Source organism: Schistocerca serialis, chromosome 6, assembly GCF_023864345.2.
Source record: "Schistocerca serialis cubense isolate TAMUIC-IGC-003099 chromosome 6, iqSchSeri2.2, whole genome shotgun sequence".
Classification (NCBI taxonomy): domain Eukaryota; kingdom Metazoa; phylum Arthropoda; class Insecta; order Orthoptera; family Acrididae; genus Schistocerca; species Schistocerca serialis.
Genome location: NC_064643.1, coordinates 736,392,062 through 736,536,240, shown reverse-complemented (window position 1 = coordinate 736,536,240; position 144,179 = coordinate 736,392,062). Strand labels below are relative to the sequence as shown.

General features: G+C 43.2%; 1 pseudogene; it reads right to left on the bottom strand.

Annotated features, from left to right (window-relative positions):
- Window positions 1-58,103: 58,103 nt before the first annotated feature.
- LOC126485366 (5S ribosomal RNA) lies at window positions 58,104-58,221 on the bottom strand (annotated as a pseudogene).
- Between the last annotated feature and the right edge of the window lie 85,958 nt (window positions 58,222-144,179).

The window sequence follows — 144,179 nt, the reverse complement described above, 5'->3', positions numbered from 1 at the left end:
TTAGCGTAACGTCATGATTAGTAGGAAGATATAATCGATTTAGTATCACTCATTACTATTATTAATTCCAGGTAATTACATCAGACAATTCTATAATTTTTTTTAAATTTTTTTATAGTTTCTAAAATTACCTGAAATTTAGCGAGTAGCTTGCAGAAAATTTGTGAAATTTTCTCGGGATAAGGTTTATTTATGTATGTGCCATCCTGGATAAGTGCATCATTATATAGCTGTTACTTAGCTGGCTTTTAATACCTGTTTAATACGAACAGTAAATGCTATCAGTCTGTATTAATGCAACCCTCAATGTTAAACCATGCCTTTATAAACCACACGCAAGATTTTCTAATTCTTTTGCTCGCTATTAGCAAACTGTTACTCCTAGAAAAAAAATTACCTGGACATTTTATTAGGAAATTTAATGTAGTTAAATTTTGTAGTCGTATACGTATTCGTCGTAGGCCATATAATTCCCGTTATTCGAGAAATACGACCCCCACCCTCTACCACACCTCCACCACTCATTCCTCACCGGTCAGAATTTGTAATTATTGTTCATGGCACTCCGTCCTACTACCATAAGGAAATTTCCGGCAATTCGAACTGTTCCCGATATTCGACCTTTTCTAGTTTCCATTGTTTGCTATTTCGGTAAAATTATTAGTTTAGAAGTGCCCGTGAGGGTGAGGAAAGAAAAACGACTCTTATTAATGTTACCCTAAAGCTAATTACGTTGACAATTCGAGTCAAACTCAACGCTTACAAGCGAAGTAGTACCGTCGTTATAAACACTGCAAAATACAACGACGTATCTGTTTACTTTATACTGGTAAGTTTCACAAAACTGTTAGGGAAAATTTACACAAACGTCTAATTTACAATTTGCGTGTACTCGACTAAGTCGGTGACGTAATAAGGCTAGTCAATAAAACCCAAAAATGGTCTAAAGTGGGAAATATTTCGCGCAGCGGCAAACATTTGTACATCGGTGGAAGGGAAAGGTGCCATGAAAAACATCCTAGAAATCCTGACTGGTGGGGATTGTGTGTGGGAGTGAGGATACGTTTAAAGATCACTTTTGTACGTTTTTCTTGAGTAACTTGAAAACTATGGTCCCTGGCGAAATCACATTCTTATACAGAAATTAACTACATTACATATCTTAGACAAAAGTCCTGTTCTTTTTTTTTTTGTAGACCTAATAGTATGCGAGCAGCGAAAGAGAGTAAGAAACTCTAGCGCGTGGTTTATGAAGGCGAGATATAATATTGTGGGTTCCATAACAAGACGTCGTGTGTGTGTGTGTGTGTGTGTGTGTGTCTGCTTGTGAACTCTCTTGCTGAAGTACAGTCAAGTACAATCTATGCATTCAATACCTCGAGCTTCTTGTCCGAGTCGTATCATACATCACAGATATTTTAAGGCCGTGAAATGGTATATGGATTTCGGCGTATTGAGATAGGGAATCCCAGACGTTCCTGCTGGAATTCTACGAAGAGTGCACATCATGAAATGCGCACAGCGGATGTTGCCGACGCCGAAATGTAGCTACTCGGTGCGATTGGCTCCGTGCCAGAGGACGGCTGTCACTTCGAGCAACGACAGTGCATGTCGACAACAGCGCTGGGAACTCCCGGGCGAAGCTAGGAGAACCCCAGTCCTCCCGCAACGCTTTCAGCAGGAGGCACGGAAACGTTCGATCGCTGATATTCGTTCCCGTCTGCCCTTTCCTGCAACATCGTATTCCTTTACGCCCTCAGAGTGATCATGCGACGTGCAGAACAGCTCCTCTGAAAACAACCACTGGGTGCATGCTGTATGTCTTTCCCTCCACTGACTTTTTTTCAGAAAGAACTCGTCTAACACCTGGTAATAAAAATAACGTAAGTTCCACTCTTCGCTACTATTGTACACAGCACAAATCTCACAGAAGAAGGCACTATTTTTTAGTAGACGCACCTATTATTGTAAAAGAAGCAGAACTATCTTATTTTCTTTATAGTTTATATCTAAAGTTAGGAATCTGCCCCTCCTAATAGTTTCCTGGAGACGTTACGACAGGAAGACTCTAAATACATAAATTTTTGAACAAACCAACCAAAGACCTTCCCTGTTCCCCACAGCTGCTAGATTAGCCACCGACCGAAGCCTGCAGCATCACAATATCTTAAAAGTAGTTTATGTGGGTGGAAAGAAAGATCCCGTCCCATTAAGTTACCGAAATGTTTCATACAGCGTATCTTATTATTCACTGGTAAATGAGTGCGATCGAACAGAGCATCTTCACAATTAGCGGACTGACTTGAGGTAATGCTTTTAACAGAATTCTGGGCGATGAAATTCACGCCAAAAGTCAACAGGAAACGTAGCTAATGCTGAAAATATACATAACGTACTAGTATTATTTACGGTTAGCAGAACTCTGAATTTTCACTTACGGTGCCATTTCGTCGTTTGATGATGCTGCGGAAATCCAGAAAGGATTGGAATATGGTTCCTATAACTACATAGTGGAACCCAGAGACCATAACCAAACAATCCTATGTCGGGTTGCAAGATTTGTTGTAGGCATTTGGAACCTGACAACGTCTGGTGGCAATGTTACTGAGCGATATGACGTGACATGAATACAAGCACGTAGGGAGAATGGAAAGTTTAGAGGTGTTCGGTAAGAGTGTGGTAGTGTGGTGCAGTTAAAAAAAGGATCCCGAAAAAGACACCAGACAAAAAATTCTTTTGTAATGCCTAATCAGTCGCACAAGTCGGTAGACATCTTGCGATTCAGAAACACTCTGCTGGAGTCGTAACTGATCTTAACTTCCCAAGTGGAAGTAGTGCCCCACAGATGCTCAGTGACGACTAAAAGAACAGGTCTGGAATAATTACGACCTTTTTCTCGCAATCGCCAGTGGGGTGAATTCGGAGAATCGTGGTCCCAGGAATATCTTGCGACGGTTCTGCTTCCACCAAATATCCGACATCTAGATCATGATAGGAGGGTAAGAGATATTAGGTGGCATTTGCAGGTACACTACCATTTTTCCTTAGCTGCATCCGCGAATTGATTTTGGACAGAATAACGCAAATTTTGCGTAAAGTACACTGCGCAGCGCAATATAACGTCAGCTGCAGAATGATTATTTAGAGGTGTAGCCTCAAAAAGTCACTAGGTTTTCAAAACAATTTTGCTTTGTCGCAACAAGGTAACGTTGCGTGAGGAATGACAAGGAAAGTAAACAAGCCCCTCGCGAACAATGAAGTGTTTAGAGAGGGAGCTCAAAGCTGGATTGAGAAATGAAGTAATTTTTACCTACAATGATTACCATACCTACAACACTAAAGGAGAAAATTATATTTATTACCCATCATTAAAGCTGTCAGTGGCTAACAAATAAGTTAAATCTACTACAACGATAATTTGTGATCATTTGCACAATTCCATAATATGTCTGTCAGGTAGCAAATCAAGTTTTCAATATAACCTAAAATAATTTCTGGTAGACCGCTTTTTCCATTCCATGGGTGAATTTCTGTTTAAAGAACATGAAGCCAGTATAAAAGTGTGGTTTTCAAGTTTGGTAGCATGACTGGGACTAAAAATAACGCTTTCATTTATTTTAACACTAATGGTTTCACTTCACATCACTTCGATAAGAGAATAGTTTGAATTCTCTGTGGGACATCTATATAACTAACTGTCAATGTTCTCAATCTGATATTTACTTCGAGAGCTTTAGGGAAATGAAGAAAATCCCAAATATTGATGGCACAACAGATACTAAAGAAGTCCATCTTCCAAATGCAAGTCTTGAACACAGGGACATTTCACTCGGTTGCACAGGAAGATTTCATACAGGACTCTCACGTTCATTAATCTTTATCACCATCAATATCTCGTAACGTCCGCTCCCTGGTGTACTGTCGTGATGAAAGTCATTATCTTCAGTTTCGCTGTTCACTTTCTCTCGTCGTGGACAATGAAAAATGAAATAAAAATGGTTCAAATGCCTCTAAGGATTATTGGACTTAACATCAGAGATCATGTCCCCTATACTTAGAACTATTTAAACCTAACTAACCTAAGGACATCACACACATCTATGCCCGAGGCAGCACTCGAACCTGTGACCGTAACAGCAACGCGGTTACGAACTGAAGCGCCTAGAACCGTTCGGTAACAATGAGAAATGAGTCCATCGGCAAATGGTCAGATCTCGGTGTAGTAGTGCGGAGAAGGATTGTGTTGCCATCATCTGGTGCGTTCATCAGACATACACCTGTGTGGTAACTGTCTCAGTATTCTATTTTCCCTCTTGCTAATATTTAATTCCCTCTCTATTTTAGGCAAACGTTAACGAGTCTATGCACATACGGAACGAATTACAAATCTGTTCTTAATCGGGTGGTGCAGGTTTCATATCGAAGGTTTGCCTAAATAACTAAAGGCGAGTGCTTATTTCGAGAAGGTCTCATCCAGCTTCTTGTTAGAATTTTGGGCCGATTGCAGAAAGACAAGGCTACGACGAAGGTGATGAAGAACTTAGGAACTTGGAATAAAGAAATGCTCAACATCAAGTTTGGACACTAGGCTGTAGTATAAGAACCAAAAGGAAGTCTAGGAAGATTAGCCCTGACAATCAGAGGGACCACTTCATACAACGTATTGATACGGAAATGAGGAAGCAGTTCGTTGACGTTGACGTCTGGAGGAAAGCATTGCGAGTTAGTGAATTGCGGACCATCAGATGTCCAGAGAGAAAGAGTAGAAGTCGTGGTGTTAAACAATGTTAATAACTGATTGGACAGGTCAACAGTGAAAGGGAGAAATACTAAAAACCAAACGCTAGGAACGACGTGTATGGAAGTCTCTTTCCATAAGAGACAGATCTATGGAACATCTGCTGTATCGTCCTGGGAGTACTGGAAGGAAGAGTAACGGGGCAAACTGCCAGATCAGTCGTCGAAGATCCCCGATATTTCGGCGAAAAATCGTTCCGCCATCATCAAGTAATGCTGAAGGAATTACGTGTGCCCTCGCCAACCACACGTCGTGATCTGTGGGAGTTTTAACATCATAGATTAAGGGTCGACCTGTGACAGCAATCGCACAACTTACGTACGGGCCGCTAGACGCCGCCGCGAGCGCTGAGAGTGCATTGCGGTCGCAGGCGCGCGTGTTTCGTACGGGCCGTGAGGTGCCGCCACGAGCGCAACCGTATGTAATTGCCGACGGAGTCGGCCAGCTCTCATTTTGTTGGCATCTCATTTTTGCCTATTCTCTTATTTGCTTAGTTGCTTAGCTCTTATTCGTTTATGGCTCCTGTTATTGTGCTCTCTTTCAGCCATTCTGATTGTCTTGATTTACTCCCAATTGAGAAGTGTTCATTTTGGGATTTCACTTTTGCATAATTCCCATTTAGCTAATAATGTGCTCCTTAGCTTTTTACACTTGAATTGATTAACATAGTTCATGTACTGTTTGTTCATTTCAGCCTGTTTGTATTTTGATGTTCTTTAAATACCGTAATAATTATCGGAAGCATTTCTTCCCTTAAATTAGTGTAAAGTATTCTCGATGTAGGATTTGTTCTGCGACACAGGTGTAAGGTTTTGAATGTAAATTATATACGAAACTGTGCTATAAAAGTAGATTTTTTTTCAGTTTTTACTACATCAGACGACAATTTAGTGATATGAGGAAGAAATTTGAGGGGCGAAAACATGGAAATAGTCTTAAGTGATCCCCTTTAAAACTAAAAATATGTGTGACACTGAAAGACGTGACACTGTAGGCACCGAAAAAAATATATATATATAATTATACGTCTCAGAGTGGGGAGGGGGAGGGAGGGGTAACAGGCACATGACTTCGGTGGAGATGGGGAGAGGCTCTAGTGTCTTTTTTTAAATGAACACACCGCTATTTGAATGCATTGTTGTTTATTTAATTACGACCCCAATTCGACCTTTTATGCCATTTTCAAATAACTGAGTTTTAAAGTTGCATAAAAGGACGAAGCCTAGGCCGCAATGAAGTAAACAAAAATATAGTCAAATAGCTGTGTGTTGGTTTAAAAATTATTGTTGCTCAGCAACATGAACAACTTTTTATAGACTCAGTTGCATCCAACCGCCTCCCTGTCGCATCTGGTGTCCCGTTGTCGCGTTCTATTTTGATGGAGTTTAGCATTGGCTCTCATGCCGTGCTAAGTAGGAACCCCGTGTTCACGAAGAAAAAATTACCAGTCACACGAATTTCTATCGCATCTTTGAAAGTAAGAGTCCCAAAATTTTTCAGTGTTAGCCAGGACTTTCATTTACTGACAATTCAACTGTATTGGACAAACGATCCACACAATCAAAGCTCGATGTATAGAACACGAACGCCACACTCGCTTACTGCAGCCCAACAAGTCTGCAACAGCAGAACACTGCATTGAAAATCGGTAGAAACTGAAAGACCAGCAAAAGAAACTCCTGTGATGTTTGAAACATTCCCGGCGTACTGACTTACGGCAGGTCTCCCGTGTTTTTATGGAACAAAAGAAACTCCTGGCTAGAACAAGTAAATTTTAGGACTCTTTTTGCGAAGATGCGATTGAAATCCACGTGACTGATAATTTAATCAATGGAGACTTGGGCTCTCAGCTGGCTAAAGCACTGGAGTCAATTCTAAGCTCCTTCAAAGCAGTACGCGGGATCCGACGGACGAAGAGTGGATGGCAACTGAGACTCTCGCCCCTACCAGCGGAGCCGCAGTTCTCCCCCCCCTCCCCCCCCCCGTCGCCACCACACTGTGTGGAGGAGGCGAGGGGGATGGGAAGACATAAATGCTGCCAGCGCACAGCAGACAAATATTCCATCAGCACTACCTCATGATCGCGAAACCGTTATTCGCCGAAATATTGTGGACCGTCGACGACTGGATCCTACAGTAAACCAGAGAATCTCCGAAGCTGCTTTTTGTTTGACGAGACGTTGCGCCGATCTTCCTTCTTTCCACCCTGGTCTTGTATCAAAAGCAGCGTATTTTGGGGAAGTATTCTATGAACTACAACCCTGAGTGGGCAGTGATTAAATCAGTTTCGTCCCGGCGGCTTACCGTTTCTTCCCGCTCAAGCGACGCTGGTAGCCCTGGTGCTTAAAACCCTGTGCTCCGCCATGCGACGTAGCACGCCACCTCCGGCAGTTGGTAAGTCTTTAAGACCAGCCAGACGCGCGCAAGATGCTGCCAAAGAGGAACGCCGCGGCGGGTGAAACTTTCCCTTCAACCGACGAAACTGGGTCACCAGGCGAGATTTATGACCGCGTGTCCACGGTGCACACCGGGCGCGGGCTGTCGTTGGCCTCTGGAGCTCAAGAACGCTGCTGAATGTCGCCTGTGGACGTGGTCGTAGATATTATGGCGAAAGCATCGCTCAAGGCAGCAACTACACGTGGCCCCTTTATCGGTTCAATACGAATTCGGGTGCAGTTACATTCAGCATACTTTCGGATGGTAGGACGGATGTGCTCCTACAATTGTAATCATACACTGTGAGATGCAAGTACACTCTGTATCGAAATACACTTGTACTTCCATGAGTCTGAACCGTGAATTTATTTTCAAAGAATATTCTTAAATTTTCTGATATTTACTAGCGATACATCAAGAACATTCACACATTTAATCACACTAAGTGAGCATCGATGTAGTTTCCAGGGAGTAACATCAAATCAAAATGAAATTCCTATTAACAAATGGGAATGTTATTCCTAAAAGTTCTTTTTTTTTACGAAACATATTTAAAATAATAAGCAGAAAGCATCCTCTAAATATCAAGTTACAATTTATTCAGAGGAAGAAATTTTTGAGTGTATGAGCTTTCGGGCTGAGAACCTTGCCGCTCCCTTTTGACACGGTCCTAGTCACGACCGCTCACAACAACCTCTGAAAGACTACACAGGTGCACATCTGCAACCCACCAGATTACCTTAAAGTAAAAGTTTTAATAATTCACAAAAGCACACAAACTACGCACCCCGTAGGAGGGATAGAAATGGTACAAAACACTGAAATTGGAATATTAACTTGCCACCGAGGCTGCAACTTGATTTTAACTTCTAAGGAAAGTCTTACGGTGGAAGGGTAGCAGCATTATATACTAAAATGACCATTTAAATAAAAGCCCATGAAATGCAATCTTACACAAAATTTACAAGGTTGGCCAAACATGCTCTACAGTACACATACGAGGTGCGGCTAGAAAAAAACCGGACTGATGCTGGAATAAACATTTATTTACAATTATTTACAATTTCATGTTATCTCCTTCAATGTACTCTCCTCCTTGGTCTCTACACCGCTCCATACGAATTTTCCACTGTTCATAGCAATGCTGCAGATCATTTTCGGTAAGTCCATACATTACTTCCGTCGCTTTTTCTTTTACTGCTTCAACAGTCTCAAATCTAGTTCCTTTCAAAGCTGACTTGACTTTAGGGAAAAGAAAAAAGTCACAGGGGTCCAAATCACGTGAGTAGGGTGGATGATCTAAGATGGGAATGTTGTGTTTTACCAAAAACGTCTTCACTGGCAACGCACTGTGAGCTGGGGCATTGTCTTGGTGAAGGATCCATGACTTTTTTCTCCACAAATCGTTCCGTTTTCTCCGTACTCGCTCACGTAGGGTAGCCAGGACGCTAATGTAGTAATGCTGATTCACTGTTTGTCCCTCTGGTACCCAATCAATGTGCACAATCCCTTTGATGTCAAAAAAAAACAATCATCATTGCCTTGAATTTCGATTTTGACATTCGTGCTTTTTTTTGTCATGGAGAACCAAGAGTTTTCCAATGCATCGATTGGCGTTTAGTTTCGGGATTGTAAGTAAAAAACCACTATTCATCGCAAGTAATAACATTTTGTAAGAAGGTGAGATCACTTTCAATGTTTTCCAGGATGTCAGAACAAATCATTCTTCGGCGTCCTTCTGTTCAATTGTGAGACACTTTGGAACCATTTTTGAACACACTTTGTTCACGTTGAAACTTTCATGAAGAATCTGCCTAACACTTTCCTTGTCAACTCCTGTTAACTCAGACACTGCTCTGATTGTTAAACGGAGATCTTGTGGAACAAGTTTACCGATATTTTCAATGTTTGCATCAGTTTTTGCTGACAATGGTCTACCAGTGCGAGTGTCATCACTGGTGTCTTCGCGGCCATCTTTAAATCGTTTAAACCACTCAAACACTTGTGTTCGCGATAAACAATCATTGCCGTACACTTGTTGTAACATTACAAACGTTTCACTTGCAGATTTTCCTAGTTTGAAACAATATTTGATGTTAACACGCTGTTCTTTCTGTACACTCAACATTTTCCGACGCACAGACAAAACGTCAACTACTTAAAACAGACGCTACGGGCAGACTGAGTGCAGGAGGCAGATGAAACTCGAGCAGTAGGCGGAGCGAGAGTCACGTGACAGGCGACGCGGCTTTCAGCCTTATTGCTTTCGTTTTATTGTTTCACCAGTACTAGTCCGGTTTTTTTCTAGCCACACCTCGTATACCGCCTCTCAAAATGATAGGCAAGATAAAACATATTTCAGGTATTGGGCTGTTACGCTCCAAGCAATAAATTCGTTAACACATCAAATCCGACAAACATGACAGAGGCAGCTACGAACGACAGACAGACACCAACTGCCTAACAAATGCGGACGACAGACAGACGAACAAGCTGGGGACGAGAGACTGACCAAGAAGACAAGTGGAATTTAAAAATAAATCACATCACATATCACCAAACATTTAACTTCTAATAAGCAGCGATTTCTGGCGAAGACCTGGCGCAGCACCCCCAAGACGCACTCCCGAACCGTCCGCTGCCAGCCGCTTCAGCTGACGCAGGAAGGAGCACCGATCTCCCGTCACACGGTGTCGCAGTTCGCGCCGGCCAGACCGATGTCGCGGGTTGACTCCTGTTGCTCTTGTGTCGGCTGCGAAGCCACTACCCCTCGCTATACGGCGCAGCCCACTGGACTCGACGTGGCGACCTCAAATGCGCCGACGCTCAAGGCGGGCAAGTCAACTTGTGTCTCAGTGCGCGACCGACCAACCGATCGATCCAACCGCCAATGACCATTGCCTGAGCAAACTCGAGCAGACTGGCGGCCTAACGCGCAGACTCAGATGCAGGAACTAAGCCGCGACCGGGCGACCACTCGCTGAGTTCTCTTACTGGCGGAGTGGAAAGACTCTCATTTGCCAGGCTTTAAATATTGATCCGAACGAAAGACATGTTAGCACTCCGACCGACAGACAGACACTCACTGCCTGACAAATACCGACGAGAGACAGACTAGCAAGCTGGGGACGAGAGACTGACGGAAACTCACCTCGACTGTCCCACTGACCGACACACTGAGCAGCTCATAGCGCTTCTTAAATGCACATGAACAGGCAACCTTCCCCCTTCCTCACCAGAGGGAGAAACCAAAGCTGCGATTGCCACAGCGGCGCCACCGCCAGAAACGGAGGGCGACTGCTTCACACTATGCGCTGCGGCGCGCTCTTCAAAACAGCAATTTTTTACCACGGCTCAGAGTTGAAAGTAGTTACACTGTTCCATTGCAACCTACGGAAATTGTATTGCACCACAAGGTGAATGTACTATTTTCTATGCTCTGCGACTTGTGAGCAAGTGAAGTTAGAATATTTTGTAATCCAACCGCTGAGGCCTGTGTTTGTGACCGATATGCAGTACTTAGTTTAAGAAAGCTGTATCCATTGTTTTAAGTATCGCCTGGTGACCTAGAGTATCATCTGCTCTCTCACATGCTTTGGTGTATGGCTTCCTGAGTTCGTTTCTTGTTCGGCTGTGTTCAATCAATATTTCACATGCCCAGTTTTGGTTAAAGATTATTTGTTTTAGTTACATTGACTGGTGTAAAATAATTTTGTTTATTGTGAGAACGTTCCTTAAAATTCTATGCCACGGCTGACCAACTTATAAGAGAATTCCTTGCTACTTTTTAAAGATTGTGCCGTGATAGATTCTTAGTTGACAATAAGGTACAAAGGTGACATAGGTGTCAGACCTCCTGACAGATAACTTATGATTAAGATTGTTTTAAGAAATAATGTTATGCTAAATTATAATCAAAATTATAGCGGTTCCAGTACCATCACTAATAAGAAAGTTACTGAGAGTACACCTCATCTGCGCTTATTACACATTTTCATAATAACGAAGAGGGATACAGCACTCAACAGAAAAAAACTTATTTAAAGCTTTTAAACCAAAGTGACATAAACAGACACAGAAACAGGAAACTCATCAGACCGCTGTAATATTTATTTAGCGTATGGCATTAAGTAGATTTCAGTATCTGATCACGTTATTCTAGATTACACAATATTACATTTATTCACAGACAAACATCTAGTCCTTGTATATATATATACAATGGATTTTTGGGATGCTATGAGGAATTCTTCAAAGTCGCCATTGAACGCTCTGGCACTGCATTCTTCTCTGATGTGTTGGATGGTTTGCTTAGGCGCATCGCAGTTACATGCTGGCGAAGACTGCAGTTCCCACTTGAAGACGGAGTCAGCACATCTTCCATGACTAGTTCTTAGTCGGTTCAGAGTTCATCAGATCTTGCCGCGCTGATCAAACCCAGGAACCGCCTCGGTAATACAAGGCATTAGGTGGCAAGTTATTGGGGCATTTTGGAGATATTCTCCTCTGCAAGGGATGATGTTAGCCCCAGTGAGGCTGTAGAGAGGGAGAGGAGGATGTCTCGAACGAAGCCTCTTGATACTCAGATCAGGCAAATCGAGGTGTACCGGTAGTTCAGGGTTTGCTTCTATCATCTTCCATTCCCTGACCAAGCTGCTTCTCGTCGTATTTTGAGGGTGGTATATGACTCAGGACAGGTAGCCATAGGCTAGGTGTAGACCTAACGGTTCCTGAAATAATGCGCATGGTGTTGTTATGTTCGACATCGATTTTGTTCACATGACTACTCAAATGGTTCAAATGGCTCTGAGCACTATGGGACTCAACTGCTGTGGTCATAAGTCCCCTAGAACTTAGAACTACCTAAACCTAACTAACCTAAGGACAGCACACAACACCCAGCCATCACCACGCAGAGAAAATCCCTGACCCCGCCGGGAATCGAACCCGGGAACTCGGGCGTGGGAAGCGAGAACGCTACCGCACGACCACAGGATGCGGGCTCACATGACTACTGTTTAGCCATATTGGCGCTCAGCACTCTGCCGCAGAGTATACCAGGCTCGGCGCAGTAATAAAAAGGACATAACATCCTATGGTAGATAGTAAGTATTCTCGTTCTTCGGGAGGACTATGTCGTACATGCATCCACAAACGTAAAAGGAAATAACTTCATTGGCCAAAAACACAGCAGCTGAAAAAGAATATTTCCAACACTTCAAATAATAAACAATAAAAATTATCCTTATAAGAGACAGAAACTTAATAAATACAGGCATATGCACCTGCACAGTCAGTCCCACTACAGCGATCCCACTATTACACAACCCCCCCCCCCCCCCAAACACAACATTCCAACGACACTATTTCAGCGAGCAAGCCTCACACTCTCATTTCGGAGGAGAGTGGTTCACGTCTCCTTAATAGCAACCAGATTTAGGTTTCAGTGCCTTACCAAGATTGTTGCTTGGATGGTCTCTTTGATCTGAACTTGACCGAAATCCTGTTCCGTCCTACCTCTGTCCAAGTTTTTCCACATTTATAGTCACCTGTTCGCCCTCGGAACATTAACCCCAATAATTTCCTTCCTTCCAAGCCACCGTCTATAATTTGTAACTAGCTATCCAGTCTCAGTTAACGAAGCAGGCGTGACGAAAACGTGATTGACAGTTCTTTGAAGTGCAGATCAATGGAAATGTTCAAATAAAGGAGTTCGAGTCCAGAAGTGCTCTTAGAGAAGTCAGTGGAAACACATAAAAAAGGCTTAAATATAAGGGTTTATGCTACGTCCTTTGCTTATAACCGATGTTGATCTAAAAGTTATTCTATAAAATATTATTCACTTGATCCCAAACAACTAAATAGGAAAATATTTGTAGTCAAGTAAATAATTATTATGATAATCTCCTTCATAGATCATTGAAATGCCTAGAACTCTTACTTGAAACATGTTTCAGTGAAAACAAAAATGAACTTCAATTTCTGCAGCCCGGTATAGCCATTGTAGGCTACAAGACAATACACAGGAAGAAAGGCTTCAGACATTGAAAATAGATATTACCAGCTTCAGCCGACATCAGACAAGGATGAGGAGAAGCGATATAATTGAAAAGAGAATGAAAACATGGTCCGAGTAGGCTATATTCTGTATATTACGCGTGAAATTGGCTAGTTTCAACCGTGGGTCACGCTCAAGCATTTATTTTAACCTTCGCGCTTCATTTCACATTCCAATTTATTGCTGGTACATGTGGACACGTATACAGCGTATTTCTGTGCGTATCGGGCACAAAAACAATACAACAGTGTACATGATTCACGTTCTCTGTAGTGGTACTGATCGCGTATGTGCGTATCGCAGTGCATTTATTACTTTCTTAGATTGTGTTTTTTAAAATTATGTATCATGTTTGATTCAGGAAACTCATTGTAATTTTTTCTGCCAAGAACGCACAGAAGTATGATGCATGTCAGTCCACATGTACCAGCGATGAATTAGAAGGCGATGTTACATTATGTGCTTCGTACTGAAAACAAAATACAGTCCGCCTGGATCATGTTTTCATTTTCAGAAAACGTTGAGGCTGTGGATTCCACAGAAATAAATTTTTTAAAATACATTTGAATGTTAAGCGCGAGTAATCAGTTTGGAATGGACAATGTTGTTGCCTAAACTAACATTGGAGTAGACTTATTCTTCATTTCATGATCGGAAGAATTCCAACGTCAGATGAAGTGACCCGTTTCTGTAAAATATCTGGTGACGGTGTCAGAAAATAAACATTTTAAATATGCATTCTGAAGGCGAGTAAAAGTTATCTTCTTTTCAGAAAATTACATCACAGCTGAAAACATCAGGGAAACATAAGGGCCAGCCGCTGTGGAAGAGCGGTTCTACGCGATTCAGTCTGTAACCCCTCTGCTGCAGCGGCCGCACGTTCGAATCCTGCCTCGGGCATGGCTGTGTGTGATGTCCTTAAGTTAGTTAGGTTTAAGTAGTTTTAAGTGTAGGGGACTGATGACCTCAGATGTTAAGTCCCATTGTGCTTAGAGCCATTTGAACAGTTTTGGTAACATAAGGACAGAATTTACTAACATCTATATGAAATTTAAAAAATCTCTCCACCGTATTCATTTTCAAACTACTTAATTAGAGAATCACTAACCAAAACGGCCTTGCTGTGTAGGTACTGCGAACGGCTGAAAGGAAGGGGAAACTACGGCCGTAATTTTCCCGAGGGCATGCAGCTTTCTAGATTAAGAAGAAGTAAACCTACGTTTCTAGCATTTGTAGACTTAGAGAAAGCTTTTGACAATGTTGACCGGAATACTCTCTTTTAAATTCTGAAGGTGGCAGGGGTGCAATACAGGGAGCGAAAGGCTATTTACAATTTGTATAGAAACCAAATGGCAGTTTTAAGAGTCGAGGGACACGACAGGGAAGTAGTGGTTGGGGAGGGAGTAAGACAGGGTTGTAGCCTCTCCCCGATATTATTCAATCTGTCTATTGAGCAAGCAGTGAAGGAAACAAAAGAAAAATTCGGAGTAGGTATTAAAATCCATGGAGAAGAAATAATAACTTAGAGGTTCACCGATGAAATTGTAATTCTGTCAGAGGCAGCAAAGGACATGGAAGAGCAGTTGAACGGAATGGACAATATCTTGAAAGGAGGATATAAGATGAACATTAACAAAAGCAAAACGAGGATAATGGAATGTAGTCGAATTAAGTCGGGTGATGCTGAGGGAATTAGATTAGGAAATGAGACACTTAAAGTAGTAAAAGAGTTTTGCTATTTGGGGAGCAAAATAACTGATGATGGTCGAAGTAGAGCGGATATAAAACGTAGATTGGCAATCGCAAGATAAGCGTTTCTGAGGAAGAGAAATTTGTTAAAATCCAGTATAGATTTCAGTGTCAGGAAGTCGTTTCTGAAAGTATTTGTATGGAGTGTAGCCATGTATGGAAGTGAAACATGGACGATAAATAGTTTGAACAAGAAGAGAATAGAAGCTTTCGAAATGTGGTGTTGCAGAAGAATGCTGAAGATTAGATGGGTAGATCACATAACTAATGAGGAGGTATTGAATAGAATTGGGGAGAAGAGGAGTATGTGGCACAACTTGAACAGAAGAAGGGATCGTTTGGTAGGACATGTTCTGAGGCATCAAGGGATCACAAATGTAGTATTGAAGGGCAGCGTGGAGGGTAAAAATAGTAGAGGGAGACCAAGAGATGAATATCCTAAGCAGATTCAGAAGGATGTAGGTTGCAGTACGTACTGGGAGATGAAGAAGCTTGCAGAGGATAGAGTAGCATGGAGAGCTCCATCAAAGCAGTCTTAGGACTGAAGACCACAACAACAATTAGAGGACAGAACAGCATCGGTGAACCCCTGTGATTATGTAGCAAGGCATGATGATTGAAGGAGTTATGAAAGGGGGCCATAACAGACCCGTATCAAGATCACACCCGCAAAGTGAGCAAAACAGAGCACCTGCTTCTGTGAATTACCCGCCTACCCGAGGGTGGCTGTCACGAACTTTGTGATGGAATTTGTAACCGCAGCCTCTCGTGTGCCGAGTACGTAATGAGCGTCACAACCAAGAAGCACACGGGAAGACGCATTAGCGAACGGGGTGGGCGGAGTGAGGTGGGCGCTGACGTATGCGGGCCATGGTTCATTCTAACGCGGCTTGTGGAGGCACAGTAGCAGTGGCCATAAAGCTTCTCTCCGTGAATCACCTGTTCCGGCGACATGGACCGTCATTACCATAATCGCTGACGGCACATCTTGCCGCAGTCTTCAGTCACAGTTAACGTGATTTAACATTGAGATGCTGGCACAGGGTAAAGGAAGTGGAGTCGACTAAGAGTAGTAGCTCTGATTTTTAAATCATAGTTTGTGAGAATGAAGTACTATATGCCCTATTTCAGTACAGTTCACAAAACTACATGCTTGTGGCTTTTCCATTGTATGCTTGAAATATGATTGCTTCAAGATGAATGCAAATAAATATAATATAACACATTTTCTTGAGACTCAGAAGCTTACGTCCACGAATCAGCAGGATTTAGAATGTACCGCTCTTGCTAAACTCAGTTTGTTCTTTTCTCACATGACATACTGCGGACTATGGATGAAGAGCAACAGGCAGATTCCATATTTCTAGTTTTCCGGGAAGCATTGGGTACGGTGCCCCAGTGCATGCTCTTAATGAACGTACGAGCATATGGAATAAGTTCACAGATATGTATGTGGTTCGAATACTTTTTAAGTTGTAGAAGCTAGGATATTTTCCTCGACCGCGAATGTTCATCGGAGACAGGGATATTGTCAAGAGTGCCTCAGGGACGGAATTGTACACTGATAACCTATCACAATTATAAAATACTGTCACTTCAAGTCTGTATATGTTCGTAGATACAAGCGGTGGGTCCGCGAGACAGCAGTCTCACTTCGCTCTACCGCGTGTGAAGTGGCGTGCACTTTTAAGTAGACCGGGAGCGCAGAAGTACACAGGCCGTCGGCGATCCCCCTGTGTCGTGGCATCGCGTCATTGGACCGTAGTCGGTAGGTTACTACTTCCCGCATATGCAGGGTGAGTCACCTAACATTACCGCTGGATATATTTCGTAAACCACATCAAATACTGACGAATCGATTCCACAGACCGAACGTGAGGAGAGGGGCTAGTGTAATTGGTTAATACAAACCATAAAAAAATGCACGGAAGTATGTTTTTTAACAGAAACCTACGTTTTTTGAAATGGAACCCCGTTAGTTTTGTTAGCACATCTGAACATACAAACAAATACGTAATCAGTGCCGTTTGTTGCATTGTAAAATGTTAATTACATCCGGAGATATTGTAACCTAAAGTTGACGCTTGAGTACCACTCCTCTGCTGTTCGATCGTGTGTATCGGAGAGCACTGAATTACGTAGGGATCCAAAGGGAACGGTGATGGACCTTAGGTACAGAAGAGACTGGAACAGCACATTACGTCCACATGCTAACACCTTTTTATTGGTCTTTCTCACTGACGCACATGTACATTACCATGAGGGGTGTGGTACACGTACACACGTGGTTTCCGTTTTCAATTACGGAGTGGAATAGAGTGTGTCCCGACATGTCAGGCCAATAGATGTTCAATGTGGTGGCCATCATTTGCTGCACACAATTGCAATCTCTGGAGTAACGAATGTCGTACACGCCGCAGTACATCTGGTGTAATGTCGCCGCAGGCTGCCACAATACGTTGTTTCGTGTCCTCTTGGGTTGTAGCCATATCACGGTACACATTCTCCTTTAACGTACCCCACAGAAAGAGGTCCAGAGGTGTAAGATCAGGAGAACGGGCTGGCCAATTTATGCGTCCTCCACGTCCTATGAAACGCCCGTCGAACATCCTGTCAAGGGTCAGCCTAGTGTTAATTGCGGAGTGTGCAGGTGCACCATCATGCTGATACCACATACGTTGACGCGTTTCCAGTGGGACATTTTCGAGCAACGTTGGCAGATCATTCTGTAGAAACGCGATGTATGTTGCAGCTGTTTGGGCCCCTGCAATGAAGTGAGGACCAATGAGGTGGTCACCAATGATTCCGCACCATACATTTACAGTCCACGGCCGCTGTCGCTCTACCTGTCTGAGCCAGCGAGGATTGTCCACGGACCAGTAATGCATGTTCCGTAGATTCGCTGCCCTGTGGTTTGTGAAAGCCGCTTCATCGGTAAACAGGTAGAACTGCAACGCATTCTCTGTTAATGCCCATTGACAGAATTGCACTCGATGATTAAAGTCATCACCATGTAATTGCTGATGTAGCGACACATGAAACGGGTGAAAGCGGTGACGATGCAGTATGCGCATGACACTCCTCTGACACAGTCAACCAGCTCTCGCAATGTCCCGTGTACTCATGTGTGGGCTCATGGCAACAGCAGCTAACACACCAACTGCACTCGCTTCTCCTGTGACGGGCCTGTTACGGACCCGTTTGCGTGCTACGACCATACCTGTTGCATACAGTTGGCGGTAGATGTTTTGCAATGTGCGGCACGTTGGATGCTCTCTGTTCGGGTACCGTTCTGCATATACCCTGCAGGCTTCAGCTGCATTTCGTCGACACTCGCCGTAGATGAGTATCATCTCCGCCTTTTCAGAGTTTTAATACACCATGGTCACAGTACCTACAACACTACACTATCACAGACGTCTGATAACACGGTGTACTACAGTTGGTCTGCGTGCGGAGATGAATGCAGAATAACAATAGCAGGAAGCGCTACATGCGGACACTACTACAGCTAGACCAAACCGCAACAGTGCATTACAGCCACACTCGTAAACACGGTCGTCATCGTAAAAATGTCCCTGCAGATGCTGCTCGCCGACCGTGGCCCGTATTTGTTACAACACGCAACTGAACGTCGGAGGTTTCAAGCGTCAACTTTAGATTACAATATCTCCGGATGTAATGAACATTTCACAATGCAACAAACGGCACTGATTACGTATTTGTTTATATGTTCAGATGTGCTAACAAAACTAACGTAATTCCATTTTAAAAAAGTAGGTTTGTGTTAGAAAAACATAGTTACGTGCATTTTTGTATGGTTTGTATCAAACAATTACACTAGCCCCTCTCCTCACGTTCGGTCTGTGGAATCGGTTTGTCAGTATTTGATGTGGTTTACGAAATATATCCAGCGGTAACGTTAGTGATTCACCCTGTATATATATAGAAATTAGGGCTCAAATGTTCCACGTAGATACTAGTTTTTCCCTCGTTCTGTTTGCGAGTAGAACAGAAAAGACTAGTAGTGGTACAGTGTACCCTCGGCCTAGCACCGTACGACGGCTTGCGGAGTATCTGTGTGGATGTAGATGTGGAGACGTTGAGGACTGTACTACTTATGCGTCAGTAAAGTATGTTCGACTAATCATGGACTCATAGCCAAACAGCCAGCCTTCTGTGAAAGACAGGTACTAAATATCAATTAGGTAAACGGCAGTATTGTGACGTACATCGTGTACTTCCCCTACACGATGTTGTAAATGAGATCTATGGGTTCATAAAGGCAATTAGTGCTTCGGCTTGGTATAAGTGCCTTTGAAATGGCTGCGCTCACCATTTTCGTCCTGGATGTTATCACAGGTAAGTAACACAATAACAGTATACTATTGTATAATGCTCAAGTTTTGCAACGTCTTCTGTATGAGACCAAGAAAACATAGGACAGAAGGTGGCCACATGGAAATAGCTCATTGTTTATCAACATTCTCGTGTCACCCAGGATTAACATGAAGAGCTGATCATCACACGGGCTGTATTACCCCAGGCAGAACGACTAACTCTTTCCACAGGATGTCATCGGATTTTGTGTTGTGCTGCGAGATGTAATTTCCTTCAGATATCACTATGAGGCGTTTCCTCTCGTATGCCGTCTCAGAGGTTTCGTAGCGTTGGCCGAAGAACCGCTTGCAAATGATTGAAATGGCTCTAAGCACTATGGGACTTACTACCTGATGTCATCAGTCCCCTAGACTTAGAGCTAATTAAACCTAACCAACCTAAGGACATCCCTCACATCCATGGCCGAGGCTGGATTCGAACCTGCGACCATAACAGCAGCGCGATTCCGAACTGAAGCGCCTAGAATCACTCGGCAACAGCGGCCGGCAGCCGCTTTCAGCTACGATTAGAATCGACACAGACTTTGTTGGTGAAACAGCATTATTTCTAAGCACTGGAAAGGTATCCATTGATATACCGTGGTGGCATAGAGGATAGAGCACGAAATTCAGATCATGGAGGTTACAGGTACAATTCCAGATAGGAGAGTTTCCTCATTCCACAGCGTATAGCAAGGCACCAAGAGCACACATACTCCTACTAAATGAATACGAGGATGTTTCCCAGCGATAAAAGGTGGCCGGGGTGAAGCACACGCCGCCCTCGTCCTCCTAGTACCACAGCGAAGAAAGGCTGTGCTCTACCAACAAGAAGGACAACAGCTGGGTCACTGGCGTGCGCCACGGACGTACCATCTATATCGATAATCAATTTGTTATAGCAACCCAACTACTGTCAGATCAGATTCGTCCACTATACTGGGAAATCTCAGGTGTTTCAAAATGAATATCGGGATCTGAAAGCTATGTAGCATATATTGCAATCACGGTCCGTGCGGCTCCCCCCTTCGGAGGTTTGAGTCCTAACTCGGGCATGGGTGTGCTGTCTATAGCATAAGTTATTTTAAGTTAGATTAAGTAGTGTGTTGGCTTAGGGACCGATGACCTCAGTAGTTTTGTCCAAAAGACCTTACCACCAATTTCCTATTACAAATACAAAAATTATAAAGATGAAAGAACAACTCTGCCAACTTTTATTATGTGTTCAATACGAGCAGAATTCGTCACACGGTAAACAAGAGTGACTGATGACGTGTTGAACGATTGACACAGTTTTGTCACGCGTAAACCCAACAAATCAGTTCGGATGCCTAGTCATGAATTAGCAATTCCAGTTACACCAATATGGAGTCTTACAACTATTTCCGTATACTTTACGCTCGTCAAAAGCTCTAAAGCCTACAGACTACGGTTTACGTGCTGACTTTGCAAACCAAATGTTGCTGCCAGACGATGAATATTTTCTGGTTCGTGTCGCCTTTAGTGGTGAATCGACATTTCACATAAGTGGAAATATGAACACACACAATGTGCGCATGTGTGTGTGTGTGGGGGGGGGGGGGGGGTCAACATATCCCCACGAGATGGTACAGTTGCAAAGAGACTCTCCTAGACTAAATATTTTCCATAAAGTTTATGGGCCTCTCTTTTGTAGTGAAGTAACTGTAACTGGTGTTTCTTATTTTCATGCGCTATAAATATAGCTCTTTCCTCAGCTCCAACAAGAATAACAGAACTTTGTTTGGCAGGAAAGAGCTGGGTAGCCTCACTGGAATAACTCAGTATCCGATTGGTTTAACGACCTTTCTCCCGACCGCTGGATTGGCCTCTACTTTCATCTTACCTGACGCATGCCACTTTTACCTTCGCGGGGGAGGAGGGGGGGGGAGATTCATACAGGGTCATATGCATGTGCCTTCTCCATCACCTTATCTACCCGGCATGTAAACCAGTACTGAAGCAGTTCTTTCAATAATTACTCCAGACGCTCTCATCAAGGCTAGAGAAGAGCTGGACTCTACTTTAACCTTCTGACGAATTGAACTCACATTGAGCATTTGTAAGAAAAACTATTTAGGTTTCTCTTTCGTTGTGTTATTTACAATTATAAGTTGAATGCAGAAAATGCCACAAAGCCTTAAAACCTCGATGTTCCTCTTGAAACACCCGATGCCGTACCCGGCTACAACATTTTGCCAATCAAATAGGGGTGTAGCGCAGGTAGCCAGAGGTCCGATCCGCTCGGAGCGCTAACTTGGGTGGTCTTATGGCAACAACACACATCAACACGAACCCGCCCGAACGTTTTCAACCAAACGTCCTGCAACCGTCGCCACAGTATGGTGTGTAGCCAGCCATGCTGCTAGAGGCTCGCATGCAGCAGCAAACCGTGCCGCAATCACTTGCACCACTGCTCTTCTGCAAAATCATTTGCCCGCTAAACACCAAGCCAGATTCCTTCCGCTACCGCTATTTAGGTCGCCGCCCGACCGTTCAGCAGCCAATTAACACTCTGTGTGTACACTGTATGTAGCGGTCAATCAGTCGGAAATTATCTTCGCCGAACCGAGCGAGATGCATTTCACGGCACTATCAAAGTAACAAAGCGATCGCCAAGAGAATCGTCTGCTCACTGCTTCGCTCGATTTCGCCTCAGCTGCCCTAGCATTCCCCGCTTCACTAGACGTTCTTCTTGGACAGGAAACGAGAAAAACGACAATTTAGAAGAAGACAGAGGACACTACAGAAAAATGAACAAGGAACTAAGGAAGTTCAAAAATGGTTCAAATGGCTCTGAGCACTATGGGACTCAACTTCTGAGGTCATTAGTCCCCTAGAACATAGAACTAGTTAAACCTAACTAACCTAAGGCCATGACAAACATCCATGCCCGAGGCAGGATTCGAACCTGCGACCGTAGCGGTCTTGCGGTTCCAGACTGCAGCGCCTTTAACCACACGGCCACTTCGGCCGGCAACTAAGGAAGTTATCTGACCAGAGAGAAGTGGATGAGGAAGCGATGTGAGGAGCTAGAGGAACGGGAAAAGAAAGGAAAATTTAAATAAGAAGTGAAGTAGGGGAAGTAGCCAAACAAGGAATGTTAATTAAACACAGGAAGACGAGAGTATGTATATACCAAGAGAGAAGAGTTTAGATCGTTATGTGGATGATTATAAAATGAAGAGAAAATACTTTCAGATTGGTTTTGGAACATGAAGTGGAACAGACTTAAGATGACCGAGGTCCCAAGATACTGAAATGGGGATTGGAGAAAGCAACTGAGAAACTCAGGAAAATAAGAAAGCATTAGCGCAATTTTGTCATATGATGACATGGTTGGAGACAGTGGCTGTTATTTGAAGACAAATGTTGATAGTGTCGGAAAGCAACCAGCCACAAATTTACTTTCAGTTCCTTTAAGTGAAAATATAATCCCTTCCAAACACAGGTCATCTTCAAATCTTACGATATATCATAGCATCTTTGATACTCGTATGTTTGGAAGCTCTTTGTATGTACCTAAACATGTGGTACGTGGTATAAATCTTCTCTGTGACAAATCTAAAGTATTCAGTGAGAAAATTTACATGTGCAATAATAAGAATGCAGCTGGAATATATTCACATCTGTTGGACGAATTTTATGAAAAAAAACACCCCAAACCGACATCTCATGTAAGTCACATGCAACGAATATCTGCAACGCAACAATCTGGGTGTGGCGTGCTTATAATTATGTAATATTTAAACTTTAGGACAATTATTCTGTAATACACACAGCACATATTATACGGAAAGCGTGTAAACCGTCTGAAGATGAATCACAACGATTTTAAGCCGGCAACGGTTCCGTTTGAATAAAGGAACAGAAAGCATTAGACTGTGGTAGAATATCGTTCGAGGCACTCGAAGTCCAAATTCGATAGCCGGACAATTTGGTAGTAAATAGAATTTATGAGACGTTAATATGGTCTCTAGGCCTATATAAGACCAATGGAGAACTACTGTGTAAAGCGTTTATCGCAAAGGAACGCACGTACTATATGATAATTAGTTTGTTAGGTACGTTACAAAAGCTGTAACAGGAGTCATGCTAAAGGCAACTGAAAAGCAACATTGATGAAAATACTGATGAAGACTAGTCCAGGTTCGAAAAGAGCAAAGGAAATTCAAATGATATAAGTTGCACGGGGATCACTAGAGAGAGAAAGCCAGAATCGAAAAAGAAGATGTTCATTTTTTCTATAGATTGGGGTAAAAACGTGCGATAGTGAACTGGAGTACACTGTTGAGAATTGTAACATTGCAGCGAACTGGAAAGATTGGATAATGATGGATATGTACGCAAAACAAAGAGTGAAAATAAGCAATGAGGACGCGATGCATATGAGCGTTGTCCCTGTGAAATTGAATGATATGGAATGATAGCTGCACAAATGAAAACAGGAGGAAGATATCTATAGAAAAGAAAACACTTGAAAAAGTGAAGCCGTTACTTACAGTTACAAGAATTCCGTTGTATGTGAGGAAGAGATTTGTTAATTCTTACGTCCAGAGTGTAGTTTGTAGGTCAGCGAATCAAGGACAGTGAAAAAGAAAAGAGATATACACTTGCAGGCGACGTAGAAGAATGCTTAAACGTGAAGTGGACCTGCACACTTAACAAAGAAAAAGCAACAAAGGAAACAGAAGAAAGTATTATTGGAAGAGTTGAGGAAGAGGAAAATGTTCCTGATGCGTGGGAATTGTCTGCAATATATAATTATGAAGGGAGACATGGAAAGAATGATGAGAAGAGGTAGGTAGAGAGTTGGAATGATGGATGACATTAGAAAAGAAAGAACATACAACCAAATGAAGGATGATGCTGAGAAGAGGACACGATGGATAGTCTCCAGTTGATGTAGTCATAACACGGCTACACTAAATAAGAAGCAGAAGAAGAAGATGATGAAGGCGTGATAGTCAAAATGTTGGCTGACATTGTTCCAGATATTCCTGAATTACAAGTATGGCACCACTTTCTCATCCATAATAGCATTGGTGCCAATGGAAATTGTTTCCTGGGTCTCGCTGATATGTGAAATACTCGTAGGTTTTACACAAAATGCTTCAGGCATTACAGTGAAAACCTCTCTCTATCTCCCTCTCTCTCTTTCGCTCCCTCCACCTCTCTCTATCATACATACACACGCACGCACACGCACACACACACACACACACACACACACACACACACACATTCACGCACGCACGCACACACACATTCACACTCACGTACGTACGCATCCACTTTTATGTAAGTTTATTGCTTGGTCTCATTACCTCTGTTTACTGCGCTTCATGTCATTAACAGAGAATCATTTAAGGGTTGGACGAATATAGCTTTAATTGCATTTCAGTAGCATGGTTAGAACGGCTTCGTTTCCTACATTCAAAAACTTCTATTCGTCAGAGCCACAACGAAAGCATCTGTTTTTAGTTGAGGTAAGATGCTGTGAAGCTTCATGTTAGACTGCTGTAAAATACGGCGCGTTGCATCTGACATTTGGCTGGAAACGCCGCTTGATCTTCTTAGCGTCTGATACCGGATTCACTGCGCTAAAAGGGAGCCACAATGAAACGGCAACCTGGCGGAGTTCTGCATTGTAGGATAGCTCGTCAGCTGCCTTTGGCAGGGGCTTACGCTTCCTCTAGTTACAGAACATTCCCTGCTCTAAAGGCACACGTGGATCGCTTCGGCTACAGTTACAGACGTTCTACTCATAAAGCGTTCAACAGCATTAGTAGGCACTTGTTTCTCGGGCTTTCGAGAGTTATCCATGCTACGAAGAGCGAAAATTGATATTTCAGGTGAAACTTTTTCGTGTACTACAAGCAGAGTTAATAATTATTTAATTCAACGCTTGTGTTAAAAAGGTCCGTTAAATAATTTCTACATGTAAATTGTAGGGAAATCACAGCTGTCAACTGCAGCACGACATTAAGCGGAATCAGCGGCAATGAGCGAAAACGTGTACCGGATCGGGATTCTGACTTTATTGCGTGTATACGGTCAAGCTCACTGCCACGTAGCCACATATGGAGAAAATTCTTACTACAACTTCATTATTATGTCTTTGACTTTTCGTAAAGATGTAAACCAGATATATGCTAGTTCTGTTATTACTGCTATCTTATCGTCATCTTCGAATGTCATTTGTAAGAAAATCCGAAGTCAAATATGATACCCCCAACGAACGACAAAATTGAAATATTGATATAAAACGTCTATTCTTCACATTTTGTATCCAATATGTGAGATTATTTTTCATATTCCTGGTTAAAGAGCCTAACTATAACTCAGAGCTTCTTTTAAAGAGCTCTGTTTCGTATGATCACTTCTTAGAGCTCTAGAAACTGTTAGCAGTTTCACACACGCACTGTGCACAGTTGTAAATCTCTGCCAACATTTGGCTTAAATCGCGTGACTACAGATAAATATTGACCGGCAGTTACGAATATCTGGTGCGTTCCATACCGTTAATTGTGACAATATGCTGTTCGAATATTTCAATAATTTTGGAAAAATCCTGTTTTCCAAGACTAAACCAATAAGCGACGGCTGAAAAGTTCCGAAACGCTGTGAAAGATTAAAATGTGTGCCTCACGGGTTCGCGATCCGGGAACCTTACATTCTGCGGTAATTGTAATTCTGTTATTTTCCGGTTTCACATTTTCACGAGACGGTCTGGAGTCCAGTTTCAGTATGGTACACAGTTTTATTCTGATACGAGGTTACGTAATATATTTTTGACTGTGCTGTCTCACAAAAACCGACGAAATCGCTCCATCAGATACTTGAGATACAGAGCAGGTTGCACACATAGTGGGCAGACCCAACTCTTGGATGAAGGTGCACATTCATTTGGGGAAAATGATTATTAGAGTACACAGACACGATGAGAAAGCCTGCTTTAAATCAATACAGACACCTTCTTTGCAATGGACATTGTCGCAAGAAAGGAATAGAACTATTAACTTGTCAACATTTATACGATATGAAGTACAATTGTTGATATGAACTGTATGAACTCTATATTGTTGATTAAGCATCTCATTCCGGAACTGTACTTCGAGATGTGAGAGGCCTACTGAATGTCATATTCGAAACGACTATTTTTTGAAATTTTCTCTCTCTATGGCATATACGTGAGGTACTATTTGACACTAAATAATGTCCAATGCCAAAGAATACATTGGCAAAATCCTAAATTAATGAAATTTTTTTGCCTGACTACGCGAAAGCAATTAGTGAATTAGACAATATTATGGCGTTGTCATCAGCTTACAAAACTCTATACAAGAATACTGCCGAACAAGAAAAGTCATAATTTGAGGTTGCGTTCCAGTTTTTGAAATGAGTACACATGTTACTTTTGTATTCATTAAGATCATTGCACATTGCCCAGAATTCATCTTATTCGAGTAGTTAATACTATCAATTGGCTGAAGAGTTTTGAACTGAAACTGAATTTGCGTTCATTTGCCACTATTTCCTCCTTGTTTTCACTACATAATTCATTCTGACGATCAAGTGCTAAGAGCTCAGGACCGTTTCGGCAAGCTTTGGTTATGCATTATAATGGCGTTTAGCACGAGTAAATTGTAAAGTTTATGCCGAGTAGTTTCGGACTACGACCGCCACTTCACGGGTTAATACATATGACCAGGTACGCTGGCCACTCAGAATTACGTACATCGACCGTCAGACTTAAAGTAGTATGGAATTCTGGCAGAGCTCTGTAGATCACACACATTTATAGGGTTCAGTTTTCACTATAGGTGTGGTCAATGCTGTTCATCTGGAACATGACACTATCTGTTATTCGTCTTTTTCCACTCGATGTAATGTTAACATCTTTCAAACAGCAAAATGGCCACCAGAAATCAACAGTACGTTTACGTTCATTTAAACTTCTCACGTACTACTTGCGAAGTACTGACGTAGATACAGAAGGAACCCAGAACATGTTGATGGTTAGAACCATTTTGCTATGGTACATTGATCAGATTGTTTACAAGGGATATTTGTGTAAAATTAAAATGTGCACTATCAGTGGATTCATTGAGTTTATTTGGTGGAGGATTAGGGAAGGATGGGGAAGGAAGTCGGCCGTGGTCTTTCAAAGGAAACATCCCGGCATTTGCCTGAACCGATTTAGGGAAATCACGGAAAACCTAAATCAGGATGTTCGGACGCGGGGTTGAACCGTTGTCGTCCCGAATGCGAGTCCAGTGTGCTAATGACTGCGCCACCTCGCTCGGTGGACTATCAATTGATTCAAAGTAGCAATACTACGGCGAGGCAGTGATCCTGAAGCTATTAATACCGCATTCTTAAAATGATTTATAAGAAACAGGACTGTATTTATCATTATTTTCTCTGTTAACACAGCGTTTGCTTGTACCCATTCTGATGGTAACCTACACTGAGTTTTAAAAGTCATGCGACACCTCCAAATATCGTGTCGGATCTCATTTTAACGGTCAAAGTGCAGCAAATGACGTGGAAAATATTAAGTCATTCTGCTTCTATTGTTGTCTATAGTTGCGAAAGTGTTCTCGCTCGATGATTTTGTGCAGAAATCGACCTGTCCATTGTGTCCCACAGATATTCGGTTGGTTGTCACTTCATTCACTCGAATAGTCCAGGAAGTTCCACAAATGAATCGCGATCAATTGTATCAATTGTGGCCCGGTGATATGGCGCATTATCATCCATAAACATTCCCTCTTTTTTTAGGAACCTGAGTTCCACATATGGCTGCAGATGGTCTGCAAGTAGCCGAACGTAACCATTTCCGGTTGCTGATCGGTTCAGTTGGATCAGAGGAGTCAGTCTATTACGTGTAAACACAACCCCTAGGAGCCCCTACCAGCTTGTGTAGCGCCTAGTTGATATGTTGGGTCTATGCCTTCTTGAGGTTGTAACATGCGCGTGGGGCACACAATACTTATCAAAGCCTGTACTATGGTAAATGAGCGGGGTTCACTTTACGAGACAGGATTTTCGTATAGATACTGACCGCGTGTACCTGAATGGTGGCAAATCAGACTTACACCCACTCTGTAATAATAGTGGTCCATCAAGTAAGTTCAAAATGCAATTACGCGTCAGTATGTACCAAAAGCAACACTGAAGATGCTACCAATTTGATAATAATACGGTCGCCAGCCTAAATAGGCATTAACTGAGTTTCTTCCCTGTACAAGTTGATGTATATTCATGCACAACAACACGTAGTAACACTGCATTATAAAGTAAAAATTTAGAACCAGGATTGTATAGAAAAAAATACTACGTCTACTATCATAAGACCTGCTCTCTAACGGTATAGTTTGGCAACAAACGGCGCGTAAGGCATCATTTAGCCAAACGCTGGTGAGGACAGCTGTTTGTGTACAATGTAATGTATTTTGATGCCGTCTTCCCGTGATGTCGTTTCTTTGTCTCTCTCTGGCATAGTACTTTGAAGCGTCTTGATTGTTCCTGACGATAAAAATAGATATCACAGGATTACACAAGCGGACAGCATATATTGTGGTGGGGGAGGGGAGGGCGGGGGAACACTCTAGTACTGCACGAAGTCAGTCCTGAAGTATCTCGTTTTATAGTTGCTGCTCCGTTTGTTTCTCCTCGCCAAGAGAGAATTAGCAGAATAAATTTGACCTCCTACACTTAGGGATTCATCACATCAGCGAAGAAACGTTTTTACAAGGCCGTGTAAGTTTCCCACATTCTGATGAAGTAATGATGACATTCCTATGTATTTTGGCTTGCTCATTAACAGCTTTGAATTAGCGGTCCAGTATTTTTCTTTGCCTTTTCTTTTCATACCTTTCGCCGTTGTTAGGGGTAGTGTCCTGCCTGACGACCCGCTAAAGGGTCCGATAGTATTGTGCGCCTCGCCGGTGATTGGCTGACACTGCCATACGCCGGTCGGTGTGGCCTTGCGGTTCTAGGAGCTTCAGTCTGGAACCGTGTGACCGCTTCGGTCGCAGGTTCGAATCCTGCGTCGGGAATGGATGTGTGTGATGTCCTTACGTTAGTTAGGTGTAAGTAGTTCTAAGTTCTAGGGGACTGATCACCACAGACGTTAAGTCCCATTGTGCTCAGAGCCATTTGAACCATTTTTTTGAACTGCCATACAACATATGCAGGTTATTGTATCCACTGTCAGTTGAGTGTGCAATCCAATTCGCACAAAACCGCTCTTCTATGATACCCTTTATAAAACTATTATTACATTGTACAGTCACAGTGGTTGCAGTTTTTGATAACCCGCAAAAAGAGTTTGAAATCTAGTCCAAGCTTTCTGTTATAAGTTTCTCCCCGGTTGGGAAAGGTTAGTTTGGAAAAATAACAAGACTTTTTAAATTTTTGACCGAAAAATTCCTTAATTTGAGATTTACTTTAGCGATACACGCGCCTGTAACCTATTAAAATCTCAATAATATTGGGCAAATACGTTTCAAGATACAAAGTTTTTAAGTGGACAGTTCCTAAGACAGGCGCCCCAAACTCGCACCGTCTTGTGTGCCGCGCGGCAACGAGTGTTGCTGTCAAACTGCAAGTATTTTGCTGCTCTGTTCGTCTTTTGAAACATCAGGCACTTCAGTTACGTAGCATCGCTCAAAGCCTTTCACGTTATATATGTTTGTATCGTGTACAGTTGGCAACTTAGGAAATCAAATTACAGTCATTTGGCCATACTTGCCGTTTTGTGTTCCACGATGCAGCTAATGTTCCCGAGATACTTCACGAATCCGCCGCACTGTTCTCCTTTTGTAACATCTGACAGTTCGTTAGGATAATTCATGCCCTTCAGATTTTATACGTACGTGTCGTTTGTCTTCTGTACATTAGGAAATCAAATTTTAACTGTTCGATCGACTCGTAAGCAGAAAGGAGCTAGAAGCATTCATCTCCGACATTTAAGAGAAGAGCAGATAACGACGGCGTTGGCATGGAAGTTGAAATGCGGAAAATATTCAGTCGTCGTTCTGCTGTGCACGTTTTTCCACTCGCGCGCCGTCATACGCATGAATGCTCTTAGCTGTCAGGCCTTCCTGCCTTCCGGGCGTAGCCCTTTTATAGAGGATGGAGCTCCTCCACGTCCACAATGACGTGTTGACCATCACAAAATTTCTGCTGTCACCTCCATATTTGTTAGCTGCTAATCGAGGACTAAAGCTGGGCTGGGCACCTGCAAGTCTCTTGGGCCAGCTGCAGTGTCAAGAAGCCAAGATCGATATGTGAATGGTCGATTGGTCACACATCTATCGTATTGTGTAAAGATTTGGGTTAGGTTTGTTTGCGTTTCAGTATGCAGTACGGCTGGCCTGCGGCGCCGGCTGGTCGGCTGGTTTACAACTGCCAGTGCTTTTCAGTGCTGCAGGCATCACCACTATTTGCTGTGGCTGTGTGTTGGTGCTACCCATAGGTGGTTGATTGTCCCTAGGTAGTTGGACGGTTATGTTTCCACCTACGGCCGTGATCGTAGTTTGCCAGGTTAAGGAGGACAGGATTGTTAGGATGCCTCGTTATCCTGTACAGTCGTGTGGTCAGGTTTTAGAATACTTACGTGAGAGTCACAAGGCGGTATTCTCTGTGAAGGCCTGCAGTGCGTATGTGTCGTGGAGCGTTGCTTATAATACTCGTATGTAGCACTTTGTTCTGTGTGAGCTGCAACCAGCGCAGAGTTGTTGGAGCCGCGTATCCCCGGACTGGAGATGCGTATTTGGCCGTATCGCCGTTCTACGTGCGGGGCGAACATGGACGCCAGTTGCCGCGAAATTTTTAATAAACACAATACATCGAGCTTCATTTCATTTTATTTGTTGTGTAAGTAATGCGAAAATCAAAAAAAGCAATTTCCGCGTAGGCAATGGACCCCACGACCCTCATATTACTGTTCTGTACCATTTCCGTTACACAAATCGCTGCCTGGAAACTACGCTGGCAAAAACAGCTCATCCCTCGCCTGTCCACGCATCAAAATACCTTTTTTTTTAAAAAAAAGAAACGCTTGATTCTCTGGAGCTTCCACTTCAGTTACTTTCGTTTCCACCCGTGTACTGGATACATCATAAAAATGGAGGAAGTCATTGACGACAAGTACTTAAGAAGAATAATTCCAATCCCAAAGAAAGCAGGTGTTGACACATGTGAAATTTACCGAACTATCAGTTTAATAAGTCACGGCTACAAAATACTAACGCGAATTCTTTACAGACGAATGGAAAAACTAGTAGAAGCCGACCTAGGGGAAGATCAGTTTGGATTCCGTAGAAATGTTGGAACACGTGAGGCAATACTGATCCTACGAATTGTCTTAGATTAAGGAAAGGCAAACCTACGTTTCTAGCATTTGTAGACTTAGAGAATGCTTTTGACAATGTTGACTGGAATACTCTCTTTCAGATTCTGAAGGTGGCAGGGGTAAAATATATGGAGCGAAAGGCTATTTACAATTTGTATAGAAACCAAATGGCAGTTATAAGAGTTGAGGGATATGAAAGGGAAGCAGTGGTTGGGAAGGGAGGGAACAGGGTTGTAGCCTCTCCCCGATGTTATTCAATCCGTATACTGAGCAACCAGTGAAGGAAACAAAAGAAAAATTCGGAGTAGGTATTAAAATCCATGGAGAAGTAATAAAAATTTTGAGGGTCGCCGATGACATTGTATTTCTGTCAGAGACAGCAAAGGACATGGAAGAGCAGTTCAACGGAATGGATAGTGTCTTGAAAGGAGGATATAAGATGAACATCAACAAAAGCAAAACGAGGTTGATGGAATGTAGTCGAATAAAGTCGGGTGACGCTGAGGGAATTAGATTAGGAAATGGGACACTTAAAGTAGTAAAGGAGTTTTGCTATTTGGGGAGCTAAATAACTGATGATGGTCGAAGTAGAGAGCATATAAACTGTAGACTGGCAATTGGAAGGAAAGCGTTTCTGAAGAAAAGAAATTTGTTAACATCGAGTATAGATTTATGTGTCAGGAAGTCGTTTCTGAAAGTATTTGTATGGAATGTAGCCATGTATGGAAGTTAAACATGGACGATCAATAGTTTAGACAAAAGAGAATAGGAGCTTTCGAAATGTGATGCTACAGAAGAATGCTGAAGATTAAATGGGTAGATTACGTAACTAATGAGGAGGTATTGAATAGAATTGGGGAGAAGAGAAGTTTGTGGCACATCGTGATAGAAGAAGGGATCGGTTGGTAGGACATGTTCTGAGGCATCAAGGGATCGCCAACTTAGTGTTGGAGGGCAGCGTAGAGGGTAAAAATCGTAGAGTAAGACCAAGAGATGAATACACCAAGCAGATTCAGGAAGATGTAGGTTTCAGTAGGCACTGGGAGATGAAGAAGCTTGCACAGGATAGAGTAGCATGGAGAGCTGCATCAAACCAGTCTCAGGACTGAAGACCACTACAACAACAACAACATAGGTGAAACCTTGTGGCCATATCTTGCATAACAACTTTAGAACAAGTACCAGCGCACGTGACGTGATAAGAGAAGTATTAAAAGCGGGAATAAATGGATAATCATTAGAGAGAAATTGCAAGGGATTCCCACCAATCGTCGCTTGATATATAGATGTATAAATCAGAAACCTGTGCAAGAAGGGCTTGTGCCGGCTCAATTTACGATGGCTATACCAACAGCGGGACTAATATGGTGTGATAATAAATAGAAAACAACCGGGTAATTACGAGTATGCTCTGCGCTCCGAGGTTTCCGTGCCAACTGCAGTACGCATTTAGATAGTTCTTCCATTTCGAGAACCGAGAATGTAGACGATTTTTTCTGTTATTGATATTAATACTGGCTAGATATCCGTACGGGGAATTCCAAGACTTTCGAGAATTTCGTTCATATTCTTTGTGTGATGTCCCTTTCGCTACCGTAATTTTTAATTTATTTGATCAGTTTTGGAGGTATATTAACATGCTTTGCGAATTGGTAATTGCAGATTCTCTTACTTCGCCTCCCCTCGTTCCTTTTGAGATTACTGTTAAGATTCGACGGAAGTCTCCTGAGAAGGAAATGATATAGGTGATACAGGTGACCGTAGGGCTATTGGTGTGACGCACATCTGGAATTGTTCTGTGGAATGCTCCAACCGATATTTTATGGGACACTGGGATCTCATCTCAAACAATGGTATTGCGGCTGTGCATCAATTAAGAGTTTTACTTCGCTCTGAAACATTCTAGATATTGTATGTGTCGTAGGCATAGACCGTCAGGGAATTATTGTAAGGAGAATTACCCTGCTTGGCGCGAAATTCAGGCGTTCTTACGCATGTTATCGCTAGATGGCTAAGGGGTCGTTTTCACAGCGATAGGAGACTACACTTCATTGTAGCTCAGCCACGGAGATCGAAATACACTCCTGGAAATTGAAATAAGAACACCGTGAATTCATTGTCCCAGGAAGGGGAAACTTTATTGACACATTCCTGGGGTCAGATACATCACATGATCACACTGACAGAACCACAGGCACATAGACACAGGCAACAGAGCATGCACAATGTCGGCACTAGTACAGTGTATATCCACCTTTCGCAGCAATGCAGGCTGCTATTTTCCCATGGAGACGATCGTAGAGATGCTGGATGTAGTCCTGTGGAACGGCTTGCCACGCCATTTCCACCTGGCGCCTCAGTTGGACCAGCGTTCGTGCTGGACGTGCAGACCACGTGAGACGACGCTTCATCCAGTCCCAAACATGCTCAATGGGGGACGGATCCGGAGATCTTGCTGGCCAGGGTAGTTGACTTACACCTTCTAGAGCACGTTGGGTGGCACGGGATACATGCGGACGTGCATTGTCCTGTTGGAACAGCAAGTTCCCTTGCCGGTCTAGGAATGGTAGAACGATGGGTTCGATGACGGTTTGGATGTACCGTGCACTATTCAGTGTCCCCTCGACGATCACCGGTGGTGTACGGCCAGTGTAGGAGAACGCTCCCCACACCATGATGCCGGGTGTTGGCCCTGTGTGCCTCGGTCGTATGCAGTCCTGATTGTGGCGCTCACCTGCACGGCGCCAAACACGCATACGACCATCATTGGCACCATGGCAGAAGCGACTCTCATCGCTGAAGACGACACGTCTCCATTCGTCCCTCCATTCACGCCTGTCGCGACACCACTGGAGGCGGGCTGCACAATGTTGGGGCGTGAGCGGAAGACGGCCTAACGGTGTGCGGGACCGTAGCCCAGCTTCATGGAGACGGTTGCGAATGGTCCTCGCCGATACCCTAGGAGCAACAGTGTCCCTAATTTGCTGGGAAGTGGCTGTGCGGTCCCCTACGGCACTGCGTAGGATCCTACGGTCTTGGCGTGCATCCGTGCGTCGCTGCGGTCCGGTCCCAGGTCGACGGGCACGTGCACCTTCCGCCGACCACTGGCGACAACATCGATGTACTGTGGAGACCTCACGCCCCACGTGTTGAGCAATTCGGCGGTACGTCCACCCGGCCTCCCGCATGCCCACTATTTGCCCTCGCTCAAAGTCCGTCAACTGCACATACGGTTCACGTCCACGCTGTCGCGGCATGCTACCAGTGTTAAAGACTGCGATGGAGCTCCGTATGCCACGGCAAACTGGCTGACTGACGGCGGCGGTGCACAAATGCTGCGCAGCTAGCGCCATTCGACGGCCAACACCGCGGTTCCTGGTGTGTCCGCTGTGCCGTGCGTGTGATCATTGCTTGTACAGCCCTCTCGCAGTGTCCGGAGCAAGTATGGTGGGTCTGACACACCGGTGTCAATGTGTTCTTTTTTCCATTTCCAGGAGTGTATTTGTAAATTATACTCACACAGCTTTCTTGCGATCCCTCTACCTATTACTGAAAACCAGATACAAAGTCTCCAGTACTTGCTGGAATATTTTACGGATTATGAACGCAATGTAAGTTTCAAATCGCCAAAAAGTAATTTCTATGTGAGATAATTACAAGTAAAGAATTTTGGGTTTCTTCCCTTACTTTTACTGTGAAATCCTACCTTTTGCCAAATATCATGACTGTAGGTCAACGGGAACTGCCCAATAACTTTTGATAAGTAATTTTGTGGAAATAAAAGAATAAGCATATCTTTTGTTGCATTGACTTAGAAGCTAAGATTTTTACACCGTCTAGAGATAGTAGTCCTTAGCCCGTGACATACCTTCTCTTGATACCTCCAACCGTTTCTGAGAAACAAGTGTCGGCCAGATGGACAGACAGACTGGTAGTCATGTGGAAAATGAAGTGATCATTACAGGACTCAGTTTTTACTGACTGACGTAAGGAACCCTAAAAATGGAAATAAAATACAAAAAAGACCGCTTATAGAATAGTAGAAATAGGTTCCACCAAATTTGCTGCAAATACTGACAACCATTCAAGGAACATAGGTCAAAGAAAATTAAAGGCTAAACACAAATTGTTAAGGCATTATGTTAAACTGGGGGATTAAAGTTCCCAGTCCTGAAGCTCCCGTCCTCGTATGGGTAACGATTCTAGCAACGTTAAGGCCAGAAGGAAAAGGTAACTGCCGTAAGCGACTATCACAATAGACAGATCGTTCAAGTCCGACGCCTGTGAGACTTTCCTAACGGGCAGATGATACTATTCCGGCGCCTGTGAAACTTTCACAGCAGGCATCTTGTTCTAGTCCTGCGCCTATGAACGACCATATGGGAAGCGGCGAAGCTGCTTGGCTACACTCTTTCTACTGTCATGATGATATACAGAAAGAGATTGAAATAATACATGATTACTGGCAAGGTGCAGGACTACACACATCAATAAGCAACGTGGAAGTTGCAGGCTTTCCTGCCCTGGAAAGCAGGACAGGTGGAGATTCGTGGCAGATCTGACGACAGGGTGCTATGTTCGTGCAGGCACATGACTTTCGGACAATACTGTTCAACCCCAATTGCTAGACATGTGGCTTCGCAGCTAACGATTCCTAAATGTTTGCTTATTGACACAATAACATCGTCCAGTAAGTTTACAAGGGACAGATGATCATCTCTGCCGGACGGAGTGGCCGAGCGGTTCTAGGCGCTGCAGTCTGGCACCACGCGACAGGTATGGTCATAGGTTCGAATCCTGCCTTGGGCATGGATGTGTGTGATGTCCTTAGTTTAGTTAGGTTTAAGTAGTTCTACGTTCTATGGAATTGATGACCTGAGAAGGTAAATCCCATAGTGTTCAGAGCCATTTGAACTATTTTTACATCCACATCCAACCACCGCAACCTACCTTGTGGTGTATGTCGAAAGGATGCTTCTGGTACCACTTTCTGATTACACCTTCTTTGTTTCACTTGCGAATGGCGCTTGGGAACAATGCTCGTTCGTAATCTTCTTATCAGAACAAACTTCTCTGATTTCATTGTTGGGATCATTTCATGAGACCTACGTGGGAAGAAGTAATATGTGGTCCATGTCTACCCGGAACCTACTATCACGGAATTTTGGTAGTAAACATCTCCGTCACGCATTACACCGCCCTTGCACCATCTGAGGTTTGTTGAGAATCTCCGCAACGCGCTAGTGCTGTCTAAGTAATCCCGTTACGAAACGCGTTGCCATTCTCTGGATCTTGTATATCTCTTCAACCTGACGAGGCTCCCAGACTGATGAGTAATACATAAGAAACAATCGGACAAATGTTCTGTAATTATTTTATTTCGTTGATGTACCACATTTCGTTAAGATTTTTCTTGTGAATCTCAGGCTGCAATCTGTTTCTTACATGATTTTGTGTGCTAGTTCCACTTTTAGTTTCGAACCGAGTGTTTAATCCTAGGCATTTTACGGTACTTACCGCTTTGAGGGATGAAGTGCTGAAGGCAGCAGAGAATCAAGTAGGTAAAAAGACGAGGGCTAGTAGAAATCCTTGGGTAACAGAATAAATATTGATTATAATTGATGAAAGGAAAAAATATAAAAATGCAGTAAGTGAAGCAGGCAAAAAGGAATGCAAACGTCTCAAAAATGAGATCGACAGGAAGTGCAAAATGGCTAAGCAGGGATGGCTAGAGGACAAATGTGAGGATGTAGAGGCTTATCTCACTAGGGGTTAGATAGATACTGCCTACAGGAAAATTAAAGAGACCTTTGGAGAAAACAGAACCGCTTGTATGAATATCAAGAGCTCAGATGGAAACCCAGTTCTATAGAAAGAAGGGAAAGCAGAAAGGTGGAAAGAGTATATAGAGAGTCTATACAAGGGCGATGTACTTGAGGACAATATTATGGAAATGGAAGAGGATGTAGATGAAGATCAATTGAGGGATCCGATACTGCGTGATGAGTTTGACAGAGCACTGAAAGACCTGAGTCGAAACAAGGCTCCGGGAGTAGACTACATTCCATTACAACTACTGACAGCCTTGGGAGAGCCAGTCCTCACAAAACTCTACCATCTGGTGAGCAAGATGTATGAGACAGCCGAAATTCCCTCAGACTTTAAGAATAATGTAATAATTCCAATCCCAAAGAAAGCAGGTGTTGACAGATGTAAAAATTACCGAACTATCAGTTTAATAAGTCACAGCTGCAAAATACTAACACGAATTCTTTACAGACGAATGGAAAAACTAGTAGAAGCCGACCTCGGGGAAGATCAGTTTGGATTCCGTAGAAATATCGGAACACGTGAGGCAATACTGACCCTACGACTTCTCTGGGAAGCTAGATTAAGGAATGGAAAACATACGTTTCTAGCATTTGTAGACTTAGAGAAAGCTTTTGACAATGTTGACTGGAATATGCTCTTTCAAATTCTGACGGTGGCAGGGGTAAAATATATGGAGCGAAAGGCTATTTACAATTTGTACAGAAACCACAGGGCAGTTATAAGAGTCGAGGGACATAAAAGGGAAGCAGTGGTTGAGAAAGGAGTGAGACAGGTTTGTAGCCTCTCCCCCATGTTATTCAATCAGTATATTGAGCAAGCAGTAAAGGAAACAAAAGAAAAATTCGGAGTAGGTATTAAAATCCATGGAGAAAAAATAAAAACTTTAAGGTTCGCCGATGACTTTGTAATTCTGTCAGAGACAGCAAAGGACTTGGAAGAGCAGTTGAACGGAATGGACCGTATCTTGAAAGGAGGATATATGATGAACATCAACAAAAGCAAAACGAGAATAATGGAATGTAGTCGAATTAAGTCGGGTGATGCTGAGGGAATTAGATTAGGAAATCAGACACTTAACGTAGTAAAGGAGTTTTGCTATTTGGGGAGCAAAATAACTGATGATGGTCGAAGTAGAGAGGATATAAAATGCTGACTGGCAATAGCAAGGAAAGCGTTTCTGAAGAAGAGAAATTTGTTAACATCGAGTATAGGTCTAAGTGTCAGGAGGTCGTTTCTGAAAGATTTTGAATGGAGTGTAGCCATGTAGGGAAGTGAAATATGGACGATAAATAGTTTGGACAAGAGAATAGAAGCTTTCGAAATTTGGTGCTACAGAAAAATGCTGAAGATTAGGTGGGTAGATCATATAACTGGTGAGGAAGCATTAAATAGGATTGGGGAGAAAAGAAGTTTGCGGCACAACTTGACTAGAAGAAAGGATCGGTTGGTAGGACATGTTCTGAGGGATCAAGGGATCACCAGTGTAGTATTTGAGGACAGCGTGGAGGGTAAAAATCGTAGAGGGAGACCAAGAGATAAATACACTAAGCAGATTCAGAAGGATGCAGGTTGCAGTAGGTACTGGGAATTGAAGAAGCCTGCACAGGATAGAGTAGCATGGAGAGCTGCATCAAACCAGTCTCAGGACTGAAGACCACAACAACAACAACAACATCGTAACCAGTGACTTGTCATCAAAAGTGTAATTGCACATCTTAGAATATTTTCTTCTATTTATGAGCTGTAAGTTAGATTTGCTTACGATCACCGTCAGCTTCCAATCCCTGTATCATTCATCAATTCTCTGCTGTTATCTCTGCAGTTCGCTACAGTCTTCAGACGATGCTGTCTTCTTAAAGACAATAGGATGATCTGCAAATAATCTTATGGAACTTTCGATGTCCTTCAGTTTATCATTTACTTACACTGGCATGTACATGTAAAGGATGAACGTAAGTTTCGCATGATGTGTACTGCCAAGTAATACAGCTCGGCTAAACTTAGACCTTGCATAGAAATAACTACTGCTTTTTAGTTCAGAAGGTAACTGCAAGAAACGCGTAGTGAGACGGACAGGAATGACATTTTTATTCAAAGATAATAATTACACCGAAGTCACCGCGATTTCTGGTCGTCCCCCGGACATTGCCAAAGGCAGGACTTGGTTATTTATACCGTCTGTGATCACCATGGACGGCAGTGCATGCTTTGAAACGTGTTCCCATATTGGTCACAAGGCTGGTAAGGAGTTCTTCAGATAGATCATTCAATTCTTGTACCAGCGCTGCTGGGAACTGCCGGATGCTACCTGGTGCATATGTGAGTGCTGCGATACGTTCCCCGAGCGCTTGCCGCAAGTACTAGATTGGATTTAACTCGGGGGGAACGGGAAGGCCAGTCCGTTCGCTGAAGACACTCTTCTTCCAAGAGCGCCTCCACCTGCGCTTTTCTAAGCTGTTGCGTATTGTCATCTACAAAAATGATGCCAGCGCAGAACGCATCCCTGAACAGATATTCGTGGTGAAGGAACGCTGTGTCATAACACGGATGACGTTGACTGGGAGACCAATAAGCACATACAGTATTAAGCCTACCCTCACCATAGCTGCGTACCAACAAAACGATGATGTTCGACATTGTTCTTGTGTCTATTATGTGTTCTCACCTCTCGCATTATGAGTGTACGTCCAGAATCACTACTCAGAATGAATCTACTCTCATCCGAGCTTCTGACCGCACTCCTTGTTGGTCTAGTCCCTATGACCTTGACACCATCACAAACGGTTCACTCCTCTTGAATGTGGTTACATTAGCACCCTCTGACAGCACACTGTGTCTGCTGCAGTCGACAGTGGCGCGGAGACGGCACGGGTAAGCCTCGTCTTGCCCGACGACCGGTAAGCTACGTGCTTCCCAGCTTTCTGTGCGCGACTGGAAGATTTCTGGCTACATGCTCCCATAGTTTCATTCATTTCCTCACAATAGTTAATATGTTACAGTTCTTTAATTAACCCGTCCTTAAATTTTGCAGAGCATACATTTCGTAAACAGTAACGGTCTTTCCTGAGGCACTGCTGAAATTACCCTTATATCTTTCTATTTTGTCACTGAAGAGAGAGGTTTTGGGTTTTACCTGCAAGGAACTCTTGGTTCCAGTCACAGATGTAATCCGGTACTCCGAAAGCATGTATTTCTTACACTTGGCCCGTGGAGTAATGGACCGTGTCGCCTGCTCGGATGAACCACGTTTCCACTTACACCGGGTCATGTGACTCGCCACGTACGCAGGCCGGTGCGGGTGTGGATATTCACCCGGGCTTCCATTGGACCTGTCCGCCCCGATAGCTGAGTGGTCAGCGCGGCGGTCTGTCACGCCAAGGGGCCCGGGTTTGTTACCCTGCTGCGTGGGAGATTTTCTCCGCTCAGGGGCTGGGCGTTGTGTTGTCCTCATTATCATTTATCATCATCAGTCAAAGGCAACGAGAAACCACCACTGGAATCACTTCCATTAACGCTCAGGCGGTGGACCTCTCTGACGAGGCTTCCCCCATTACAAGAAGGCAAAGTTGTTTTTTTTCTATTGGACCTGTGGTAGTAATCGAAGGCACCGTGACTACAGTGGATTATTTGAACATTGTTGCGGTAAACGTTGATCCCTCCATGCATGACGATACCTTCAATCAGGGTAACTGTCAGTTTAGCAAGGATACAGAATCGTATTTCGTTTATGAGCATGATGGTGTACTCAAGTAGATGCCCTGGACGCTAATTCGCCTGATGTCAACCCAGTGGAACAAATATTGAACTATATCGGACACTAGCTTCGCACTCACAAATCAGCAGACCGTAATTTACGTAATTTGCGTTATCTGTGCTTTGACATTTGGTGGTACATTCCCTTGGAAAACATGGTCATGTGGAATCCAGAAAGTTACTGTTTTCGATTCCAAGAGTGGTTGTGTGCGCGATTAAGCAGCTGGTCAAACATTTTAGCTCATCAGTGTATATATGCAGCCTACATTGTACAGGCGATCTTGCAAATGCTATGACGTATCTGGTTGCTAAACATGAACAGACGTATTCGTAACGTTAGAACTCCAGGCATTTTCCCTTTTCCTTTTCTCCTTTTGTACCTGGGTTTGGCCATAAATTTCATACTACTTGATGATAAGCTCATGTGAATCCAAAATTGATCCATATTTCCCATGCGTATTATATGACATAATACTAGACAATTACTTTCATCTGAAATCAGGTGGACGACCTTGGCACCGTTATTTGAAACATCGCCTACTGTATGTGCAAGGGACAACCGTACCACTCCGACTAAGTCGGACACGATAATGTGAAAATATTTGGTTGATGCACGGGTCGGTTGCGTTTTCCCTTAAGTTTAACAAAAGCAAGAAATACCCATCACAGAGACATTAGTCATCAATAATACATTCTCTGCCTATATTTATAAAAGGCTGTCAACGATGGAATAATTTTTCGATTTCGTGACTGTAGAAATCACGTATTTTACATGCGAAGAAATCGTCAATCCATGTTACGAGCGCATTTTCATTCGGAAAGGAAGTTCCTTGTAAAAAGGCGAAAATCTGGAGGCTCGAGATTAGGTGAATAACGTAGGTACAAAATGACTTCCCAGACCAACACCTGTATAGTGGTTTTTGTCAGTCTAACAGAATGCGGGCGGGCTGCCGTTACAGTGGAGCAGCATCTATTCACGCAGTTTTCCCGGTCGCCCATCTTGGATTGCGTCTCCAAGACGTCTCAGTTCTTGATAATAAATGTCAACACTGATGTTGAGACTCCGGGGAAGCAATTCGTAGCACACCGCATAGTAGCTGTTCCACTAGATGCATAATATTATTTTTTGTGGATGCGCTCAGGTATTTGTACGGAATTTGCTGCTTTGTTTGAGCTCGACCATTCCTTTCTTTCCCTTGTGTTAGCATAAGGACACAAGGTAGGAATGGTCGGTGATGTTGATGATGAGCAAGCATAGATACACATATGGTCACCAACTGATTTTGTGATTTTGGCTAAGAACATACTGTACCCGTAAACTACACTTTGAACCTTCCCCACGGAATGGAAACTTTGCGCAATGGCGGAATGATCACAGTTCATCACATGTGGAAGTTCTCGAGTACATTGATGCGGATTATTTTTGGCTCACGCGTTTAAATAATCTTAGGCAAACCCCGAAGGTCTTCCAGAACGTAGAGTCATTAATGACAAAATCATTCTTCGTAAAATGAGAAAACCGTTTTCGAGGCGTGGCAGTTATCAGGCGAAATCGACTTTGGTAGTGACCTCTCATATTTGATCGCGGGGATTTGAAACGAATGTGGCTCCTCTGGTGGACCGTGGCGAACCGGAGGTTTGGCAGTTTTTGCCCTCTACAGCTCCCTCTAGTACCATGCAAGTCAATCCCTCATGTCTTAGCAGATGTCCTATCTTCCTGTCCCTTCTCCTTATCAGTGTTTCCCACATATTCCTTTCCTTTCCGATTCTGCGTAGAACCTCCTCATTCCTTACCTTATCAGTCCACCTAATTTTCAACATTCGTTTATAGCACCACATCTCAAATGCTTCGATTCTCTTCTGTTCCGGTTTTCCCACAGTCCATGTTTCACTACCGTACAATGCTGTACTCCAGACGTACATCCTCAGAAATTTCTTCCTCAAGTTAAGGCCGGTATTTGATATTAGTAGACTTCTCTTGGCCAGAAATGCCTTTTTGGCCGTAGCTAGTCTGCTTTTGATGTCCTCCTTGCTCCGTCCGTCATTGGTTATTTTTCTGCCTAGGTAGCAGAATTCCTTAACTTCATTGACTTCGTGACCATCAATCCTGATGTTAAGTTTCTCGCTGTTCTCATTTCTATTACTTCTCATTACCTTCGTCTTTCTCCGATTTACTCTCAAACCATACTGTGTACTCATTAGACTGTTCATTCCGTTCAGCAGATCATTTAATTCTTCTTCACTTTCACTCAGGATAGCAATGTCATCAGCGAATCGTATCATTGATATCCTTTCACCTTGTATTTTAATTCCACTCCTGAATCTTTCTTTTATTTCCAACATTGCTTCCTCGATGTACAGATTGAAGAGTAGGGGCGAAAGGCTACAGCCTTGTCTTACACCCTTCTTAATACGAGCACTTCGTTCTTGATGGTCCACTCTTATTATTCCGCCATGGTTGTTGTACATATTGTATATGACCCGTCTCTCCCTATAGCTTACCCCTACTTTTTTCAGAATCTCTAACAGCTTGTACCATTTTATATTGTCGAACGCTTTTTCCAGGCCGATAAATCCTATGAAAGTGTCTTGATTTTTCTTTAGCCTTGCTTCCATTATTAGCCGTAACGTCAGAATTGCCTCTCTCGTCCCTTTACTTTTCCTAAAGCCAAACTGATCGTCACCTAGCGCATTCTCAATTTTCTTTTCCATTCCTCTGTATATTATTCTTCTAAGCAGCTTCAATGCATGAGCTGTTAAGCTGATTGTGCGATAATTCTCGCACTTGTCAGCTCTTGCCGTCTTCGGAATTGTGTGGATGATGCTTTTCCGAAAGTCAGATGGTATATCACCAGACTCATATACTCTACACACCAACGTGAATAGTCGTTCTGTTGCCACTTCCCCCAGTGATTTTAGATATTCTGATGGATTGTTATCTATCCCTTCTGCCTTATTTGACCGTAAGTCCTCCAAAGCTCTTTTAAATTCCGATTCTAATACTGGATCCCCTATCTCTTCTAAATCGACTACTGTTTCTTCCTCTATCACATCAGACAAATCTTCACCCTCATAGAGCCTTTCAATGTATTCTTTCCACCTATCTGCTCTCTCCTCTGCATTTAACAGTGGAGTTTCCGTTGCACTCTTAATGTTACCACCGTTGCTTTTAATGTCACCAAAGGTTGATTTGACTTTCCCACATTCTGAGTCTGTCCTTCCGACAATCATATCTTTTTCGATGTCCTCACATTTTTCCTGCAGCCATTTCGTCTTAGCTTCCCTGCACTTCCTGTTTATTTCATTCCTCAGCGACTTGTATTTCTGTATTCCTGATTTTCCCGGAACATGTTTGTACTTCCTCCTTTCATCAATCAACTGAAGTATTTCTTCTGTTACCCATGGCTTCATCGCAGCTACCTTCTTTGTACCTATGTTTTCCTTCCCTACTTCTGTGATGGCCCTTTTTAGAGATGTCCATTCCTCTTCGACTGTACTGCCTACTGCGATATTCCTTATTGCTGTATCTATAGCGTTAGAGAACTTCAAACGTATCCTGTCATTCCTTAGTACTTCCGTATCCCACTTATTTGCGTATTGATTCTTCCTGACTAATGTCTTGAACTTCAGCCTACTCTTCATCACTACTATATTGTCATCTGAGTCTACATCTTCTCCTGGGTACGCCTTACAATTCAGTATCTGATTTCGGAATCTCTGTCTGACCATGATGTAATCTAATTGAAATCTTCCCGTACCTCCCGGCCTTTTCTAAGCATACCTCCTCCTCTTGTGATTCTTGAACAGGGTATTCGCTATTACTAGCTGAAGCTTGTTACAGAACTCAATTAGTCTTTCTCCTCTTTCAGTCCTTGTCCCAAGCCCATATCCTCCAGTAACCTTTTCTTCTACTCCTTTCCCTACAACTGCATTCCAGTCGCCCATGACTATTAGATTTTCGTCCCCCATTACATACTGCATTACTCTTCCAATATCCTCATATACTTTCTCTATCTGTTCATCTTCTGCTTGCGACGTCGGCATGTATACTTGAACTATCGTTGTCGGTGTTGGTCTGCTCTCGATTCTGATTAGAACAACCCGGTCACTGAACTGTTCACAGTAACACACCGTCTGCCCTACCTTCCTATTCATAACGAATCCTACACCTGTTATACCATTTTCTGCAGCTGTTGATATTACCCGATACTCATCTGACCAGAAATCCTTGTCTTCCTTCCACTTCACTTCACTGACCCCTACTATATCTAGATTGAGCTTTAGCATTTCCCTTTTCAGATATTCTAGTTTCCCTACCATGTTCAAGCTTCTGACATTCCACGCCTCGACTCGTAGAACGTTATCCTTTCGTTGATTATTCAATCTATTTCTCATGGTAACCTTCCCCTTGGCAGTCCCCTCCCGGAGATCCGAATGGGGGACTATTCCGGAATCTTTCGCCAATGGAGAGATCATCATGACACTTCTTCAAATACAGGCCACATATCCTGTGGATACACATTTTTTTATTCATTATCAAAACTACTCCTGCATTACCCCTATTTGATTTTTTATTTATAACCCGGTATTCACCCGACCAAAAGTCTTGTTCCTCTCGTCACTGAACTTCACTAATTCCCACTATATCTAACTTTAACCTATCCATTTCCCTTTTAAAATTTTCTAACCTACCTGCCCGATTAAGGGATCTGACATTCCACGCTCCGATCCGTAGAACGCCGCTTTTCTTTCTCCTGATAACGACATCCCCTTGAGTAGTCCCCGCCAGGAGATCCGAATGGGGGACTATTTTACCTCCAGAATATTTTACCCAAGAGAGCGCCATCATCATTTAATCATACAGTAAAGCTGCATGCCCTCGGTAAAAATTACGGCTGTAGTTTCCCCTCTCAGTCGTTCGCAGTACCAGCACAGCAAGGCCGTTTTGGTTATTGTTCCAAGGCCGGATCAGTCAATCATCCAGACTTGCCCCTGCAACTATTGAAAAGGCTGCTCCCCCTCTTCAGGAACCACACGTTTGTCTGGCCTCTCAACAGGTACGTCTCCATTGTGGTTGCACCTACGGTACGGCCATCTGTATCGCTGAGGCACACAAGCCTCCCCACCAACGGCAAGGTCCATGGTTCATGGCCCTCGTATATTTGGGAGGGGTCACTTGGTAACACCTTTATTCTAGCCCATAAGTAAGGTAACTATTCTCTACTGTAGTAACGTTTCATTGAATTTCTATCGAAGGGGATCATCGGTGACCGAGTTCGTATGGAAGCAACCCATTCAATATGTGGTGTAGACCATGCTGATCCCGATACCGTGCTGTCCTGGTTGGTGATCAAGCACGGTCGCGGTGTCTACTCTGTTGTTGCCACACATCCCTGGCATTCCGCATTGGCCGAGGCGGGGCGCCAACCGGAGTTCCGCTCACCTACATTGTGGACAAATTAAGTTATCGTGGTTAAGAGTTATCAGTTTTCTTGGCACTCTACGAGTGTCAGCTTTCAGGGCTTCCTGAGGTCGCTGATGATTAACCTTTTTAAGAGGATCTTCAGCCATTCTCATTTCCATTATATCGAAGCAATGTTCACTTTTGGTACATTAATATTTCTTGGGAAACATATATGGGCATATCTCTATGGTTGTTGTTGTTGTGGTCTTCAGTCCTGAGACTGGTTTGATGCAGCTCTCCATGCTACTCTATCCTGTGCAAGCTTCTTCCTCTCCCAGTACCTACTGCAACCTATATCCTTCTGAATCTGCTTAGTGTAATCATCTCTTGGTCTCCCTCTACGATATTTACCCTCCACGCTGCCCTCCAATACTAAATTGGTGATCCCTTGGTGCCTCAAACATGTCCTACCAACCGATCCCTTCTTCTAGTCAAGTTGTGCCACAAACTTCTCTTCTGCCCAATCCTATTCAATACCTCCTCATTAGTTACGTGATGTACCCACCTTATCTTCAGCATTCTTCTGTAGCACTACATTTCTATGGTAGGAAATCCAAATTAATTTCTTGTTGATCTAAACATGAAACGTAAGTTATTAATTATTTAAAGCAAACATAAAATTTCTATTTTGAAGATTTTTAAAGGACGGCTCATGCCCGTTGTTATTTGTAGGTATTGAAAGTTGTACTCTGTGTTATAGGGTATGTGCGGTCAGGTTCAAAATGGTTCAAATGGCTCTGAGCGCTATGGGACAACTTCTGAGGTCATCAGTCCCCTAGAACTTAGAACTACTTAAACCTAACTAACCTAAGGACATCACACACATCCATGCCCGAGACAGGATTCGAACCGGCGACAGTAGCGGTCGCGCGGTTCCAGACTGAAGCTCCTAGAACCGCTCGGTCACACCGGCCGGCTGTGTTCATGTTATCAAGGGGATTTACATATTGGTGATCCATCAGTTATAACTTGTTATTAACGTCAAATTGTTAATTTATTGAAGGTCATTTGTTATTTGACCCAAATCTTGTGTTTTCTACAGTACATATCTTACCTTGTATTAAATTTTATGACATAATTTATGTAATTTGGAACGGAGATTGTTTCATAAATTATGTGTATGAATTCAACCAGTGTACGGAACATTTGAAATCCCTTAGGCCCAGTGCTCCTCGTGAAGTCTGGGGGCCATTTAAGATGCAGTAATTTCTGATAGAAATTTTATTGCTGCGCTCTGTCCAAAAACATTATTTGCCTACATGGTGCTCATGTTTCTGCTTGTATCCGTTGCTGTCACGCCTGTATCGAACTCAAACAGAAGAATATGTTGGAAATACTTCAAATTCTTCACTCTGCACTCAATTTTCTAGTCAATAGCTGCGCTCACTGCTAGCAAATGACAAAATGACAGTATTTTCACTCAAATAGCACCAGTGAACTTCTTCTTCTTCTTCTTCTGTGGTGGTCAATCCAAGGATTGGTTTGCAACAGCTATAATGGCAGCTTGACTCCATTCTGTGCGTCTTTCAGCTTTCCTCTTCATTTCTTTATAGGTGTTACATCCCACATCTTTCACGATTTGATCCATGTACCTCAGTCGTGGTCTTCCTCTTGGTCTTTTTCCCTCGACATATCCCTCTATGATTGTGTTCTGGAGTCCTTTATGTCTTACTAGACGGCCTGTAAATTGCACTCTTCTTTTAACAATGAAACTCCAGAAGTTTCTCTTCTCACTTGCTCTTTCCAGAACCACTTCGTTTGTGACCTTGCCGATCCATTTTATTTTTAGCATGCGTCTATAGCACCATATTTCAAAAGAATTTAGCTTGTGGTCTTCCTCTGTCCCGAGAGTTCATGTTTCACACCCATAGCATGCCACACTCCACACATATGATTTCAAAACTCTTTTCCTGATTTCAAGGCTGATGCTCTTAGATGTTAATATGTTCTTCTTCTTGTTAAACGCAGCCTTTGCTTGAGCTATTCTACTTCTCACTTCAGCCTTGCTCCTCCCATCCCTGGTAATATTACTGCCCAGATAAGTAAATTTATCAACTTGTTCAAGCAGTTCATCGGCTACATGAACTTGGACTCTCACTTGATCTTCTTTGTCGCATGCCATTACTTTTGTTTTTGCTTTATTAATTCTCATATTATATTCGTCACCCATAATTTTATCCATTCTACAAGATCTTCTTCACTTTCAGCCAGGACAGCTATATCATCGGCATATCTTATCCTATCTATTTGTTGGCCATGAATTACTACACCTGTCTGTGAATTTTCCCTTACTTTTTCAGCGCCTCTTCAATGTATACGTTAAAGATAACAGGGGATAGTGCGCAACCTTGTCGGACACTTTTCCGTATCTGCATCTCTTCTTATTTTGTCCGTCCACGGATAACTGCTGTCTCTTTCTTGTACAGGTTCCATATCATTTTTCTATCTTTATGGTCTATTCCTACTTTTTTGAGTACCTCAAACATCTTATCCCATTTAACATTATCAAAGGCTTTCTCTACATCTACGAAAGCTATGTATGTTTTCAGGTTCTTATCTAGTCGTTTCTCTATTATTAGTTTTAGAGCAAATATTGCTTCTCTGGTTCCTCGATCTTTCCGGAATCCAAACTGGTCTTCGGAGAGTGTAGCTTCGCCTTTTTGCTCTATGCGTTTTAAGATAATTGAGGTTAATATTTTAGAGGCGTGAGTAACTAGGCTGAGCGTCCTATAATTTTCACATCTTGTAGCATTTGTCTTCTTCGGAATGGGGATCATAATGTTTTTCTCAAAGTCTGGAGGAATTTTACCCTGCCCGTACATGTTGAAAACAAGATTATACAACTCCTGGTTCAGTTTTGCTCCTCCAGATTTCAGAAGTTCGGCTGGGATATTGTCTATACCAGGCGATTTGTTGTGTGTAGGGCTGTGACGTGTGAAAATGGCACTATGTTGAATGACGATGATGAAGTTGCAAGAAGATGGAAACAATATATAGGAAAACTGTACAGCGGACCAGACCTGTCTGAAAACATCATGGAAGAAGAAACAGAAGTAGATGCACACAACATAGGTGAACCTATATTAATGGAAGACTTTGAACCAGTGAACAACAAATACTAAATGAATTGCGATAAATAAACCCATAGCAACCGGTATACCAACACGAAAAACAGAAACGCTACTAAGTACTGCACCAATCTGATAATTCAAACTCTTTTTCTGTCAACTGTATACCCATCTCACCTAGTACATACTCGGAAGTAAACGACACAGTAATCACCCGCGGATGGATCGCGGGCTGAGCCGTAAGGAAGCGCTAGCATCCCTGTGTCCGGCTACTGGGGAGGGGGGGGGGGGGGCGGTTCTCAACCCCGTATCTGCTGTCAGAGAGGGTGGGAGTGCCCGATAAGGGCGTAGCCACCACGTGGAGCCGCAAGCGGGGCAATTAGCGGCGCGTGTCGCAGATTTATGGGCTGGCCGACCCGCATCTGATAGGCCGGCAAGCACGCCCGTGCCTCTCTAATGTCTGGTCTCAGACACCCTACACTAGGTGGCACGTTAGTAAAATGAGGTGACAGATTTTGCAGGCCAGGCACGCTGGGACAAGTATCGACCAAATTATCGATGTCATGCAGTTCTACAGTTACACACACAGAAATAGACAGAAATATGGATACACCAAAAACACTACACATTAACACGGCTTATACTGTGGAGAGAAACCGTTGGCATTCGAAACAACTTCCAGCCGTCTTTAAATGCATAAATGAGGTCCTACGTGATTTTGAAGGGAATCTTGTACCATTATTACTGCAAAGTAATGGCAAGCTCAAGGAAACGAAAATATAGATCAAAAGCGATCACCCACACCGGTGTCCACAGTATGTCATAAAAGCTGAATGACGTTGAGATTTGTTGATTGATGTGTCCAGGGAAGATGCGAGACAACGTCTTCGTGCTCAGTCTTGCACGATGCAAGCGGTGTGGAAAGGGGCCCTGTTGCCTTGGAACGTATCGGTATTGGCGAACTTATGTTGTTCGTGGGATTAACATAAGCTACGAGAAAGGCCGCATAATCCTTGGCAGTAATACGATCTTGTCCCGTAGTCAGGGGGTAGACGGAATGCCATCATACGGCTGCCAAATCGCCAACCTCCGCCATTTTTCACTCTTGGGACGTAAACTCGACAAATCCGACCATATGACATTCTTCCATTGCTACGTAGTTCAGCTGTTATGGCTTCGGCACCACGTTTCTTGTTATGGGCATTTGTATCACAGTCCCCCCTTCCAAAACTCCAACTTACGGAGCGCCATTTGGTTGGTTGGTTGTTTGTGGGAAGAGACCAAACAGCGAGATCATCGGTCTCATCGGATTAGGGAAGGATGGGGAAGGAAATCGGCCGTGCCCTTTCAAAGGAACCATCCCAGCATTTGCCTGGACCGATTTAGGGAAATCACGGAAAACCTAAATCAGGATGGCCGGACGCGGATTTGAACCGTCGATCTTCCGAATGCGAGTCCTGTGTGCTACCACTGCGCCACCTCGCTCGGTCTGAGCGCCATTTGCATTGTTTTGGTGCTGAAAGGGTTTGCGAATGCGACATTCTGTTTTACACTACCTTTTTTTTCAGCTGTCGTCCTCTTATTTCTCTCACAGTCCTCTTCAACTGTTCGTCACGACCACTCAAACACACACTTTCGTCCGCGTTCTGAACCGAGCTAGGTGACGTAGATGTTAACACACAGGACTCGCATTCGAAAAGACGACTGTCCAAATCCCCGTCCGGTCAACGCGATTTAGATTTTGTTTGATTTTCCTAAATCGCTTCTGGGAAATGCCGTGATGGTTCCCCACACTTGAAACAATCCAAGCTTGTCTTCTTCTTCTGATGACCTCGTTGGCGACCGGACATTATACCCTACCTAATCTTCCATCTTTCCTTCCGTCCGAGTTGTGTCTTAGCTGATGATGTTTCCTCGCTTTCCTTCCATGCGGTGTAAGTATTCGCTACGGTGCCTATTTAAAAACCAGACCGTAGTTAAGGAAGCAACCACCGTGCTTAATGCACACACAGATATACAGAACAATGTCCTGAACACAGCTGACACTTTCATCATATGGACGGCGCTACACAGTTACCATTCGTGGTCAAACATAACAGCGGAACCTCCAAGCCAACATCTTCATGTATATTCAAGCATGCGTTTCTTGATGAGTTTCCTTATTTTTGACGAAACCTTGTACTCAGACTTCTTATTCCCACAGGCTGCGCGGATAATAATTTGCGGGGTCTCTTTTTCATTCTCGAGGGGGTCTATTGTGCATGCCACGTAACGAAATCAACCTGAATGAAATCAGGTGATAGAGGATCAAGTGAAAACGAAACAGTAATTGTATTTACGATCAGCCTTTCTGTAATCGTCTGACAATGGTGATCGCCAGCAAAATGTATACTCATGCTCATAAATTAAGGATCATGCTGATGCACCGTGAAACAACACTCTGGTTGGCGGTTTGTTGGTTCAAATCACCCCGGGGTATGACCATGCGATGCATTTGACCTGGGGTCGTCGCACGTTTGCTCTGACAGCTGTCCACATACGCAGAGGTGTGTTGGTGCATGTCAGACTACGGTGCAGCGACTAAGTGTGCAGACGTTTTCAGACGTGCGAATGGTGACTGTGTGTAGAAAATTGCTCAAAGAACACATATTGATGACGTTATGAGGAATAGAATACTAGGGCGACTGGAGGCTGGTCAAACACAGCAGGTCGTAGTATGGGCCCTTCATGTGCCCCAAAGTGTGATCTCAAAATTATGGCAACGATTCCAGCATACAGAAAACGTGTCCAGGCACTACAGTACGGGACGTCCACAGTGTACAACACTACACGAACACCATCAGTGCCCGCAGACGGCCACGGAGTACTGCAGGTAGCCTTGCTCGAGATCTTACCGCAGTCACTGGAACAGTTGTCTCCAGACACACAGTTTATAGACGACTGAACAGACGTGGTTTATTCACCCATAGACCTGCAAGGTGCATTCCACTGACCCCCGGTCACACGAGAGCGCGTAAAGCCTGGTGTCAAGAACACAGTACAAGGTCATTGGAACAGTGGTCCCAGGTTAAGTACACGGACGAGTCCAGGTATGGTCTGAACAGTGATTCTCGCCGAGGTTTCGTCTGGCGTGAACCAGGAACCAGACACCAACCCCTTAATGTCCTTGAAAGCGACCTGTATGGAGGTCATGGTTCGATGGTGTGGGGCGGGATTATGATTGGTCGACGAACACCTCTGAATATCTTTGACAGGGGAACTGTAACGGGTCAGGTGTATCGGAACGTCATTTTGCACCAGTATGTTCACGTCTTCAGGGGTGCAGTGGGTCCCACCTTCCTCCTAATGGATGATAACGCACGGCCCCAACGTGCTGCCATCGTGGAGGAGTACTTTGAAACAGAAAATATCAGGCGAATGGAGTGACCTGCCTGTTCTCCACACCTAAACGCCAACGAGGACGTCCGGGATGCTCTCGGTCGACGTATCGCTGTACGTCTTGAAACCCCTACGACACTTTAGGAGCACTGACAGGCACTGGCGCAAGAGTGGGAGGCTATACCCCAGCAGCTGCTCAACCACCTGATTCAGAGTATGCCAACCCGTTGTGCGACCTGTGTACGTGTGCATGGTGATCATATTGCATATTTATGACGGTGTACAACCGCCGGAAACAGCGGCGTTTTGTAGCACATGTGTTTCGGGGCGGTTTTTTCAACTTATCACCAATACCGTGGACTTACAGATCTTCGTCGTGTCTATGCTATTAGCGCCAGTTTTGTATAGCGCCACGTTGTGTGGCACCACTTTCTGCAATTATCCTTAACTTATGAGCATGGGTGTACATAATGAAGCGGCGCTATCCATCCTCCTTAATGTAGGTAAATATATTCATCGTGCTTACGCTACTGCTGAATATCTAATAATTCAGTATATCTCATCGCACACACTTTGATTCGGCCTGCCGGAGTGGCCGTGCGGTTCTAGGCGCTACAGTCTGAAACCGAGCGACCGCTACGGTCGCAGGTTCGAATCCTGATGTCCTTAGGATAGTTAGGTTTAATTAGTTCTAAGTTCTAGGCCACTGATGACCTCAGAAGTTAAGTCGCTTAGTGCTCAGAGCCACACTTTGGCTTATATGTTCTCAGATTCAATTGATAGCACTATCCCAAGATATGGTTGCATCGATAACATTATAATTCACTTTCGTTACTATGACCTTATCAGAGACGTACATTTCTTCTAGTCACTTAACCTATGAATTTGTGTTATCATCATAAAAATCCCCGTACACGCACACATCAGGTTTTCAAGAGGAAAAGCTTTACCGTACTAGATCATAGTTGTTCGCGGTGGCATTAAGAGATAAACTGGCGAAAGGATACCGCTGCACCAAGAACGAACTGTGCGACATAAACGATACCTGATAGGCGTGTTTCTACATCTGGAGGATGATGCCCATTCAGATCTGACGTCAATGGCGCAAGAGTGGTGCTAGTACAGCCACTGTGAACATGCAGATCAGATTTGCTTTAAATACACGCTGTAAGGGTTGCGAGTGTTAGTTACCTTTGAGACTGGACGTGATGAGTTGATGTTAGTCAAGAATACCTTCAACAAGACAAAAACTCCATTATCAACAACTCACTGAGTTAGAACGAGGTCATGTGACAGAGCTGTGAGAAGCTGGATGTTCCTTCTCGGCTACTGCAAAAACCTCGCAGGAATTTAGCCACTGTACATGGTTGATGGCACGGGAATATACGATCGCTAGAAGACTGGCTTCTAACGGCCACGCGGCACTACTGAGAGAGAAGAGCATCGTGTTCGGCGTATCGCTCTGGCACTTCTGCAACAGTAAATTGAGCATCAGTGGGCACCATAGTGACATAACGAAATATTACAGTCGGTTACTTCAAAGACAGCTCGGCACCAGACGCCCTGTAGCACGCATTCCATTGATCCCAAACCACCACCATTTACTACTTCAGTGGTGTCAAGCGAGAACTAATTGGAGGGCATGGTGGAGGTCTGTTTTGATTTCTAATGTAAGATGTTTCTGCCTCAGTGACAGCGATGGCCGTTTGTTGGCTGGAAGGAGGCCACTTCGTGGGACTGATGACCTCAGAAGTTAAGTCCCACAGTGATCAGAGCCATTTGAAGCCAGTTGTTGAAAATAGACCATTACTTATGCGATGTTGGCTTTAGAAAGCATATTTCATATTTATACAGGGTGGCCCATTGATAGTGGCCGGGCCAAATATCTCACGAAATAAGCATCAAACGAAAAAACGACAAAGAACGAAACCCATGTAGCTTGAAGGGGCAAACCAGATGGCACTATGGTTGGCCCGCTAGATGACGCTGCCATAGGTCAAACGGATATCAACTGCGTTTTTCTAAATAGGAACCCCCATTTTTTATTACATATTCGTGTAGTACGTATAGAAATATTAATGTTTTAGTTGGAACATTTTTTTCGCTTTGTGATAGATGGCGCTGTAATAGACACAAACGTATAAATACGTGGTATCACGTAACATTTCGCCAGTGCGGACGGTATTTGCTTCGTGATAAATTACCCGTATTTAAATGGACCGTTTACCAATTGCGAATAAAGTCGATATCATGTTGATGTATGGCTGTTCTCATCAACATGCCCAACGTACGTGTGCTATGTATGCTGCTCGGCATCCTGGACGACATTATCCATGTGTCCGGACCGTTCGCCAGATAGTTACGTTATTTAAGGAAACAGGAAGCGTTCAGTCACATGTGAAACGTCACCCACGGCCTACAACAAATGTAGGTGTTTTAGCTGCTGTCGCGGCTAATTCGCATATGAGTAGCAGACAAACTGCGCGAGAATCGGGAATCTCAAAAACGTCGGTGTTGAGAATGATTCATCAACATCGATTGCACCCGTACCATGTTTCTATGCACCAGGAATTGCATGGCGACGACTTTGAACGTCGTGTACAGTTCTGACACTGGGCACAAGAAAAATTACGGGACGATGACAGATTTTTGCACGCGTTCTGCTTAGCGACGAAGCGTCATTCACCAACAACGGTAACATAAACCGGCATAATACGCACTATTGGGCAACGGAAAATCGACGATGGCTCCGACAAGTGGAACATCAGCAACCTTGGCGGGTGAATGTGTGGTGCGGCATTCTGGGAGGCAGGATAATTGGCCCCCATTTTATCGATGGTAATCTAAATGGTGCAATGTATGCTGATTCCCTACGTAATGTTCTACCGATGTTCCTACAAGATGTTTCACGGCATGCCAGAATGGCGATGTACTTCCAGCATGATGGATGTGCGGCACATACCTCGCGTGCGGTTGAAGCGGTACTGAATAGAATATTTCATGACAGGTGGATTGGTCGTCGAAGCACCATATAATGGCCCGCACTTTCGCCGGATCTGACGTCCCCGGATTTCTTTCTGTGGGGAAAGTTGAAGGATATTTGCTATCGTGGTCCACCGACAACGCGTGACAGCATGCGTCAGCGCATTGTCAATGCATGTGCGAACATTACGGAAGGCGAACTACTCACTGTTGAGAGGAATGTCGTTACAGGTATTGTCAAATGCATTGCGGTTGACGGACAACATTTTGAGCATTTATTGCAGTAATGTGGTATTTACAGGTAATCACGCTGTAACAGCATGCGTTCTCAGAAATGATAAGTTCACAAAGAACAACCGAAATAAAATGTTCAAACGTACCTACTTTCTGTATTTTAATTTAAAAATCCTACTGGTTGAGAACAGCTCGTCTAAAATTGTGAGCCATATGTTTGTGACCATTTCAGCGCCATCGATCACAAAGCGTAAAAAGTGGCCAACTAAAACATTCATATTTCTTTACTTAATACACAAATATGTAATAAAATATGGGGGTTCCTATTTAGAAAAACGCAGTGGATATCCGTTTGACCTGTGGCAGCGCGATCTAGAGGGCCAACCATAGCGCCATCTCGTTTCGCCCATCAAGCTAAACAAGTTTCGTTTTTTGTAGTTTTTTCGTTTGACGCTTATTTCGTGAGATATTTGGCCCGGTCACGATCAATGGACCACCCTGTATATTTCGTTCGTAAATATAGAAATTCTGAACCCTACGAACACCGTGCGAATTCACTTTTGCCACACTGACATTTCTTCGTAAAATTCTCCATCTGTAACGAAATGTCGTTAACACTGCTGAAGATTTCACGCGTTGGAAATAATTTCGCTGCAAACCAAGCATAATGAATCACTTTACGAAAAACATGCGCTTACAATTAATTATTAATGAAAATCAGGTTTCCAACACGAGACGAAATATCGTGAAGCCGCGACGGTAGCCACTGTGTCACCACTTCAGTTAAACTGTTTACTCCCTAAAAGTCACATAAAGAATCTGTCGAGTGTTCGTGCTCTTATTTGGATCCCTGTTTCTCTGCGAAAAGTTTCTGGGAAATCGTGTTATGGCACATGCCGTGTTGTTCTCCGAGGTTCAGCTTCCAGTTTTAAATGTCACATAAATCTCTCATTGTGAAGTCATTACGAAAGACCTTTAGTGCAGCTTGGCACTGTCTGAAGTTATCCGCTGGAGCACCATTTTGCCACCGTGATCAGCGTCATACCTCTGCTTGACAATTTAGTAAGCAACCGGTTACCAGTTTCTGCTGCATCGCAACAGTCGCAACAGGGAAACTACGTGACGGCTGGGGCATGCCCAGCTGGCAAATCCCATCAAATCAGTGAATGCTCTGGAGAGAAGCTATCGCCGTGTGGTTGATAGAAACAACCTCGTGCTACGACAGTCTGCTAGTGCATAGTCCTTAGTATCACAGGACAGTGCGGCGTATGGTCTTCTTCGATGTGTACACGGTCGAACTAACAGCTTCCTAGCCAATGAATTACTTAGTAGCTACTATCATAAGTCGCCGCTAACCTGATTTAAAGGATCGCCGTTCGCTCCAATGCACTGCGTCATCAGGCCACAAGTGGCCCATCGGGACCATCCGACCGCCGTGTCATCCTCAACCGAGGATGCGGTTAGGAGGGGCGTGTGGTCAGCTCACCGCTCTCGCGGTCGTTATAATGGTTTTCTTTGACCCGAGCCGCTACTATTCGGTAGAGTACCCCTCAATTGGCATCACGAGGCTGAGTGAACCCCGAGAAATGGCAACAGTGCGTGGCGGCCCGGATGGTCACCCATCCAAGTACAGGCCACGCCCAAAAGTGCTTAACTTCGGTGATCTGACGGGAACCGGCGTATCCACTGCGGCAATGCCGTTGCCATCCGTGGTTCGCTCCCTCGATGCTAATATATCCATCAGCAGTCACAGTACACCAGCACCTGACGCAGCCCCACCACTGGCAGCAATTCTTACTTCGCAAGGTCGCGCTGATCTTCGGCTGTGCTAACTACGACAGTTGCAGGCAAAAATTCGACTACGCGTTGCCACCGAGGAATGTGGATTGGGCGCTCATCTACCGCCTACAGAATATGGGTTTGCTTCTCCATTGCATTTATAAAACAAGAAATCAATCGTTAGTTCCTAACTGAGTGAAGGTTTGCTTCTGCTTCCACTGGAGAGCCTACACCGTAGGGTGAGGTCGCGCTTTACAAGTACACCACTAACATCTCATTCTCTAATGATGTCTAATGATGTCGATACCATTCAGGACTATCAACGCCGCCGCGCGGGATTAGCCGAGCTGTCTAGGTCACTACAATCATGAACTGTGTGGATGGTCCCGGCGGAGGTTCGAGTCCTCCCTCGGGATTGGGTGTGTGTGTTTGTCCTTAGGATAATCTAGGTTAAGTAGTGTGTAAGCTTAGGGATTGATGGTCTTAGCAGTTTAGTCCCGTAAGATTTAACACATATTTTAACATTTTTTTGAACTATCAATGCCGACAGACAATACATACACCCATAGCTCCACAGAGGCGTGTATCTATCATAAACCACCCACATAGCGATGCATAGCAACATGAGTGTGTCAGCGTTGGTGCTGCTTGCCGTTTAATAAAATACTAAGATTTTCCACTACTAGTCTCTTTAACAGCGTTATTTCCATTGCACGTGAAATTTTGTTGGTGATGCCTGCATGAAGTTGGTTCAAATCCCCTACTTACATGATTTTGTAAACCAGTGGACACTGTGGCATTCGAGAGAAAGTGGTAATTTCTCAAACTGGTTATGTCCTAGATGAACGACACAGTGGTGGCTGTGTGGAGATATTTGCGTCTTGTTTCCGCAGAGAGTAGTATCACATTAATGTGAGGCGAGCTCCACTGTTTAAGCGCTGAGGTCCGGCTGTGCCGTGCGCTGGGGCGTCGCTTATGCAGCTTCGTGGTAGCGTCGCGGCGGGGCTTCGCACGATGTCAGCACTTTGCGGCAGCGGCGGTGCGTGAGCGAGTTTAGCGCCACAGACGGAGCCGCTCCCACCACGTTATCGCCTCACCAGCTACTGCCGTGCCCTAGTCAACAACGCGTTAGAAAAGAGCATCTTCTCAAGATCATACAGCAATAATTTGTGATTCAGTGACTAGTAATACGAAGCACTTTATCTATTACGTTCTGTGAACTGCTTATACAGGGTGTTACAAAAAGGTACGGCCAATCTTTCAGGAAACATTCCTCACACACAAAGAAATAATATATGTTATGTGGACATGTGTCCGGAAACACTTACTTTCCATGTTAGAGCTCATTTTATTACTTCTCTTCAAATCAGATTAAAAATGTCCTCCGTTAGCGAGGATACATGCATCCTTTCTCCGTCGCATGGAATCCCTGATGCGCTGATGCAGCCCTGGAGAATGGCGTAATGTATCACAGCCGTCCACAATACGAGCACGAAGAGTCTCTACATTTGGTACCGTGGTTGCGTAGACAAGAGCTTACAAATGCCCCCATAAATGAAAGTCAAAATGGTTGAGGACAGGAGAGCGTGAATTGGTCCTCCTGTACCAATCCATCGGTCACCGAATCTGTTGTTGAGAAGCGTACGAACATTTCGACTGAAATGTGCAGAAGCTCCATCGTGAATGAACCACATGTTGTGTCGTACTTGTAAAGGCACGTGTTCTAGGAGCACAGGTAGAGTATCCCGTATGAAATCATGGCGGTAAATGGAGAAAGTACAGTACACACTCACGAAACTAAAATGAGCTCTAACATGGAAATTAAGCGTTTACGGACACATGTCCACATAAAATCTTTTCTTTATTTGTGTGTGAGGAATGTTTCCTGAAAGTTTGGCCTTACCTTTTCGTAACATCCTGTACATGCAGGACATGGAGGCAAAGGAGGGCCACCTGAACTTGCCTTTTTCTCACGTGACTTACTGATAGCCACGTATCAAGGAAATCATGTAGCTACAATGCTTCGTGACTTCCGTAAACCATTTCACTCGGTACCCCGCCAACATTTACTTACAAAAGTAAGTCACGAGGGGTTCGAAACAAAATTAATGGCTGCATTGAGGACTTATAACTACACAGGATGCCGTGTTGGTCCGACAGTCACCAACAGAAGTAACTTATGGCATCGACATCTGCATCTACGGGATTACTCTGCTATTCACAATAAAGTGCCTGGCAGAGGGTCCAATGAACCACTTTCAAGCCGTCTCTCTAAGCCGTCTCTCTACCGTTACACTCTCAAACGGCACACTGGAAAAGAAGAAACTTAAATTTCTCTTATTTTATCGTGATGATCATTTCTCCCTATGTAGGTGGGTGGCAACAGAATGTTTTCGAAATCCGAGGAGAAAACTGAAATTTCATGAGAAGATCCCGCCGCAACGAAAAACGCCTTTGTTTCAATGACTGACACTCCAATACACGTATCAAATCTGTGACACTATCTCCCCTGTTTCTCGATAATACAAAACGAGCTTTCCCTTTTTTGTACTTTTTGGATGTCATCCGTCAGTCGCAACTGATGTGGATCCCACACCGCACAGCAATACTCCAAGAATAGTGCTGACAAGCGTGGTGTAAGCAGTCTCTTTAGTAGACCTGTTGCACCTTGTAAGTGTTCTGCCAATAAATCGCAGCCTTTGGTTTGCTCTACCCACAATATGCCCTAGGGAAGCGTGTTGGCTACGTAATTCTTTATGTTGTACTTTAATTACCGGGCAGACACAATAAACAGCCCCTGCAGACGTTTCACAGATGATACGACGTAATATCCGAAGAAAAGAGGTGAAACTATTCAGTCACACACTGATGTCCAAAATTTAAGCAACAAACCGAAACTTAGCAAGGTTTCGTTTACTTTGCTGCAAAACAGTATAATCAGGTGGTAGTAACGTAGAAACAATATAAAGGCTACAGAACGTAAACAACTGCAACTTGCGTAACGGTAGGCAAATATGTTGTTCGTGTATTCCAACTTAAGGGATTTACACACACATTCCGACAACTGGTTAAAGCTCTCAGTAAGAAGTGTGACGACTTCTGGCAGCTATACAAGCTTGACAAACGACGGGGCGTGCTGTGAGTGATGCCATCAAACTCATGTTGAGGCAACAAAGCCCATTCTTCCTGCAGCTCTGCTCGCAAGGTTTGGAGAGCGGTTGGTGGATGCTGATGTGATGAAACCCGTGTTTGTGGGATTCAAATCGGGAGAGCGAGTAATCCACGCCATGGGTGCAATATCTTCCGTTTCCCAGGGAACATCAACCTAGCGTGTTCTATGAGGACGAGCATTATCGTCCAGCAAATCGAGGTCTGGGCTCGCAGCACCTCGCAACAACCGTGCATGGGGTTCCAAGATCTCATCATGATACCTGACAGCAGTTAAACCTTGCCGATTAAACTGTACAATTTCATGAAGCAGTGTTCGAGAGGACAACATAATCCCTGTCCTCACCGTTAGGGATCATCCTTGATATCAGTCTCTTTCCACAATGGTTGGGTCCCGAAATCGTGTTCCACGTTCCCTCCAGAGACATTTCCTTGAAGGAACTACTGTCCAGACGAAATCGGGACTCATTTGTGAATAGAATATGGGTTCATTGTTCGACCGTCGAGGTGGCATGTTGACGGGTCCACTCTAGACGCTCCCTTTTGTGAAGAAGAGTCATAGGTACAGATACATCAGGTCTCCGACAATAAAGGGCACTCAGTCGAAGCCTTCTGTACACCGTTTGCCTCGATACAACGCGTTCAGTGGATGCTGTGAGGTCAGATGGCGGTTGCTGTGCAGTACTAAGGCGCTACCGTAGTGCCCTTACAGCCAGATAACAGTTCTCTCTTTCTGATATCACACGTGGTCGGCCCTGCCCTGGTCTTGGGGATACAGTTTCGGTCTCTATAAACCTTCGCAATGTGCGAAAAACAACAGCATGATTCACATTAAGCCATCGGGCCACACTAGTTTGCGACTGCACGGATTCCATTCTTAGCTCGGTCCTCCACCGCGGGGAGCCTGGTAGGTGTCTTCTCTGTGCCATACTGCACCGTCTGTCACTGTTGTCTCAACATGAGATTGACAGCATCATTCACAGCACGCCCCGTCGTTTGTCAGGGCTGTACTGCTGCCAGAAGTTGTCACATCCCATGCTGAACGCACTAACCTGTTCTCGGAGCGATTGTGGATGTCGGACTACCCGGAAAATATTATCAGTTCTAATAAAGAGAATGCCTACACTATGCCTTTCCGCCCTCATCTGGAGTATATCTGCACTGTGGGGGATCCACATCGAACATCACTATCCCGTTTGATAAGCGCCCTGACGCCATCGTTGGCGTCATTGTCCGATGACCGCAATGCCATCTTCCGTGCAGGACTCGATCGTACGGACATCCGTTGACAGTTTGTATGATTATATCGTGAATTACACACATGACTGGGAGATAGTGGTTTGTTGCTTTATTTTTTGACATAAAACTCGATTTTAAAACCGATGAAGTGTTTGGCAGCTTCATATAAATGCAGAGAACTGTGAAGCTATGTTCTTCACGAATTAATCTGTGGTTACAATATTAGTGAATCGAAATTTGAATATTCAGCTCATCTGAACTCCTGGATGTAACAGTTAATGGTGATATGAAATGGAATAATCGTATGGGCTCAGTGAAAGTTAGGCAGGAGGTCACAGTTCGGTCAATTGGCAGAAAGCACCGAAGCTGAAATCGTTATAGGTACAGAAAGCTGGCTTAAGCCAGAGATAAATTCTGCCGAAATTTTTACAAAGGTACAGACGGTGTTTAGAAAGGATAGATTGCATGCAACCGGTGGTGGAGTGTTCATCGCTGTTAGTAGTAGTTTATCCTGTAGTGAAGTAGAAGTGGATAGTTCCTGTGAATTATTATGGGTGGAGGTTACACTAAACAACCGAACTAGGTTAATAATTGGCTCCTTTTACCGACCTCCCGACTCAGCAGCATTAGTGGCAGAACAACTGAGAGAAAATTTGGAATACATTTCACATAAATTTTCTCAGCATGTTATAGTCTTAGGTGGAGATTTCAATTTACCAGATATAGACTGGGACACTCAGATGTTTAGGACGGGTGGTAGGGACAGAGCATCGAGTGACATTATACTGAGTGCACTATCCGAAAATTACCTCGAGCAATTAAACAGAGAACCGACTCGTGGAGATAACATATTGGACCTACTGATAACAAACAGACCCGAACTTTTCGAATCTGTATGTACAGAGCAGGGAATCAGTGATCATAAGGCCGTTGCAGCATCCCTGAATATGGAAGTTAATAGGAATATAAAAAAAGGGAGGAAGGTTTATCTGTTTAGCAAGAGTAATAGAAGGCAGATTTCAGACTACCTAACAGATCAAAACGAAAATTTCTGTTCCGACACTGACAATGTTGAGTGTTTATGGAAAAAGTTCAAGGCAATCGTAAAATGCGTTTTAGACAGGTACGTGCCGAGTAAAACTGTGAGGGACGGGAAAAACCCACCGTGGTACAACAACAAAGTTAGGAAACTACTGCGAAAGCAAAGAGAGCTTCACTCCAAGTTTAAACGCAGCCAAAACCTCTCAGACAAACAGAAGCTAAACGATGTCAAAGTTAGCGTAAGGAGGGCTATGCGTGAAGCGTTCATTGAATTCGAAAGTAAAATTCTATGTACCGACTTGACAGAAAATCCTAGGAAGTTCTGGTCTTACGTTAAATCAGTAAGTGGCTCGAAACAGCATATCCAGACACTACGGGATGATGATGGCATTGAAACAGAGGATGACTCGCGTAAAGCTGAAATACTAAACACCTTTTTCCAAAGCTGTTTCACAGAGGAAGACCGCACTGCAGTTCCTTCTCTAAATCCTCGCACAAACGAAAAAATGGCTGACATCGAAATAAGTGTCCAAGGAATAGAAAAGCAACTGGAATCACTCAATAGAGGAAAGTCCACTGGACCTGACGGGATACCAATTCGATTCTACACAGAGTACGCGAAAGAACTTGCCCCCCTTCTAACAGCCGTGTACCGCAAGTCTCTAGAGGAACGGAGGGTTCCAAATGATTGGAAAAGAGCACAGATAGTCCCAGTCTTCAAGAAGGGTCGTCGAGCAGATGCGCAAAACTATAGACCTATATCTCTGACGTCGATCTCTTGTAGAATTTTAGAACATGTTTTTTGCTCGCGTATCATGTCATTTCTGGAAACCCAGAATCTACTATGTAGGAATCAACATGGATTCCGGAAACAGCGATCGTGTGAGACCCAACTCGCCTTATTTGTTCATGAGACCCAGAAAATATTAGATACAGGCTCCCAGGTAGATGCTATTTTTCTTGACTTCCGGAAGGCGTTCGATACAGTTCCGCACTATCGCCTGATAAACAAAGTAAGAGCCTACGGAATATCAGACCAGCTGTGTGGCTGGATTGAAGAGTTTTTAGCAAACAGAACACAGCATGTTGTTATCAATGGAGAGACGTCTACAGACGTTAAAGTAACCTCTGGCGTGCCACAGGGGAGTGTTATGGGACCATTGCTTTTCACAATATATATAAATGACTTAGTAGATAGTGTCGGAAGTTCCATGCGGCTTTTCGCGGATGATGCTGTAGTATACAGAGAAGTTGCTGCATTAGAAAATTGTAGCGAAATACAGGAAGATCTGCAGCGGATAGGCACTTGGTGCAGGGAGTGGCAACTGACCCTTAACATAGACAAATGTAATGTATTGCGAATACATAGAAAGAAGGATCCTTTATTGTATGATTATATGATAGCGGAACAAACACTGGTAGCAGTTACTTCTGTAAAATATCTGGGAGTATGCGTACGGAACGATTTGAAGTGGAATGATCATATAAAACTAATTGTTGGTAAGGCGGGTACCAGGTTGAGATTCATTGGGAGAGTGCTTAGAAAATGTAGTCCATCAACAAAGGAGGTGGCTTACAAAACACTCGTTCGACCTATACTTGAGTACTGCTCATCAGTGTGGGATCCGTACCAGGTCGGGTTGACGGAGGAGATAGAGAAGATCCAAAGAAGAGCGGCGCGTTTCGTCACTGGGTTATTTGGTAACCGTGATAGCGTTACGGAGATGTTTAATAAACTCAAGTGGCAGACTCTGCAAGAGAGGCGCTCTGCATCGCGGTGTAGCTTGCTCGCCAGGTTTCGAGAGGGTGCGTTTCTGGATGAGGTATCGAATATATTGCTTCCCCCTACTTATACTTCCCGAGGAGATCACGAATGTAAAATTAGAGAGATTAGAGCGCGCACGGAGGCTTTCAGACAGTCGTTCTTCCCGCGAACCATACGCGACTGGAACAGGAAAGGGAGGTAATGACAGTGGCACGTAAAGTGCCCTCCGCCACACACCGTTGGGTGGCTTGCGGAGTATCAATGTAGATGTAGATGTAGATGTAGAATTCTGGGAATACGCAGTCAATCGACAAAGAAGTTCTGATAGGAACCACTTGTGTGTCCCATCTTAAAATATTGCTATACTATGTGGGTCTAGTACCAAACAGAATTAACAGAGCATATTGGAAGTGTACAGAGGTGGGTGGAATGACGTGTCTATTTTATTCGTGGAAGAGAGTCAGGAAAATAATGAAAACCGTAAATTGACAAACTCTTGAAGGTGTTCATCCCTAGGAAACGTAATGACATCTGCATCGACATGAGTGATCTGTAATTCACAATGTGGTAGAGGGTTCGTAGAATCATGTTCAAGCTATTTCTCACGGCTTCGTTCTCGAACAGCGTGCAGTAAAAACGAACACTTAAAATTATCTGTACCAGCTCTGATTTCCCTCATTTCATTGCGATGATCATTTTATCGTACGTAAGTGGGTCTGAATAAAATAAAAAAAATGAATTCGCATTCGGAGGTGAAAATTGATGACAGAAATCTCGTGAGAAGGTCTCGTCGCAACGAGAATCGCCTTTGTTCTAATGTTTGTCAAACACCCCCCCCCCCCCCGCCACCACCACACACGCACACGTAATACTCTGACACATATTTCGTAATAATACAAAAAAAGCTGTCCTTTTCAAACTCTTTCAGTTTCCCCCGTCAGTTCTATCCAATGGTCATACCCCACAACGCAGATATACTACAGATGAGGGCTGAATATCATAATGTAGGCTTTCCCTTTATTAGACCTGTTGCATCTTCTAAGTGTTCAGTCAAAAAAACACAGTCTTTGGTTAGCTTTCCCCACAACGCAAAGTCATCCTTGTTATCCGTCCAGTTAAGTTATTTGTAGCTGTAATCCCTTTGTGTTTAGTTAAAATCACAGCATTTAAAGTCGCGTGATTTATTGTTTAACAGAAATTTAGTGGATTCTCTGTGGCACTTATGTGAATGACTTCACACTTTTCGCACCTTACAGATACCTTGTCCAAAGGATTTTACAAATGGTTTTGTTCTTCCGATGACTTTAAGACTCGATATATGACCGCATTATCTGCGAACAATCTAACATTGCTACTCAAAGTGTCTCCTGAATGGTTTGCATAGATAAGGAAAAGCATATAGCCTATAGCACTTCCTTGGGGAACGCCAGACTTAAGTTCTGTTTTTTCTTGTTGTCTTTCCCTCACTTTCCTGACAGGAAATCACAGATGCAGTCGGATAGCGGAGACAGTATTGCTTTGACAAGCAATATAATTAGAAGTCGCTTGTGAGGAACGGTATCGAAAACCTTCCAGAAATCTAGAAATATCAGATCAGTTTGAGATTGCCTGTATATAGAATTGGTTATTTCGTGTGAACAAACAACTAGTCTTGTTTCAAAGCAACGATTTATGTTGAGCCCGTAGGTATTATGTATGATTAGATCTTTTTCTTCCAGCCAACTCAGATTGTTCGAACCCAACATACGTTTCAAAATCGTACCGCAAATCGACATTAGTCGTATAGGCCGGCAATTCATCAGGTAACATCTATTTCTTTTTTTGGGTACTGGTATGATCTATGCGATATTCCAGTCTTTTGATAGAGCGTTTATATGTTATATTGAGTATTATATCGGCATACCCTGGAAGCAACTAACTGGTACACAATCTGGATCGGGGGCCTTACCTTTATCAAGTGATTTAAGCTGCAGCGCTAAAAAGAAGATATCCACGTTTAAGTTAGTTAAGTTCTTCTTGGTTCAAATTCTGGAATATTTTCTTCGATTTCTTTGATGAATGTATGTGGGAACTCTACTTGAGCGACACTGTCATCCACCATTGGTACCGCCAGAGAAGTTGTTGATTGTGTCTTGCCTCTGGTAAAGCTTATATACGACCAGAATCTCTTTCTTCTACCGCACTGAAAACGACGTTCCAAGAAATTGTCATAGATGTAGCACATGTGTAACTTGGTGAAATATTAACAGGTCTCGAAAACCCATGTCCCGGCTTCAGTATCAAAAATGTTTGCATTCTATGACAAACATGTGAACTGGGTATTTTTCTCGCGTTTACCTGTCAGCTTCAAACCCATCTGGAGCCCATCCCTGTGTATTCTGATCTTGTAGCGATCACACAATTTGCTCGTGAAGCTATTCAGACTTTCAAAACGGATTTCTGTGTATCATTATGAAGGGAGGCGTGATGAGGGTTCGTTCAGAAGACACCCCTGGTTCCCCTTCTTTTAGGGATTGAAACAGGAATGAGCTGACATGCTAGGATAACTCTGTAACATCTGATACACGTTCAGTCCAACGTGATATATATATATATATATATATATATATATATATATATATATGTTTAAAAAAGTCCTTTGATGGAAGGAAAATACTAGCGTTCTTGGAATTTTCATGCCGATTTGAAATGTGTGATATTACCATCGACTCCATGGATTTTGGGATCGTTTGAATGGTGATAAGTCTAATAACATTTAACTACTATGGCGATAGGAAGGGATTAATCTTGCTGTAAGTTTTACCATTATTCGTACCCAATTGTCTTCCTACCTAGAAGTAAAAATAACATGATGCTACTCCTCGCGCTGCAAGTGTTGATGGTAGTAGCATGGGAGGAGATGACGCGGGAAATACCTACTGCGCCTCCGATGTAATTGTATTCTGTGACTCCACCTCGTAAACTGGCAAGTACGCTAATGGTCATTTGTGAACGTCTTATGTTTTCTCTGTATATTAAGAAGATGCTGTGCATTTCAATTGAAGCGACAATTTTAACCAGATACGGATAACGTAGGTTTTCGTTCCAAGGAACACGACTCATTCCGACCGGTCTACCGTTCGACTTTAAGAAATTTTATTTCCCCGCGGGCGTTCGTTCTCGATTATGATCAATAAATCATAGGAGCTATCTGTTAAGAAGTGTGAAAGGCTGCTGTATGAGGCTTAAGCAATATAGTGTTCTCCCAAGACAAGCTAGTGGATTAAAATGTTAACAGATGACCCTTCTGTGTACTGAAAAGCCAGAAATATGTTACGAAATGTGAAACATTTGTAGATGATGACTACCTTTTGCAGCGATTGGCAGATGGAGATCGACGTTAATAATATAATGCAAGCCATGTGATATCTTTTGCCGAAGGGATAAGCTATCTATTAAAACCTAAGGGGATTCCGCCCGGAATGATTTGAGGTGGAACTGCCTAAGCCGTGGTGAAGCTGGTTGACGTTTTGATTTGATGAAAGAGTTCTAAGAAGTACTATTCAAGGACGAAATGGGCCACTAACAGCTTGTTCTTTGGCCATTTCCTGATTATTTTTCGTAAATAGGATACACTTCGGAGATAGATTAATAGAGGAGACTGAAAATATTTGAAGAAGAAAAACACAATTCGTTCTCTGTTTGCTTACAACACCTGAGAGTGGCATTGAAGAGATGAAATGGACTGCACAGGAAGACGTCAGAAGAATGAAGGTGCGCATCGCAGGGAATATCACTCACAAAACTACTAGCACCTGTAATCAAATATCTGCACTGAGGAAGCAGTACAGGGAGACCACGGAGAATTTTAGAGAAAAAAAGTGTTTCAGTTTGCCGAAGACAAAGTGATGCTGTCGCACACGGCCGAGGTCTCTTAAGGTAATAGAACAGATTTGAGAGCCACTTTGTGTCGACGCTCGCTTGCTTTGTTGCATCGTTTGTTGATTGTCCTCGGTGTCGAGGGACTGGCTGAAAAATGGGGAGTGAAAGTGCAACTACTGTATACTGTTAATGATGTAGCCGACAGATGCACAGTTGTGTTTCACAGTCATTTACTTACACTGTTCACAACCCCCCCCCCCCCCCTAGATTACACAGTTATATGGCCAGTGCACTATTCTTTAACTTTCGATAAGCCTCATTAATAGGTTGCAGGCGAACATCCACGTACTGCTACCATAGTTTACTCCCGAACATCTACGAGCAGTAAATAACACAACCACATAATTCACATTTCTTTCGGCATAACCAGGTAAGTATGGAACAGACATTGTCATTGTTTTAACTCACAGTCCCATTGTGTTACTTCACAGTTACGTTGATGCCTTGTTGTCATTTAAACCAACAAAGATTTCTAGTCTGAAACTCGGTCATGGACTGACTGTCTCGTGACCAAGAACTGGGCCCTTATACACCCTCACAATAATTGCTACTGAAACTATACGTTGTTCCATGTTTAATGTACAGAAATTACAATTAAAACTCAACTCATTAAATTAACTGAATACATTGAAAAATTTGTTCTTCTTAACAGTTTCTTCTACTACAAGGGTTAAGCCGAATTATTTGTGTAAATCATGGAATTGAGAAATATATGTACGCAAACAATACTCTGGACAACACTGCTAATTACTTTGGAATGAATTAAGGGCTGGATTTGCTAACATGTTTTCGAAGAGAGCCAAATAGATATCTTAAAATTACTAGTAGTTGTTCCTCCAAATGTTTATACTAGGTAATGAATTTTTATTTGTTTATACATCAACAATAGAATTTAAATTACGAAATAATTTCTGATTTCGGCGTATAATTAAAGACACCAACTAGTAATAGTCAAAATAAATTAGAAAATCAATTACATACATAAAACTAAGCACAAAATTAGATCTGGTGTTATATTCTGTAAGACTAACGGACGACCTTTCTCTTTTGTGAAAATGCAGATTATACACACGTATGTTAATGATAACTAGCCAAAACTAAAGAAATAAATTTTAAGGAGGCAGATGGCAAAACAAGAGGGGAAGAAAAAAATGTCCGAACTTGCTATGTTACAAGTTGAAAGAAGGTTATAAGATGAACGTCGACAAACGTAAAACAAGTGGAATGGAATGTAGTGTAACAAAATAATGTGATTTGACGCTACACGTGTTAATGAATTTTGCTGTTTAGCTAGCAAAATAACTGTGAGCAAAGCAGAGGGAATACAGAATTCAGGCCGACACTGCAAAGAAAAGCGTTTTTGAATGGGTGAAGGGATGAAGAGATTGTACTCGGCAGCCAAAAGACGGCGAAAGCAGGAAGACAACACAGACAACTAGAACCACCAAACAATCGAACAAAACCAACGCCAGATCTCATCGATTCAGAACCGTTAACCAGCGACGGTTGAGCAAGTACCTTTCAAGGGTACCTCTGGGGTTCAATATTTACTGCGCAATAACATTGTGTCAGTATGTTACGAGGAAGTGTTAGGCCAAGAACGACACAATATTACTGCGCAATATATAATTGCTTGGGATGTTTCAGTTTCAACTCTGCCCTTGTAACGAACATGCCGACGCTTCGCGATGGAGAACACGTACGTACTGCAATTGAGTTACTTAGTTTGCAAAACACATACATAAATTATATGAAACGGACAAATTAGATCCGTAAAGCTTCCAGTAAACATATCAAAGTATCAGGGGCTCATTCACTGCAGCATAGATTAGTAAAACACGACAACAACTAATTACACATTAGACAAGCCCCCTGTGTAGTTTATCGTGCACATGTGTTGTACTCTATGTATTTCCCTACTATTACAACTGTTTTAAACGAATTGAACCGATACTGAAGACTTACATGAACATATGTCCGTGGTGGGAATACTCTTGCAAGGAATAAAAAAATTATGCACGCTGGGCATCCTATCTCATTAGCCTAGTCTGAAAACTGCTACAAGTAAAAAGAACATTTATGCTTATTATGCTTGTTATCATAACAACATGGTCTTCAGTTTCCTCTACTTTTGTGGAAAATGAGGTACCTAGCGTTTCGTAAACAGTCAGGAATTCTATGTCTCAAAGTACCGCTTTGTGCTTTAATGTACATTATCCAGCATACTTTCTGATCAATTGTCGTTTACATTTCAGTTCGATGCGGAAATTTGTTCAGTGAGAACCGTATTTCTCTCGCTCCGTAGCAGCCACGGATTATTGTGCAGTACTGACCTTACACAGTATAATATATGCTCAAATATATTGAGCAAGTGTCAATATTTTAAATGTTCTGCAGTCTCCTTCAACGTGTTGTGCCAGCTGTCAGTACTGCTCTCAGATGGGAAGTATTACTGCGCAGTACTGAGAACCGCGCAGTAAATACGGAGCACATGCTGCCCATCGGGTTAACTAGGCAGCCAGCAGTATTCGAAACAGAAATTACACATAACATCTGGCTGTATTTGTAAGGTAATTTGGTAGTTTAATATTTGAAGTTAAATAGAGATGAAAGTTTTTTCTGGAATACCGCCTGGAATATTGTTTCTTTTTCCAGAATTAGACAACAGAGATAAAGAATTACCACTACTTGCTCATCCTCTTTTGATAAAAGCTTCACAACTGGTGGCGTCTGACGTAGGTCATATTTGCTTGTGTGAAGGCTCTAGTTGTTTGCATTATGTGCTGCCTTTGTGCGTTTACTTTTTTTATTTTCCGTTTCGGCGCAGCCCATCCAACTCAGGGCTTAATGAAATGCAAGAAGATTTTTTTGGTCATACGTCTATCCTGTGCTTACAGAAAGAATTCACTTCACCCATTTAGATTTCGTTATGTCTCACGTCAGCATCCTGTATCCATTTCGTTAACCTACATTATGAACAAGCTCTATAGCGTTTGGATATGTGGGTAATTGAATGTCCATTTGTAGCACCAGAAATCACCGTGGTTTGATTCTGCTTCGTTTCTGACCACTCAGGTTGAACTTGAACATCTGTGTAGTACTAGACACCATGTGTGTTTTAAGTAAGGCTTTTTCCTCTAGCAAGTTGATAAATTGAAAAATTCTCAAGGCGCTGAATATAACTACTGATGTGTCTGCATATTTTCGGCTGTCAAACTTCATCAAGTTTATTGCATTTCTTCAGATTGGCGCTGTATCTGTTAGTAGGCTCACCTAACTCCATCATGCCCTACTCGATGAGCAGAACAAATAGCTATATAGCTGCTAATGTTACGATGCATTGGGATTTGTTAAAATTGTCTTTTACCAAATGTAGTGGCTTTGGATTTCTGACCACGAAAGCTCTACCTATGTCTATAGTGCATACTTTTATCACTATAGTGCGCAAATTTTCTGTTAAACGGATAACTGTGTAGTGAGATTCAGAGTTATTTTGTCTATTAGCGTATTCATTCTCTCTAATATTCCAACGAGCCGCACATACCAGTGTCAAAGACATGGATTGTTAGTAGTAATCCTCCACACATCTCAAGGAGCCATGCTGATTGTTTACCGTTTATTTAGTGAGAGTGGAGGATTTCACCAGAAATAAATGTTCATTTTATAGGCAGTGCGTCGCTCGAACTTTCAGCCCAACTCATGCTCCACTGTATTCATATTTTAAGTGTGAAACGATTATGAGAATGACTGCTCTACTTAGGATATCTTTGGAAGACATATAACTAGGAATCCTCCTTGTACATCGTGTCGAAGTCTCGTTTTAATTATTGTTACACATTTGATTAATTTACAGGGTCATAAAAGGTAAGTTTCCGGCGTGACTACACATAACATTGTACATACACTGGAGCAGAACATAAAATCCTAGTTCCCTACAAATTCTAACATTCATAAAGCTCTTTTAAACTTCATTGTAAATGGAGAGAGTGGTGTGCCAGAGAACTCGATCCAAATACAAATCAGAAACAGTGGAATCGGACAGCTTTATTTGACATCCAGCACCACTGTTCAGGGTCTAGCAGCAGCTAGACTAGGAAAATACATCCCGTGCATTAGCTGCAATTAACACCACAACACAAACGGTAGCATTTGGGTAAGTGCCAAGATGGGGATTGATTCATTGATTTTGGGTGAGAGGACCAGAGATGTCATCGGTCCCATCGGATTAGGACAGTATGGGGAAGGATGTCGGCCGTATCGTTTCAAAGGAATCATTCCTGAATATGCTTGAAGAAATTTACGTGAAATTACGGAAAACTTACATCAGGATGGGCGGGCGCGTGTTTGAACCGTCGGCCTCTCGAATGCGAGTCCAGTGTGCTAACCAATGCGCCAACTCTCTCGGTGCAGACAGGGGTGTACAGTCTGATGGTGACTGGCGTCACAATGTGTTTAGTAATAAATGACAGTTCTGCTCTCCTCCAGATGACTATCTTTGGCGAGTATGGCGGTGACATCTGTAGAGATCCAATTCTTCCAGCTTTTTGGAAAGGCATCATGGCATGGGGAGTCTTTGGGTATGAGATCAGGTCCCAGGAGACTGTGAAAATTTTGGAAGCACAATGGTATGTCACGGACAACCAGTGTCCACATGTGTTACCTCTGAAACCATAGTATCGTGGCTCCATTTTTCAATCGGACAAGGCACGTTCACACATGATATGTGTCTCTGTGAACTGTCTGCCTGATATTAAGATACTTTCATAGCCAGCAAGATCCCCACATCTCTACTTGTTATAACTTGTGTGTTCATCAGACGGCTCTGAGCACTATGCGACTTAACTTCTGAGGTCATCAGTCGACTAGAACTTCGAACTACTTAAACCTAACTAACCTAAGGACATCACACACATCCATGCCCGAGGCAGGATTCGAACCTGCGACCGTAGCGGCCATTCGGTTCCAGACTGTAGAGCCTAGAACTGCACGGCCACTCCGGCCGGCTGTGTTCATCAGCTTGGACATCAACTCTGTAGCAGTGCCTGTATCTGAGATAACAAGAACATGCTGTAGTAGCTGTGGGCCATCTTGCAACGGGATAGGAAACAAAGGCTTTGTGCCACTCTTCCAAACCGAATCAGTGCATCGTTCCAGGACGAGGAGCTACAAGTCATAGAAGGAAGTGGGACAATACTGCCAAGTTCTTTTAAATTTAACAAGGTTTTCTAGTCAGAGAAACAACATCATGTACTCTCTCAACTCCTGAAGTTTCGTTTCGTATCCTCCATCCCTCCTCCTTGGTTACTTTTGTTGTCAGACAATGTAATAATATCCATAATGTCTAGAACACCTTTATCCATTTAAAAGTCAACAATCTGGTGGTGGTAGGACTCCCAGTAGACGAATCAATAGATGTTCAAGGTAAAGATGGTAGTACACAATATCTGACTTCTCTCTGCACGTTCCCCTTACATGGTACAAGTTTGGTCAAAGGGATGAAGAGTGGCTGCAAGAGATAGAAAATAAGCTGCAGCTGCTAAGGTAAGTACTCTGTCTATGCATACCCCATTACAGCTGCAAAGTTGGAAATACGTCCTCTGTGGTATCCTGCCTGCTGGTCGATTATGGGGTGCCTAGGAAACCTGCTTTGTCGGATCACTGGACAACAATTGAAGCAAATCGTATTATAGAGTGTTATTACAGAAAATAAATGACGATACTTTGAGAAATACAGATGCGTCGCAAGCAAAGGGCGACATGCAAATTATAAATCTCTTCCGTATATACAAATCCTAATACATGTGAAGTAATGCAGTTGATGCATGTATCCAGGTCGCTAGACTTGACGCTTCTGTAGAACTCGTAGAATTGGGTGGCCAGTCGGGTGCAGCGCTTATGTTCTCTTTGTGTAGAGAGCGCTGCGATCACGTTGTCGTCCTAGAGAGGGGTCGGCCCACCTGCTGTTGGCTGATATCTTCTTCGCATCCCTCTCTGCTCTAACTTTCCTGACTGGCGTGCCATTTCTTGACTTTACCCCAGAACATCCTCTATAATTAACACATAAATCTCTGTACCATTGTGTGCTACTTCAATGATAGAACCTACTGAATATCTGTAAAAAATTATAGCAGTTGTGGATTACAGGTTCCTCTATTCCACATTTACTTATAATTTGACAAAATGGCAGAGAATGGTGTACCAATTGATCTGCCTCAATCCCCCCCCCCCCCCCCCCAACACACACACACTACTTTAAAACATATTAAAACAAACACAATTTTTCAAATATTTTACATATGGTCTGATTTGTTTCTTAAATTTTTTGGGATGAAATGGTCACGCAATACGAGGGAGGCAGGCTGCTTCAGTAATTTTTAAATCTTCCAGTGGTAACCTTCTTACTGCATTCTCTTTATTACTCGATTGAGAGTTATAACTGTAACCACATTTACAGTTTATGTGGTAGTCTACAGGTAAATATGAAAATGGAAGACTGTGTGTGTGTGTGTGTGTGTGTGTGTGTGTGTGTGTGTGTGTGAATATGTATCTCCTATAAAAGGATATTCTTGGTTAGAGACGGAATTGAAGATCTTGCTGGTTTTGTAGTGAGGCAGCAATTGATGAACTGCTACTACAATCGGCACTTAGTATTGGAGAGCTCATTAGCAATGAACTGGTCTAGCATACCCAGGGTGCAGGGGTAAATATTGTGCGGGCACCAGGATATAGCTAGTTATATTTGCAGTCACATAACCCCGAGGAAGCAAGTAGGTCCTTGCGCTAGCGATCGTTTGGAGCAATCACAGTGCCTGCTGTGCTGGTGGGTCAGCGAAACTTCTGTCCCTCCTCTGCTGGAGTGGGACCTGCAGCTTTGCTGTATAGGCCACCTGTTTGGAGATTATGCATGATTAGCAATGGTATGAGGGAGAATGGCCCCGACAGGCAATCCCTTCTAACATGATAGATGGGACGGTAGGACACATTTCAAAGTCACTAGATGTGGAATCTCACAAGATCTGTGAAACTGGCGAACTTGGAGGGCTTCTGTCGACGTCAATGGGTATGGGCACCTGGGTCACGGGAGGGCTGTCTTCGTCAGCATCTAGATATCATGCAGCCCTTTGTGGTGGTGATGAAGCTTTCTGTTGATGGTCTTAAGTATCTAGGTGTCTGACTCGAGAACAAAAAGCTGTGCAGATTTTCTGGTAGGATGATTTGGTGCGCTATGAGGATGCACTTACTTGATGTTTTTGTGGCATCAGCGGCCATCTGGGAGAGGCATCTCGACCACAGCTGGGCTTAAGAGATTGGTTACAACTGCTGGGACCCAGAGTCAGCTGTCCCTGTAGGGATTATTGGTTGTGGCTCATTCACTGGGATGGGGATGGACGTTAGTCAGTTGGATAATTGACAGTTGTAATCAGTGAAGCATGCCATGCAAATTTTTTGGCTGGACTAGATCCATCTTGAGGGAAAGAGCGGTACAAGGCTAAGAACAATGTGAGGGCCCCGTCCAGTGCATGGTGCTGTTGCAGATTGGGGATTTTTGACTTGATATTGGAGTCAAGACTCTCTTAAGACCGTTAGATGCATGTTGGAAGTGTGCTATGTGCACGGGGAAAATGTCATTTTCTGCAGAAAAAATGCCATATTCAGTGAATTGAGGACTGTTATCCATCATCATAGTTTTTGAGAACCCCTCAATGGATAAATTCATGGAATTGTTTGTGTTATTTGTAATGAGGATGTTGAAGGCATTCGAGACATGTAAGGAAACTGCTGCCTGAATCAGTGACAGCTGAGGCCAAACCATGCAGACGAGGCGTCCAGTTAGTAAAATGTTGTTGAGCTGGAGATGCCTGTTTACTGCCACAGGTATCACATGCTGCAACTTCGTAATCAGTATCATTTTCAATACCTCTCCAATATCTGTGTCTGTGAGCCAGTTGGTTAGTCAGGCCAGTGGCCTTTGTGGATCAGCTTCAGAATGCGTCATCTGCACGCTTGTGGAATCACCACTATGTTGCAATCACACTCTCCCTGAAGAGAGCTGACAGGGGAAATGGAAATTTCGCCATCACCTCTTCTACTTATGTTTCCATGTGAAGACAGACCATTGATGCCTTGTTGAACTCTGGGTCTTGTTTGTGTGGTAGCCTTAGAACGATATCAGCATGGGCATGTTCTACTGAATGTCATATATATATACCTGAACAGAAACTACATCCGCTACTAGATACGACATGCTGCTCGTGTTGCAAGGTTGGTGTTTGCCTTGAAAAATGACGAAACAGTTTCTGACCAGTTCATAGAGTAAAATGTCTGCTGCACATGTAGTTTTGGAACTTCTTCAAGATGAAGATAATACCCATGGATTCCTTCTCTATTTGGCTGTAATGACGTTTGGCTGGTGTTAGTGTCTTGGAGACGAACGCGATAGGGCGATTCACCCCACCAGCTGCTGGGGGAGGACCAATTACAAGCCACAGTATGATGCATCTTCTGCCACAGTTAAGGCTTGCAAGAATCATACGCCATGAGACATGATGGGTGCCGAAGAGCTTGTTTGAGATCCTGGAAACCAGTGTCAAAAGTGGAAGTGCAATTCCACATAACACTTTTCCACATCAGCTGTTGGAGTGGTTCAGCGATGGTTGCCACCTGGAGAACAAATTTTCTGTTGGAGAGGAGTTGTACAATCTCAGATTTCAGTTCTTTGACGTTCTTAGAAGCTGCGAATTTCTGGACAACGTGGATGTAGTGTGACGTGAGTTTTATATCTGTTTGACAGAACACATGTCTAAAATATTCTACTTGTAGAACGAAAAACAACATTAATCGGTACATTTGTGTCTGGCCTTACTGGAGGACAAGGAGTTAATGTGTAAGTTGGCTGTTTAGGTTTTCCTATTGGCAACGTTACATAGCGCTCTGTATGAAAATCACTGGCTGTGCTGTGTGCAGTCTGTGGCTAGTTTGCATTGTTGTCTGCCATTGTAGTGTTTGGCAGCGGTAGCTGGATGTTAACAGCGCGTAGCGTTGCGCAGTTGGAGGTGAGCCGCCAGCGGTGGTGGATGTGGGGAGAGAAATGGCGGAGTTTTGATATTTGTAAGATTGGATGTTATGAACTCCTATGTATATTATGATCTTTCAACACTATTAAAGTAAATACATTGTTTGTTCTCTACTAAAATCTCTCATTTCCTAACAATGCCTATCAGTAGTTAGTGCCGTCCGCAGTTTGAATCTTTTATTTAGCTGGCAGTAGTGGCGTTCGCTGTTTTGCAGTAGTTCGAGTAACGAAGATTTTTGGTGAGGTAAGTGATTTGTCAAAGGTATGGACATTTAAAAAAAAATTTTTTGTGAGTGCACGATTGGTGGTTTATGGACTTGCTATATTGTCCGCAAGACTCTTCGATGGTGATTGTGTACCTGCACAGTCGCAACAGATGGTTGCTGGCCGTCTCTACAAGGACTACAGTGGGTCTGCATCTTTGATGGCCCACCAAAACCATTATTTCTACAAGGACTGCAGTGGGTCTGCACCTCTGGTGGCCCACCAATACCACAATCTCTACCAGGACTGCAGTGGGTCTGCACCTCTGATGGCCCATCAATACTGTGATCTCTACCAGGACTACAGTGGGTCTACTCTGTGATGACCTACCTACCAATATTCTTCAAAACTTCGACTGACTCTGCCGTGGGTTTGCTCTGTTGGGGCCCATTACCTGTCTGCATGTCAAGAGTCAGCACTGTTTTTCCGTTGGAAGGACAACTTTACTACTTCAAGACTGCTTGGAAATCCACTACTTCAGTGTGCATTTTCTTTTACTGCTTACACTTTGAGAAAAACACTGCAATTTTACTGTGATGAATGATCAGGACTGTCTTTATGGACTGTGAGAAAATTTTAGCTTTTGACCAACATTGTATTAATAAGTGTGTGCATTTGATATCTTTCGTACTGTAATTATGAAATTTTTTTTCATATCTGTATTGGCCAGTGCCCAAAACAATTTGTAAAATTTTTTGTGGGGAGCATGGGGGCTATGTAAGTTGGCTGTTTAGGTTTTCCTATTGGCAACGTTACGTAGCGCTCTGTATGAAAATCACTGGCTGTGCTGTGTGCAGTCTGTGGCTAGTTTGCATTGTTGTCTGCCGTTGTAGTGTTGGGCAGCGGTAGCTGGATGTTAACAGCGCGTAGCGTTGCATAGTTGGAGGTGAGCCGCCAGCGGTGGTGGATGTGGGGAGAGAAATGGCGGAGTTCTGATATTTGTAAGAATGGATGTTATGAACTCCTATGTATATTATGATCTTTCAACACTATTAAGGTAAATACATTGTTTGTTCTCTACTAAAATCTCTCATTTCCTAACAATGCCTATCAGTAGTTAGTGCCGTCCGTAGTTTAAATCTTTTATTTAGCTGGCAGTAGTGGCGTTCGCTGTTTTGCAGTAGTTCGAGTAACGAAGATTTTTGGTGAGGCAAGTGATTTGTCAAAGGTATAGGTTAACGTTAGTAAGGGCCATTCTATTGTAGGGATTTTTTAAAGTCAGATTGCGTTGCGCTAAAAATATTGTGTGTCAGGATAAGCACAGTCTTATATAATTGTTGATAGGGGACGTTTCATATGTTGGCAGCAAAACATTCAACATCTTTACCAGTAACACTATTGTCATTTAAGTAGTTGGCCATCCCCAGAATAACTTGCAAAAGATAGCCAGTGGCCTGCTAATGCCTAAGGGGAGTAGATCGTATCAGAAAACTCCAAATGAGGTGTTGATGGTCAAGACGTGTTTTTGCCGCTTATAGCAATGGGAGCTGGAGATACACTATGCGCAAATCAATTTTGCAAAGGTCTTGCCACTGGTGAGGTGTATCATGATGTCTTCTAATTCGTTTAGAAATTAAGAGGTTACTCATCATTGACAGACTGGGTGTTAATTGTGGTTTCTAAGCCATAAAGAACCATTTGGTCTTCTCATGATGATGATGGTGTAGCCCACTTCATATGGGGACTGGGGTCAAACCGCCCTCATCCTGAAGGACCTGAAGATGGTATCATTAAAGCAGAAATACTAGTAGTCCATAAAAATAATGAATAAAATTAGGGCTGTCAGTATTAAGTTACTTCAAGTATTTGACTAACCGCAGCCCCAGTTCTTCCACACAACATGGAACTAAGGAATCGTCTTGAATACGTTGGAGCTCGCTCCGAAGCCTATGCTGGATTTCAAAAGTAGTTCTAGTCTCGGTTCGGCACAAAGTTTTAATCTGCCAGGAAGTTTCATACAAAAGTAGTTGTGTGCACTTTAAGGAAGTGGAGCTTAGTCAAGGGCAGGAGCGTGCATGTGCCTTAAATCCTGTGACAACAGCAGAGCAACTTGAAAAACTTATTCATACTTATTGCAAATATCCAACGCATAGGAGCTAACCATGAACGGTTGGTTACTGTCAGCACAATCATTGACTTCCAACGCCAGGGCGTTAGAGAGGTCTAGTCTCAAATAGTTTCGAACACCCATCACATCAACCGAAAGAGGCATGCTGTAAATGAGGTGCCTGGTACTGTACTTGTGCACTAACGTGGCCCTTGACTGGGATGGTATCATTGCTACAGCGCTTGTATGGAGATTGTCTGTGGCAAAGGAGAGCCTAGGTGGTGATATGTTTCCCAGTCGACAATGGTCGTTGATGGGCCTGTATCGATTTGGAAAATCACTAGAACTGCGTTGACAGCCACTGCCAACGGTAAGAGCCTATCAGAGAAATGGAGAAATGAGGAGGGAAACCCCTAGGCACCCCATCGGATTCAGAATCTGAGGGGTAGAGGCAAATACAGTCCACGTTTGCGACAAAGCAGGTGGACTGTATCCAGCTGTTATGTCATTCTTCCGCTGAAATCTTAACATTTACCTATTTTTAGCAAATGTCTTCAGTACTGACATTTTTATGACATATGCACAATATTAGAAATCTTGATATTAGCTCAGGGCTTAGCCAACTTAATTTGCCTATCCAATACATTATTTTGGTTAACTGAAACTCATAAGAGTAATTAGCTTACCTAAAGACTTACCTAATTACATTTACTAGGAATTTCAAGCTTCATTAACATTGTCCATGTGTAAACATATACCTCACTGGTAACTTCCTGATAATATAGATAATAATGCCGCGAGAGGGCCTGTAGCTTTTATACAGCTAATGTTGAAAAGATGAGAGGAATTGTTGCACTCATCTAATTTGCGAGTAATTAGGGTCATAGTTAAAACACTGAATATCTTATTCCGGCTAACTTTAAGACATAATTCAATAGCAATTATTGTTATATCTAAAAGATCACATTGAGAAGAATCTCCCTCCATTGTTCAGCTAATTGGAATTGTAATACACTAATTGTAATTTGTAAAGTGCAGCAGACTACAACAGGAGTGTAGTTATAAGTACTGTATCCTCATAAACGAAAGGCTGTGGGAAGCCATTTTAGTCCGTCTGTGGCAGGCTATGAAACGAGTAAAATCTGCATCTAAAAGTGTATTGCAGACGAGTTAGCACAAATCATGGGTTTGATGTAAATTTAGCATTCAGGAGATCATTCTGCACCATAATGACTGTTTTCAATGTTTGATTGGAACGGTGAATATATAATTACGTTCTGGAACTGGGTTAAAACTCAGTAATAGCTAATACAAACTGTGGCAATCGAATTCCAATTTATGCTCACTGTGAAAATTGTTTTCATATTAATATGACTGTTATGCCTCAAGGACAGTGATTTAAGAACTTTGTTCAGTGATGGTTGCGTTATCGATTTCCTTGCTACATTGTAATGTATTTAATTACATTAGTATTAGGTTACTGCACTTGTACAATCATATTATAGGACTTCAACTGGTTGTAGTATGTTGCTAACTGATTATCTGTACATAAATTATAATAAATAAGACTCCATCTTGCAGTAAACTGAAGATTATTCAACATAGAAGAAAAAGTAAAGTGTTTGACTTCAAATCTGATGCAGCCTACATCATTTACAATTGCCTAATTTTGAAGCAAGATTCTATGGATATGTATCTGCCGAGGACAAATTAGCATTGGTAAAAATAATCATGCTTCAAGCTGCTCAGGACATCGTCCGCCGGCTGTATCTTTGTCTGTACTGACCAACGTGGGCCAGTGTAGAGCCAAGCCTGGGGCTGAGTCTGGCAAGTCCAGCAGACAGCAATCATCTCAGAGGGGTTCTACACAGCTGGCGAGGGTCTAATAGTTTTTTCAAAAGCCCTAGTAATGGGAAGCCAGGCATCGAATGGGAAGTCCTTAAACTTAAGTAGATGACTGCGGCGTCCTTCATCAGGTGAAAGAGTGAAGTCCATGTCCAAAATAAGACGCATTGTACTATTGTCAGCTCTGGGGGTTCGCTCACTGGAAACGGCAGTCTCTCGACAGACCTTGTAACCGTTATATCTACTCCCTAAGCGACTGCCTATTGAGCTTATAACAACTGTCAACCTACGATGGGCAGCCGTGATGTGTAGTTGCAACTCAAAATGGGGTAGTAAGCATGGCGTCAATCGTTCATTTGGAAGCGCATGCGACTCGACCTCTGTGTTGCGCTGCTAACAGTAAATGGTGCACTTCAGGGCCTGTGTAGGCTAAAAAGAACGAGAGCTGTAGAACATCACCGACCACAGGATGTATAAGCCACGACACGTAGTTCGACCATGGATCGAAAGTTCTACAATTGTCTGTAACGGCAGAGTCGCCATTAAGAGTAGTTTCACTGCCATATCGGTGCCCCACAGACAGCTGGAGATATCCAGTGGTGGTTAACCGATGGCAGCCACCTTCTCCAGCAGTATATTTTGACTTTCTGCACATTTTGGATAAGTAGCAATACTTGGGCGCTAATGCCCGTTGACTTAGTCATGCTGGAACCGAAAGGACATGTCAGTTCAATCTAAACTTGAACGTTACAATATAGAAAAGGCCGTCTATCAGAAACATAGCTAATGTGTGAGAAACTTAATTAAAAAAAGACTGCTTCATCAGGTGGTATACACCGCCCCACTGTGGCACAATAACATGGCCCAGGCAAAAAATGCCGATAAAGTTTGTTACTGAATACATGAACTAAAATCTCCTTCTTGGAATAAGTTCTTACATTCACCAGCTTCTACATAGTTAAGGGGGGATGTAATGGATCTTGGTTCAAAAAATCGATTTTTCAAACATACAGTTTTCTTGATCTAGCCTTGGTGTAGCCTTTAAATTGTTAAACTGATGAACTTTGCACTGGCATCCACTTACACCTTTTTCGACATTTGGAAACTGCTTGCTTCGGCGGAATTTTTGTCAGTGTTAAGGCTAATTTCTTTCGATATCTTTGGCTGTCATCTATATCTCTGGCTGACATCTACATCTTTGCCTTAAACCTTTCTTGCATGTGGTTTATTTACATATTGTCATTACTAACACATATTACTAGGCAGAAGGTTGAATTCGCTAACCTTTATGTGGAAGTCAAGATTTATGCGTATTGGGTGTTGAAAAACCTGTGTTTATGGAATGGAGGTTTCGTGGAAATCGGTTTACCAACAAAAAAGTGGAAGCAGCTACAAATGAAGAAATAAGCTCTCAGCTTCAGCATCGAAACATGGGACGGGAGAACTCTGCAGGTGCGTGAATGATGTTGATATGGATTACACTGGATTCAGACTTATTGATTTAGAGCTTCTCTGTCGGGCTATGAGGGTTTCATTTTCAGGAGTTAGCTGTAAAAATACGGAATGAATTATTGTTGTAGAAGAAAGTAGAGCGGGAATAGCTTGTGATTTTAAATTAATTTGTAATTCGTGTGGCTATGAATTTTAATTTTCCTCCTCCGAAAAAACTGACACTGGTACTTATGAAAGCAATTTTATTTTAGCATATACTCTGAGATGCTGTGGACATGGCAGGGAAGGAGGTAGTTATTGTCTTGTTTTCTGAACATGCCTCCATGTTGTGCAAGTTTGAAAAATTAAACAAAGTATTGTCTGATGCTGTATGTGATTCTGCCAAAGTTTCTATGAAGACAGCAGTGGAGAATTTGGTGGAAATAATCCAAAAAGAAATACATCCTGGGGTAGATACGTATGACATGAATCTCCTACAAATGTTACTGATCTGTGTGTGTCTGTAGATGGAACCTGCACGGAAAGGGGTCACGCATCTTTTATAGAGTTGCATCTGTTACTGGTATTGACTCAGGTGAAGTTTTAGATGTACAGAATTATGTCTAAATACTGCCACCAGTGTGCTACAAGAATAATGTCCAACGATGAAGACAGTGAGAAACTGTGGCAAGAAAAGCATGCAGCAGGATCCTCTAAAATTTATAATGGCTCAAGTGCGGGCACGGGGACTGCTGTAGTTGTGAGGATGTTCTCCAGATGTAAGGACTAGTATGGTATTAGATATACTATAGACAAAAGTGAAGTACGTTAGAATGGGTAACCACTAGCAGGAAAAGGCAGGCTTAATCTGAAGGAAATTGATTCTCTTCAGTTAATTTTTTGGATAACTATCAGGAGAAACACAAATAATTTAGAGACAATGAGATGTGATGTGTGGTCAGTTTTTTTCTGACCAAACACCAGTGCACAGTCTGTGACCGAACGACGAAAGGTATAAGTTCAACAACATAAATGAGACCTATTCACGTAAACACTCATTACCAGAACCTGTTATGAATGCAATTAAGCTCACATTCGGGTTTCTTGGAAATTCTGATTTATTCCGGAAGTTACTTCACGGAAAAACACAAAATGTAAAATAAAGCCTCAATAATTTAATTTGGGTTAGGAGGCCAAAAAGGGCACTCTATAGACTTGAAGCACCCAAAATAGGTGCCTATGATGAAGTTTTATATTACAACAACGGAAATAATGGCAGAATTGAAGTGCTGAAGAGAGCTGGTGTGAATCCCGGTTTGTTTACAACAAAAGCATTTTACACCACCGACGAGGGTAGAGTCAAGAAAGCTAACAGGTCGGTGTCTCACCTGCAAATACAGGCCAGGCAGATTCGAAGAGGAGAGTAGAGAAACCTGGAGGATGAGGCGTATCAGTATGGAGGATTTTAATAGTGAGATAAACTTATTAGATGTAGAAGTATGAGAAGAAAATCTTTCAACCTTATTTTCTCCGTTTTAAATTTTTTGCGCTATTAGAAGCTTTTTCTCAAAACATATATACGCTAATGTTGGGAATCTTTCAGGAACTGTTCGAAACGTGTTGCTGTCTCCCTGGAACTAAAAAGCATGAGATCCTGATTTTACATTCTAATTTTTAGATGTTTGTGTATAGAAAAAAGTTAACTTTGGATATGCAAAATTAAAAACTCTGTTAATGATATAATTTGTCAATAAATTAGTAACGGTAGTTCAGCGGTCTTATAAACTTCTCAGGACACTACAAGAAAATTTTCAGATTAATTTCATGATTAGAATTCGATTTACGGCTTTTTATAAAAAAGACAATTAAAAAAATTAAAAATTAAATTTCTGGCAAAATATTAATGCTGCATATTTTATAGTATTTTTCCTTTAAAGCACAATTCCTTTGATTTACACATCCAAAATTTTAGATTTCTGCATTAATAAATACGACATCGTTGAAGATGATGCTGCTTTAATTCTTCATGCTTTCCCAGCGATCTGTTGACATCTTGTATATTCGGGAATCTAGCCAGATATTCGCGTCGTTCTCGCACGATATTCCAACAGCGTGGCTCGCTGTCTTCTTCAGGTGCTACCTGAGACTGGTCCTTGGGTCGATCGAGTCCAGTATTTATGCCTGGAAGGCGACCAGAAAGGGCCAATGTAGCCGCGTCTGGCGGGCGCGGAACGTAGACGGAACACACGACGCGGCGCGGACCGATGATGGGGCGCCCAGCACGAAACAGAAGTGGAAATCATAGTAACAGTCATGATACAGAGTACCCAACGTCTCAGATCGGGTCTCACACACCGCAGATGACGACCACAACCGTTGCGGAAGGCCAAAACGGGCGCGGACGGCAGCCGGAACATCCGCGACCTGAGGGGTCCATTGAAGCCGAGTCTGGCGGGCGTGGAACACAGAGGGAACACTGGGCGCGGACCGCCCAGCTCCTCCCAGGCATAAATACTGGACTCGATCGACCCAAGGACCGGTCTCAGGTAGCACATGAGCAAGACAGTGAGTCAAGATGTCATGAAGCTGTTTCTTAAAGGGACTTTGACTGGTGAACCGCCATTGCGGTCGGCAGCTGTCCCACACATCCCACTAAGAATACGTAAATAATGTGAACGCTGCCGCGTCTGTCTGCAGCCATGTGAGCCAAAATGGGGAAGTAGGTCTGTGGGACCATCGACCTCTTTTGTTGATGACGGCGCGGCCTGCTGTACCAACGGGTGTGGCTGCCGCTGGTGAGTGGTCCCTCTGGCTTTGCTGTGTAGGACTACGCTGATGCTACGTGAAAGGGTGAATGGCCCCGAAATAAGACTTACGAAATTTGCTGAGTTTGAGAGTGAGAGTATTCAGAAGAATAGAAAGGAGTATGACCTATGTTACCCTTAACTGAATCTACACTACTGCCCATTAAAATTGCTACACCACGAAGATGCTACAGACGCGAAATTTAACCGACAGGAAGAAGATGCTGTGATATGCAAATGATTAGCTTACCACAGAAGGTTGGAGCAGGTGGCGACACCTACAACGTGCTAACATGACGAAAGTTTCCAACCGATTTCTCATACACAAACAGAAGTTGACCGGCGTTGCCTGGCGAAACGTTGTTGTGATGCCTCTTGTAAGGAGGAGAAACGCGTACTATCACGTTTCCGACTTTGATGAAGGTTGGAGTGTTGCCTATTGCGATTGCGGTTTATCGTATAGCGATACTGCTGCTCACGTTGGTCGAGATCCAATGATTGTCAGCAGAATATGGAATCGGTGGGTTCAGGAGGGTATTACGAGACGCCTTGCTGGATCCCAAACGAAACGTATAACTAGCAGTTGAGATGACGTGCCTCTTATCTGCATTGCTGTAACGGATCGTGCAGCCATTTCTCGATCCCTGAGTCAACAGATGGCGACGTTTGTTCGCACTGATGGCACTTTGAACAGTGGACATTACATTTCAGATGTGTTACGACCCGTGGCTCTACCCTTCATTCGATCCCTGCGAAACCCTACATTTCAGCAGGATAATGCACGACAGTATGTTGCGGGTCCTGTACGGCCCTTTCTCGATACAGAAAATGTTAGACTGCTGCCTTGGCCAGCACATTCTCCAGATCTCTCACCAATTGAAAACGTCTGGTCAATGGTGGCCGAGCAACTGGCTTGTCACAATACGCCAGTCACTACTCTCGATGAACTGTGGTATCGTGTTGAAGCTGCATGGGCAGCTATACCTGTACACGCCATCCAAGCTCTGTTTGACTCAATGCCCAGGCGTATCAAGGCCGTTATTACGGCCAGATGTAGTTGTTCTGGGTACTGATTTCTCAGGATCTATCCACCCAAATCGCATGAAAATGTAACCACGTATCAGTTCTAGTATAATATATCTGTCCAATGAATACCCGTTTATCATCTGCATTTCATCTATGTGTAGCAATTTTAATGGCCAGTAATGTAATTTTGCCCCAAGACAGGAGTCAATTAAGCAAATATGAAAAGACGTACAGATAGTAGACGTGTTTTCAAATATATATCAAAGAATTTTCTGAAAGAAAACAGCAGTAATGGCCTACATGCATTCATGTTAACGAATAGAAGGGAAGGGAGGACTGAAAAATAGAGTCCAGGTTTCTGACCGCTATGTACGAGGAGACACGAAACACAAAATCAGTATGGAAACAAAGGTAGAGGAAACAAGTTATATGTGCTTTAAGTGTGAATGTGGCAAACTACTTGTCATTGATGCTACAGCAGTCTAAGAATTACCTTGTACATTTCATTGTTCATATTTTACATGTTTGTGACTAGCCTGTTATAAGTATCTAAATTAAAACATATATCATATCTTTTGTACTGGTTCTACATCCTCACTTCACTTAGGATCTATGGGAGGAACGTTAAAATATCTCTTCTTTTGAAAATAAATGTTTTGCGAATTTTTCTTTTAATATCAGTTTCTACATCTTCGAGGATGCTCACTATGTGTTTATAGAGCCAAAGATGTATCTCTCTACCTGTCTGTCTAGATAAGTGATTTCTTCTGGGATTCATCTTACTAAACGATGGGAAACTTTAATCCGGATGGTCAGGTGTGGAATGGATCAATTCTCGGCTGTGAGTCAAGTGCCTTAAATGTGGTGAGAAGCAACAGCTATTCCGTAGCTAGCGTGTAGGTATCTGAAGCCATCTACCTCCGACAATACTAGTATGTTAACGGTGCCAGCAGACCACACGCTGCGACGAATTTCAGATATTTTGCGTGCCACAAAGTGGGCTAGCGCTCCGTGTTTGCCTCTAACATTACGCCTTATCGTCGTACATCTCAAATGGCATAATCGTCACGGTCATTATAAAGGAAGGAAAAAAAATGTTTTCAACACACTAACGCACGAGGAAAATTCGCTTTCGATCCATTGCTACTGGATGAAATTAAGACAGCTTTCTTCAATGGAAGACGATCTGAATCATTTCAATCTGTCAGTCCACATTACTTTCTTTTAATGTAATCGCCATCAATATAATAAACTGCAGTTAGACGGAATATGCTGTCAGATCAGTCCTTCGACAGTACTGAGATTTGATGGATATGTTACGAATAATAACGGAAAGTCTGGAGGCCACTGTAGTCATTGTACTAATTACATTTAATCACATTGTCACAAATTTGCATAGTGAATCCTTTCACGATATATTATAATGCTGCGATTAACGTTTACAAATATACGGAACGACTTACGCTGTGGCTGATGTTACTAAAAGTGTTTTTCTTCCGAATGCACAGTACTACTATCTCTCGCGGTATGATGTATTTTCCTTTACTGCTTCAGAGTTCGTGAAGGATTTTATGAGATGGGACGGTCTATAGGAAACCATAGCATGGTTTCACAGAGCCGGCCGGTGTGGCCGTGCGGTTCTAGGCGCTTCAGTCTGAAACCGCGTGACCTCTACGGTCGCAGGTTCGAATCCTGCCTCGGGCATGGATGTTTGTGGTGTCCTTAGGTTAGTTAGGTTTAACTAGTTCTGAGTTCTAGGGGACTAAAGACCGCAGATGTTAAGTCCCATAGCGCTCAGAGCCGTTTTTTTGGTTTCACAGACTTGAATCACTCCCTTCGGATAAGAAGCGCTAAAGCCTGACCTATGCATCAAGCAGTCGCTTTCAATTTGGGATCAACATGCTCACTGGCTCACGCCATTTTTCAATTTCTTGGTTGCTATACTGGCATCGCACTTTTCCTCAAAATATGAATTCTTTTGAACAGAGTATGTTAAGTAAAAAAAAAAAAACCTATATCAGTTTTTCCCTACTTTATTTGGAGAAAGTGATGTGCAATGAAAAGTCCCCCTTATTAACTGACGATGAAGTCACCACATAAAGTAGGAAGCCTGAGTAGATGCATACTCCGGTAGCATACTCAAGCAGCCATCGACTTCGAAGTCTTGTGACCTATTGAGAATGATTCAGGTACCTAAACCACTTTAAACAATAAAAAGTCCATGTGAGTATCATTATCTCTGTAGTCAGATTTTATGTGCCTACTGATCCTCAATACCAACAGCAAGGCTAACACGATATGGACTGGCTTGGTTGACTATTCACGAGTTATAAGTTGTATTACAGGCTACGTTTTGGAGCCCATAGTAAGTAAAGAGTACATACCAAATAATTCATGAGTGATTCCATATACGGAGAAGAAGTTTTCAGCAAGTGGTAGTATTTTCAAAATAATCGAAAGTCCGTAAGGATTTTGTACACTGACATAGTTCAGACTGTGCTTTCCTATGCATTGTTATACATCTTTTCTCTCCCAATAAAACAAAAAAAAGTGCTATCAGGATCAATAAAGCTTACAATGGAATTTTTAGTAACAACAACACCAAGTTTTACAAAAATGGAAACTGAAATTTGGCTACATCATTCAGTTTCGCCTGTATTACCAATTAACGAAGGATGACAGCCATAGAATAGAATGTAACAGCAGATTTTGGGCAGCTATATAACAAAATATCCGATTACTTTTCAGGAACGATTCACCAAATCCCTGAACATCCGCTGTATCATTACAGTCACCTATCCGAAAGGTTGAACGCGTTGTTAAAGAGCGATAGCTTCTCATTAGAAAGCTATAAACCTTTAAAGCAGATGAAACCTCATCCTGTGCTATTTACTATCATTTTCACCAAATCTGTTCCGATGTCTGGAACATTTTTTTGAATCTAAGTAATGTTGTCCACATTTTTAGGGAAACGCAATTGAGAAATGATTGTTTCTCCAGTTATCAACAGCATTTGCTAATCACTACATTTCTTTTTGTGGAGCAATGGTATGTGTTATTACGGTGGATCAGTCATTATGAAAAGTCAAAACTTTCCAAGTGTTCTATGGTATGACAAATACTACAGCACGGTAAAGTTATTTGTAAAATGAATATTAAGCACATGTATGCGTGTCATTGTGTGTGAGTGAAGTCGCCGTCTTCAGAGCCAGATTTCCCAATCCCATTGACTTTGCACTCGCCTGCACAATGGCAGAAGGTCTTAGAAGCTAAATCTGATGTGTAATATTGTACAGAGAATACCTCTCGTTATTTATTCCCGATGAAACTTAGATTCGCATCGCAAATTTTGTCGGAATGCTAGAGGGCGTTCACAATTTACGTGTATCTGATGCAAGATGCATATGGAAGCCGGTAGACCCTACTGCATACATCTTGCCTGACACAGTTACCACCACACACAAACTTACACACAGGACGTGTGAGAGCCGATATGCGGAAGTAGAAGGTAACAGATGTGGATGGCCAGGATACAATTTTTTGTTCAGCTATCTCCATTTAGTCGTTCCGTTTTATCAGTAGATCGCTTAAGACAAATTCTGGGACAATTCTTTCCAAAGGGTACGACTGATTTTTTCACCACGGTTGTTAATTATAAGCTCATTATTCGTCCATAACGACATTTTCGTATTGCCCAAATAGAAAAATCTTTCTTTCCTTTCTTCTTTACCGAGATTGGGAGGGCAAACACATGAGTACGAAGTGCCACCCATACGTTAAGCATTCATTAGAAGAATAGATCAAATTGTTATTGCCTCCTGGATGATTTACGGTTATGGTGATTTTTCTAAATCACTCGAGCCATTTTGATTACGATGACTTGACTGGCGGCGTCGTCTGCTAACGGTCTCACTACGGACAATTTTTTTCGTTTTGCTTTATCTTCGTGTCAACTGGCATCAATCATCAATTGCAATTTCTTCTCTTCCTCTGAATGTTTCTTATTTCTCGTCTTCACCTCCTCCTCCCCTCCCCCCCCCCCCCCCCCCCCCCCGCAACCACAAATGTCAACTTTCCTTCTGTCCCTGTACTGTGTTCTTATTTTTCTCTGTTTTGAAACGTTTCTAAATTTAGTATTTCTTCTCAGAATGTTTCTTCCTGTAATTTTCGATTCCTTGACACCATCTCTTGCTAGTTCCTTTCTAAGTTCTGTAATCCATGCTATTATTACTCTCAATTTCCATAAATAAAGGAATATTTGTTTCGTTAGCCTGTTATCATTTATTTGGTAGAAGTGTCCGAAGAAGATTTACTTTCGCTAACCTATTACTTATGGTATTTTCTGCACATTTTGGCTGACTAGTAGTTGTCCTTCTCGTTATCAAACCTTCCGTGGTATGTAATACGCACGTCCTTTGTCAAACAATCCATGTTGCAGGTATATCTGTTGTGTCCAGCTTATAGTTCATCATTAAGCATTTATGTGCCAGAAAAGTTGCTGTCTTACTATTGTGGTATAATGTTTTAGTTTCTGCATCTACATGATTACTCGGCAATTCACAATTAACTGCTTGGCAGAGGGTTCATAAAAAATCACCACCATCAAGCTATTCCTCTACTGTTCAACTCTCGAACAGCACGCGGAAAAACGAGCACTTAAAGATTTCCGTGTGAGATCTGGTTTCTCTAACTTTATTACAATGATGAGTTATCACTATGTAGGTGGACGCCGACAAAATATTTTCACACTCTGAGGACAAAGTTGGTGATTGAAATTTCATAAGAAGATCCTGTCCCAACGAAAATGGCATTTGGTTTAATTATTGCCACGTCAATGTCCGTGGCAGTGTTTAACTTATTTCGCGATACCTCAAAACGAGCAGCCGTTCTTTGAACGTTTTGCATGTCCTCCGTCGCACCTATCTGATGCGAAACCCACACTGCACACCAATACTCCAGAAGAGGGTAGACAGGCATAGTGTAAGCAGTCTCTTTAGTAGACCTGTTGCATTTTCTATGTGTTCTGCCAATAAATGACAGCATTTGGTTTGCTTTCCCCACAACATTATCTATGCGATTTATTTACTCGATGACTTTCGGTCCATAACTACGAAATGTGACATTCCTTCTAATCTTGTTGAGTAAGTGTAGACGGCTGTGGTTTGAATTCAGAGAAATAGTATCGACGGCAGTTGAGAGGTAGATACTACCTGAACTAATGAGATATGGTGTTGATCCCCCATGGTAGCAGAAGCAATGAATGAAACATCCGAAATTTCAAACAACGCAACCAAGATAGGCAGCGTTTTAGAGAAGCTCGGAATTTAGTCCCAAATATAATTCGATATGATTTTAATAGTTCCCATCTGCCTCGAAATCTGGTCGAAAATCCTAAGAGGTTCTAGTCTTACGTAAAGTGCCCCACCTGAAAGACACAATCGATATCCTCAGTGCGCGACAACAATGGCGGAGTTACTGATGAAAGTGCCAATAAAGCAGAGTTTTCCGAAATTCCTTTACCAAAGAAGACGATGTAGATATTCCTGAATTCAAATTAAGAACAACTACCAACACAAGTAACTAAATAGATACACTCGGTGTAGCGAAGCAGGTTAAATCACTTAATAAAGGCAAGGCCTCCGGTACAGGTTGTACACTAAGCAGGTTCCTTTCAGAATATGCCGACACAATGGCTCCAAACGTAACAATCACATAGCAATGCCCGCTCGGCGAAAGAGGAGTACCTAAAGACTGGGAAGTTGCACAAGTCACACAGACACCAAAGAAATGAGATAGAAGTAATGAACTGCAGACCCATATCGTTAATTTCGATTTGCATTAGGATTTTATACTACACACTGAGTTCGAAAATTATTGTTTACCTCCAAATTAACGATTCGTTTCAAACAGCAATGCGGATTCAGAAATTATCGTTCTTGTAAAACTAGCACTTAATTCGCACAAAGTAACGAGTGCCATCGATAGGAGATATCAATCTGATATCTCAATGTTCTCAATTTATATATCGTATTTATTAGAGTTTCACCGATTGTATCAGTTAATTTCGCCTTAACACCACGCAATATAATTATTCCAAATTTTCTGATGATTATTTCTCTGTTTATACAATTGTTGACTTTTTATTGTGTTTCTGTAACCTGAGGTCTTTCAAACTGTAGCTTAGAAATAAATTTCTAAATAATACGCATACGGTGTTCAGTTTCGTATTTTGGTTGGAGTTGCTTTATATCAGTTTCACTTCACTTCATTGTATTGTATTCTTTATGCCACGTTAAAAATATTGTTTTCTATCTACAGCTTTTCGATTGTAATCCGAAGCATACTGAAAATAATATAACTCCATGTGTGTCATCCGATCTTGCGTTGAAGAGACACACGCCGTCTTCGGAATTGTGTGGATGATGCTTTTCCGAAAGTCAGATGATATTTCGCCAGACTCATACATTCTAAACACCAACGTGAATAGTCGTTTTGTTGCTCCTACCCCAATAATTTTAGATATTCTGATGGAACGTTATCTATCCCTTCTACCGTATTTGATCGTAAGTCCTCCAACGCTCTTTTAAATTCTTATTCTAATACTGGATCCCTTATCTCTTCTAAATCGACTCCTGTTTCTTCTTCTATCATATCAGACAAATCTTCCCCCTCATAAAAGCTTTCAATGTATTCTTTCCACCTACCCGCTCTCTCCTTTGCATTTAACATTGGAGTTCCCGTTGCACTCTTAATGTTATCACACTTGCTTTTAGGTCACCGAAGGTTATTTTGACTTTCCTGTGTGCTGAGTCTGTCCTTCCGACACACATTTCTTTTTCCATGTCTTCACATTTTTCCTGCAGCCATTTCGTCTTAGCTTCCTTGCACTTCCTATCTATATCATTCCTCAGCGACTTGTACTCCTCTATTCCAGAGTTTCCCATAGCATTTTAAAACTTCCTCTGTAACGTCCCCTTTTGAACAATTGTACATGACTGTGTTTAAACTGACACACAATATTTTTTTTAGCTCAACGCAATCTGACTTTCAATAATCCCTACAAAAGAATGGCCCTGACTAACATTAACCTATACCTTTCACAAATCACTTACCTCACAAAAATCTTCGTTACTCGAACTACTTCTATACAGCGAGCGCCACTACTGCCAACTAAATAAAAGATTCTAACTACTGAGGGCACTAACTACTGATAGGCATAGTTAGCAAATGAAAGATTTTAATAGAGAACAAACAATGTATTTACCTTAATAGTGTTGAAAAATAATAATATACATAGCAGTTCATGACATCCAGTCTTACAAATTTCAAAACTCCGCCATTTCTCTCCCCACATCCACCACTGCTGGCGGCTCACCTCCAGCTGCGCAACGCTACGCGTTGTTCACATCCAGCTGCCCACCACTACAATGTCAGACAAAAATGCTAACTAGCCACAGACTGCACACAGCACAGCCAGTGATTTTCATACGAAGCGCTACGTGGCGTTACCAATAAGAAAACATAAACAGCCTACTTACACCTCCTTTCACCGATTGATTGAAGTATTTCTTCGATTACTCATGATTTCTTAACAGTTACTTTCTTTATACCTATGTTTTCCTTCCCAATTCCTGTGATGACCTATTTTTGGAGATGTCCATTCCTCTCCAATTGTATTGCCTACTTAGCTATTCCCTATTGCTGTATGTATAGCCTTAGAGAGCTTCAAGCGTATCTCGTCATTCCTTAGTACTTACGTATGACACTTCTTTGCGTACTGATTCTTCCTGATTAATGCCTTAAACCGTAGTCTACTCTACATCATTACTATATTGTGATCTGTGTCTACGTCTGCTCCTGGGTACGCCTTACAATCCAGCATCTGGTTTCGGAATCCATAGCTGTCCACGATGTAATATAACTGAAATCTTCCCGTATCACCAGGCCATTTCCTAGTTTACTCCCTTCTCTTTTGGTTCTTGAACAGAGTACTCGCTATTACTAGCTGAAACTTGTTGGATAACTCATTCCTTGTCCCAAGTCCTTATTCTCCTGTAACCTTTTCTTCTACTCCTTCCCCTGCCACTGCATTCAAGTCTCCCATGACTATCAGATTTTCATATCCCTTTAGATACTTTATTATGCTTTCAATATCCTCACACACCTTCTGTATCTCTTCATATCTACCTTGCGAGGTCGGCACGTATACCTGAACTATGGTTGTCGGTGTTGGTTTCCTATCGATTCTGATAAGGATAACCTTGTCACTGAACTGTTCACAGTAACACACTCACTGCCCTACCTTCCTATTCATAACGAATCCTATTCCCGTTATACCATTTTCTGCCGTGGTTGATATTACCCTATACTCGTGTGACCAGATGTCCTTGTCTCCACTTCGCTTCACTGACCCCTAATATATCTAGATTGAGCCTTTACATTTCCCTTTTTAGATTTTCTAGTTTCCCTACCACGTACAAGCTTCTGAGATTCCACGCCCCGTCTCGTATAACGTTATCCTTTCGTTGATTATGCAATCTTTGACACAAAGTAACTTCCCCCTTGGCAGTCCCCTCCCGGAGATCCGAATGGGTGACTACTTCAGAAACTTTGCCAATGGAGAGATCATCATGACAATTCTTCAACTACAGGTCACATGTCCTGTGGGTACACATTAAGCGCCTTTAATGCATTGGTTTCCATTGCCTTCTGCATCCTCATGCCGTTGGTCATTGCTGATTATTTCATCGTTAGGGGCAGCTTCCTAACTCTACTGGGACAAAAGAGTGCCCTGAACCTCTGTCCGCTTCTCTGCCCCACTTTGACAAGGCCGTTGGAAGAATGAGGGGTGACTTCTTATGCCGGAAGTCTTTGGCCGCCAATGCTCATTAGTAATCAAAATTTAAGCAGCGGCGGAATTGTGACCCGAGATCAAAGACGTTTTCATTATGAATCAAAGACGCTACCCCTAGACCGTATCCCGATATTCCGTAGAGCAAGGACACTCATTAGGATCGATCCACATACGGCAGATACAAAAATTAAATACAGAAATGCCACCACGTAAGTCATACAGTGGGGATGTTCTCATATTCAAGCAGTTGATTTAATTCCTTTCCTTGTATGATTCTGGAACGTTAAATGGAAGACCCTATTTAGTAAGTCCGGCATAAGTCGACTGTAATTAGCAGTCTACTGAAGTATGAGTGCTCGCCCGAAGGAACTAATTTTTTATTGGCGTTTTGTATGGATCGCTACTTCATAATCTTAGTTTATCACAGCTCCTCAGCTCGTGGTCTCGCGGTAAACTTCTCGCATTCCGAGCACGGGGTCCCATGATCTATTCCCGGCAGTATCAGGGATTTTCACCTGCCTCGAGATTACTGGGTGTGGTCTTCATTATCATCATTCATCCCCATTACGGTCAGAGGAAGGCAATGGCAAACCTCCTACGCTAGAACCTTGCTTAGTAAAGCGGTGCGGGTCTCCCGCATCGTCCCCTACGCTCTATCACGGAGTATGGGACTTCATCATCATCAGTTTATCAGAGTTTTAAATAGCCATTAATTACAGCCTACGTCTATGAGATTTGTAATTAACTTATATTGTGCCTAATACTTCGCAAGAAATCGGTTGGCACACAGAACAGCTTCCAGTCATATCGATGTGAAAAGTACAGGTCTTAAACTGTTTTGAGGTGAATCGTAATATCGTTGTACATACAAAATAGTTGCAAGTACGTGTGATGATGATTGAGGTGGAGAGCGACCACGCACCTTTATCTCCAAATTAGACCACAAAAGCTCAGTAATTGACGTTGGTGGCCAGAGGAAGTTCGACAACTGATACTCGTCCTCAGTAAACTAATCCTGGACGATGCGAGTTGTGTGAACAGAGGATCTGTCGACTTGTAATACACCGTCGCCACTGTCTACCATGATATGGACCGGATCAGATGGAACTGACACATAATCCTTGAGCGTAATGTGATATTGCAGATTAACCATGCGGTCAATGGGATACTTCGATGTGGCTGCCAATATCATCACTCGAATCCCATCATGAGTAACTCTGGGGACGTAAACTCGGCCAGAAGTGGGAAACAGTGTGAAACAAGACTCATCCAACAAAATGACATTCTTTTATTGTTCCTAACACTAGGTATAAGGATTTTGGCATGGCCTTCCCGGTTGGCCGTGCGGTCAAACGCACGGCTTTCCGGGCGGGAAGGAGCGCCTGGTCCCCGGCACGAATCCGCCCGGCGGATATGGGCCGAGGTCCGGTAAGCCGGCCAGTCTGTGGATGGATTTTAGGCGGTTTTCCATCCGCTGTAGCCAAATGCGTGCTGCTTCCGCTTATTCCGCCTCAGCTACACTATGTCGGCGATTGCTGCGCAAACAAGTTCTCCACGTACGCGAACATCACCACTGCTCTACCACGCAAACATAGGGGTTACACTCGTTCCCTGGGGGGTTCACCGGGGGCCGAACCGCACAATGACCCTGGGTTCGGTGTGGGGCGGCGGAGGGTTGAAGTGGACTGCGGTATTCGTCGTTGGGTTGTGGACCACTGCGGCTGCAGCGGGGACGGAGCCTCTCCGTCGTTTCTAGGTCCGCAGTTAACGTAACATAACATAGCATAAGATTTTAGCATAAGGTTTTCCTGTTAACAGTGTATATACACTGTAACTGTCACTACATGAGAAATATATGTTGGTAGTACACGTGCATGAACAAGTCAGAGAACTTAGAGGTAAGCACGGTTTATTTGAGAGGGAAATGGAGAATGGAAATCTGACAATCTTCACTCTCCTCGATATTCTACATTTATCTGCTGACATCTCCTTTGTACACGACAATTGTATAATCAATCAGCTGATAAATTGTTTTGAGTCGCGTGTTAAATGACCGCTCTTTTTAGAGAAGGAATTGCGGTTGTACAGTACTCCTTTTTTCACTTTTATCTGATGATGCTTCGTTTACAATGCTATTAGAACTTACTGGATTAAATATTTCAATGCTATTAAAGGACAGATACTGTGAGTGTTAGCATTTGTCTCAGTGGTACAAAAATGTAAAGACTGAACTATTCCCCAGGCTACGTAGGAATGCAGCTGGGATTATGTGCATGTTCGAGCCAGCCTACAGTTCTAAGCGTTATTCTCGGCAATGATGTGGATGAAAAATACTAATATATCATTACTTCAGGACTAACAATGCAGACTATGAAATAAATGGGTAACCAACAGCTGAAGTAAACAAGGAATCACTTGATACACATTCACATTTTTCGCAAAAACTGTGTGAAAAGAAATAAAGGAATCCTTTGTTAGTTATGCAAAGATTACTCGGTAATTTGTTCTTCTGGGCGCCTACACAAGGCCTGCTCATCCCTTACTATCTGTCACATTTTTATGGCCTTCAATTTGTAATTCTGAAAAATATTATCTAGATTAGATTATAATTAGATCGATTCCACGAAGAGCGGCACCAGAGGCGGGATGTGGAGTGCAACTTGCGATTCCTCGGTACGTCACGTCTATAGCCGGTGAACACTGTCGTACACCCGGTCGCCGAACCCGTGTGCCCAAGCAACCGCAGCCAAGCGGGCAAGTGAGCGCCACCCGGCTATTGCCGAGAACGCAATAGCATCTCGTAGTCGCTTTAAGCACTCAAAAACCATTCAGTTTACTGTGCTAGAGAATAGTTAAATATGTTTGATATTATTCTGCTAACGTAATAAATGGGTAACCAAGTAAAAGGCAGCAGATTTCATAAATAGTGTTAATGAAAGCCGGAACCGTGTGGCCGAGCGGTTCTAGGCGCTTCAGTCCGGAACCTCGCTGCTTCTACGGTCGCAGGTTCGAGTCCTGCCTCGGGCATGGATGTGTGTGATGTACTTAGGTTAGTTAGGTTTATGTAGTTCTACGTTCTAGGGGACTGATGACCTCAGATGTTAAGTCCCATAGTGCTCAGAGGCATTTGAACCATTTGTTAATGAAAAGCAGAGAGGAGTAGGGAGCATGTACAACTATCCTGGGGTCATTTCTATCATTAATCATTTACCTATTGTCAATGATGTCGACTATAAGTCGACCTAATTCCAGCGATCTGAAGATTTGTATATGGAATTCCAACGGCGTGAGGAACAAGAAAGAAAACTGCAGGACTTCGTTGCCAACCACAACGACGACGTGCTGCCAGCAAGAGAAACTCATCTGTACCTCAACGTGACAGTATGCCATTCGGATAGGCCACAACAGCATCAAAGAAGACGGGTTGGCTCTACCACACTGTTTGGAAACAACCACTACCACTACCTTGATTGAAGTCGGACTAATTACTCTAGTGGTAGCATAGGTAACGTTAAATGCTTCGCTGCGTTCTCAAGATTTCCACACCGTCTTTACTGGCTATCGCAAGATTCCCTGTTAGCGGACATTAACGTCTAATACCCGCCATTGCTGGACATGGGCAGCGGCCTTTGTATCAGCACATGGGGACCACAGTACCCAATGCAACCTGACGTGCTGGACATCGTGATAACTAGCGGCATCATATGTGATCCAGACTTAAGGACGGAGTTCGATTTGACCTCGCACCACCATCCAGTCTTCCGGAGGGTTCTGAGTCCTTCCACAACACACATTGAGAAAATATCGGGGCATCAAATGGGAGCGGTTTAGGTGATATTTTAGCTACACCCAGGAAGGATGTTAGTACATCTACATCTACATCTACATGGATGCTCTGCAAATCACATTTAAGTGCCTGGCAGAGGCTTCATCGAACCACCTTCACAATTCTCTGTTATTCCAATCTCGTATAGCGCTCGGAAAGAATGAACACCTATAACTTTTAGAACGAGCTCTGATTTCCCTTATTCTATCATGGTGATCGTTCCTCCCTATGTAGTTCGGTGTCAACTAAATATTTTCGCATTCGGAGGAGAAAGTTGGTGATTGGAATTTCGTGAGAGAAGACTCAGTCGCAACGAAAAACGCCTTTCTTTTATCGAATTCCAGCACAAATTATGTATTATTTCTGTGACACTCTCTCCCATATGTCGTGATAAAACGAAACGTACTGCCTACCTTTGAACTTTTTCGATGTACTTCGTCGGTCCTATCTGGTAAGGATCCCACACCACGCAGCAGTATTCTAAAAGAGGGCGGACAATCGTAGCGTAGGCAGTCTCCTTAGTAAGCCTCTTACATTTTCTAAGTGTCCTGCCAACAAAACGCCGTTTCTGTTTAGGCTTCCCCACAACATTTTCTATCTGATTCTTCCAATTTAAGTTGTTCGTAATACCTAGGTATTTAGTTGAATTTACGGCTTTTAGATTAGGCTGATTTATCGTGTACCCGAAGTTTAACGAGTTCCTTTCAGCACTCATGTGGATGACCTCACACTTTCCTTTATTCACGGTCAACTGTCACTTTTCGCACCATTCAGAATTTTTTTTTCTAAATCGTTTTCGAGTTTGTTTTGATCTTCTGATGACTTTATTATTCGATAAACGACAGCGTCATCTGTAAACAACCGAAGACGGCTGCTCAGATTGTCTCCCAAATCGTTTATATAGATAATGAAGAGCAAAGGGCCTATAACACTACCTTGGGGAACGCCAGAAATCACTTCCGTTTTACTCGAAGACTTTTCGTCAATTACTACGAACTGTGACGTGTGTGAAAGGAAATCACGAATCCAGTCACGTAACTGAGACGATATTCCATAAGCACGCAATTTCACTACGAGCCGCTTGTGTGGTACAGTGTCAAAAGCCTTCCGGAAATCCAAAAATACGGAATCGATCTGAAATCCCTTGTCAATAGTACTCGACACTTCGTGTGACTAAAGAGCTAGTTGTGTTTCACAGGAACGATGTTTTCTACACCCATGTTGACTGTGTGTCAATAGACCGTTCTCTTCAAGGTAATTCATAATGTTCGAACACAATATATGCTCTAAAATCGTGCTACATATCGACGTTAACGATATGGGCCTGAAATTTAGTGGATTACTCGTACTACATCTCTTGAATATTGGTGTGACCAATAGTATTAGGGAAGGGGACGAAAAGGGGTGGAGTATCTCACGGAACAGGTGTTGAAGGCCCTAGCGTTATCATCCGCTTCAGCATCCTACAATACGAACCTCTCCCTCTATTGCGGTAAGAGCCCAAATGACAAAAAGATGGGTTGTGGAATCAGTGGCCACAATTCTGCGACCCGTGAGAAAGTAGACGTCTCCGCAAGAGGCAACGACGGCTAGCAAGACTCCCCCTCGAACGGAGGCCAGAGACATGCGAAAATAAAATAAAGGACTACCTCCTACAGACCAAAGACGAGTGCCAGATTGAAAGGTGCGTCCGAGGAACTAAACCTCCGAACACACCATTGATGACCAGAGCTGAAATGACCAACGACCCCTTTTCCAAGGCTTCTGCCTGTGTAGCAGACTTTGCGGCCCAAAACAGGCTCTTACACGGAGACCTGAAGCGCTCTGACAGAGAGTATGAGGTCACCACCAACAAAGTGGACGCTCGACTTCTGCAACAGGAGGTCTGCCATAAGCCGGCGGCTCACCACACCTAACGAAGTTCGAGCCCACACCAGGAAGTTACGTAACAGTGAACTGCCGAGACCTGACAGCATTACCAACGTACAAGAGAAACGACTGCCTCGAAAGGTCATTGTCCAGTTGGCGCGTTTTTCCAGACGAACGGAAAGAAGAGCAAGAGTTGCCCATCCCCAAGCCGAGGAACGATTTGAATCGACCGAAAAATCACAGCTCGATATCTTTTCTCAGCAGTCCGTAAAAGGCCTTATATTCATGAACAAAACTAAACTTCATGGCTTTCTTGTGTACGACGAACCCATCAAACCTGAGCAGTTCGGGTTTCAAAGCAAAATTTATGCAGAAAGGCATGTGCTCCGCAATACCGAGCGCGTTACCGAATATTTCAATACTACGACGTCACGAAAACTTGGCTCAATTTCGCGATGACATAGCGTTTTTCTCGGACGGACGTTGCCACGACACAAATATCAGGAGGACGCAGTCACAACTTGATGCCATCGTAATACGGCTCCAGGGGAAACATAATCAAAATCAACCAAATGGTTCAAATGGTTAAATGGCTCAGAGCACTATGGGACTTAACATCTGCGGTCATCAGTCCCCTAGAACTTAGAACTACTTAAACCTAACTAACCTAATGACATCACACACATCCATACCTGAGGCAAGATTCGAACCTGCGACCGCAGCAGTCACGCGGTTTCGGACTGAGCGCCTAGAACCGCTAGACCATCGCGGCAGGCAAAATCAACCCAACTGACGCCAAAGCAATGTACTTCAACAAAAAAAAAACGGCCGCAATTACGAGAGCCATTTACCACCTTCTGGAGAAACATACCATGGAACCCACCAGTTAAGTTTCTAGAGATGGCTTTCGACGCATATTAGTTATTCCACAACGTGGAAATCACTGATGACAGTGCCACTAAAGAAGAGTTCTTAAACACGGTTTTCCGAAACTCCTTCATCAAAGAAGACGAAATAAATACTCCTGAATTCCAATAAAGAACAACTGCCAAGATGAGAAACATAGAAGTAGATATCCTCGGAGTAACGAAGCAGCTTAAATCATTTAATAAAGGCAAGGCCTCCATTTCAGATTGTATACCAGTCAGGTTCCTCTCGGAGTATTCTGATAAGATAGCTCGATATTAAGTAATTATATACAACCACTCGCTCACGGAAAGATCCGTACCTAAAGACTTGAAAATTGCTCAAGTCACACCAATACCCAAAAAAGGAAGTAGGAGTAATCCGCTGAATTACAGGCCTGTATCACTAACGTCGATTTGCAGTAGGGTTTTGGAACGTATACTGTATTCGAACATTATGAAGTACCTCGAAGGAAACGATTTATTGCCGGTCGGTGTGGTCGAGCGGTTCTAGGCGCTACAGTTTGGAACCGCGCGACCGCTACGGTCGCAGGTTCGAATCCTGCCTCGGGCATGCATGTATGTGATGTCCTTGCGTTAGTTAGGTTTAAGTAGTTCGAAGTTCTAGGGGACTGATGACCTCAGATGTTGTCCCATAGTGCTCAGAGTCATTTCAACCATTTTTGAAACAATTTATTGACACATAGTCAGCAAGATTTCAAAAATATCGTTCTTGTGAAACACAGCTAGCTCTTTATACTCATTAAGTAATAAGTTCTATCGCCAGGGGATGTCAAATTGATTACATATATTTTTCAATTTCCAGAAGGCTTTCGACACCGTTCCTTACAAGCGTCTTCTAACCAAAAGTATTACCTCAGTTGTGCGACTGGATTCGTGATTTCCTGTCAGAAAGGTCACAGTTCGTAGTAATAGGCGGAAAGTCATCGAATAAAACAGAAGTAATATCCGGCGTTCCCCAAGGAAATGTTACAGGCCCCCTATTGTTCCTGATCTATATTATCGACATAGCAGACAATCTGAGTAGCCGTCTTAGATTGTTTGCAGATGATGCTGTCATTTACCGTTTTGTAAAGTCATCAGATGCTCAAAAGGACTTGCAAAATGATTTAAATAAGATATCTGTATGGTGCGAAAAGTGACAATTGACCATGACTAAGGAAAAGTGTGAAGTTATTCACATGAGCACTAAAAGAAATTAGCTAGATATCGATTACGCAATAAGTCACACATATCTGAAGGCTGTAAATTCAGCTAAAGACTTAGGGATTGCAATTACAAATAACCCAAATTGGAAAGATCACATAGATAAAGTTGTGGGTAGAGCAAACCAAAGACGGCGATTCATCGGCACAACAGTTAGAAGGTGCAACAGGTGTACTAGAGAGACTGCTTACACCTTGCTTCTCCGTCCTATTCTGGAGTATTGCTGTATGGTGTGGGGTCCGCATCAGGTAGGACGGACGGATGACCTTGAAAAAGTACAAAGAAGGGTAGCTCGTTTTGTATTATCGCGAAATAGGGGAGATAGTGTCACAGACATGATACGTGAATTGCAATGGCAATCATTAAAACGAAGGCGTTTTTCGTTGCGACGGGATCTTCTCATGAAATTTTAGTCACCAGATTTCTCCTCCGATTGCGAAAACATTCTGTGGGCACCCACCTACATAGAAAGAAATTATCCTCACGATAAAATAAGAGAAATCAGGGCTCGCACAGAAAAATTTAATTGCTCGTTTTTCGCGCGTGCCGTTCGTGAGTGGAATGGTAGAGAGACTTCTTGAAGGTGGTTCATTGAACCCTCTGCAAGGCACTTTATTGTGAATACCAGAGTAATCTCGTAGACGTAGATGTAGATGTAGACATGTAAAGAATCTCCGGCAAAAGGCTTATAGCGTGGCCAGGGAGAAGATGTTTTTCTTCATTAACAGCAAAGCGACCATATAGTCGAAGGTCAGGCTGTGTACTGTCCTCGCAAAAATCACCTAATGGAGCACGTCCTGCAAGACCCAACTGCACACTCTACAAGTAATTCAGAATCGAGTCTTGAGAAGGATACTTCACGTCTCATGATATACGATTATTACTACGTTGCATGCAGATGGCAATGAACAGTCGTTAGCCGAACACATCAAAAGACATTCTGAAACGTTACACGCGAAAGTGTACCAACTGTACCACACAATTAGGGACATTCCCGATGTAGGTAGGTATCGCCGAGATAGACCAGTGGCGTCGGTTTCATGTTCCGAAGACTCTGCTGCAATAGGATTCCTAAGTCCACACAGAAGTTAACAATTAAGGGGCTCCGGAAAGGCTCAAAATCATGAAAAGTTCAATTTTTCCTTTTTTGCATTTTCTGAATCTGCAGACTATTACCTTTTAATAGATATATTATTTATTTAATTCCGAAGACTACAACTATTTTTAAATATTTTTTGAAATGTGTTCTACATGGGCGTGACCCACTGTGGCGCTGTTAAACTGCTGTCAAATGGTGTTATTATTAACGTCCGTGTTAATCAGGTACATTTTAGTGATGTGAGATAAAGTATGTGTTGTGGCTAACTTGTGATGTTCAACATATATCGCTGGTGTGATTGTCGATTGTTTCATGTTTATTTGCTCTGTCGTTATCTCGAAAATATTCGTAATTAATTCTGTTTCTTGAGTCTCTGTTTTGTTGAAGTATAATAATGAGTAAAAGTAAAGTTATTAGAAATCCTCTGAAGGCTTTTAAGAAAAGGAGAAATGTTGGAAAGCCAAAGGTATGTGTTATTACTGTAAACAATAAAGACGATAACCAAGTGAGTGAACCTAACCTCTCAAGTACACCTGCCCATTGCAGTCAAAGTGGGAAAGAAAATACTTCACAGAAGAAGCTTGGTTCAATGAGTGAAAACTATGAATGTTTCATGGGCGAATCGGATGTGAATGAAATATTTGATATGTCGGTTCTCAAAGGAATTTTTTCAAACTGTGTAAGATGTATTCATTGCAGTGAAGTTGGTCTGGAACTCTCCATAATAAAGCACGTAGGACTTGCTAGTGAAATACAACTGAAGTGTGATAAGTGTTCATACATGACCACCTTTTGGAACAGTGTTGCAGTAACTGCAACTGAAGAAAATGGTAGCAAAATCTACGAACACAACAACGAACGATGCTTGCTTTAGACAAGGAACGCCTTCGGGCTGCAGACAGGGCTGTAAAGAGTCTAGAAATACAAGCAAGAGCAAACAGGAGGAGGAACAAGAGGAAGCTGGAGGAGGAATTTGCAGAGGATGAAGATAATCCATCCTATGGACCTGGAATGCACTAAAAAGTTAATCCAATCTTTGTCGCTCGATTCCCAAAACTTTTATTTTCTCATATTAATTACATGTTTTCTAAGGATCTTCCAAACATATTTGTTTCAAACTTTCAGTAAATGTTACACAGTACCTTCTGCATAATTTAACACAGCCTTTTTCCAAAAAACTGTATATTTTTGAATATATAAATAAAAAATTGCAAAAAAATGTTGTGAATTTTCATTACAATTGAAAAAAAATCATCTTTAATAACTAAACTAAAATTTTGTAAAATCCCTGTGTTAATTTGTAGCCCATATTCCAATAAATAATCTGTAAAAAGTTCAACTTCCTACCTCAAATACTTTGTGAGGAAAGATGTAATTTATAAGCGTTATTTTAACATTGCAAGTATAGGGCGTTCCGGAACCCCTTAAGTAAATACGTGACATAAACCTCCGGGGAGAGACTTCCTTGCTAGTTATATGGAAATTACAAAAGTCCTCCCCACCGGAATGAAGAATAATGTAGGCCTTCGAACCTTTACCTGCGATTGAGATGCGGTAATGGGGCTCAAAGAAATAAAAAGTTGAACTAGCGAGACGTCATTTCTTTAAATTTCCCTCTAGTGGTCCTGGATTGTTTGAAGTCTAGCTGTAGGTAATATGGGTCTAGGCACACCAGAAGAAAATAACGCATGTCCCACCAGCTGCACACATAGATACGTTTATCGGTTGCAAACTTTTGGGAAGAAGTAAATGTAAGGTAATAAACGGGTTTCTGCTAGTTTCATTCTCGTTTCCGCGGTAATGAATTGTTCAATGCTATACACTTTACCATCTGAGTATTTCTCTGGCATTTTAATATAAAGAAAGTTTTAAGGTATCTTTTGGCGATCTTGTAGACCTTACCTCTTTCCTGCAACTTAAAGGTGCTCTGCTTATCTTTTATACAAGACGATTTTTTTGTTATGAGACAACAAAGTATCTCAACAATTACGAATCAGATTAAAAACTCGAAAAATACGTATTCAGTATTTTAAAAATGCTATCTGACGACGCGAATGTGACCCACCTCCTTACCAGTTCCCAAAGGGATGAGGTGGGGGTCAACTCTGAGACGTCACACACAAACATTCCATTTTTATTGTAGAATCATATTCTATGGGGAAAAAATACGATACTTGTGTATGCAACACTTTCGTTGTTACATATTGGACGATGCTTTAATCGACAAATAACACAACTGAGTTCCAAAACAGTATTCTTTCGAGAAAAATACATCGAATCGTAAACATAAACACAGACGTGTATGGTAAACGATGCAGTGTTTTTCAGTTTCCTCTGTGTAGCTGTTTTCAAACATTCATTCTTTCATTTTTTGATTTGCTCTCACTGCGTGCACGTCGTTCCTCATTTCGTAGATATATTCCTTCACAACTTGACTGCGCTATTAGTTACAATGTAGGTTGTTACGACAGAAGAGAAAAATGAAATAGTTTACGTTTATGGGAAAAGTGGAAGGAATGTCGATTTTGCTATAACCGTTACTGCTCAAACTTTTCCAAACAGCGTGCGACCATGCACTACATTTTGTTAGGTTTCCGACAGTTCTCTACCGAGGGAACTGTACAGCTAGGAAAATTGAACGACAGGAGAACTGTTTCTGAAGAGAATAATGAAACCGCGGTATTAGTCGCATTGAATCGTAACCCCCACATTAGCAGTCGGAAACTAGTTCACGAATCGGGAAGTAGTCATACTACAACTGCAACGTAGAAAATATCATCAGTTTCACATTTCCGTCTGTCAGGAGCTTCATGACAATGAATTCCAGACCCACAGTAGCATTTTGCCAATGGTCGCTTCAGCTAACACAGAGAGACCCCGCTGTCTTTGCTCGAGTATTGTTCACTGACGACTCTACCGTCATGAAACACGATATGATTAATCGACACACCATGCATTACTGGAATGTAGGATACCCACATTGGTTAAGCAAACGGAACAGCAACATCCGTCGAGTTCGAATATTTGGTGTAGGATAAATTGTGGCAAACTCATCGGTCGATTCTTTATCGATGTCATTCAGAAATGGCGATTAATATCGAACGTTCTAGGAGGAGCATCTCCCAATATATAGTCGTACATCTTCCCTTGGACCAGCGGCAATCAATGAGGTTTAAGTAGATGATGGCCAAGCAGATTTTGCTGTAGCACCACGGCAAGTATAAGATCACTTGTACAGTCGTCAGTGTATCGAAAGAAGCGTTCCACTGTGTTAAGCTACAAGATCGTCAGGATTTCGCTTTTGGGGTCACTTGAAGAGTGAAGTCTGTAACAGCGCACGAAAACATGACGCAGCCTATCAACTATGCTTGTCAGATGATTATATACGCAACATTTCCCAGTTGTGTCGAAACATTCATTTGCGGATAAATAAGTGTATCGAAGATGGCGATAACCTTTTTGAGCACTTACAGAAGAGCACCATACTGGTGAGATATGAGACGACAGACGTAAAACAGACACCCCGCTGGTGAGAGGACACGGTTCAAACGAACACTGTTGCTGAGAAGACACACCTTCAAAACGTTTCTTCACATATGCTGAACACATCTGGTTTCCTTTCTTTTTACTCTAGGGCATTTATATCTAGACAATACCGTTACTGAACTAAAGTGTCTTAATATCGCTCAACCCCAAATGTGTTACGTACAAAAGTTACCTATTTTCCTGTGGAGTCCGAATCTACGATTAAAAACGAATATTTCTATTTAAGGTATCAATGTTGCCTCCACCCCACCCCATAGGATAGCCGTTTTACAGAAACTGAACACGTATTTTTCCGTTTCTTAGACTATAACTTCAACAAAAGTTGGGATTATTTCTTATGTAAGAGACTTTGTGAGCATGATAGTGATACACAACTTACAATTGCGATATTGTTAGGAATTATAGCACAGAACCTACATCCGCATGTAAACTCTTTTCTCGATAATAAAAGAAAAGTGACATCCGACAGAGAGAATGCTGACGTACTTCCATAGACGCACGCAACACACACAAATCCATACACATTCAGAACATTTTAGTTATTTTCTGGGACAGTGGACAATAATGCCGGAACTGGAAATCATCAGCCGCTCGGAGTGACCGCGCGGTTTGAGTCGTCATGTGACGGTCTGGGCGGCCCCTCTCGCCGGAGGTTCGAGTCCTCTGTCGGGTATGTGTGTGTGTGTGTGTATTGTTCTTAGCATAGGTTAGTTTTAGTTTAAGAAGTGTGTAAGTCTAGGCACTGATGACGTAACCACTTCGATCTTCGATCCCTTAGGAATTCACACACATTAGAACATTTAGAAATCGTCCTCCCAATTCTGATTCCATTGCCCCTCTCCCAGTAAATTCCGATACATGGCCCAAAAGAACCACGACCCTGTAACGAGTCGCACTTCAACTTGATTACTCAGTTCCTTGCAGTAGAAAAAGAAGGAAAGAAATCACATAGGTATGGCTGCAGTCGTCTTTTTTTTTTTTTCTTTTTTTTTGAAGATGCATTGCGTCGTCTATGAAGTAAAGCTCCGCGAGAGCTCACAATTAAGTTTCACAGTTTCACTTTTGCCTATTGCAAGTGAGTCTTACTACAAATTGATCGCGCACATGAGGCAGCTACCTGTGAGGGAAATCGAGAAACCACCTGCAGTATTAGCGTTCACATCACGTGCTGCGCCGCCGTAAGCACGCTCAAGCTTAATGACGGAAGTTACCAGCCCATACACACGCACACACACACACACACACACACACACACACACACACACACACATAGCTGTGCAGCTGGTCCGATGTTTGCCAATCAACAGTTATGTCGCCAATGGCCTCATTTCGCCGCTCCTATCCAGATTATCGATACAGGTCTTTGATAACAGAAATTATACACACAGTAATTAAAGATCGACAATTGCAACAGGTCTTGACATTTGGGGCTATTAAAACCTCATAAATAATGGCACATTATTGCAGTGTAAACTGTGAGTGAAAACTTCACGTAACTAATAGTGCGCACAAAAATGATCACCTTGAAATTCAGGTCGTGCAAAGACTATAGACATTTTTGAAATTAACTTCATAATAGAAACTTCTAATGTTGACATCAACCTTCATTCGAACCTTACGTCATGGAAGTGGAACTAAAGTGTCAACTATATCTGTTTTCCAGTGTTCTTGATGGTCCCCATTTTAAAACATAGGGCATCAACTTCACCAGTCGCCGCGCGGGATTAGCCGAGCGGTCTAGGCGCTGCAGTCACGGACTGTGCGGCTGGTCCCGGAGGAGGTTCGAGTCCTCCCTCGAGCATGGGTGTGTGTGTTTGTCCTTAGGATAATTTAGGTTAAGTAGTGTGTGAGCGTAGGGACTGATGACCTTAGCAGTTAAGTCCCATAGGATTTCAAACACACACAAAGTGTCAACTATATCTGTTTTCCAGTGCTCTTGATGGTCCCCATTTTAAAACATAGGGCATCAACTTCACCAGTCGAGTTACCGAACTGATGTACAGGGAATTTGAAAACGTGGTACATTAACGAGTGTGTCATATCCGACAAAACCGCTAATTAATCATTGTTGTTGATTTCTGAGACATTAGACGGCAAAACAAAATTGAGAATGATTTGAAGTGGAAGTTCGTAAATAGTAACCATTTATTCGATACATTTGTCGGATGTTCTTTCGGTTTCTTGGAAAAGTTGCTTCGATGAAGTTTCCAGATATCTTTACATTTGGTTTCGTGGTGTCTTACACTTACAAGCCTGAACGTCATTCTGCAGTCGCATCTGTAGTTATAATACTCTAGTTTGCCAGTGTGTGACAGCTATATACAATATGGAGTCACTGTTATGAGCAACATGAAAAATTACGTGCAGTCCGCGGATTACTGGGCTATAGTAGGATGGGAAGCTTAGATAACGAATGGTTACCCTTTCTTCCGTGGAAATGACAGTTGTTGTAATCATGATTGCGGAATACGTCAACGTAATTCTAACTGCACAATGTTTGACGAAAAGAACTGCAGTCTGAGGAGACAAAGTTAATGTTGACCTCTTTAGCAATCCATTTAGGTATGACACGAGCTGGACTGCTAGGAATTACTGGAAGAAATAGTTATTCTTTTCTTTTATTTCGATTTAGAACGGAATCGAAGAGTTATATAGAGATTGAAGATTATCACCTTACTTGTGAATCTTCATTTGTCTAGTGTTACCATACTAAGACATGACCACGTTCAGTTAGAAGCAGCGATCATGAGAGTTAGTTTTCAGGTTTCTTTTATCTATTCCTCACTCCAACTCCAATCTCACAGGCTACCAGCAAATATTTGAGTACTAAAAGTGTGAACATATCCTTCACCCTAAACGATCGCTTGATGATATTTAGTAGTGAAAGGATTCTCGAAAGGGTGCCGTTAAAACGGACTATATAATCATTCTATCTAGTAGTTTCGTTGGTAAGAGGCTTTTGTTTATGGTACTGCTCTCGAGTCTAACAAAGCAGGTGGATGCTAATGTTCTGCCCTCCCCCCCTCCCCCCTCCTCCCCACTCTACTTTTAGTAAATATTTTCAGTAGTGTATAATAGGAAACTGCTAATTCCAAAATACTAGTTATATAAAAATTTCTTATTATAGCTCCTATGTAAACATCCAGTTGCTAACTTTCACGTAAAGTTGATCAAAATTATTAAAAATAAACAAATTACCTGTACAGTTAGTGCTGGAAATATGTTAACAACTTTTGCACTCACTGTTCTTATCAAACAAATTGTTACAGAAGTGGACTCAATAATCTGGCAAACTAGACAGCGTAATCCTGTAGCAATTACGGCTGTATCTCGATGTATAGCATCTAGATGACGTCTAGATGTGAAACATATCTTATTCCACTATTCAGCTACTCAGAAACAGAAATATTTCATTGTAAATTGAAGAATGATAGTGAATGACAAAAACCGAAAATAGTTTTAATTATTGTAATTTTATAAAAGCGGTGCTGTTGGAAGCCATTTTATTTACTCTTAACGAGGTTATGATATCAGCAGGATGTATGCCTAAAATTATTGCACAATGCACGCAGACGAGTGAGCGCAATCAACAAGACTCAAAAGGTGCCAAGTTTTTCTAAATTTCGTGTCAGACAGTTTATACATCGACTATATTTCTGTGACAGATTGTGGACTCGTAATTACTTTCATGAAATGTGTTAATCTTCAGTAACGCTCACTGTGACGACAGCATGAGATTGTGAACTAAATTACAGCATTTCCAAATACTTCGAAAGACAGTGTAATAAGCGAATGTATTAGTGATTTACTTGCTACATGTTCATTATTGGTAATCAGTACGCCGCTGTTATGTTACGGCACTCGAACAATCGTCATTAAAACAGGTCATAAACTAAATGTAGTGTGCGGTTTAACTTTTATCTGTGCTTTAATTATAGTGAATGAGATATATCTGGCCATTAACAGTAGGTTATTTCACATAAAAAAGTGCAGTGTTTCCGACTGTAAACCCAATGTGGACAACATAATTTGAAATAGCCTACTGTCGCCAATTACTTTTCAGCCAGATTCTACGGCGGCGGAGCCAACAGAGGCATATCAATTGACTAATCTTGGACGGTGATATCAAATCTAAGAAGTACACTAGTTTATACAAACACATATTATACTGCGTTCCCTTCCACGGACAGTGATGGTGGCAGGAATAAAAAGAAAGAAGAAACACCGATTATTGTGGATACCAAGTCACAAAAATTTCGCAGACACATGCATGAGAAATTACGAAGGAAGAAATGCCGATACTAATTTTCAGGTGCGCAAATCAAGTGAAAGTAATTAATGAAATGTAAGCACTTTTCAGTGGCCGCTTTCAAATCCCCTTCAAATATAATCGTACAGGCAGTAATGAGTTCCTAAAATTTGACACCCCTGCGAACATGGCAGGTGTATCATAATGAACACAGTGAACATCTTGAACCTTTATGACGCAAAGATACATAAACACGCACTCGTTCTCTGTCTCTGCATCAAGCATCTCCTGATCGTCCCTAACACACACACACAAACACACACACACGCATACACACACACACACACATACGCGCGCGCGCAAGCAAGCACGCACACCTTCACTGATTCACGAAGAAGTCTACAGAGCGAAATAATAGGATTATACACCAATTTACAATAAAGAAAGCATCACTTAAGGGAGAACATGCCTTAAGAAAGCTGTTAATTAGCAGGATTGAATTCAGAATGAGAACGAGTCTGTTGATAGTTAGCCAGAAACTTCCGTGAACTTTGGCCTTGCACTGCTCCTGAGTAAGAAGGAGATGGAATAATTTGATTCATACACTCGAAGTAGTTGCCTGCTGAGAAGCTTTAAACTCAATTATTTTAGTTTTGTTGACTTTGTCTGTATATCTACAATGTATGAATTTGTACTTTTGTCTATTTCACTTACCACCACATTTTTTACGAATGTTAAACGGACACTACATCTGCTGTGGTACTTGTCTAATGTTATCAGAGATTTTTATCACTGAATTTTAGACGAACACTAGACTTATAGTAGTATTTCTCTACAGTTACCAAAGGTAACTATTATTTCGTCCAAAAAAATTACTTCTTTGGACACAGCAATCAAACAATAGTAAATATTTTATTTGTTTTGGTGGTACAACCTCTACATGCAGATTATAAAAGGTTTTAGCAGCTGTGTTGTGGGAATCCTGTGCAGCGCACGACGTTAGTCATGGTACATTCGAAGCATTTAAAACTTCACCAATGCTCTCACCAAAACTACTACTGCGATTATTTCAATATTAACAGTCAGGCAAGGAGGGCTGAATCTCGAAAAATGCTGCTGTGTTATGAGAACATTGCTGCAAAATATGTTCATCGGATATTAAACTAAAGTAACCACAAAGAACAGCCGCTACCTCAATACCCTAGAAACGGAAAATAATATTATGGGACAATGTCAACAGTTTACAGTGTTGAACATGCGGCTACAGATCTGAAGATGAATTTTGCACGGTCAAATTGAGTGACACATTAAATAATATTTCTGTCTGCGAATAAACAGTTCTCAATAGTAGTCAGCGACGTGGGTGGCAGACAACGCCATACTTAGCATTTTACAGTAGTATCTGAAGTTTAACTTTAGTGCTACGCGTATTTCCATTTGCAAGCTTCTGGAGATGGTGCAAGACTCAACGATAGATGTTCATTAATAAAGGCAGTAATTTCCTTGGCTACGAATCTACGATAAGTACTATTAATTTTTAGAATAGTTGTTGTTTGGATCGCTTTCACTTCACATACATGTAAAGTTTATTGCGACTTTGTTTTTGACTTCTAAGTTTAGATTTGATGACGCAGTAGCCGAATTGTCGTATTAAATGGAAAGAAATTAAACAGTCTAGACGAATTTGTATATAAAGAGACTGGAGCATGTTTGTTTATGCTTCTACATCCACACCTACATACATACTCCGCAATCCACCATACGGTGCGTGGCGCAGGGTACCTCGTACCACAACTAGCATCTTCTCTCCCTGTTCCACTCAAACAGAATGAGGGAAAAATGAGTGCCTATATGCCTCTGTACAAGCCCTAATCTCTCTTATCTTATCTTTGTGGTCTTTCCGCGAAATGTAAGTTGGCGGCAGTAAAACTGTACTGCCGCCAGCCTCAAATCCTGGTTCTCTAAATTTCCTCAGTAGCGATTCACCAAAAGAACGCCTCCTTTCCTCCAGAGACTCCCACCCGGGTTCCTGAAGCATTTCCGTACCACTTGCGTGATGATCAGACCTACCAGTAACAAATCTAGCAGCCCGCCCCTGAATCGCTTCTATGTCCTCCCTCAATCCGACCTGATAGGGATCCCAAACGCTCGAGCAGTACTCAAGAATAGGTCGTAATAGTGTTTCATAAGCGGTCTCCTTTATAGATGAACCACATCTTCCCAAAATTCTACCAATGAACCGAAGACGACTATCCGCCTTCTCCACAATTGCAATTACATGCTTGTCCCACTTCATATCGCTTTGCAATGTTACGCCCAAATATTTAATCGACGTGACTGTGTCAAGCGCTACGCTACTAATTGAGTATTGAAAACATTACGGGATTCTTTTTCCTATTCATCTGCATTAATTTACATTTATCTATATTTAGAGTTAGCTGCCATTCTTTACACCAATCACAAATCCTGTGCAAGTCATCTTGTATCCTCCTACTGTCACTCAACGACGACACCTTCCCGTACACCACGGCATCATCAGAAAACAGCGGCACATCGGTATCCACCCTATCCAATAAAACATTTATGTAGATAGAAAACAACAGCGGTCCTATCACACTTCCCTGGGGCACTCCAGATGATATCCTCACCTCCGATGCACACTCACCATCGAGGACAACGTACTGGGTTCTATTACTTAAGAAGTCTTCCAGCCAGTCGTATATTTGGGAACCAATCCCATATGCTCCTACCTAACAGGAATGTAAACGTGTGTCATTTTGACGAACGGAAATACATCGTGTTGCATTACAGATAACAGGGCTATGACTAGGTAATTATTTTTGATAGTAGCAAAAGTAGTAGTACTCACCACGGCTGAACTGGTTGTGGTTGTGGATGACGTTCTCGGCGTTCTTGCGCGCGATGTAGAACCACTCGGAGGTGTTGCTGAGGTACTTGTACTCCACGGCGAGGTCCTTGACGAGGATGGGACCCTCGGGGAGGCGGTACGCGTACGGGCAGTACAGCCAGTAGTCCTTGTACTGGAAGGCGTCGTAGCAGTTGCCGGCGGCGAAGATGTCGTCGTCGAACTCGACCATGGAGAAGACGGACGCGTGCAGCAGGTACTCGGACGCGGTGACGGCGGGCGCGGCGTACTTCCAGAGGCGCGTCAGCATGTTGGCCCTGTTGACGGCGACGTCGGCCTCGACGCGGAAGCGCTCCTGCGCGTAGCGGTCGACGACGCCCTCGCCCAGGTTGAGGTCGGTGCCCGCCGTACAGTTGACGCCCAGCTGCTGCTGCGACTCGACGATCCGCAGGAAGCGCGTCACGATGTCCTCCTTGGCCCCCGGCGCGTACCTCCTGGTCTCCGAGTCGGCGAGGCCGGTGCCGTCGGTGCCTTCCGCGCCGGGGAAGCCCGCCTCCTCGGCTTCGCCGCCGTCCAGCAGGTCGACATCGTCCGAGAGCTCGGAGTCGTCGGCGTCCGGCTGGGGGGCGCGGAACTTGTTCTCCAGGTTGGGCGCCCCGTCGTGGTACGGCAGGTGTCCCCCGCCGCCCGAGAGCGACGACGTTGGGGGCGGGACGCCCCTCAGGGGCTCGGCGGCCGTCGGGTCGGCCAGCGTGGAGGCGGACGGCGCGCCGGTGCCGCGCACACCGCCCCCGCCGTCGACGTCGGCGGCTGGGAGTCTCCCGATGGCGCCCAGCAACGCTTGGAATTCGGCGTCTCCGGCGTCGCCCGCGGCGGTGCGGCGGAGCTGGTGGGCCCGCGAGCGGCCGTGGCGCAGCCTGTTGGCGCCGTCCGCCGCCTCCGCCGCCTCCACCGTCGCCGCCGCCGCCGCCGCCGCCGCCGCCGCCGCCGCCGCCGCCGCCGCGGCGAGCGCGAGCAGCCAGCAGGAGCGGCGAGCCATGGGGCCGCGTCGCGTGCTGCCGCCGCCGTGGTCGCCGCGTCACTGGGGGCTGGGGGACGGCGCCGCCGCCGCCGCCACCGGCGCTGCCTCGGCTGCCTCCGCCGCCCGCCGGACGACGCCTCGCGCAAGCGCGCCCTGCCCTACGCGCCACAGACCTTGGCGGTCCCGACGAGTCTCTCCGGTTCCCTCGCAACGCAGTCAGAGACTATGTAAAAATCCCTAAGTGGCCGACTGATTCTGCGCACTAGGAACAGATTTTTATCGTCTGCTGCTATACTCCCATCTATCGAGATTCATGCCACTACATACCCTGGTGCTGGCCGGAGTGGCCGTGCGGTTCTAGGCGCTACAGTCTGAAAGCGCGCTGCTGCTACAGTCGCAGGTTCGAATCCTGCCTAGGGCATGGATGTGTGGGATGTCCTTAGGTTAGTTAGGTTTAATTAGTTCTAAGCTCTAGGCGATTGATGACCTCAGAAGTCGCATAGTGCTCAGAGCCATTTGAACCATTTTGAACATATCCTGGTATTAAAATCCATGGAGAAGAAATAAAATCTTTGAGGTTCGCCGATGAGATTGTAATTCTTTCGCGACAGCAAATTACTTGGAAGTGCAGTTGAACGGAATGGATAGTGTCTTGAAAGGAGGACATCAGTTGAACATCAACAAAAGCAAAACTACGATAATGCAATGTAGTCGAATTAGATTGGGCGATGAGACACTTGAAGTAGTAAAGTAGTTTTGCTATATTGGGAGCAAAATAGTTGATGATGGTGGAAGTAGAGAGGATATAAAATGTAAACTGGCAATGGCAAGGAAGGCGTTTCTGAAGAAGAGAAATTTCTTTACATCGAGTATAGATTTAAATGTCAGGAAGTCGTTTCTGAAAGTATTTGTACCGAGTGTAGTCATGTATGGAAGTGAAACATGGAGAACAAATAGTTTGGACAAGAAGAGAATAGAAGCTTTCGAAATGTGGTGCTACAGAAGAATGCTGAAGAATAGATGGGTAGGTCACATAACTAATAAGGTGGTATTGAGTAGGATTGGGGAGAAGAGAAGCTTGTGGCACAACCTGACTAGAAGTAGGGATCGGTTGGTAGGACATGTTCTGAGGCATCAAGGGCTCACCAATTTAGTACTGGAGGGCAGGGTGGAGCGTATAAATCTTAGAGGGAGACAAAGAGATGAATACACTAAGCGGATTCAGAAGGATGTAGGCTGTAGTAGTTACTGGGAGATGAAGAAGCTTGCACAGGATACAGTAGCATGGAGAGCTGCATCAAACCAGTCTCAGGACTGAAGACCACAACAATAACAACAACAACCCCTACACTCTTCTGTTTGGGCGTCTATTGTGTCATGTGTAATTCGTGTACTACTGTCCATCTTCGACTCCCTATTGCCTTCCGTGTTCCAATAGCCAATGGTGAGCGGAGAAAATGGCCGTTGTTTAGGCTCCAGATATCCTTGAGGCTCTCTACATGTGCTATCGCGGTCTCATCGCGAGATACATGTTGGAGGTTCAAATGGCTCTGAGCACTATGGGAGTCAACTGCTGAGGTCATTAGTCCCCTAGAACTTAGAACTAGTTAAACCTAACTAACCTAAGGACATCACAAACAACCATGCCCGAGGCAGGATTCGAACCTGCGACCGTAGCGGTCTTGCGGTTCCAGACTGCAGCGCCTTTAACCGCACGGCCACTTCGGCCGGCCATGTTGGAGGAAGCAATGTCATAAAGAATGACAAACAGCGTTTGTGGCTGTTTTTGTGTTCATGAATGTCGAGTTTGAGGGAAAACTACAGAAGATGCAGAACTCAAACCTTATATCTTCAATTATAGACGAAGTATTTGTCGATACTTCTACGGCTTTTGGAATGTTAACAGTAAACCGCACCACAATGCATACAACACCTCTCTGGTATTTTTTACCACTGGAGTACAATGAAAGTAATGGAGACGTCTTCTCCCTTGTCTGAGCAACTCGTGACAACTTCTTTGAATCCTTTGTGTTTCCTCTCTCACTCCTTGCTGGAGGGGATCAAGAACTTAGGATACGACTTAACTAACTTTCGAGATAGGGTCTTCTCAGAAACTTCCTATATAAGACGACGTAGTTTTTTACGGAGCATTCTTTAATAAATACTTCATGGATTTACTCAGTTATTTTGAGGGGTGATGAAAAGGATTCCCTTAAAAGGCCGTACAATCTTAAATCGGTGTGCCAACCAGGCCAAATCCCAAGACCACTGTAGCAGTCATCCCACCGGTGCACCAGGTTGAAGATAACAGTTTGATAAAATACGGTGTCCTGTTGCGTGAAGAAGCACTTAACTGGTTACTTAATTGCGAGCTGCACAGGATACGTCGACATTTTCAGGTGCTTTTTATGGGACCGAAGGCGTGATATTCGCATAGGGATAGGCCAGGACTAAAGGGTGGGTGCTCGATTACCTCCCGTTTAATTTGGCGTAACTTTTCCGTTAAGGCATTTGCGAAATGGGGTCGAGCGTTATCATGACGCAATAGCACCAACACACAACTTGGCACACCAAGAAAGAACAGTGGTCTTTGACAGACATGTTGCCCGACTGACATTCTTTACTCTCCCATCAATGTCTACCGGTGTGTGTCCTTGAGCAACCAAGAAAAGAGTAGCAGTAATGAGTTCACTATACCAGATTTCGCATTTAATTACTAGTCGGATGTTCACCAAGCTCCAGGGAGTGCGTGATGAATTGGCAGATAATTTGTTCACGTCCCAGGAAAGTGGCTTGATGTGGTTTTTAGATGAACTTTGTATCAATGCCAATGGCCTTCACGTGCCCTCTAAGACTTTCTAGTGCCACACTCATTGGCTTACACCAGTGGTACTGTAGCTATATGTTCAGATTCTCATATTTAGCAAGTGTTTCGCTTTGTTTCTTGTCGATTCCTCTATCAGTGGGTCACAGTGTAAACGATAAAAACTTACCTTTCTCTTTTGTATGCGATCTGTCTGAAGTCGGAAGTTAGACAGCAATCTGACATGTTCGTTTTAACATTTTCTAGCTTGTGTTCCCATCGGTTCGTTGCCACCGGTAGATGGTAATTGTGGCATACGCACCACATCAATGTGGCTCTGTTTCCAATCAGTCTGGGCTATCTGCTTGCAGTACCCCAAGATGTGGTCAGTTGCTTCATCAATTTTCTTGTAGAGTTTTCACTTGGGTCTTTCGCTCATTTCACGCGTGTATCTTTCAGGGCGTTACTTCTGTTGACTTCATCCGGTGCAGCAAAAATCAGTCCTTCAGTTTGATTCTTTAGTTTTCAGTTTGTAAGCCAAGACTACTTTTTCTCTTTATGTATTTTGTCTTCATCTACATCTACATTTATACTCCGCAAGCCACCCAACGGTGTGTGGCGGAGGGCACTTTACGTGCCACTTTCATTACCTCCCTTTCCTGTTCCAGTCGCGTATGGTTCGCGGAAAGAACGACTTTCTGAAAGCCTCCGTGCGCGCTCTAATCTCTCTAATTTTACATTCGTGATCTTCTCGGGAGGTATAAGTAGGGGGAGGCAATATATTCGATACCTCATCCAGAAACGCACCCTCTCGAAACCTGGCGAGCAAGCTACACCGCGATGCAGAGCGCCTCTCTTGCAGAGTCTGCCACTTGAGTTTATTAAACATCTCCGTAACACTATCACGGTTACCAAATAACCCTGTGACGAAACGCGCGGCTCTTCTTTGGATCTTCTCTATCTCCTCCGTCAGACCGATCTGGTACGGATCCCACACTGATGAGCAATACTCAAGTATAGGTCGAACGAGTGTTTTGTAAGCCACCTCCTTTGTTGATGGACTACATTTTCTAAGCACTCTCCCAATGAATCTCAACCTGGTACCCGCCTTACCAACAATTAATTTTATATGATCATTCGCCTTCAAATCGTTCCGCACGCATACTCCCAGATATTTTACAGAAGTAACTGCTACCAGTGTTTGTTCCGCTATCATATAATCATAGAAAGAAGGATCCTTTAGAGTATGTATTCGCAAAACATTACATTTGTCTATGTTAAGGGACAGTTGCCACTCCCTGCACCAAGTGCCTATCCGCTGCAGATCTTCCAGCATTTCGCTACAATTTTCTAATGCTGCAACTTCTGTGTATACTACAGCATCATCCGCGAAAATCCGCATGGAACTTCCGACACTATTTACTAGGTCATTTATATATATTGTGAAAAGCAATGGTCCCATAACACTCCCCTGTGGCACGCCAGAGGTTACTTTAACGTCTGTAGACGTCTCTCCATTGATAACAACATGCTGTGTTCTGTTTGCTAAAAACTCTTCAATCCAGCCACACAGCTGGTCTGATATTCCGTAGGCTCTTACTTTGTTTATCAGGCGACAGTGCGGAACTGTATCGAACGCCTTCCGGAAGTCAAGAAAAATAGCATCTACCTGGGAGCCTGTATCTAATATTTTCTGGGTCTCATGAACAAATAAAGCGAGTTGGATCTCACACGATCGCTGTTTCCGGAATCCATGTTGATTCCTAAATAGTAGATTCTGGGTTTCCAAAAACGACATGATACTCGGACAAAAAACATGTTCTAAAATTCTACAACAAAACGACGTCAGAGATATAGGTCTATAGTTTTGCGCATCTGCTCGACGACCCTTCTTGAAGACTGGGACTATCTGTGCACTTTTCCAATCATCTGGGACCCTCCGTTCCTCTAGAGACTTGCGGTACACGGCTGTTAGAAGGGGGGGCAAGCTCTTTCGCGTACTCTGTGTAGAATCGAATTGGTATCCAGTCAGGTCCAGTGGACTTTCATCTATTGAGTGATTCCAGTTGCTTTTCTATTCCTTGGACACTTATTTCGATGTCAGCCATTTTTTCGTTTGTGCGAGGATTTAGAGAAGGAACTGCAGTGCGGTCTTCCTCTGTGAAACAGCTTTGGAAAAAGGTGTTTAGTATTTCAGCTTTACGCGTGTCATCCTCTGTTTCAATGCCATCATCATCCCGTAGTGTCTGGATATGCTGTTTCGAGTCACTTACTGATTTAACGTAAGACCAGAACTTCCTAGGATTTTCTGTCAAGTCGGTACATAGAATTTGACTTTCGAATTCACTGAACGCTTCACGCATAGCCCTCCTTACGCTAACTTTGACATCGTTTAGCTTCTGTTTGTCTGAGAGGTTTTGGCTGCGTTTAAACTTGGAGTGGAGCTCTCTTTGCTTTCGCAGTAGTTTCCTAACTTTGTTGTTGTACCAAGGTGGGTTTTTCCCGTCCCTCACAGTTTTACTCGGCACTTACCTGTCTAAAACGCATTTTACGATTGCCTTGAACTTTTTCCATAAACACTCAACATTGTCAGTGTCGGAACAGAAATTTTCGTTTTGATCTGTTAGGTAGTCTGAAATCTGCCTTCTATTACTCTTGCTAAACAGATAAACCTTCCTCCCTTTTTTTATATTCCTATTAACTTCCATATTCAGGGACGCTGCAACGGCCTTATTATCACTGATTCCCTGTTCTGTACATACAGAGTCGAAAAATTCGGGTCTGTTTGTTATCAGTAGGTCCAAGATGTTATATCCACGAGTCGGTTCTCTGTTTAATTGCTCGAGGTAATTTTCGGATAGTGCACCCAGTATAATGTCACTCGATGCTCTGTCCCTACCACCCGTCCTAAACATCTGAGTGTCCCAGTCTAAATCTGGTAAATTGAAATCTAAGACTATAACATGCTGAGAAAATTTATGTGAAATGTATTCCAAATTTTCTCTCAGTTGTTCTGCTATTAATGCTGCTGAGTCGGGAGGTCGGTAAAAGGAGCCAATTATTAACCTAGTTCGGTTGTTGAGTGTAATCTCCACCCATAATAATTCACAGGAACTATCCACCTCTACTTCACTACAGGATAAACTACTACTAACAGCGACGAACACTCCACCACCGGTTGCATGCAATCTATCCTTTCTAAACACCGTCTGTACCTTTGTAAAAATTTCGGCAGAATTTATCTCTGGCTTCAACCAGCTTTCTGTACCTATAACGATTTCGGCTTCGGTGCTTTCTATCAGCTCTTGAAGTTCCGGTACTTTACCAACGCAGCTTCGACAGTTTACAATTACAATACCGATTGCTGTTTGGTCCCCGCATGTCCTGACTTTGCCCCACACCCGTTGAAGCTGTTGCCCTTTCTGTACTTGCCCAAGGCCATCTAACCTAAAAAACCGCCCAGCCCACGCCACACAACCCCTGCTACCCGTGTAGCCGCTTGTTGCGTGTAGTGGACTCCTGACCTATCCATTGGAACCCGAAACCCCACCACCCTATGGCGCAAGTCGAGGAATCTGCAGCCCACACGGTCGCAGAACCGTCTCAGCCTCTGATTCAGACGCTCCACTCGGCTCTGTACCAAAGGTCCGCAGTCAGTCCTGTCGACGATGCTGCAGATGGTGAGCTCTGCTTTCATCCCGCTAGCGAGACTGGCAGTCTTCACCAAATCAGATAGCCGCCGGAAGCCAGAGAGTATTTCCTCCGATCCATGGCGACACACATCATTGGTGCCGACATGAGCGACCACCTGCAGATGGGTGCACCCTGTACCCTTCATGGCATCCGGAAGGACCCTTTCCACATCTGGAATGACTCACCCCGGTATGCACACGGAGTGCACATTGGTTTTCTTCCCCACTCTTGCTGCCATTTCCCTAAGGGGCCCCATTACGCGCCTGACGTTGGAGCTCCCAACTACCAGTAAGCCCACCCTCTGCGACCGCCCGGATCTTGCAGACTGAGGGGAAACCTCTGGAACAGGACAAGCAGCCATGTCAGGCCGAAGATCAGTATCAGCCTGAGACAGAGCCTGAAACTGGTTCGTCAGACAAACTGGAGAGGCTTTCCGTTCAGCCCTCCGGAATGTCTTTCGCCCCCTGCCACACCTTGAGACGACCTCCCACTCTACCACAGGTGAGGGATCAGCCTCAATGCGGGCAGTATCCCGGGCAACCACAGTCGTAGTCCGATCAGGGGATGCGTGGGACGAGCTGGCCGTCCCCGACAAACCCCCATCCGGACCCCCACAGTGATGCCCATTGGCAACAGCCTCAAGCTGTGTGACCGAAGCCAACACTGCCTGAAGCTGGGAGCGAAGGGATGCCAACTCAGCCTGCATCCGAACACAGCAGTTGCAGTCCCTATCCATGCTAAAAACTGTTTTGCAAAGAACGTCTGAACTAATCTACAGAGAGCGCAAACAAATCGACAAAATTTAAACGGTTATTAAAATACAAGATTGCCTAGTAAATGCAGTAATTCTGCTACTTGCGCACTGCTGACACTGCTCGGCGGCGGAAGGAGACTACGCGAATTTACACTATTCAGGTACTAAAACGCGATGCTACACTCTCAAATACTATAATACGCCCGAAATTTATGAATTAAACAATGCAAGTACCAAAAACACGCAAAGAAATTAAGAATTAAACTATGTAACAAATGAGTGAGCTAGGAGTATACGACTTGCTGCTCAGCTGCTTATCCAACGGCGGCAGGGAGCACACTGACTGTGACCAACCGACACTGGCCGTTCAAAACAAAAACAGAAGACAAACGACTACGCGAATTTACACTGTTCAGGTACTAAAACGCGATGCTACAACTCTCAAATACTATAATACGCCCGAAAGTTATGAATTAAACAATGCAAGTACCAAAAACACGCAAAGAAATTAAGAATTAAACTATGTAACAAATGAGTGAGCTAGGAGTATACGACTGTTGTCTCCAAGAAATAGGAGCTCAACTTTGCAGGCTGCCACTTCGACACTGGAGTACTGCTTTCCATTATCGATTCTTGGTTGCTGTACCTTGGGAAGCTTTCTGTTGCTCATATTAATCAGAGCTGTCTTTCACGTAGCTATACTTGACACCAACAGCGTGTCCCAGAAACGTTGCGACAAACTTGAGTTGTAGAGGATGTTTTATGGAATAAAACGCGTATAAGAACGTGTGGCGGAACACGGCATCCAACGACGGTACACAGCGTCGAAGTTGTAGGTGCCGGCGGCTGCCTCAGTACCACCCCTTCGGCAGCAAACGCGACATCCTACGCTGACGGACCGTAGTCGGGAGGTCTCACAAAGTTGTTTGTTATTCCGTGATGGCGACTGGTTACCACTATGCATCGGCATGTCAAAATTAAAATAACTACACACATAGTTCAAAATGGTTCAAATGGCTCTGAGCACTACGGGACTTAACTTCTGAGTTCATCAGTCCCCTATAACTTAGAACTACTTAAACCTAACTAACCTACGGACATGACACCCATCCATGCCTGAGGCAGGATTCGAACCTGCGACCGTAGCGGTCGCGCGGTTCCAGACTGAAGCGCCTAGAACCGCTCGGTCACTCCCATACACATAGTTATTCACTGCATAAGTCTGTGTTACGTGACTCACAGCAGACCACAACAGTACAACCAGTCAAGTGGTGGAGAGGTTTCAGTGATGTGCAATGTCACGAGTGCAAGTAAACGGTCCCTTGACGCTGGAAAGTAACAGAGAAAGACGCTGAGTCGTCCACCAGCTAACGCAGTCAATATCGGTGCGAACGTTCTTCAGTCACAGACATCGACATTATCATAGGTGGCGTACGGAAGTTCCGTAATATGGTTACGACTCCATGATATAATTCGGCAAAAATAAATACCAAACGACCGTCTAAAATCACCTGACGGTGAGGTTGGAGGAAGTCGTCGAGAACTCGAGGATGAAAACAAATCTGACGCAGCCAGAACTCCGTTAGGATATTATTCAACCTCGCACTTAAGTGGACTACGTTGCCCAAGAATTCTTCCAATGAACATAAATGTGGCTTCTGCTTTTCGTAAGATTATTATCATATTGTAATACTGCTTCTTTAACTTGCTCCGTAGTCCTACTTCAAATTATTACTGGATTTAACTTTTTGCACGAACTGTTCAGCAGTCTAAAAATGCCGGCAGTTCCGCATATTAATAACCAGTGCGTTACAGTTATTTATTTTGAGAGTCACCTATCAATTTCTCAATCGTTAAGGCTTTCGTGGCCACTTGTTGACAAACTGCCTATTGGCTTCTGTCTCGGGTTCTTCGGCCGACGTTCATCTAATGATTTTTCTGACGTTTTGCCAGCACGAGTGGCTGGCATTGTCAAAGCTTCACCGGCAATGGAGGGTGAAGCTTTGACAATGCCAGCCACTCGTGCTGGTGAAACGTCAGAAAAATCATTAGATGATCGTCGGGCGAAGAACCCGAGACAGAAGCCAATAGGCAGTTTGTTATCAATTTCTGCTTCTACCGGCAATCATCTTCAGAATTTCATGCACGTTTCTAGTGTTGCGATTTTAGTATTTACATCAACAACAGCTTGAAGAAGCCAACTACTTTATCAGCTTCTTATTGAGGCAGGCGAGGAGGGAAGGGAGATCAGTCTTCTGGCTGGTTTGATGAATCCTCTCATGGCTTCCTGCGCCAACCTCTTAATTTCAGAGTAGCACCTGCACTCTAAGTCATCACTCCTCAATATTTATTGGATGTATCTAATCTCTGTCAATAAAATTTACGCCTTACTCAGGGTGTACTGCTGAGTTAGCAGTACACCCTGAGGATGGCGTCTTGCAATAGTCGCTGAAAAGTCGGAATTTTATAGTTGACAAGAAGCTTACGATTACATGCCCTAATCTCTGTCTTCCCCCGGCAGTTTTTACTTTGTACTTCTTCTTCAAGTACCATGGAAGTTACTAGTCATGTCTTAAGTAATTCCCTGTCGTCCTCTCCGTTCTTCTCGTCAATGTCTTCCTATTTATATATACACACATACTCTACAAGCCACTGTGCAGTGCATGACGGAGGGATATTTGCATAATTGCTTGTCATTCCTTTTACACCCCTCTTGCGAATGAAGCAGGGGAAAGATAACTGTTAAGATTAACGTAATTAACCTTAGATGGAACATATTCCTCATTTGCAGGTGACGAGTATCGGCCGTAAACGAAAAGAAAAGTGACAGGGTGTACGCCCCGGTACGAACCTCTATCTCCTTTAATTTGTCCTTACAGTCATTACGTAGATGGAGGTTGCAGGTAGTGGAAACAATACGAAATCTGTCTCAACTATCGTGTCACCAAATGTTCTCAATAATATTGTTGTTGTGGTCCTCAGTCCAGAGACTGGTCTGATGCAGCTCTCCATGCTATTCTATCCTTCTTCATGTCCCAGTACCTACTGCTACCTACATCCTCCTGAATCTGCTTATTGTATTCATCTCTTGGTCTCCCTCTACGATTTTTACCTTCCACGCTTCCTTCCAACACTAAATTGGTGATCCCTTGATGCCTCTGAACATGTCCTGCCAACAGATCCCTTCTTCTAGTTAAGTTGTGCCACAAATTTATCTTCTCCCCAATTCTGTTCAGTACCTCTGAACCGTGATTTATTTTCAAAGATATATTCTTAATAATTTATTTTATTTACTAGCGATTCGTCAAGAACATTAACACATTTAATCACACTATGTGGATTGCCAGGGAGTAACTGATGAAATCGTAACCAAATTCCAATTTAATGGTGCCTAAAAGCAGTTTTTAAAAGAAACAGATTTAAAATTATAATCAGAAAGCACGCCCTAAATATAAAAGTTACAATTTATTCAGAGGCAGAAAGAAACAAATTTTGACTGTAAGAGCTATGGGGCAGAGAACCTTGCCGCTCCATTCTGACACGGCCATAGTTACGACCGCTCATAGCAGCCTCTGAAAGACTACACTGGTGCAAATCTGCAACACACCAGATAACTTTAAACTAAGAGTTTTAACAATTTACACAAGCACACAAACTATGCACCCCCGTAGGAGTATTGGAAATGGTATAAAACACTAACAATTTAAATATTAACCTTGTCACCGAAGGTACAACTCGATTTTAACATCTAAGAAATGTCTTACGGTGAAATCTAAATGATCATTTAAATAAATGCCCATAAAATGCTAAAATTCTACAAGGTTGGCCAAACAATGGTTAAGATGCTCTACAGTACACAGATACCGCGGCTCAAGATCATAGGCAATAATATCAAAGTTTCCAAAGATCAAATCATATTTCAGGTATTAGTCCGTTACACTCCAAGCAATAAATTCGTTAACACACCAAATCCGACAAACATGACAGAGGCAGCTACTAACGCACGGTAGATTCATAGGGAGATTTCCGATCCACCTGAACCGCAGGTTTCTCTAACCCGCTGTGGTCGCAGGTTCGAATCATGCCTTGGGCATAAATGTGTGTGATGTCCTTAGGTTCGTTAGGTTTAAGTAGTTTTAAGTTCTAGGGGACTGATGACCTCAGATGTTAAGTCTCATCGTGCTCCGCAAGGGACAAACGGACCACCCAATTTATAAACAACCACCTTCCCGCAGGCGGGCAAACTGAGTAGAGTGATGGGCGGCCCCAAAGCAAAACGGCAGGTGACCTCACCAAGAAAACAAGCAGAATTTAACAAGAGCAAAGCAAACAAAACAACACCAATCACTAAACTTGTAATAAACGCCGAATTCTCGAGAAGACCTGGCGCAGCACCCCGAAATCGCTCTCCCCAACCGTAGGCTTCCAGCCGCTTCAACGGACGCAGGAAGGCGCGCCGATCTCCCGTCTCAACGGCGTCGCATCTCGCACCAGCCAGACTGACGTCGTGGGTTGACTTCTGTGTCGGCCGCGAAGTCACTACCCCTCGCTATACGCCGCGGCCCACCGGACTCACGTGGCGATCTCACATGCGTCAAGACGGACAAGTCATCTCGTGTCTCAGTGTGCGACCGACCAACCGATCGATCCATCCGCCAATGACCACTGCCTGAGCAAACCCGATAACACTGGTGGTCTAACGCGCAGACTCAGATGCAGGAACTAAGTCCCGACCGGGCGACCACTCGCTGAATTCTCTTACTGGCGGAGTGGAAAGACTCTCATTTTGCCGGCTTTAAAGGTTGATCCGAACGACAGAGATAATAGCACTCCGAACGACAGACAGACACTAACTGCGCAACGAATGCGGATGAGAGACAGACTAGCAAGCTGGGGACGAGAGACTGACCCAGACTGACCCGACTGGCCAGCTCATAGCGCCCCTTAAATGCACGTGAACAGGCAACCTTTCCGCTTTCCCACAAGAGGTAGACACCAAAGCTGCGATTGCCACAGCGGCGCCACCGACACAACTCGCTGCGGCGCGCTCTTCAAAACAGCAACTTTTACCACGGCTCAACCTCGTCATTAGTTATGTGATCTACCCGTCTAATCTTCAGCATTCTTCCGTAGCACCACATTTTGAAAGCCTCTATTCTCTTCTTGTCCAAACTATTTATCGTATATGTTTCACTTCCGTACATGACTACACTCCATACAAAAACTTCCAGAACGGATCCTGACACTTAACTCTGTACTCAGAGTTAACAAATTTCACTTCTTCAGAAACGCTTTCCTTGCCATTGACAGTCTACATTTTGTATCCTCTCAACATCCACCATCATCAGTTATTTTGCTCCCCAAATATCAAAACTCATCGACTACTTTAAGTGTCTCATTTCCTAATTTAATTCCCTCAATATCTCCCGACTTTAATCGACTACATTCCATTATTATATTATGGTACGCAAATTGACGCCCACAGTGAAACATCCATTCTCAAATTAATCACGTCGTTGTTCGTTACGTTTAGTACGGTTATTTCCAAGAATGATTGCCTATCAAAATTGGAGGTCTGCAAACGATACATATCGAAGAGGCGATAGTAAATCGATTATGGAAGTCTCGTGGCGCGCGTTATGATAAATTATTTGTGATCGTCATTTTTATCAGCTTTGTGCTGTTTCTTCAGTTCGAGTACACTACGTGGCTGCCGTAATTGTTTGGGATTCCATTGGGAAACCGACACAGTGTCTCTTCATAGCGAGTGTAATGTGTGCTGCTTCTCAAGTTTCTTCTGCGGATTGCCTCACATGGAAAACTCTAATTCCATGCATATCCAGTACAGACAAATGTTTGACTTATCGCCGGAAATATGGACTTCTGCCGGACGACGAAAGGAGAGAGTGTGTCGACTGTGGTGCTGCGAAGTCTGTGAAACTGCGTAAGAGGAGTGTGGGCACTGAGATTCCGTTGCAGTTTCATTGCGGACTTTTCGGAAAGCGAAGCAGCATCGGGAAAAATACGTGGTTCGAGTCCTGTAAATTATCGATTCAGACAAGCGTAATTCTTGTGTCGTGCTGGATTCGAGATTATACTTTGCAAGCCACTGCATCAGAAACTGAGCTATCGGTGAATACCGTCTGTGACTACTTCAGGTTTTGCCGAGAAGTGTGCTACGTGATAGTGACAAAAGACAGTGTGCCAATTGGTGGACAGGATAAAATAGTGGAAGTAGACGAGTCTCATATTGCTAGGCGAAAGAATCAGAGAGGACGACCTTGTAAATGTGAAGTCTATAATATTTGGGTTTTTGGTGATACAGAAAGGGAGTCACGCAAATGTTTCGTTGTTAGGGTATTGTCCCGAGACAAGGTGACTTTAGTGGGTCTCATAAAATATTTCATACTGCCTGGAACAAAAATCATCACAGACGGATTGCAGTCGTACCACACTCTCAAAGCTGAAGGGTTGGAGCACGAATTCGTGAACCACTCTGTGGAGTTTGTCTCCTCAGATGACGCCAGTGTCCATACCCAGAAGACAGAACGGCTGTGAAAGTCTGTCAAGTCCACCATAAAAAGAGAAGGGCGTCCAGGACGGAGGGACGAAGTGCATTTGTTCCAGTACCTGTACTTTCACAACTTGCGCCGATATTCCTGCGCGATATTGGCAGAGTTTATCCTGGGTACGGGAGAAAAGGAATTGTCCCTGTAGCTTACACATCACGTGGACTATCGCAAGACGATTACAACGACGACGACTAAGGTAAGTCGTCTCCTTTCAATTTTCAAGTGCTTCTCTAGCGCTTTTCTTTTGTCGTTCTGTAGTGACACCTTCAAACATACTCGTAACGCGCGCCACGAGACTTCCATAATTGATTTACTATTGCATCTTCGGTAAGTATCGTTTGGAGCCCTCCAACTTCGATAGGCAATCATTCTTGGAAATTACCTTAAGTATGGTCATAAATTCTAATCGTTGACATGAAATCATAACCGTAGCTATGGGCAGTAGGAACAACAGTAAAGCCGTTAAGGTTCGATTCCGGCGCCAGCGGCGCCTTGAATGGCCATCGAATGGCGCATCCGGGGACCGCAGTGAACGAGAAGGCGCTCCGGGATCGGTCGAGTCCGTGCTGACGGCAGTTTGCGGGCAGGACCAGAAGAGGGTGACGACGAAAACTTCTCGATGCGGGAGAGACTGCTGATGAAATGTGGTGGCAGTCTTCGCTTTGGTGATCCGTTGGACTTAATAGTCGCTGCACATGTTCGTCTAACCAGAGGTTCCAGGCGGTCGTTGGATAGAGTGGGTATGAAGAATTTTACGTAGGGGTCGGCTGTAACTGCTGCCTACCGCCATTCGCCGCATTATTGACTTTAAGCGACGTCTTAAAGACACATATAAGAAGGTGATGTTCAACGAGATAGCCGCTTGCAGCTGTTAGGATATGTGGATTCGTTTGGCCGTTCCTGCTTGTAAACGGTGCATTTTACAATATATATAAATGACCTAGTAGATAGTGTCGGAAGTTCCATGCGGCTTTTCGCGCATGATGCTGTAGTATACACAGAAGTTGCAGCATTAGAAAATTGTAGCGAAATGCAGGAAGATCTGCAGCAGATAGGCACTTGGTGCAGGGAGTGGCAACTGACCCTTAACATAGACAAATGTAATATACTGCGAATACATAGAAAGAAGGATCCTTTACTGTATGATTATGTGATAGCGGAACAAACACTGGTAGCAGTTACTTCTGTCAAATATGCCTGCGGAACGATTTGAAGTGGAATGATCATACTAAATTAACTGTTGGAAAGGCGGGTATCAGGTTGAGATTCATTGGGAAAATCCTTAGAAAATGTAGTCCATCAACATAGGACGTGGCTTACAAAACACTCGTTCGACCTATACTTGGGTATTGCTCATCAGTGTGGGATCCGTACCAGATCAGGTTGACTGAGGAGATAGAGAAGATCCAAAGAAGAGCGGCGCGTTTCGTCACAGGGTTATTTGGTAAGCGTGATAGCGTTACGGAAATGTTTAGTAAACTCAAGTGGCAGACTCTGCAAGAGAGGCGCTCTGCATCAAATGGTTCAAATGGCTCTGACCACTATGGGACTCAACTGCTGAGGTCATCAGTCCCCTAGAACTTAGAACTACTTAAACCTAACTAACCTAAGGACATCACACACATCCATGCCCGAGGCAGGATTCGAACCTGCGACCGTAGCGGTCGCGCGGTTCCAGACTGTAGCGCCTAGAACCGCTCGGCCACTCCGGCCAGCCGCTCTGCATCGCGGTGTAACTTGCTGTCCAGGTTTCGAGAGGGTGCGTTTCTGGATGAGGTATCTAATGTGTTTCTGCCCCCTACTTATACCTCCCGAGGAGATCACGAATGTAAAATTAGAGAGATTCGAGCGCGCACGGAGGCTTTCCGGCAGTCGTTCTTCCCGCGAACCATACGCGACTGGAACAGGAAAGGAAGGTAATGACAGTTGCACGTAAAGTGCCCTCCGCCACACACCATTGAGAGACTTGTGGAGTATAAATGTAGATGTAGATGTAGATGTTACTGCTCACACGACAGAGTGACTATGTTGTAGTGAAATACGTTGATGGCGCGCATCGTTGTTATTGGAATAATTTTGAAAATTTGTGGTAATTCAATGTGACCAAACTGCTGAGGTCAGCGGTCCCTAAGCCTACACACTACGTAATCGAACTTAAGCTTACGCTTAGGATGACACACACACCCATGTCCGAGGGAGGACTCGAACCTTTGGAGCAGCACGATCCGTGACAAGGCGCCTAGACCGCACGGCTACCTCAGGCGGCCCGTGGTTATTGTATTGAGCCCACGTGGTTTTGCCTGCGCGGGCTTGTCTTGACAAGAACCGTATTTATAAGATTATGTTGAGTACTCTGTATCATGTTATTCGTGTGATTATTGTTGATGAAGAAGTTCACATTTTGGACGGAGGGCTGTCTATGGGTACTTTTAACGTATGAGCTATTAATTCAAAGTAGTAGTGGGCTTGTCTGTTGTTTAAGAATTACCTGTGGTCATTTTAACATTATTTATTCTGAATCAAAGGACGATGAACTCAGAGAGTAAATTGAAATCATTCATGTTAATTACTGGTAAGACTTGTGCGATTTCCGTTTGTCTTGGTAGTTAGCGGGATTTTTTCCAGAGGGAAATCACAATAGTAATCTGTTGTAGTTGCCACACACTTCTTTATTCTATCATAAAGCATTATCAAATCACAATCACAATAATAAAGGCGACTGCCTTATAAAGCCAGATCACTTTGATAAATTGCGAACAAATTTCTTTAACCAGAACAATACCGATAAAAACTTGAGAATTGAGTGTAACTAGTTAAACTAAGTCAGATAAACTTCTTTACTTAGATGGAACTAATATCCGCACGATTCCTAAGAGAACTATAATTTCTTCCAATCAGGTGAATAATACATTAAGCGCCAGAAGACATTTTGCAAGATTTGGCTAGCCAAATGTCCTAAATAAAACGCTATTCCTAAAAGCTTTATTACAAAAATGGTTCAAATGGCTCTGAGCACTATGGGACTTAACATCTGTGGTCATCAGTCCCCTAGAACTTAGAACTACTTAAACCTAACTAACCTAAGGACATCACACACATCCATGCCCGAGGCAGGATTCGAACCTGCGACCGTAGCGGTCTGGCGGTTCCAGACTGTAGCTCCTAGAACCGCTCGGCCACCCCGGCCGGCGCTTTATTACGTTAAAAGTCACTTCCACTACTAAGGAGGTGCTTTAAAGTGACCAAAAAATTTTTAAGTTTACGTAACTCAGTTGATTAATCAACAATGTAGTTAAAATCATTACTACTAGAACATGACAATATGACAATAGCCCCTAAAATGAGGTCGCTTCAATACTGCGCGTGAATTAGTGATAGACGGGAGCACACCAGGAGTTTCATCAATACAAGAGACCCACGAGACAGTAAATGAAATAGTAATGCTCTCAACTTTGCACTACAATTGAACTTCAGACACTATAACTCTTCACGGGAAAGATGGAATCATAAGATAGTAACAAAATAACCTGTGATGAAAAGGGGGGGGGGGGCTAGCAGGGCCTTAAATATCACCCTGCCACCATGGCACTCCGCTCCCAGTTTGCTCCCGTCGGCCACTGCCAATTATCTGCAACACAGCGGAAGACAGTATTCTGACGCACGAGATACACAATCTTGTCTAGAGAACAGGTGATCAATGCTTTCAATGATATCAGCCTCCGTGAGTTACTTGGCCAGTCACGGCCCTTAAAATTTGATTTACCAATTCGCAAAAGGATAACTAAAATAATGTCCTATAGTTAAAGTGACCAGAATGATCACGGCATAAATTTAAAGGCCAAACTACAATAATGAACTACAAGGTGGAATGGAAGAAATACCTCGGCATGGCTTGGAACGAAAGACATATACTTACCCACTAGTAGTTGCACTTCTGGCTACGCATTTAGCCATGCTTCATGTCGGTTTGTTGGACGTGGCCACATTTCCGTAACTGCCGTCAAGTATCAAGTCACGACACCGAGCTGCATGATAAACAACTAGAACAATTCCAAATAGTTTTTTAGTACATTGGCATGTTCTTTTAAGATGGACGCAACCCACCGAAGCAACTCGACGACTCCAATTCATTCGATCTGCGTAGCTTGTAACACACCAAAAATAACTTGTCCTTCCAGCCTCTAGGATAACCAAATCACCATGGGCAATGGATCGGCGTTGCAAGATACGACACACCGTAGCGGTTGGCCACGCTCCTTCCTCGTGCCGACTCAACCTCTCTGTGTGCTGCCTACGTACACAGTCGTTCGTCACTGCACCTCACACCGCGGATCCCCACACAAGAGTCCCAGCAGAACGCACGCGCTGCAGTTAAATGCTCGCCGCCAAATATATGAAGAAGAGAAATCAACATCGAAGTCGGCTCAAAGATGAAAATGAGAATCGATGGCAACTGGTGCCAGAAACGCACCAGCTCAGGACGCTGTAAAACTGTTTATTGTAAATGTGGGAAATGTGAGTCCAGCACATAATTTGAAAGTTGTTTTGGTTGTTTTCAATTACGCTTAAGTCATGCCTATTTCTTGTTAACTGCTAGTGACATTCGCTCGGTTTCTGTGTGTCATGTTAGTTGATTCGATTTGTTTTCTATGTAAGGATTTTCTGAGGGTCAGTTTAAAGTAGTTTATTCTAAATGCCGAAGGTGAATCCGCTACATATTTTGGACGATGTTTTGATTGTTTCTAAGCATGTTTATGTCATGCTGTTTCATTAGCTGCAGTATTAATGTTTGTTGTATTTTTTTTTAAAAAAAAAAGCACTGCGTCTTCAGGCCACGAGTGGCCTACCGGGACCTTCCGACCACTATATCATCCTCAGAGGAGGATGCGGATAGGAGGGGCGTGGGGTCAGCACACAGCTCTCCCGGTCGTTACGATTGTCTTCTTGACCGAAGCCGCTGCTGTGCGGGCGTGTAGCTCCTCAATTGGCATCACGAGGCTGAGTGCACCCCGAAAAATGGCAACAGCGCATGGTGGCCTGGATGGTCACCCATCCAAGTACCGAGCACGCCCGGCAGCGCTTAACTTCGGTGATCTCGCAGGAACCGCTGTATCCACTGCGGCAAAGCCGTTGCCCTTGTTTTCTTAAGCTAGGTGTAAATTCAAATTTTCCTGCTCGATGACCTCAAAAGTTGTATTTAAATAACATAGTGTGATAAAATTGTTTCATCGATTCTCTTGTAAGGCTAACTGGGGGTTCACATCTTGAGTTTTCTGTTTAAATAAATATGTGTAATAAATGCGTGAAACTTCGTTCATTGGAATGTCTGTTTCTGAGCCTGTAAACTCCAGCATCACCACTCCATTGCTACGCAACAAATATTTAGCTATTACAAAATTTAAATTAAATATAGAATTGTTGGCACACAAACTTTTCACGACTGTTGTCACTTCATCAGTAGTCGTTTACTTTTTTCTAAAAGGATAGCTGACGGAAAAATATGTGAATATCAAACCTGTAATCACAACATTTGTCGTTCTAGGCGCTTCAGCCTGGAACCGCGCGGCAGCTACGGTCGAAGGTTCGAATCCCGCCTCGGGCATCGATGTGTGTGATATCCTTAGGTTCGTTAGGTTTAAGTAGTTCTAAGTTATAGGGGACTGATGACCTCAGATGTTAAGTCCCATAGTGCCCAGAGCCATTTGAATCAATTTGAACCACAACATTTATCACTTTCTCCAGCGTGTTTCTCTTCTTTGAGCTAGTGTATCTGTAACTGGTGACAGAAATTACAGAACTTGCAGATGCGGCATATATCTGTCACTGTTGCTGAGCGGTAAGCAGGTCGAGTTACCAGCCCGTGGAACGCCGTTAAATTCCCGCAACTACTGGGGATTTTTCTCAGCGGGACAACTATAGCGGGGTACCTCGTAAGGTCAAATAAGATGTAATTTGAATGCGAAGCAGTCTAGAAACCTGACGGTTGTTGGGAAAGCGACATAGTATTTTATTTTCTTTGTTTCTTTTATTTTCTTTGAAACTTTACTGTTCTGAATGGTTTGATGGGGCATGCCACCAGTACCTCTCCCACGCCTTTCTTCATTTCAGAGTAGCACTTTCCCCATAAGGCCTCAGTTATTTGCTGGATGTATCCCAGTCTCTGTCATCGTCTACAAATTTTACCCTCTACGGTTCCATCTAGGACCATGGATGTTGTTCCCTCATGCCTCAACAGACGTCCTACCTTTGTGTCCCTTCTTCTTGTCAATGTTGAGTATCTCCCTTTCTTCGCTGATTCTGCTGAGAACCTCCTTATTTCGTATCTTATAATTCCACTTAATTTTCTACATTTTTCTGTAGCACCACATCTTCAAGGTTTTGAGTCTCTTTGGTTCCACTTTTCCCACTCTGCATGACTCGCTACCATACAATGCCGTGCTCCTGATGCACATTCTCAGGAATTTCTTCATAAAATGAAGATCATAGTTTGATACTCCCATTACTGGGTTGGTCGTCTTCTTACATCCCCCTTGCTTCTTTCGTCGTGGGTTATTTTGTTTTCAGGGTAGCAGAATTACTTAACTTCGTCTACTTGTAGATCACCAGTTTCGATGTGAATTTTCTCACTGTTATGTTGTCTTTCTCCAGTTTACTCTCAATCTGCATTATGTAACTAGGCAGTTCATTTCATTCAACAGATCTGGTAATTCTTCTGCACACGCAATGAAGATAGCAAGGTCATAAGTAAATCATCTGACCGATGTCCTCTCACCCTGAATTTTAATCCCTCTCTTGAACCGTTCCTTTATTTCCGTCATTGCTTCTTCGATGTATAGACTGAACAATAGAGTTGAAGCAGTGTACCCTTGTCTTGCACCCATCTTAATTCGAAGAGTTCTCCTTTGGTCTTCCGGTGTCATTGTTGACTCATAGTTTTTGCATATATTATATATCTCCTGTCTTTCCCTCTAGCTTCACCTATTTTTCTCAGAATTTCAAAAACCTAGCACCAGATGTAACTTTGCTGACTTTCCCGACGGATCTGTTGTAAATGCCCTTCTCGGGTTTGCTGCCGGATCGTATTTTGTAAATCTACCAATATTTCATCAATACAACACAAAGACATTGTGGCATTGTTTAAACATGTGCTTACTTCAACTTATTTCTTATTCAATGACCAGTATTTTGACCATGTTGACGGTGTCGCTATAGGAAGTCGTCTGTCTCCCATGGTGGCCATAATTTTTATGGAAGACTTTGAGGAAAAAACACTGCAGTCGGCAAGTCTCAAACCTATCTGGTTCTGGCGATATGTAGACGACACAATTGTGGTGTGACGCCACGGAATAGACATATTACATGCGTTCCTCTGGCATCTGAACTCGCTCTGTCCAAATATACAGTTCACAATGGAAGTGGAAAAGGATGGCTTCTACCATTCTAGGATGCCATAATCAGAAGTAAAGCTTATGTTACACTGGGACGTAGTTTCTATCGCAAATCAGTTTATATGGAGCTATATTTGCAAGCCACATTTGTCTTCACTCTGTGCAACGCGGCAGTGTCGTATGTTCGTCGGTGCATAGAGCACATGTGATCCCAGCTGCCGTCAGTCTAACTGGTGACCTACAATACCTAAGAACTGTATTCCAACAGAATGGATATTTGGATAGAGAGATACGCCATGTATTCCGCTGTAAGCCAGTTCGAAGCAGGGATGTAAATGAAGATTAGGAGGCAGCCATTGCAATGTCATTCTTGCCATATTTTTGCGACATGTTTTCAAGAATAGATAGAATCTTAAAAGGCACGATATTAAGCGTGTTTTTCGACAACCAGGAAAATTGAGGAATTTATTGTGTTCGGTCAAAGACGGTGCAGATGGTTCAGATGGCTTTGAGCACTATGGGGCTTAACATCTATGGTCATCAGTCCCCTAGAACTTAGAACTACTGAAACCTAACTAACCTAAGGACAGCACACAACACCCAGTCATCACGAGGCAGAGAAAATCCCTGACCCCGCCGGGAATCGAACCCGGGAACTCGTGCGTGGGAAGCGAGAACGCTACCGCACGACCACGAGCTGCGGACGGTCAAAGACGACCTTGGCCTTAGGAAACGTGGCGTGTATAAAATCCCATGCCAATGTGGAGAATCTTATGTTGGGCAAACCCGCCGAACCGTGCAAGATCGTTGCGTCGAACACCAGCGTCATACAAGCGTGGGGCAACCTTATGAATCAGCAGTAGCAGAGCATTGCCTGGACACGGGATATCGTATGCTTTACGAACAGACGGAAATTTTATCCCCAGCGTCATCTTTCTGGGACTGCGTTGTTAAGGAGGCCATACATATCCGTACGGCGGACAATCTCATCAACAGGGATGCGCCGCCTGGAATCCAGCACTGGCTGTCATTAAATCAAAACAGGGAAAACAAGAACATCCGATTCATCTCGCGACGCAACACACTACTGAGATTTAATTCAGCCTTTAATCACAGGAGCGGCTGGCAGCACAATCGTTGCTCACAGTCAGCGGGCGGGAGCCCTTTCTCCTTCTCCAAGCAGGGGGCGCTAGGAGTACTGCTTTCCTCCAACTGCGCGCGTCTTCCCGCGCACGTGTATGAATGCTCCCGGCCTTATAAATTTCGACGTCGCCATGCGGTTATGATCAGTGGCGCCTTGCTGAAGCGACAGCAGCCGCCACCACCACCTTAAGATCTCGAGCAGTGGCACCGATGAAATATTGTGCGAGTTACACAATAAAAGCCGGAGGAAAACCCGACAAGTGTATTTCTATCTTGCACCATTCCACAATGTCCAACGCTTCTTCTTTATTGACGAATCCTATGTGCGTATCTTGATTGTGCTTCAGTCTTCCTTCCATTATGAAAAGGAAAGTCGACGCTGTATCTCTGTTGCCTTTACTGGCTGATTGTCTTCTACGGGATCCTCACTTTTGTTTTCCATTTTTATGTATGTGATTCTCGTAAGCTGTTCGGTTGAATGGATGATATTTTCCCGAAAACCCGATGATACGTCGCCATACTCATAAAAGCTACAGACCAACTTTAATCGCCGTTTTGTTTCTATTTCCTCCAACGATTTTAGAAATTCTGATCGAATGCTATCTATCCCTTCTGCCTTTATATGATCTCAAACATCCACAGCCGTTTTAAATTGTGTCTATGATAATCGACCCTATATGTCTCTCTTGTCGAGTCCTGTGTCTTTTTCTACCAAGACATCAGAGAACTCTTCCCCACCAAATGCAGACGCCACCACATGTACGCACTCTTCTCTAATTTTAACAGAGGAATTCCCTTAGCATTCTTAATGATACCACCCCTGCTTTTAATTTTACCGAAGGTGCATTTAACTTTCTGTATGGTGAGTCAGTCCTCACAACGTTCATGTCTTTTTCGATGTCTTCACAATTTTCCTGCAACCATTTCTCATTTGGTGCCCTGCACTTCATATTTATTTATTTTCCAAGCCATTAGTTCTAGTGTATCCTGCCCCCTTCTGTCGGTCTATTACAGGATCTATTTTGTTACTAAAGATTCTTCGGTGTTATCTTTCTAGCACCTATGTCTGAGTGTCATCATTTGTGATTGCCCTTCTTAGAAGTGTCCGACTGTGATCTCATTTATCGCGGTATCCACAACCTTAGCAAATTTCAAACGCGTCTCATTATTCCTCAGTACCTCAGAATCCCACTTCCTTCCTGAATCACCAATACTATTCCCTTAAATATAAGTCTACTCTCTACCATTACTAAATTATGGTCTAAGTCTACATGTGTGCTCTTGGTTACACTTTACAATCCAGTACCTGATTTTTGAATCTCTATCTGACCACGATGTAATTCATCTGGAATCTTTCGTGTCTTCGGAACTTTTCCAAGCATGCCTCCTTCTCTTCTTCTTACTGAACAGATATCTGCTATTACCGTCTCAAATTTATTGAAGCCCGTAATTAGTCTTTTTTCTCTCTCTTCCCTACTGACTAGACTATATTCTCCTGTAATATTTTTTTCTGTTCCTTCTCTTGAAACTTCCTTCCAGTCCCCCATGACTATTAGATTTTCATCTGACTTTCCACACTGAATTACCCATTCAGTATCCTCTTACATATTCATGCTCTGTCCGAACAGCTCATTTAAGGTCAAACGGTACAGATAGACCACAGCGTCATGAAACTTCATGACAGATTAAAACTCTCTGCTGGACCGAGACTCGAACTCGGGACCTTTGTCTTTCGCGGGCAAGTGCTCCACCAACTGAGCTACCCAAGCACGACGCACGATCCGTCTTCGCAGCTTCAATTCTGTCAGTACCTCATCTCCTCAGCTGGTAGAGCACTTGCCCGCGAAAGGCAAGGATCCCGAGTTCGAGTCTCGGTCCTGCACACAGTTTTAACCTGTCAGGAAGTTTCATATCAGCACACACTCCGCTGCAGAGTGGAAATCTCATTCCACTGCGTCATCCTTAAACGATAAGCGTCATTGTATGCGGATATGGTTCAAATGGTTCAAATGGCTCTGAGCACTATGGCACTCAACTGCTGAGGTCATAAGTCCCCTAGAACTTAGAACTACTTAAACCTAACTAACCTAAGGACAACACACACACATCCATGCCCGAGGCAGGATTCGAACCTGCGACCGTAGCGGTCGCGCGGTTCCAGACTGTAGCGCCAGAACCGCTCGGCCACCAGCGTCCGGCTATGCGGATATGGAGGGGGGTGTTGTCAGCGCACCTCTCTTCCTCCATATGTCAGCTTTCGTGATCGGAGCCGCTGCTTCTGAATCAAGTAACTCGTGAATAGGCCTCGCAAGGACCGAGTGCAGCCTGCTTGCTAAAAGCACTCGACAGAACCGGACTGCCACCCATCCAAATGCTAGCCAAGCCCGAAAGCGCGTAACCTCGGTGATCTGACGGGAACCGTTGTTTCCACTGTGGTAAGGCCGTTGGCACCAGTGTCCTCACACCACACTCACATGACGCCATTTGGCGTAGGACTTCGCGGCGGCTGCTCGGCATCGCGTTACCACTTACGCCTGATACATAGGCAGTTTTATTTGCATGCTAAGCTATAAACCGCACACATCTCTAGGACTTTTTAAGATATCGAAACTATGTTTTAAATCAATTTAATTGTGAAAATGTCCACATCGAATGACAGATAGCTAGTTTCGTCACTACTTAAATTACAGAGGTGTCTGTATAAAATTCACATTTTCGTATTCTTCTAATTTCTCCTGCTAATGCCGTAGCTCTAAAGGAGACATATTCTACGGTGTTACATGTTACAAACTCAATTTCTTATTCTGGAGATGTTACAATATATATAACATAAGATTTATCTGTTTAAAACATGAAATCAGTTGCTGTGTCTTGCGGAAATTCGTGTTCTTAAGCCGAAATAAGGCTAATGTGCGCATCCATCTCCACGCAGCAATGAGTCTAATTGCAAAAATGGTTCAAATGGCTCTGAGCACTATGGGACTTAACATCTGAGGTCATCAGTCGCCTAGAACTTAGAACCACTTAAACCTAAGTAACTAAAGGGCTTCACACACATCCATGCCCGACGCAGGATTCGAACCTGCCACCGTAGCGGTCGCGCGGTTCCAGACTGAAGTGCCTAGAACCGCTCAACCACGCCGGCCGGCTGTAATTGAAAAAGCGTAATACTGTATAAAAGTAAAATGTAAAACTGACTCTCATCAAACGTGGTTACATTCGCTTGCACTAGTACAGCAAATGAATCACGGTGAACGCTGCTTATAAGGCAGCACCGGATTTACGGATTTACAATAGGGCCAAACCCTGATACTACCCCCCCCCCCCCCAACCCCCACCCACACTTCCCCACACCACTCAAAATCGAGCGTTTGAGACAGGACGTTAAAAAAAAAATATCTGCTTTTCAAAGATGTGTTCATTTTGTAGCGTAAATCTTCCTGAAGGGTCTGATATATAAAACATATAATTCTGTTAGAGGAAATGTAAGATATGTTATTTGGTCTTCAGTGTATGGTGTATATTTTGTAATGGAGGCCTTAAAACGTATAATCAGGACAGTGGGAATTAAAATGTCCTGGTGTGACTCTCCTACTCCCAGTCGGCCGCTTTGACATCCTACACCCTTAAAAAATTCTCATAATTAATACTGGGTGGAATTACTTATGACCAGGAGAATAAGAACTCTTCAGAAAATCTGTATTGCTTATTTGCTGTTCGCTAATAACTTCCTCTCTAGTGTGTCGTAAAATTAAATATAGGAAAGATTAAACCAATAAATACAAGAGACCAGCAATATAGTACACATTTCTTCAATCCTTAGATCCTAACATTTTTTCTCTCTAATCTGAAATCAGCTTTGCACGGAGTGGTTTTCTTTCTGCGAAAGTTTCTACTACCTCATCTAAGTTCGTCAAACATTTTGCTACGTGTAAAAGTCAATATATCGTTGTCTAATAGTGATAAAGCTGGTAACACGAATAGTACCTAAGACTGGTGTGGTTTCTTCATTTGATTACGCCTATTTTGTCACTATCTACAAGATAAAACAAAATAGACCTATCTACGAGATTACAGCAGTTGTAACAACGCCAAACAAGCGAGACTGTTACAACACAAATGGATATTTTTATCTACTTCATTTACAAATATGAAACGGGAGAATGTAACTCATGAAGTACCAATATCAAATGTCTAATAGGCCTACTCCAAGAAAAAAATATTTATGTTAGGAAATAGTTTCACATTTCATTGACATGCTCCAGCTACTCAAGCATGAGATCGAAAAGTAGTAGTACGACATTTTTATATCAACTTAGAATCGTCATATTCTTCCCTACAATTTGTGTGGTGTTCCCGTTTCTTCTCCCTCCTCGTTCTAACAAACAATCTTGTCAAAACTAATTCAGTAACTATTCCTGCCATTACCGAAATTTATTCTTCGG